We start from the raw sequence: 144,179 nt of genomic DNA on the forward strand, positions 1-144,179 counted from the left end.
GGCTCTCCCTGACGTAGTGCTGAAGCCAGCCGACAAGGGTGGAAATATCGTAATATGGCCCAAGCCCCTTTATGAGAAGGAGGCTTTCAAACAACTTGGCATCAAAACCTGCTACAAACGCCTTACGTATAATCCCTTGCTGTCATTTATGGAACAGCTACTCAAAATTTTGAATAGATCTGTACAAACTGGTATTATTACAAAAGAACTGGCTTCAGCACTAGTGGTACATGAACCAACCATTTCAATGTTGTACCTTCTACCAAAGGTACACAAAAATGTGGAGTCTCCCCCAGGGCGCCCTATCATCTCGGGTTCTGGCAATTACCTAGAGAAGGTGGGTTGAGGGTCCCCATATTGGCACAGATACCATACTTGTAATGGGTGATGTTGAATCCCTTTATACAAACATCAGGCATGCGGACGGTTTGGCAGCTACCAAATATTTTTTGAGCATGTCCAATTTGCCGATGGGGATATCAACCTGATTTTGGGTGCGGTACATCGACGACATTTTCCTAATCTGGCAGGGATGCTCGTCTCATCTGAGTGAATTCATGGATGGCATCAATTCTAATGATTGTAACATTCATATTACTTACCAAGCGCATACCAGTAGAATTGATTTTTTGGATGTTACAGTATGGCGTAATTCTGATGATATCCTTCAGACCACCATTTTCAGGAAGGAAACATCAACTAACATGTTACTTCATGCGTCCTCTGCGCATCCAAAGTCACTCATTAATTCCATTCCCATCGGACAGTTTCTGCGTTTACGCAGAATCTGTTCCGATGATTGTGATTTTGAAAGACAGGCATTGGATCTTTCTATAAATTATATTTTGTACTTTCCACACGTTTTGTGAGATTTTTTGGTCATTTGTTTTTTCCTCCATATATTCAGTTCTAAGTGCGACTATCTCATTAGTGTCCAAATTTTATCTCTTTTTGCCCAGTATTATAATGACAATTGGTGGTCTTGATTGAATTCAATTTTGTATATCTGAGCAAGAGATTCTTTTCAATGAAGTGCATATGGTATTCTTTCTGGATTTCCGGTTAGGCCTAATTCCGGGATTCCGGTTGACCTGCACTTACTAGGAAATCCTCGTTCGCGGGGAAGAATTGGAATCCCAGATAACCAACACTAACGGGGTTCAGCGGGTTATCCGTACCTGTAAGCGACACACGCTGGTCCTTTCAGTGTAGCGCGCATGCAGCCCCAGACATGTAAGGGTATGACAAACCTGTTATTGCTCGATATCGCGTGCCAGAGCCTCGCGTGTCCCTCTAGTAAGCTGTACGCGGACCGCGGGGTCATGCCGGAGTCTCGTTTGTTAACGGAATTAAGCTGACAAATCGCTAGCAATACTAAAAACGGCCATGCACCACCACCCACAGAATCGACAAAGCTTGCAATCTGTCCATCTTTTCCGTAGCTGGCATGGTCGAGGTTGCCCGTATGGAGTCCAATTGAGCCTCAGGCTCCACTCCTGGTGGTGCCCTTCTAGACATTCCTTTAAGGTTCAGATTTGCAACCATACAGCCCCCGGAAACCAAACACTTTGCCTTCATGGACGCTGTTCGGAAGGTCATGGGAATAACGCCGCCCGATCGGCAGTTGGCATAATTTATGGTGGGAAGTCCAACGGTATATGATCATCTTCGATTTTAGAATTTTAGATTTTTTTTTCATTTTAGATTTTTAGTCCAGCCTTTCTTGACTTTATAAGGGCATGACATGCCTATATCTGTGTCTCTTCCTCCTCCTTTTACTCCTCCACCTCTTTTCTATATGTAGTTGCACCTTTTCCATATGTTATTTTTGTCTTCTGAGCACTGTGTCTGCTTTGGGACACCTTTTAAGGTGTTTTGTAATTGTTTTCTATGTGTTTGTATGTGTTTGTGTTTGCCTGCCATTGTTTTCAATGGGGCTCGACGGTGTTCGTCGAACGTTCGACAAACATTCGACGAACTTGCCTCCTGTTCGAACACTAGCGGGGTGGCTCAACACTACTCTTGATTAGAGTTGAGCGAAACAGGTCGAAAAAATTCAAAAGTCGCCGACTTTCGCCAAAGTTGGGTTTCATGAAACGAAACCCGACCTTAGCGTGAGGTCGGCCACAAGGTTGGCGACTTTAGCGCCAAAGTCACGTTTCAAAAGATGCTTTAGCGCCCTTTTTCAGCCAATCAGGAAGAACGGACACTGTGGGCAACGTGATGACATAGGCAGCGGTCACCACCATCTTGGAGAAGGGCATGCAAGTGATTGACTTGCTTTGTGTGGTGTCACAGGGGGTATAAAAGGGCAGGGACGCCGACCGCCATGTTACTCATGCTGATCTCAGAATAGGGAGAGCTGCTGCAGCTGCTGATTCTGTAGGGAGAGCGTTAGGAAGGCAAAAAGAAAAAAAAAAACTGCTTCTGCTGATAGCGCTTTTCACTGTAGTTAGATTTCTGCTTTTGTGCAGCAGCGCTGGTGGTGATTAGCCTGCCTTTTAAGGCTAGCTGCATTGCTGTGTGCACACTGGTGTTCAAACTGCTTTTTTAAAAGCAATCCAAATTGTATTGTTTCGTCCTGGTGAGGTAGTGAGCGTTCATTTTTTCACACACCGTACAGCGGTGTACGCTCCTCACACAATACCGTGTAATGGCTGTTATCACGGACAAATTGAAGCTATCTAAGTGTGTGACTCTGTAAGGAAAAGCCGAGGAGTTTGTCCATTCTTACAGACCTACACCTTATAGTTTTGTCCGTTTTTCAAACAGTTTAGTATATTTGCTGTTTGATTACATTTAAAACTAGACAGAGACAGCGTGTGTCAGTCCGTATGCAAAAACACGGAGCTTGGCAATTTTACATACACCGTTCAGCGGTGTACGTGCACGCTCCTCTCTCAGTACCGTGTAACGGCTGTTATCACGGCCAAATTGAAGCTATCTAAGTGTGTGACTCTGTAAGGAAAAGCCGAGGAGTTTGTCCGTTCTTACAGACCTTCACTCTAGGGAGATTCCAATTCTGCCCAATTCTATATACACTTTGTAGTTATACACTAGGCAATTTCTGCCGGTCACATTGCTGTGTTATAGACACAGGGCCTGACAGAATCCAACTGTGTCCTGAAGTGTAAAGAGATTCTAATTCTCCACAGTCCTCTATCCACCTTTCTTACAACATCCAGAATCTGCCTGTCACATTGTGGTGTAAAATAAACAGGGCCTGACAGACTCCAAAAGTGTCCTGAAGTCTACAGAGATTCCAATTCTCCACAGTCCTCTATCCACCTTTATTACACCATCCAGAATCTGCCTGTCACATTGCGGTTTAAAATAAACAGGGCCTGACAGAATCCAACTGTGTCCTGAAGTCTACAGAGATTTCAATTCTCCCCACTACTATATACACCTTGTACCTTGTTTTACAGTACCATATAATTGGTGGATTTTTGGGTACATTTTCCCCAAAAATGAGGAAGTGTGGTGGAAGAGTCCGTGGAAGTGGGCGGGGGTTGGCAGCTGGTAATGATGGTGTTGGTGGTGGATCTGCTGGTAGTGGCAAAAGCAAAATAGCACCTAATGCAGGAGGTGTTGAGCCTGTGTCATCGTCTGGCTCCACAAGGCCTCGAAGGCTCCCTTTTCTGGGAGTAGGTAAACCGCTTTTAAAGCCGGAGCTTCAAGAACAAGTTTGGGCTTACATTGCTGACTCCAGCTCTATCGCCTTCTCTTCTGAAGTTTTAAAAAATAAAAGCACTGAGTCATCATTGGAGGCTCATGTTCATGAACCACACGTTTCCTTGTGTCCTTCACCCCACCCAAAATTGAAGGATGCGGCAGGCCACAGTACAGATTACTCCATGGAGCTGTTTTCACATACCATGCCTGGGTTATCAAGTCAAATGGTGAATTACCCAGGCAAAGATGAATCTGACATGGAGTGTACTGATGCACAGCCACTGATAGATGATTCTGCTTGTACATTCACTCAGAGCACTACATTGTCCTCGCAGTGTACTGAGCCAGAATCTGACCCAGATGAAACTCAGGTGCCCCTTCCCGCATACTATACCACCATACACGGTGACACAGAGGAAGGTGCACATGACATTGAAGAGGAGGTGATGGATGACCCAGTTGTTGACCCAGATTGGCATCCATTGGGGTAGAGGGTGCCGCTGCCAATAGCTCAGAAGAGGAGGAGGAGCATCCGCAGTGGGCATCGACATCGCAACAGCTGTTATCTGGCAGGCCCGGAGCACTCCAAAAACGGGTTGCAAAAACCAAAAGAGTTGCAGGACAGCTTGGCCAGACGGTCAAAATAGAACAGCGTGCAAGTCCTCAAAATGTCTTCCATAGTAGGAAGAGTGCAGTGTGGCACTTTTTTGAACAAAATCCTATTGATCAGGCAAAGGTTATCTGTAAGAAGTGCGCAAAGACCTTTAGCCGAGGGAAAAATCTGAGAAATTTGAATACCAGTTGCATGCTAAGACATTTAACCACCATGCACTTGCAAGCGTGGACGGACTACCAAAACTCACGTACCACATGTGCTACGGCTCCCAAAGAAGGTAGTCAGCAACGCTACATTGTTTCCCTCACTGTAAGTCCACCGGTTAGCACACCACCAGCAGCAAATGTTGAGTTGTCGTCGCAAGGGCAAATCAGTCAGGGAATCACACTGTTATTGCAATGAAAGACTGAATCTAGGCCATCAGAAAGAACACCAACTCCATCACCATCATCAACCCTCTCTCAGTCCGCCATGTCCACCGCTAGTTCCACCATATGCAGCTCTCAAGTCCAGCTCACCCTACCAGAGACTATGAGTAGGACAAGAAAGTACTCATCCTCTCATCCGCGTACACTGGGTTTGAACGCCCACATTGCCAAACTAATCTCGTTAGAGATGATGCCCTATCAGTTGGTTGAAAGCGCAGCTTTCCGCGAACTCTTGGCCTATGCAGTACCACGCTATGACCTACCCAGTCGCCACTTCTTTTCTCGCAAAGCCATCCCAGCCCTCCACCTTCATGTGACAGACCGTATTTTCCATGCACTCAAGCAATCAGTGAGTGGAAAGGTGCACCTCACAACTGATGCATGGTCCAGTAGGCATGGCCAGGGCCGTTACGTGTCCATCATTGCGCACTGGGTTAATGTGGTGGATGCAGGGTCCACAGGGGACAGCTGTGTTGGCACAGTGCTGCGTATCACACGGTATAGGAAACAGTTGGCTGTAGGCGTTCGACCCTCCTCCTCCAGAAGCGAAAGCTCGTCCACAGAGCGCAGTCACACGAGCACTGCATCCGCAGCTGACAGTGGTGCACACGATGTGTCCCACTATTGATCAGCTAGTGGAAAGCGTCAGCAGGCTGTGTTGCAGATGATGTGTTTGGGCGACAGACACATGCGGAGGTACTGGCCGACTACTTTCAGCGACAAACTGAGTCATGTCTGGGCAGTCTACATCTTGAGGCAGGCAAGATAGTTAGTGATAACGGCCCGAATTTTGTGGCAGCCATAGCCCTTTCAAAACTCAGACACATACCTTGCTTGGCTCACACCTTGAACCTGGCGGTGCAGTGCTTCCTCACTAATTATCTGGAGTTAACAGGCCTGCTCCATAAGGTTCGAAGACTGCGCTCACACATCCGCCAGTCGCCGATACACTCCAGTCGTATGCAGAAGCTGCAGCGATTGCTCCACCTTCCCAAGCACCGCCTAATTATCGACGTTGCAACAAGGTGGAACTCCACCCTGCACATGGTTGAGCGGCTGTGCGAACAGAGGCAGGCCGTAATGCATTTGTGGGAGGATACACGGGCAGGCACTTTGAGGGCAGACATGGAGTTGATAAGTGTGCAGTGGTCGAAGCTGAAAGACCTCTGTAAAGTCTTTCAATGTTTTGAGGAATGCACACGGCTGGTAAGCGCAGACGACGCCATCATAAGCATGAGCATCCCACTTATGCGTCTGCTCATGCAAGCTTTGACGCACATCAAGGAGCAGGCGTCTGCAGCCGAGGATGATGTGGAAGAGGAGGAGGGAAGCCTTGATGACAGTCAGCCATTGTCTGTTCAGGAAACTGTCGTGGACGAGGTGGAGGAAGAAGAGGAGGAGGAGGATGATGATGGGGATGATTATTTAGGGGAGGAGGTTGCTTCTCGTGGGGCAAGAGAAAATGTTGGCGTGGCAAGGTCTGGTACTGGGTTTGTGCATGACTGGAGGGATGTGGATTTGCCTGAAAGTGCTCCTCCACCCAGCACTCGCAGTGCATCATTGACACCGGGAACATTGGCCCACATGTCAGATTATGCCTTGCAGATCCTAAAAAGGGACCCCCGCATTGCCAAAATGATGAATGATGATGACTACTGGTTGGCCAGCATCCTGGATCTACGCTATAAAGGCAAATTCCAAAACATCATGCCACAGGAGAACCTTGACCTAATATTGGCTAGCAAACAAGTAACTCTGGTAAACCAGTTGGTTGAGGCATTCCCAGCACACAGCAGCGGTGAAGGTTGTCACATGAGCCGTAGGGGCCAGGGGCAACTTGGAAGAGGTGTTGGTGGTGTACACATCAGAAGTGACGTTGGAGACAGGGGTTTCATGACCATTTTGTGGACTGATTTTTCAAGTTCCGCTCACACGACTGGTAATACTGCATCAATTGAAAGTGACAGGAGACAGCACTTGTCAACTATGGTTACAAACTACTTTTCCTCCCATATCGATGTTCTCCCTCACAGGTCATTTCCATTTGACTATTGGGCAGCTAAACTGGACACCTGGCCTGAATTGGCACAATATGCCTTACAGGAGCTCGCTTGCCCAGCTGCAAGTGTGCTATCGGAAAGAGTCTTCAGTGCTGCTGGATCAATCCTGACAGAAAAAAGGACCCGTCTGTCGACCCAATATGTGGATGATCTAACCTTCATTAAAATGAACCATGCATGGGTTTCCAAGGATTTTGTCACACTTTACCCTGATGACACATAGGTTGACAGAAAAAGGGCTTTCTTTGGTCCGCCTTTTCCTGGGACTTGACCAATTTCGCCTTTAGCAGCAGGTGAATGTCCCACATCAACATATGCCATTTTGTAAACCTCCCTAACTGGGATGCCTCCTCCCCCCATGGCCGGGGTCACCACCTAGCACACACAACCGTGCGAGTGCCATTGCCCTGGACAGGTGGGTGGGCAGACTCTTGGGCGCGGGCACTGGCACAGGGTCCCTCACAGTGCAATCAAGTGTCTCTGATGGTGGGGGTGCACACCCATCGTCAGACACACCGCCGTACTATGAGGGGCCCAGTGCCAGTACCGATGCCCACGAGTGGGCCCCCCTTGCTTGGGCAGGGCCCCAGCATTTGCAATATTTACCTCTCACTGCTCCTCCGCTGTGTAGTCTGGGCTGTCAAATCCTTCACTGGGACTGCCACTACAAATTTGGTAAACTGATAGAAGATGATGGTTAAGACATAGCTTTGCCCTGTCCCGCTGGCCGGGATCTAGCTTCAGATGATCAATGGCTTCCATTTCTTATGGACGTCGACTCACAATGACATGCAGTGGTGGTTTATCTTCAGCATTCACAGTTTTCCTACTCACAGACGTGTGACATTCCGGCACACATTTTTAAATGTGCCCTCTCATGCCAATCCCATAGAATCGCCTACGGCCTGTGGCTTCTGTCTTTTGCACTCCAAAGTTACGTGACAGAGTATGATAGGCAGTGAGCACCATGTTTACATCTCTCCCTGTGATCAAAATTATATGGATATGAGTAATGGTGATGGGATCAACAGTACTGCGATACAGCAACACTTTCTTCACAAAGAAAGGTTTTCGCTGTCTCCACACACTAATTAATTGAGGGTCTGCATCGCCTCTGAGAATTATGACGGAAGTTCATCCCGTGAATAGGAATTCCTAGATTTCTGCAATCACTAGAATTTATCTCAGTAATTGTATGCATCTCATTTCCTATTGCGGAGAGTCTGGACTGTCTTACTGAGACAGAAATATATATGAAGATTTAAAAATACCACCAAAAAACCATGGAGACCAGGCTCCAGATCATGCGCTATCACTGGGAGGGAGCTCTCTATCCTCAGCTCAACCTCCAGCTTCTCTCCACATGTCTACATTCGTTACCCTCCTCACACTCACTCCTCATTTCCCCTCCTGGCCCTCAGAGAGCACTCCTCCCCCAATTCTGGTTGAGAGCTCCCTCTGCTGGCCTGGAGTGGGAACTGTGTTGCATGACATGGTTAACTGTTAGAGAGACCCTTCATTGCCTCCAAGCCTGACATCACCCTCCCTGAAGGAAGGCAATGCCACTGTGGCGACCATACTCCTGGGGGCACCACATTCCCCCCTAGTGCAAGTCAGTACTCTTGGACTGATAAAAGAAAAACATGAAAAACATATAAACATGTAAACAATATGAAGGTTACAAGATTTAAGAAAAATGAAAAATTTGCAAAAACCAAAGGCTCCAAAAATAGTCCTATGATGATAAGTCCAAGCATCAATTTCCATGGTCCATTCCTGGGCAAATGGTGAACTATGTACAAGTTGGTTTTGACCACACAAGTCCTGTGGTCCAATGTCCATCAAAACATGAAACAAGAACTTCAAAAAGGCTTCTTACAGATTATCTGTAGGCAAAAAACTTGAGAATAGTTACATATATACGCAATTTCAACATTCACATAAACTTAACTATACACGATATCTGATGGGCGGTATACCTTGTGTAGTACGGGTAGACCTACGTAACTCTGGTGTGGGTAAACTGGGTAGTATTCTCCTACTGACTCTTAGTCTCACCATGGGTATGACAGATTCACCATTGGCAGGGCGAGGGTTTTCTGGCTCCACTGCTGATATGGCATGTGCTACCTGAAGTTCTTGAAGTTCTCATGAGTCACTTCTTCTTGTACTACCAGTTGGGGAAATGTCAACACTGGCACCACTATGGCATCATTTGCTTTAGTCCAATTGGCAGGGAATTTTCCAAGTACAGTGCTGACCTATTCTTCTTCTATGGGTTGGATGTTATTCTGTTCTTCCGTTCTTTCCTTTAGCTGGTAAGGGCATAATTTCAAATGATCCCTTGATACTGCTGCTGAGGTTTCCATCCTCCATTTTTACTAATAAGGCACACCTTGGTATTGTCAAAATTTGAGGGTAGAATGGTGTAGGGTTCAGCTTCCCATTGGTCATCCAATTTATGCAGTCTTCTTTTCCTCTTGAGGACTTGTTCTCCTGGTGACAAGGGGACTGCAGGTGCATGCTGATTGTAGTTCCTCTCTTGTTTTTGTCTTGCCTGAGCTAGACTCTTTTCCACACACTCTTGAACTCTTCTGTACTGTTGCTGCCTCTCTGTATCCCAGTCAGCATCTGGTGATGTCACTTCAGAGGTAAGGACTTCCATATCCAAATCAACAGGCAGTTTATCGGGCCTCGCTCTCATTAGGTAGGCTGGAGTGCAGTTGGTGGAATTCACAGGAATGTGGTTGTAGAGGTCTACCAGATTTGGCAACTTTTCTGGCCACAGATTCCTCTCCTCCAAAGGCAAGGTCTTCAGTAGGTCAATCACTACCTGGTTCATCTTTTCACACATGCCATTGGTCTGTGGATGGTACAGTGTTGTTCTGATCTTCTTGCAACCGCACAAGTTACAGAATTCCTGGAACACTTCTGCCTCCAAAGCTGGACCTTGATCTGTAAGCACTCGCTCTGGGTATCCATGTGGTCTACAGAAGTGCTGTTGGAAGGCTCTGGCTGCTGTCCTGGCTGTTTGATCTTTGACAGGCACAACTACCAGGAATCTTGAGTAGTGGTCCACGATGGTAAGAGCATAGATGTAGCCTGAGCGGCTTGGGACCAGCTTTACATGGTCTAGGGCGACCAACTCAAGTGACTGTTTGGTTATTATTGGCTGTAGAGGAGCTCTCTGGCTGTTTCGATCCTTTCTGCGCAGGTTACATTGTCCACACTCTCGGCACCACCTTTCAATGGCTTTCCTCATACCAGCCAAGTAGAACCTCTCCCGGAGCAATTCTTCCAACTTCTTCCATTCGAAGTGGCCAGCTCCATTGTGGCATGCTTTCAGGACCATTGATGCCTCTCTCTTTGGGACTACCACCTGCCAGACCAACTCATGAGTATGGGCATTGATACTCTTCCGACACAGCTTTCCTTCATAGATGAACAGCCGGCCTCTTTCCTTCCACAACTGCTGGGTTTCTTCAGGAGCATCCGAATCTGGGCGTTAGTCAGCTCGTGACAGTAGCTCCTGCACCATGCGGATTGCGGAGTCACTATCCTGTGTTTCTGCCCAGTCATGATGGGGCAATGGATTTAGGGTGACCTCTTCAAGCCGGACTGCCTTTTTCTCACTCCTTGAGCACGTTGGGCCGCAATTGGCCGGTGGAAGGGAGGTAACTCTATTTCTTCAAGAGCCTCAGGGTCTTCTCCTGCATCTGGCAGATTAGGCATTCTGGACAGCGCATCAGCATTGGCATTGTTATGCCCTGCCCGGTACTTGATGGTAAACTCATAGTTAGACAGCCGAGCCATCCATCGCTGCTCCAGTGCACCTAGTTTTGCAGTTTCCAAGTGAGTCAACGGGTTTTTTGTCCGTGAAGATGGTAAAGTTGGCTGAAGCTAGGTAATGCTTGAATCTTTCAGTCACTGCCCAGACTATGGCCAGGAACTCCAGCTTGAAGGAACTGTAGTTGTCAGGGTTCCTTTCATTGGGACGAAGCTTCCTGCTGGCGTAGGAGATCACACTTTTTTTGCCATTCTGTACCTGTGACAGTACTGCTCCAAGTCCCACGTTGCTGGCATCAGTATACAACACAAAGGGTTGGTCATAATCTGGGTAGGCCAGAACTTCATCTCCTGTGAGAGCCATTTTCAGTCGGGTGAAGGATCTCTCCAACTTCTCAGTCCATTCAAAGGTGGAACTTTTCTGTTTGGCCTTCTTGGCCTGCCCCACCAGAAGATTTTGCATAGGAGTGGCTATTTCAGTGAAGTCCTTGATGAACCTTCGGTAGTAGCCTACCAACCCAAGAAATTGGCGCACCTCATGGAGGTTGCTGGGCTTCGGCCAATCCCGGATGACTGTGACTTTGTCAGGATCTGCTGCCACACCTTCTGCACTCACTACATGACCGAGGTACTGTACCTTGGGCTTCCAGAATCTGCCTGTCACATTGCGGTGTAAAATAAACAGGGGCTGACAGACTCCAACTGTGTCCTGAAGTTTACAGAGATTCCAATTCTCCACAGTCCTCTATCCACCTTTATTACACCATCCAGAATCTGCCTGTCACATTGCGGTGTAAAATAAACAGGGCCTGACAGAATCCAACTGTGTTCTGAAGTCTACAGAGATTCCAATTCTCCCCACTGCTATATACACCTTGTACCTTGTTTTACAGTACCATATAATTGGTGGTTTTTTGGGTACATTTTCCCCAAAAGTGAGGAAGTGTGGTGGAAGAGTCCGTGGAAGTGGGCGGGGGTTGGCAGCTGGTAATGATGGTGTTGGTGGTGGATCTGCTGGTAGTGGCAAAAGCAAAATAGCACCTAATGCAGGAGGTGTTGAGCCTGCGTAATTGTCTCGCTCCACAAGGCCTCGAAGGCTCCCTTTTCTGGGAGTAGGTAAACCGCTTTTAAAGCCGGAGCTTCAAGAACAAGTTTTGGCTTACATTGCTGACTCAGCCTCCAGCTCTATCGCCTTCTCTTCTGAAGTTTTAAAAAATAAAAGCACTGAGTCATCATTGGAGGCTCATGTTCATGAACCACACATTTCCTTGTGTCCTTCACCCCACTCAAAATTGAAGGATGCGGCAGGCCACAGAACAGATTACACCATGGAGCTGTTTTCACATACCATGCCTGGGTTATCAAGTCAAATGGTGAATTACCCAGGCAAAGATGAATCTGACGTGGAGTGTACTGATGCACAGCCACTGATAGATGATTCTGCTGGTACATTCACTCAGAGCACTACATTGTCGTCGCAGTGTACTGAGCCAGAATCTGACCCAGATGAAACTCAGGTGCCCCTTCCCGCATACTAAACCACCATACACGGTGACACAGAGGAAGGTGCACATGACATTGAAGAGGAGGTGATGGATGACCCAGTTGTTGACCCAGATTGGCATTCATTGGGGGTAGAGGCTGCCGCTGCCAATAGCTCAGAAGAGGAGGAGGAGCATCCGCAGCGGGCATCGACATCGCAACAGCTGTTATCTGGCAGGCCCGGAGCAGTCCAAAAACGGGTTGCAAAAACCAAAAGAGTTGCAGGACAGCTTGGCCAGACGGTCAAAATAGCACAGCGTGCAAGTCCTCAAAATATTTTCCCTAGTAGGAAGAGTGCAGTGTGGCACTTTTTTGAACAAAATCCTAATGATCAGGCAAAGGTTATCTGTAAGAAGTGCGCAAAGACCTTTAGCCGAGGGAAAAATCTGAGAAATTTGAATTCCAGTTGCATGCTAAGACATTTAACCACCATGCACTTGCAAGCGTGAACAGACTACCAAAACTCACATACCACATGTGCTACAGCTCCCAAAGAAGGTAGTCAGCAACGCTACATTGTTTCCCTCACTGTAAGTCCACCGGTTAGCACACCACCAGCAGCAAATGTTGAGTTGTCGTCGCAAGGGCAAATCAGTCAGGGAATCACACTGTTATTGCAATGAAAGACTGATTCTAGGCCATCAGAAAGAACACCAACTCCATCACCATCATCAACCCCCTCTCAGTCTGCCATGTCCACCGCTACTTCCACCATATGCAGCTCTCAAGTCCAGCTCACCCTACCAGAGACTATGAGTAGGACAAGAAAGTACTCATCCTCTCATCCACGTACACTGGGTTTGAACGCCCACATTGCCAAACTAATCTCGTTAGAGATGATGCCCTATCCGTTGGTTGAAAGCGCAGCTTTCCGCGAACTCATGGGCTACGCAGTACCACGCTATGACCTACCCAGTCGCCACTTCTTTTCTCACAAAGCCATCCCAGCCCTCCACCTTCATGTGAAAGACCGTATTTTCCATGCACTCAAGCAATCAGTGAATGGAAAGGTGCACCTCACAACTGATGCTTGGTTCAGTAGGCATGGCCAGGGCCATAACGTGTCCATCACTGCGCACTGGGTTAATGTGGTGGATGCAGGGTCCACAGGGGACAGCTGTGTTGGCACAGTGCTGCGTATCACACGGTATACGAAACAGTTGGCTGTAGGCGTTCGACCCTCCTCCTCCAGAAGCGAAAGCTCGTCCACAGAGCGCAGTCACACGAGCACTGCATCCGCAGCTGACAGTGGTGCACACGATGTGTCCCACTATTGATCAGCTAGTGAAAAGCGTCAGCAGGCTGTGTTGCAGATGATGTTCTTGGGCGACAGACACATGCGGAGGTACTGGCCGACTACTTTCAGTGACAAACTGAGTCATGTCTGGGCAGTCTACATCTTGAGGCAGGCAAGGTAGTTAGTGATAACGGCCGGAATTTTGTGGCAGCCATAGCCCTTTCAAAACTCAGACACATACCTTGCTTGGCTCACATCTTGAACCTGGTGGTGCAGTGCTTCCTCACTAATTATCCGGAGTTAACAGGCCTGCTCCATAAGGTTCGAAGACTGCGCTCACACATCCGCCGGTCGCCGGTACACTCCAGTCGTATGCAGAAGCTGCAGCGATTGCTCCACCTTCCCAAGCACCACCTAATTATCGACGTTGCAACAAGGTGGAACTCCACCCTGCACATGGTTGAGCGGCTGTGGGAACAGAGGCAGGCCGTAATGCATTTGTGGGAGGATACACGGGCAGGCACTTTGAGGGCAGACATGGAGTTGACAAGTGTGCAGTGGTCGAAGCTTAAAGACCTCTGTAAAGTCTTTCAATGTTTTGAGGAATGCACACGGCTGGTAAACGCAGACGACGCCATCATAAGCATGAGCATCCCACTTATGCGTCTGCTCATGCAAACGTTGACGCACATCAAGGAGCAGGCGTCTGCAGCCGAGGATGATGAGGAAGAGGAGGAGGGAAGCCTTGATGACAGTCAACCATTGTCTGTTCAGGAAACTGCCGTGGACGAGGTGGAGGAAGAAGAGGAGGAGGAGGATGATGATGGGGATGATTATTTAGGGGAGGAGGTTGCTTCTCGTGGGGCAAGAGAAAATATTGGCGTGACAAGGTCTGGTACTGGGTTTGTGCATGACTGGAGGGATGTGGATATAAATCACAATGTCCCACTGAAAAATTGAATCAGAATGAAGGACCAATTGGTATAAAAAGCTATATTTTTATTCACAAAGAATTAGAAAACGTACAAATAGAGAGATGCACATATCAATAAAGGGACATAGTAAGCCCATTTTTTTCATATATCAAACACCAAATAAATACACCATTATCAAAATTAGTAATAGGTGATAAATAAACAATAGCTGCAAAATCCCTTATTCTATAAAAACATCCACAAAAAATGTGAAAACTGTGCAATTTGTTATAATAAATATCTATAAATAAATACAATAAGGATTCTCATCAGTGTGGGGGCTCTCAGGTCTATATTACCCCTATAAATTGCCAAAAACCGCAAGGAATCTGAACTGTGGCGATGCCCATGGATGAATATGAAACTGGGCCACCGTACTAAACATCCCTATGGCAATATCAATCTTTGTTAGCGGCATTCAAGTCCGCTCTCACAATGTGAATCCATGCAACTGCATAACTGCATTAATCATATAACAATGAAACAAATAATATCATAGAGCAAAGCAGCTATTACCGATGGTTGATAAGGAGTCTCCTCGGGCGTCCCTCTGCCCCGACGCGCGTTTCGCTTTTGCTTCAACGGGAGGCATGACTTAGGAGGGGAAATCCCCGTTTATATAATCCTCTACCCAGCTGCAATCAATTACCTTACTAGAATGACCAAGGCGCATGCCCATTACAAGAATGTCAATAGCGCATGCCCAGAAATAAGTGCTCCAAACCATAAATGGTAAATCATAATATCACTTGAGGTAGATCGCCAAATCTTAGAAAACAATATTGAATTTCCTAAAAACTAAGCGCTACAAAAATGATGTTGATACAAATAGATAATCTTAATATATAGATCACTAGTATATCAACATATTATAGCGCTATTTTAATGCAAGTATAGAGATCTGTGCTATACTATTGGAACCCTATGTCTACACATATAGGACGGAAATACAGATATAGACTATTATTTACTCAAGATTTCATGATCAAAATAATGATTGGAGCACTAACCACGGAAGCATGAAAAATAAAAAATTGAAAATACAAAAATAAATAACAGGGAAATCACCCTGAGTCCATGAAGTGAAAGGCGGCGCATGAGGGAGTTGAACTTGGTTCACTGCTATCAATAAGAGAAGTGTTTGTGTGCTCCTATGTCGTTCGCCACCAGTCATCACCAGATGACCCTGGAAAGCGAAACGTACATAATGTGAGCATCACACTCTTCTCTGGTGAATCAAGACCCACTTATGCGCACTCACAAGATGTATGTAATAAGGGGTGCTTACCAAGTTGTTGATATACTAGTGATCTATATATTAAGATTATCTATTTGTATCAACATCATTTTTGTAGCGCTTAGTTTTTAGGAAATTCAATATTGTTTTCTAAGATTTGGCGATCTACCTCAAGTGATATTATGATTTACCATTTATGGTTTGGAGCACTTATTTCTGGGCATGCGCTATTGACATTCTTGTAATGGGCATGCGCCTTGGTCATTCTAGTAAGGTAATTGATTGCAGCTGGGTAGAGGATTATATAAACGGGGATTTCCCCTCCTAAGTCATGCCTCCCGTTGAAGCAAAAGCGAAACGCGCGTCGGGGCAGAGGGACGCCCGAGGAGACTCCTTATCAACCATCGGTAATAGCTGCTTTGCTCTATGATATTATTTGTTTCATTGTTATATGATTAATGCAGTTATGCAGTTGCATGGATTCACATTGTGAGAGCGGACTTGAATGCCGCTAACAAAGATTGATATTGCCATAGGGATGTTTAGTACGGTGGCCCAGTTTCATATTCATCCATGGGCATCGCCACAGTTCAGATTCCTTGCGGTTTTTGGCAATTTATAGGGGTAATATAGACCTGAGAGCCCCCACACTGATGAGAATCCTTATTGTATTTATTTATAGATATTTATTATAACAAATTGCACAGTTTTCACATTTTTTGTGGATGTTTTTATAGAATAAGGGATTTTGCAGCTATTGTTTATTTATCACCTATTACTAATTTTGATAATGGTGTATTTATTTGGTGTTTGATATATGAAAAAAATGGGCTTACTATGTCCCTTTATTGATATGTGCATCTCTCTATTTGTACGTTTTCTAATTCTTTGTGAATAAAAATATAGCTTTTTATACCAATTGGTCCTTCATTCTGATTCAATTTTTCAGTGGGACATTGTGATTTATATCAATAGTTATGGTATTTATTTCTTGATTATGGGGGCAATTCTAGAAGTGATTTAGGGATGTGGATATGCCTGAAAGTGCTCCTCCACCCAGCTCTCGCAGTGCATCATTGACAACGGGAACTTTGGCCCACATGTCAGATTATGCCTTGCAGATCCTAAAAAGGGACCCCCGCATTGCCAAAATGATGAATGATGATGACTACTGGTTGGCCAGCATCCTGGATCTACGCTATAAAGGCAAATTCCAAAACATCATGCCACAGGAGAACCTTGACCTAATATTGGCTAACAAACAAGCAACTCTGGGAAACCAGTTGGTTGAGGCATTCCCAGCACACAGCAGCGGTGAAGGTTGTCACACGAGCCGTAGGGGCCAGGGGCAACTTGGAAGAGGTGTTGGTGGTGTACACATCAGAAGTGGCGTTGGAGACAGGGGTTTCATGACCATTTTGTGGACTGATTTTTCAAGTCCCGCTCACACGACTGGTAATACTGCATCAATTGAAAGTGACAGGAGACAGCACTTGTCAACTATGGTTACAAACTACTTTTCCTCCCATATCGATGTTCTCCCACACAGGTCATTTCCATTTGACTATTGGGCAGCTAAACTGGACACCTGGCCTGAATTGGCGCAATATGCCTTACAGGTGCTCGCTTGCCCAGCTGCAAGTGTGCTATCGGAAAGAGTCTTCAGTGCTGCTGGATCAATCCTGACAGAAAAAAGGACCCGTCTGTCAACCCAATATGTGGATGATCTAACCTTCATTAAAACGAACCATGCATGGGTTTCCAAGGATTTTGTCACACCTTACCCTGATGACACATAGGTTGACAGAAAAAGGGCTTTCTTTGGTCTGCCTTTTCCTGGGACTTGACCAATTTCGCCTTTAGCAGCAGGTGGATGTCCCACATCAACATATGCCATTTTGTAAACCTCCCTAACTGGGCTGCCTCCTCCCCCCATGGCCGGGGTCACCACCTAGCGCACGCAACTGTGCGAGTGCCGTTGCCCTGGACAGGTGGGTGGGCAGACTCTTGGGCGCGGGCACTGGCACAGGGTCCCTCACAGTGCAATCAAGTGTCTCTGACGGTGGGGGTGCACACCCGTCGTCAGACACACCGCCGTACTATGAGGGGCCAGTGCCAGTACCGACGCCCACGAGTGGGCCCCCCTTGCTTGGGCAGGGCCCCAGCATTTGCAATGTTTACCTCTCCCTGCTCCTCCGCTGTGTAGTCTGGGCTGTCAAATCCTTCACTGGGACTGCCACTACAAATTTGGTGAACTGATAGAAGATGATGGTTAAGAAGTAGCTTTGCCCAGTCCCGCTGGCTGGGATCTAGCTTCAGATGATCAATGGCTTCCATTTCTTATGCACGTCGACTCACAATGACATGCAGTGGTGGTTTATCTTCAGCATTCACAGTTTTCCTACTCACAGACGTGTGACATTCCGGCGCACATTTTTAAATGTGCCCTCTCATGCCAATCCCATAGAATCGCCTACGGCCTGTGGTTTCTGTCTTTTGCACTCCAAAGTTACGTGACAGAGTATGATAGGCAGTGAGCACCATGTTTACATCTCTCCCTGTGATCAAAATTATATGGATATGAGTAATGGCGATGGGATCAACAGTACTGCGATACAGCAACACTTTCTTCACAAAGAAAGGTTTTCGCTGTCTCCACACACTAATTAATTGAGGGTCTGCATCACCTCTGAGAATTGTGACGGAAGTTTATCCCGTGAATAGGAATTCCTAGATTTCTGCAACATTAGAATTTATGTCAGTAATTGTATGCATCTCATTTCCTATTGCGGAGAGTCTGGACTGTCTTACTGAGACAGAAATATATATGAAGATTTAAAAATACCACCAAAAGTGTATACTGGTGTACGCTTCAAATACATTTCCTTTTTTCTACTTTTTAGATTGTTGTCTAATCCATACTGAGAACAAGGAGATTTTAAATATTTAAACTATGCTATATATACCTGCTATCCAGTGATAATGTACCCTTTGTCAACTTTATACAAGCTGGTCAAATCCATACTGGACCTGAGACCGTCTGATCCTGCCTCTTGATCTATAGACATAGGTTTTTAATGTGTAAACTATGCTATACATACCTGTAGTCCGGTGATATGGTACCCTTTCTCACCTTTGTCAATCACATCTAATCCATACTGGGCCTGAGACCGTCTGAGCCTGCCTCCTGTATTATAGACCTACGTTTTTAATGTGTAAACTATGCTATACATATCTGTCATCCTGTGATACGGTACCCTTTCTCACCTTTGTTCAATCACGTCTAATCCATACTGGGCCTGACACCGTCTGAGCCTGCCTCCTGTTATATAGACATAGGTTTTTAATGTGTAAACTATGCTACATATATACGTGTTACCCGGCGAAACTGTACGCTTTATCAACTTTCTAGAACGGCTGCCGAGCTGTTAAGCAAGCTACAACATCTGTGGTTTGGACACGTAATTTTTTGCATTTTTTCAGGAATGCCGGTTAGGCCTAATTTAGGAATTGCGGTTGACCTGCACTTAGTGGGAAATCATCGTTCGCGGGGAATAATTGGAATCACAGATCCCCATCACTAACGGTGTTCTGCTGGTTATCTGCACCTGTAAGCGACAAAAGCTGGTCCTTTCAGTGTAGCGCGCATGCAGCCCCGGACATTTAACGCCATGATAAACCATGATAGTGTCAGAGCCTCGCGTATCCCTCTATTAAGCTTGACGCGTACTGCTGGGGCATGCCGGAGTCTCGTTCGTTAGCGGAATAAAGCTGAGAAATTGCTAGCACAACTACAAACGGACATACCACACCACACACACAATCGACAAAGCTTTCAATATGTGCATGTTTTCTTGAGGTGGCATGGTTGTGCTTTTCCGGGTGGAGTCCAATTAAGCAGCAGGCTCCACTCCTGGTGGTGCCCTTTTGGACATTCCTTAAAGGTTCAGCTTTGCAATCATATTTCCCCCGGTAAGCAAACACTTTGCCTTCATGGACGCTGTTTGGAGGTTCATGGGAATAACGCCGCCCGATCGCCAGTTGGCATAATTTATTGGTGGGAAGTCCGACGGTATATGATCGTGTTCGATTTCAGAATTTTTTTTTTTTTGGCTGGTATTTTACATTTTTATTCCAGCCTTTCTTGACTTCATAAGGGAATGACAAGCCTATATCTGTATCTCCTCCACCTCCTCCTTTTACTCATCCACCTCTTTTCTAAATGTAGTTGCCCTTTTCCATATGTAATTTTTGTCTTCTGAGCATTTTCTCTGCTTTGGGACACCTTTTAAGGTGTTTTGTAATTGTTTTCTATGTGTTTGTATGTGTTTGTGTCTGCCTGCCATTGTTTTCAATGGGGCTCGACGAACATTCGACGAACTTGCCTCCTGTATGACGAACCAAAACACTAGCGTGGTGTCTCAACACTACTCATGATATATAGACATACATTGTTAATGTTTAAACTATGCTATATATACCTGCTATCTGATGATACTGTACACTTTGTCTACTTTTTATATTCTTGTCTAATCCATACTGAGCCTGTGAGCGTCTCTGTGTGACTGATGGAATATATATGGAGATTGACAATTATCCTTTGACGGAATAGAGCTGTATATTTCTGATACAGTGCCACATATCTGATGTTGTTTTGCATCTATTTTGTGCAAAATTTTGAAGTTTGGAGGAAGAGGCTGCGGACGTGGGCGCGGTGGGGCCAGCTGGTGATGATGGTGGTGGTGCATCTGCTGGTAGTGGCAAAAGCACAAAACAGCTAAGGCAGGAGGTGTTGAGCCTGCGTCATGGTCTAGCTCCGGAACGCCTGGAATGATACCTTTTCTGGGAGTAGGTTAACCGCTTTTAAAGGTGGAGCATGAGGAACTGGTTTTGGCTTACATTGCCGAAACAGACTCCATCAAATATGCCCGCCTGTTCTGAAGCTTCAAAAAATGCAAGCACTGAGTGGTCAAGTGCTGGCTCCTGGTCAGGAAGAACCCCTTTCCTTGTGTCCTGCACCCCCACCCAAACTGAATGAGGCAGCAGGCCACACTTCACATTAGTCCATGTAGCTCTTTCTATCATACCATGCCTGGGTTATCAAGTCAAATCGTGAATTCCCCTGTCCAAGACGAATCTGACATGGAGTGTGGGTGGCCAGCCAGGGTAGTGGGGTTAATCGTTACCGGGCCGGTGTCTCAGAGGGATGTGTCACGGTGGTGATGACCCGTTCCGTGACCCTGGGCATCCATGCAAAGGGGTGAATACCATTTATAGGTGAATGATACGTGACGCCACCTGTGGCTTCTGATCAGATTGACCAGCGCTGCAGTGTCGCTTCTCTGGGACAGATGTTGTGGTGCAGCTAAGATGTAGAAGCCCTGCACAGGTAGGGCCGTAGTCGCAAGGCAGATGAAATAGTTGGTAGATGGTGTGCAGTGCAGGATGTAGCAGAGCTGTGCGCCAAGTGCAGGAGAAAGATGACAGACACAGTCGTACAGTTCCTTTACCTGTACTTGGTAAGTGCCGTCCAGGACCCAGAGTACAGATGGAGAAGGAGTTGGTCAGCCTGGAAGCAAAATAGGAATTCTCTCTCTGCAGATAGGTAGTGTGGCCTCCGTTCTAGCGCTTATCTGAGGTACTTGCAGTACTGAGTTCACTGACGTTCCCCCTGTTGACTCTCTTTAGAAACTTTCTCGTATGGCAGGCAGCCGTAGCCTTTTCCTTCTGGCTCACACACGTCGATGCTGGGGCCTGCGAGCCTTAGTTGGGAACAGAGCATTTACAGCTGCTACTTCCTCCGGTTTCTGCTGCAGGACAGTCAGTGTCCCTTCAAACTCAGAGACCGGAATCCGGATCATGCGCTCCAGCTAGGAGTGAGCCTTAACTCTGCTCATTCTCCAGCTCCCCTTCTCACATCCACACACTTCCCCTTCCCTTCACAGACTGCCCTAACTTCCATCCTCCCAACCACAGAGAGCATCTCCTCAGCAGTCAGGTTCAGAGCTCACCCTGCTGGTTTGGAGTGGGAACTGTGTTGTGTGCTGGATTAACTGCTAGAGAGATCCTTTGTTGCCCCCAAGCATGTTCATCACACTCCCTAGGAGGAAGGTAATGCCACTGTGACGACCGTACTCCTGAGGGCGCCACAAGTGCACTGATGCCTAGCCACTGCTAGATGATTCTGCTGGTACATTGACCCAGACCACTACATTCCCCTCGCACTCTACACAGCCAGAATCTGACCCTGATCAAACTCAGGTTCCCCTTCCCGCATACTATACCACCTTACACGGTGACAAAGAGGAAGATGCAGATGAAAGTGCAGATTCCTTGAGCAGGTAGGGGGGAATACTCATGGGCGACGGCACTGGCACAGGGCCTCTCATACAGTCATGGCCAAAAGTTTTGAGAATGACACAAATATTATATTTTCACATGATCTTCTGGCCTCTGGTTTTTATGTGTGTTTGTCAGATGTTTTTATCACATACAGAAATATAATTGCAATCGTATTATGAGTAGCAAAAGGTTATATTGACAGTTAGAATGAGTTAATGCAGCAAGTCAATATTTGCAGTGTTGACCCTTCTTCTTCAGGACCTCAGCAATTCTCCCTGGCATGCTCTCAATCAACTTCTGGATCAAATCCTGACTGATAGCAGTCCATTCTTGCAAAATCAATGCTTTTATTTTGTCTGAATTTGAAGGTTTTTGTTTGTCCACCCGTCTCTTGATGATTGACCACAAGTTCTCAATGGGATTAAGATCTGGGGAGTTTCCAGGCCATGGTCCCAAAATCTCTATGTTTTGTTCCCTGAGCCATTTAGTTATCACCTTTGCTTTATGGCAAGGTGCTCCATCATGTTGAAAAAGGCATTGTTGATCGCCAAACTGCTCTTGGACGGTTGGGAGAAGTTGCTCTTGGAGGACATTCTGGTACCATTCTTTATTCATGGCTGTGTTTTTAGGCAAGACTGAGATAGAGCCCATTCCCTTGGCTGAGAAGCAACCCCACACATGAATGGTTTCAGGATGCTTGACAGTTGGCATGAGAGAAGACTGGTGGTAGCGCTCACCTGGTCTTCTCCGAATAAGCCGTTTTCCAGATGTCCCAAACAATCGAAAAGGGGATTTATCAGAGAAAATGACTTTACCCCAGTCCTCAGCAGTCCACTCCCTGTACCTGTTGCAGAATATCAGTCTGTCCATGATGTTTTTCCTGAAGAGAAGTGGCTTCTTTGCTGCCCTCCTTGAGACCAAGCCTTGCTCCAAGAGTCTCCGCCTCACAGTGCGTGCAGATGCACTCACACCTGCCTGCTGCCATTCCTGAGCAAGCTCTGCACTGCTGGTAGCCAGATCCCGCAGCTGAAACACTTTTAAGAGACGGTCCTGGCGCTTGCTGGTCTTTCTTGGGCGCCCTGGAGCCTTTTTGGCAACAAGGGAACCTCTCTCCTTGAAGTTCTTGATGATGCGATAGATTGTTGACTGAGGTGCAATCTTTCTAGTGATACTCTTCCCTGTTAGGCCATTTTTGTGCAGTGCAATGATGACTGCACGTGTTTCTTTAGAGATAACCATGGTTAACCGAAGAGAAACAATGATGCCAAGCACCAGCCTCCTTTTAAAGTGTCCAATGGCGTCATTCTTACTTAATCATGACAGATTGATCTCCAGCCCTGTCCTCATCAACATCCACACCTGTGTTAATGGAGCAATCACTGAAACGATGTTAGCTGGTCCTTTTAAGGCAGGGCTGCAATGATGTAGAAATGTGTTTTGGGGGATAAAGTTCATTTTCTAGGCAAATATTGACTTTGCAAGTAATTGCTGTTAAGCTGATCACTCTTTATAACATTCTGGAGTATATGCAAATTGCGATTAGAAAAAATGAAGCAGTAGACTTTGTAAAAATTAATATTTGTGTCATTCTCAAAACTTTTGGCCATGACTGTAGTACGCAAAAGTGTCTCTGCCGGTGGGAGGGCCTCCCGCCGTCAGACACACCGCCGTACTATGAGGGGCCCTGTGCCAGTGCCGTCGCCAACGAGTGGGCCCCCCCTGCTTGCTCAGGACCTCAGCACTTGCAAAGTTGAAATACTTACCACTCCCTGCTCCACTGCCGAGACGTCTTCCGCGTTTCCTGACAGTGACATTCTGGTCAGAGAGCGCGGTGACATCGCGTCTGTACGCCCTCTGCCTTAACAGTCCAAGTGCAGAGAGATGGAAGATGAGGACGACGAGGAGTCCAGACTAGTACAGCGATTCCCTAGCGAGGAGACTTATTTAATTGTTTTAAAGGTTGGGAGCAATTTTTGGGGAGCACAATACTCTGGAGAATGACATATGGGGCCCACCATACACTGGAGCATTCCAAAGATGGACATCAGACACTGGAGCAGCATTTACAGGGCCCATTATACAATGGAGCATTAGAAATGGGGCCTATTATATATGGAGCATTATTTGGGCCCATAAGACAGTGGAGCTTCATCCATGGGGACCAACATATACTGTAGCATTATGTGGAGCTCATCATATACTGTATGGAACATTATATGGGACCAATGATTCTGTATGGAGAAATATATGGGCCTCATTACTCTGTATAGGGTACTATGCAGTGGCCATAATGCTGTATGGAGTAATATACTGTCCATTTTTGAAGCTATTGGAGAATTTAAAATGGGTATCAGTCATGTGATGTAAAAAGTGAAGCATTTTTCATTGTACCATACCGCTATTTATCAGAGGATCATGAATTGTGGCATGTGTTAAAGGAGCCCATTGACACTCTTTGGCCAAGGGCCCACGAAAATCTGGAGCCAGCCCTACCTCCCCACAACTTTAGCCAAATAACCCCCAGTTTTCAATGCCTAACTATTATTATAAAGTAAATTAAGGTTGACAAGCTTAAGTATTAAGAATTGATGTTTTTGGCATTAAAATGGGCACTGTAGGTGTGTTTCCTGTCCTTCACTCACTGCCGACTTTTCTTCCCCATTGACTTGCATTGGGTTTCATGTTTCAGTCGGCCTTCGACTTTTCACGATAATCAGCTGATTTCGTTCGACCCGACTTTTGCGAAAGTCGGGTTTCATGAAGCCCGACTCAACCCGAAAAAAGGCAAAGTCGCTCATCTCTATTCAGCTGCTTCTTTGGAGACACAATTTTTATAGTTTTTAGATTATTCACTTTGGATATGCACCCCCTGTCATCCTGTTGTATTACTCTTGCACATCTATTGTTTGGTTAATAAAGTTTAGATATTCAATAACACGATCTATATTTGTCCTTTACTTTGTTTTTTTTTTCTTGTAGTCTCTGCAGAATGAAAAGCACAATAAACAGACTGGTTAAAAAAAAACAAAAACATACACTTATATCGCCAATCTCCTGTCTCTGCCCGGGCCTCCACTGGCTCGCTTACTCCCTTTCTCCCACCTGAATTCCCTACTCGCAGCCTCCTTACTAACAGCCCAGCACCTTGTAATTCAAGTGGCACAAACCTGAGAACACCAGAATTGGCCGGTCCTACGTTCTCTGCACAGATGAGAGCATGTTCACACTGAGCAAGTGACAGATGTGATAGTCTGGAGACACCGTGGTGAATGTTATGCAGTCTGCCCCATCACCTGGTAGGACGGGTACTATGTGATGGCCAATGTCTCCTGACTGCTATTAGGTACCAGGATGAAATTCTCAGAGCCATTGTCAGACCTTACCACGGTGCAGTGGACCCTGGGCTCCTCCTAGTTCAGGACATTGCTCGACCTCATGTGACCAGACTGGGTACGCAGTTACTGGATGATGAAGGTATTGATGAGTCCACAGGGCCGGTTTTAGGCAAAGTGGGTCCCTAGGCAAAGTTTAAAATGGGGCCCCAAATGCTAACATATTGCACATCACAGAAGCATTTCGATTGTATTTACATACGCTGAGTTCAGGCCGGTAAATGAGATCGACAAAATTGAAGAAGTCGTTCAACACTTGTTTCCCGGCCTCTTTCCACCATCTGAGAAAGAATGATGGGGACAGATCAATCACTAATGGATCACTAAGGGTGTGTTCACAGGTTGCTGTTTTTGCTGCGGATCAGCAGCGGATTTGGTCCTGCGGATCCGCAAAAGTTTCCATGCGGTTTACAGTACCATGTAAACCTATGGAAAACCAAATCTGCCATGCACATGCTGCGGAAAATTCCGCGCAGATTTGCTGCGGTTTATTTTCCGCAGCATGTTACTTCTTTTTTGCGGAACCGCAGCTGCAGTTTACGTTCTGGGACATACAAATCAATCTCTCCCATCCGCACTGCCATACCGCACTAGAACCTGCATCAAATCCGCTGTACACATGCTAGGAATCTGCAGGAAAAATGCATGAGTTTTACCCTGCGTTTTCTGCCAAGAGATATGGATTCTCTGCAGAAAAAGCCACAGACTAATCCGAAACGTATGCACACACCCTAACAGATCACCATACAGTATCATGTTATCAGCAGCACATCTACAGTTTACACCCCATAGTCCTCCAAATAATATAATCTGCCCCATAGTCCTCCATATAGTATAATACACTCCTCAGTCCTCCATATAGTATAATGCACCACCATAGTCACCCATGTAAAACAATTCACTTCCCATAGCATAATGCACCCCATAGTTCTTCATATAATGTATTCCCCATAGTCCTCGATACAGTATAATGCAGCCCACATATAGTATAATGCAGCCACCCCACAGAGTATATTGCAGCCCCGCCATACAATATAATGTAACCCCTATAGAATATAATGCAGCCCCCCTCTTATGGTATAATGCAGCCACCCCTTAGAGAATAATGCAGCTACCCCAGAGTATAATGCAGCCACTCCACAGAATATAATGTAACCCCCTCATAGGATATAATGCAGCCCCTTATATAGAATAATGTAGCCCCTCCATAGAATACAATGTAGCCCTCCTCATACAGTATAATGCAGCCCCCATCGAATATAATAAATATAATACAGCCCCCCATAGAATATAATTTAGCCCCAAATAGCATATTATACAGCCCACCTCCCCATATTATATAGCACAGCCTCTCCCTATAGAATATAATGTAAAATGTACCCCCCAATGGTATATAACACAGCCGCATAGTATATAGCCCAGCACCACATGGAATATACCCCAGCACCACATGGTATACACCCCAGCCCACCATGATATACAGCCCAGCCCACCATGGTATACAGCACAGCAAGGTATATAGCCCACCATGGTATAATACAGCCCACCATGGTAAAATACAGCCTACCATGGTATAATACAGCCCAGCATGGTATACAGTCTGTATACCATGCTGGGCTGTATATCATGGTGGGCTCTTTAATACAGCCCAGCATGGTATAATACAGCCCACCATGGTATAACACAGCCCAGCATGGTATAATACAGCCAGCGTCGCATATAGCCCCCCCAGAATTGTATAGTACAGCCCAGCATGGTCTAATACAGCCCAGCATGGTATATAGCCCCCCAGAATGGTATAATACAGCCCAGCATGGTATAATACAGCCCAGCATGGTATATAGCCCCCAGAATGGAATAATACAGCCCAGTATGGTATAATACAGCCCAGCATGGTATACAGCCCCCCCAGCATGGTATAATACAGCCCGGCATGGTGTAATACAGCCCAGCATTGTATATAGCCCCCCCAAGAATGGTATAATACAGCCCAGGATGGTATAATGCAGCCCAGCATGGTATATAGCCCCCCCAGAATGGAATAATACAGCCCAGCATGGTATATAGCCCCCCCAGCATGGTATAATACAGCTCAGCATGGTATATAGCCCCCTAGAATGGTGTAATACAGCCCAGCATGGTATAATACAGCCCAGCATGGTATATAGCCCCCCAGAATGGTATAATACAGCCCAGCACAGTATAATAAAGCCCAGCATGGTATATAGCCCCCCCAAAATGGTAAAATACAGCCCAGCACGGTATATTACAGCCCAGCATGGTATATAGCCCCCCAGAATGGTATAATGCAGCCCAGCATGGTACAATACTGCCCATGATGGTATAATACAGCCCAGCATGGTATATAGCCCCTCCAGAATGGTATAATACAGCCCAGCACGGTATAATACAGCCCAGCAGGGTATATAGCCCCCCCAGAATGGTATAATACAGCCCAGGATGGTGTAATACAGCCGAGCATGGCATAATACAGCTCAGCATGGTATATATAGCCCCCCCAGAATGGTATAATACAGTCCAGCACAGTATAATACAGCCCAGCATGGTATGTAGCCCCTCAGAATGATATAATACAGCCTAGCATGGTATATAGCCCCCGCAGAATGGTATAATACAGCCCAGCATGGTATTATACAGCCCAGCATGGTATATAGCCCCCCAGAATGGTATAATACAGCCCAGCATGGTATAATACAGCCCAGCATGGTATATAGCCCCCCAGAATGGTATAATACAGCCCAGCATGGTTTAATACAGCCCAGCATGTTATATAGCCCCTCAAGAATGGTATAATACAGCCCAGCATGGTATAATACAGCTCAACATGGTATATAGCCCCCCCAGAATGGTATAATACAGCCCAGCACGGTATAATACAGCCCAGTATGGTATATAGCCCCCCATAATGGTATAATACAGCCCAGCATGGTTTAATACAGCCCAGCATGGTATATAGCCCCCCAGAATGGTATAATACAGCCCAGTACGGTATAATACTGCCCAGCATGGTATATAGCCCCCCCAGAAAGGTATAATACAGTCCAGCACGGTATAATTCTGCCCAGCATGGTATATGGTCCCCCCAGAATCGTGTAATACAGCCCAGCATGGTATAATACAGCCCAGCATGGTATATAGCCCCCCCGAAAATGGTATAATACAGCCCAGCACAGTATAATACAGCCCAGCATGGTATATAGCCCCCCCAGAATGGTGTAATACAGCCCAGCATGGTATATAGCCCCCAGCATGGTATAATACAACCCAGCATGGTATATAGCCCCCCAGAATGTTATAATACGGCCCAGCATGGTATATAGCCCCCCAGCATGGTATAATGCTGCACAGCATGGTATATAGTCCCCCCAGAACGGTATAATACAGCCCAGCATGGTATATAACCTCCCGGCATGGTATAATACAGCCCAGCATGGTATATAGTCCCCCCAGAGTGGCCCCACAGTCCAGTACTCACACGGATTTAAAAAAACAAAAAAACACCGCTCACCTTCTCCTCGTGCCTGCGCTGCTGGCTGCTCCTGTCTCCTCCTGCTCTGTCTGGCACACAGTGAGAGTGCGATAATTTCATCGCGCCCCCGCTGTGTCAGAGGCAGAGCAGGGAATGATGGCAGAGGGAGTGTCAGCTGACGCTCTCTCCTCCATCACTGCCTCCTTCAATGCGGAGGCTGTGGGAGTCGGCGCTGGGGGCAGGCGGGCCACCCTGGCTCACAGGAGCCCCATAGCGGCTGTGTGATGTGCCGCTGGCTGGGGGCCCCTGGAGGAGTGGGAGCCCTAGGCAGCTACCTGGTCTGCCTGCCCGTAACGCCGGCCCTGTGAATCCATGATCCCCAGACCCAGGCGCAGACCTGGTGCAACTTGTACAGCCACACAGGGGTCCAAGAGGTTAGGGGGCCACTACCACCTCCAAAGCAGGCCCAGACCTGAATCCAATTGGGAACCTCTAAAACATTATGTATCAATGCATCTAATACCGGGGTGTGGGAGGCTGTGGTTGGTGTTGCTCAAAAAGCTGATTGCAACAGACTCTATGGATGAGCGGCTTATGTCTATTAATGAACAGAAGGGCAGCTGTATTGGGCATTGATATATATTTTTTAAATGTCAGAAATGTATTTTTTAAATTTTTGAGTTCCTTGATTATTATTCTCACTTTAAGAGGAAAATAAACAAATGGGATGAGAAAATGTATGTTTTTCATTTAGTTGCATATTAATTCTGCACAATAATAGTTACTCAGTACTTCTGCGCACAGAGATATTCTCCTAAGAAAGAAAAAACTTTATTTTTAATTTCCTAAATATTCAGGTTTCAGATTTATTAACATTTTGAATCAATCAGCAGCACAGTAGTTGTTCAATAATAAAATGAATCAAAAATACAAATTGTGCACACAGGGTATATATATACATGCATACATCTGCAAAAATTTGGTTCATCATCCTTTAAATTTCATTTCTATCTATTATCTATCTAGCTATCTGTCTATCTATCTCAATCATCTCTCTTATGGTGACATCACAATAAAACCAATGTCACAAGTGATGTGATGACATCATCACATTCTATATTCCATTCTTGCGGCCTAAGGGAAATCACTGCCTTACAGACTCCCAAGGGTGAGGCAACCCCTTTTGTTTTTCGTGACGAATGAAGCAAAAATTCATTCTAAAATGGATAAAGAGAGAAGAAGAGCCCAAAGAGATTGGGTTCTGAGAGAGAAGAGAGGAATAAATGAAGAGCAGGTACCATTGTTCGCTTTAGGGTGAAAAGACTCTATATTACTGGACATGGACACTGAAGCCTCAGAAATGGACAAAATCTGGAGAAAATGAGAAAGACCAAAAGACATGACATCCTTACAGAGAAAAGGAAAATGGAGACCCTCATGGAGTCTCACTCTGCAGCCTCCGCTGAGCTTCAGAGGGCAATTCTTATCTCCTTGAAAAAAATCGGAGATCTGGTCCCTGAAATACGGAGGAGGAACAAAGATGACATTCTCAATAAGTGGAGAAACATCAGCGCAGAGTTAGAGCTGGAAGAGGTTCTCCAAGAAACACCGAGACATGTCACATTCTCCAGATCTGAAAGTCTGGAGACACCAAACCTACAAAGAGCGGCAGCCCAGAAGAGGATCAGGAACAGCAGAGACTTGGTTGTCCAATGTACAAGACGTCTCATCTATGCTAAACCCATTATAAATGGGAATGGTGCATCACAGAGGTCCAGGACATCAGCTGAAAACATCTCCATCCCAGATAACAAACAGCTGAGTGATTCTCCACCAAACACATCACTGGATAAAGAGGGACCAGGTCAGATGGACACTGCTCAATACGACTGGGGTGAGTGGGATTTTACTCCTAATATTATGTACTGGCCACAATTACCGAAAGTGCAGAAAAACTGTCCTTGTTGTCCATAGCAACCAATCACAATGCGCTTTCATTGTTCTATAGAATGTTAAGAAATAGAATCTGTGCTGTGATTCATTGCTATGGGCAACAGGAACTTTTGCTAATGGACAGTTTTGATGAATGGGAGCCCAAATATTAGACATTTCCTGCTCATTTACATAATGCTGTATAAAATTGTAATATGTCTTCTGGAGCTATATTTGTTAACCCCTTCTTGAGCTGATAACTGTCCGCTTTTTGTTCTTACTCCTTATAAAACCAATAACTATTTTTAATTTTTCTGCCAAAGTAGCCGTATGTGGACTTGTTTTTTTAGTGGACCAAGCTGTAGTTTTGAACATTATTTATTTTACCATTCAATGTTCTGGAAAGTAATGAAAAAGATTTAAAGTGTGGGTAAAAAAAAGTGGTAAAATTGACCTCACTAAATATTTCTCCACGTCAGTGACAACTATGATAATGCTGAATATACATAGGGGTTTTCATTTTACTTGATGTTGAAAGAAAATTGTGAATTTAAAAAAAATTGGTTTGTATCCCCATATTTTGAGACATTGTATCTTTTTGATTTTGATAGCTTGATGGAACTGTGTGAGGACTTGTTTTTTGCGTGTCGAGTTGTAGCTTTTATTGATACCTTTCTTGGGTAGAGCGGACATTGTGATATCTCTTCATTACAATTGTTTAGGTGGATACGGCACTCTCAAAAAATCAATTTTCCTTTTTTTCTCATTTCAGTGTTTACGGTTTGCGTTAATAATAATAAATATTGCATTTTTGTGTATCGGACCCATTTAGATGTGGTGATAATAGAGATGCAAATTATTATTATTATTGCTATTATTAATGGGAAAATTTAAGTTTTTACATTTATTTTCTGTTTTCTTCTGTAACAATTTTTTCAGTTACTTCTTTTCTTTAGTCTCCTTAGGGGACTTGAACCTGTGATTTTCTGATCGCTTGTACTATATACTGTGTTAGAACTGTATATAGCTAAATTAATGTTCTCATATGAAATTAATATTAGAAGATGACGTGGTGCTCACTGCTCCAGTCTGGTGCTCAGAAGAAAAATTAGAGCACATTATAGAAAAAACCTCGGCACAGTATTGCATGAATCCAGCATTTATTCTTCCAGAAAAACACGTATCGTTGGACCAAGATAATACAGACAAAAAAAATCGACGTTTCGGCTATTCAGCCTTTCTCAAGATTTTACCTGCATAAACAGAGGTCCACATATATCACTATTAAGAATCCCTTCACATTCAATTCATATGGATGATCAGTGAAAAAATCCTTCACCAAAGTGTCCGTCCTTGAGGCATAACGGCAGACGCCAGTGCTACTCACACTGACCTCTGAATAGCTGAAACGTCGATATTTTTTTTTCTGTATTATCTTGGTCCAACGATACGTGTTTTTCTGGAAGAATAAATATTGGACTCATATGAAATTAATTCAGGCTGGTCTTCACAGGAGAAGGAAAGTGAGAGACAGGGGCTTTCAGCAGGCCCAGGTAGTCATTTCAAACTATCAACCCCCAGCAATCATGTCCTGCAATTGCGTGGACACAAATTGGAAGTCACTTAGTTTAAATACAATTGTCAGCATTGAAATGGATAAACTACAGTAATCAGAGAACGCTCTGGTCGCTGAAGTTATTGGCAGGTGGCTGCTATGTAATACAGCAGGCATTGGTACGATGCATGCTCAGCTTCTGAGCCCACTCCATACATTTACTACATAACCTGACAAACATTTCCATCATGTGTTCGCTAAGGGGCTAATCTTATATCATCTCTGGCAGATGGAAAGGATAAGATGTCCATCGACGGAGTGGAAATGATGTCCATCGACACACCATACATGCCGGCACGACGCCTTCGTGATGCCAGTGTACAGATTTCTCCACACAGAGGACTGGTCCACACAGACCAACCTATGGACCTTTACAGTCTTGAGTTCCTGAAAGATCTTGGTAAAGGAGGCTATGGAAAAGTAAGTGTCAATTTATATTTGTCCGTGACTCTCAATGTATCCTGCACAGATACACAGGAGGGATGGACTTATTCATTACAGGATGTTCATATGTAATGATACTTGGAATAAACCAGTGACATATTACAGAGTAATATTTGGGAGTTTGGTCTGATCTGTTGTGATTTTTCTCCAGGTCAGCTTGGCATCAGATCCGGTCAGTGAAGGACTGCTGGCCATTAAGATCATAGACAAGAGATCTTGTGAGCACATAATCTCTACAGAGGTAGAAGTCCTGAGACTTGCTGCCGGGTGCCCCTACCTAATGTCTATGAGAGCGTTTATGGAGACACCTACGGAGTATGCAATAGCCATGGACTATATGGCCGGAGGAGACCTGTCTCACCACATGAAAGATTCAATGATGTTTAACACAAAGACAACAAGGTAAATGTCTTATACTGAATCTTAATAATCCGCTGCCCTCAGATTGTAGTCCTGGAGCAATGGAGAATGACAACAAGAGCAAATAATGAGGTGAAAAGGACACGTGTGTGATCTCCTCATGTTCTCCGTATGATTGTGTATGTACCACTGATCCTTCTTTTACTTTCTACTCCACAGACTCTTTGCGGCAGAGATGGTGTGCGGACTACAATTCCTGCATGAACACGGCGTCATACACAGGTAATCATTTCACCTCCATAAATCTGTCACCTGTGACTCTGTTGTCTCCTTACATATCTATTGTAGAAAGTTATTTTCATGAATAATCCTCACAATCAGTGTCTGTTCCTTCTCCCTGCAGTGACCTGAAGCCAGAGAACATCCTCCTTCAAGACACCAGACACATCAAAATCTCCGACTTTGGCTTATCAGTCATCAATGTGTCTGAGGGTGACATAGTGAGATACATTGTTGGCACTAAGGGTTACGTAGCGCCTGAGGTAAGGAACATCTCTGTGTGATTTGTGCCGATAGCAGGATTGAGGGATAATCTTATCCCAATGTATCCTGCTCACATCTAATCACCGACCGGTACTCATATTCTCTGTGTGTCATTCTTCCCGTTATATTCAGCATCTCTCCTATCTCATGTTCCCACAGATAATGAATGAGGAAAGATACAACCATCTGGCAGACTCCTTTTCCTTCGGAGTCATCCTATATATGATGAGTGTAGGCCATTTTACAGCAGAGGCTCACTGGACAAATACCACCAGTCTCTGCGTGAGCACATCCCTTATTTTCCACCAGGGATATGCACTAATACCATTGACATCATAAAAGGGGTGAGTAGTATCAGATGGATAAAGATGACTGTGGACTACAAGAATAGATAGAAGATAAGATGTGGACAGTCCATAGACATTGTGTAATAACTTATCAGTAATAATACATAATCTAATGGCTAATGGTCTCATTCATTTTCTAGCTTCTCTGCAAAACTCCATCTACCCGATTTGCCATAACAACATCCATCAGGTCCCACCCATTCTTCCACTCCATAGACTGGATCGATGTGGAGTGCGGCAGATCCAACCCATCATTCCCATATTACTATGTAAGTATAACACATACGGACATCCATAATGTTATCACTACCCAGTAACGCAATTATCCACTATACCCCTTATTGTTATATCCCCCAGTAAACTGTATATACTGAATGTGAGGAGCTCATTCTCAGACGTGTATATTTCTCTTCTTACAGCAAGACTATTAAGCTGATAACAATTAGCCCCATTCCAGTAACATCCAGGAATGAAGATTTACATTAATCGGATGAGACGACAAAACTGGACTTTCTCATTAACCGGACCGTGAAGTCTCTCGCCTGATCCTGTAGAAAGTAGATCCACTGTCTCCTGACAGAAGCGCATATCTTGGCTCTTCTAGGCGAGGTCCTACATTCCCAGAGCAACGAACGTAGTGTGACGTAGTCTGTGGCACCGCCGGAGTGTCACTCAGTTCAGTGGCGGAGACTGGGGGTGAAGCAACCCGGCTCTGTATGATTTACCTGGTCAGAATTAGGCCACATGCCCGCGGCAGTCAGCGGAGCAGAACGGGATTGATTCTCAGTCACCGGAGTCAACGGACACACACGAACAAGTTGCTCACAGTCAGTGTGTGTATGGGCTGGGGAGCTGTAGGTCGGGCCTGAATTATCGCGTAGCTCCACGAAGAGGGAATTAACCTTCTCCTTATTTCTGTCACGACCCCTACAGTCGGGTGCAAAGGTCTGTCCAGGTCAGAAAGCTTCCCACCCAGCAACAATGGTGACAGTCCCAATGATTTCATAACCGACGCAAGAGAGGTACCACTGGCCCGATCCATCTTCCTACACTCCCCCTCCTCTCCTTTTGCTCGCCATTTTACGGGCGAGTGTTCTTGTAAAACGCTATGGCAGTCTTCTTTTCCGTGGACAGTTTGCTGTCAAATAAATTGGTCCTGATTGGAAGTATTCTGGCTTTTGTTCGTTCGGAGCGCCGTAAGTCAGAAGGAGTAATAGTCTGTTGTGAATTCTCTTTCTGGGATCCCTCTGGTAGTTACTGGAGGTAGTGGAGCTGGTCAGAATGACAGAGGTGTTGCGAGTTCTCTTTCTGGGCTCCATCTGGTGGTTACTGGAGGTAGTGGAGCTGGTCAGATTGACAGAGGCTTGCCACCTGATAATGATGATGACTAAAGTTGAGCGAAACAGGTCGGTCATATTCAAAAGTCGGCGACTTTCGCTGAAGTCGGGTCTCATGAAACGAAACCCGACCATAGCGTGAGGTCGGCCATGAGGTCGGCGACCAGAGCGCCAAAGTCACATTTCAAAAGATGCTTCCAGCGCCCTTTTTCAGCCAATGATGGAGGACGCACACTGTGGGCAACGCGATGACATAGGCATCGGTCACCACCATCTTTGAGAAGGGCATGCAAGTGATTGGCTGGCTTTGTGTGGCGTCACAGGGGCTATAAAAGGGCGTGAATGCCGACCACCATCTTACTTATGCCGATCTTAGCATAGGGAGAGCTGCTGCTGCTGCTGATTCTTTAGGGAGAGTGTTAGGCAGGGAAGAAGAACAAAAAAACTGCTACTGCTGTTAGCGATTTCCACTTACAACACAACACTTTGTGTGCAGTGACAGGGGAGGCTCTATTTTTGTGCATCAGCTCTGCTGGTTATTAGGCTGCCTTATAAGGCTCCCTGATAGCTGCATTGCTGTTTGCACACTGCTGTGCAAACTGTTTTTTTAAAAGCAAAAATACTTTTCTTCCTATTTTCTGCACAGTTACCAAGCGTTCATTTTTCCACCCTTTTGTGTGTGCAGCAGTCCTGCTTATTAGGCTGCCTGCGTCCATACTCAGACTGAGAGCATCATTGTCAGCGTCCTCAAATCTCTAGTGAGATCCAAATTCTCACCAATCCTATAGACACCCTCCACCTTGTCAAGTGGGTCGCCCTCCCAAGGCTGTGGGGTACTCGGTACCGGGCCGGTCTCTCAGAGGGGATTGTCACAGCAGCGGTGACCCAGTCCGTGGCCCTGGGCGCCCATGTAAAAGAGGTTGAGTTGGGAATAAAGTTTATAAGTGATTTGTGACGCCACCTGTGGTGTTCGGCAAGGGAGGTGTTAAGCCGACGCTGCAGATAGATCCTCTGGGACAGAAGATGTAGTGCAGCAATGATGTTGTAGCCCTCCACAGGTAGGGCTGTTGGTCCCAGGGCAGTGTAGCCGAATGTTTAGGAATAGGGTGCAGTGTTTGGCACAGAGATGTAGCAGTGCTGAGGATGTTGCAGGAAGGAGGCAAGGACACAACAGGGTGCAGTTTCTTTACCTTTACTTGGCAAACGCAGTCCAGGGTCCTGATTACAGATGGCACAGGAGGAGGCTAGCCTGGAAGCAACTCAGGGATCTCTCTATCAGATGGGTTGTTTAGTCTCCTTCCTCACGCTGGCTTGAGGTACATGCAGTACTTTGTTACACTGAAGTTCCTCCTTCTTATCTTCTCTTAGAACTACCTCGTATGGCAGACAGCTGAAGCCCTCTATCTCTCTTGGCTCACACGTTGCTGTTCTGCCTCCGAGTCTTAGTTGGGAATAGAGCATTTACAGCTTCCTATTCCTCTGGTTTCTGTTGCAGAACCTTCAGTATCCATACAACCGTGGAGACCAGGCTCCAGATCATGTGCTATCACTGGGAGGGAGCTCTCTATCCTCAGCTCAACCCCCAGCTTCTCTCCACACGTCTACACTCATTACTGTTGTGAGCTCACTTTCGGGTTTGCCTCTGGCTTCTGGTGAGGGTTTATGGAGCTGGCTGTGCTGACAGAGGAGTAGTGAGTTCTCTATCTGAACTCCCTCTGTTGGTGAAGGGAGGTAATGAAGCTGATCTAAATGGCAGAGACCGGCCACCTGAGGAAGAGGACTGCGATTGGACATCAGGAGTTTCTGATTGGATTTAAGGCAGCCGACTCTGCTATTGTTCATATGAGTTTTTGTCTGGTTTACTTAGTTTTTGTGTTCAGCCAGCCCTGGCTGGGACTGGGCTGAACCTCCATTTTGTCTTTGATCAGATGATCTCTTTTGCTCTGTCTTCAGAATATACCTGAGTGCTGATATAGTGATTTGAAGTCTAGCGACTTCAGGGCCTTTTTCTATCAGACGTGGTGGACATTTTTTTTGGCAGGGTTTTTTGCGTGATTGCAGACAGCAGCTTTTCTTTCCTGTCCTTTCTAGTTAGCGAGGGCCCCATCGTTTGCTCAGCCTATCTTTCCATCTGTGTCTGTGTTTTCATCTTGTTTCACCGACAATACATGTTGGGGGCTGTCTATTGCTTTGTGGTCTGCTCTGGGGCAGTTTAGATTTTCCCTTTCTTTCTTTAGGCTTATTTAGTTCTCCGGCCGTGACGAGGCATCTAGGACCACCGTAGGCACGCTCCACGGCTACTGCTAGTTGTTGTAGATAGGATCAGGGGTCTGCAATCCGCTAGTTACCAACCTCTCCGGTTTTCTGGGCTTATCTTGATTTTTGTTTTTTCCTCCTCGGTGAATCATTCATAACACATTACCCTCCTCAAACTCACTCCTCATTTCCCCTCCTGGCCCTCAAAGAGCACTCCTCCCCCAATTCTGGTTCAGAGCTCCCTCTGCTGGCCTGGAGAGGGAACTGTGCTGCATGACATGGTTAACTGTTAGAGAGACCCTTCACTGCCTCCAAGTCTGACATCACCCTCCCTGGAGGAAGGCAATGCCACTGTGGCGACCATACTCCTGGGGGCGCCACATTCCCCCCTAGTGCAAGTCAGTACTCCTGGACTGATAAAAGAAAAACATGAAAAACATATAAACATGTAAACAATATGAAGGTTACAAGATTTAAGAAAAATGAAAAATTTACAAAAACCAAAGGCTCCAAAAATAGTCCTATGATGATAAGTCCAAGCATCAATGTCCATGGTCCATTCCTGGGCAAATGGTGAACTATGTACAAGTTGGTTTTGACCACACAAGTCCTGTGGTCCAATGTCCATCAAAACATGAAACAACAACTTCAGAAAGGCTTCTTACAGATTATCTGTAGGCACAAAACTTGAGAATAGTTACATATATACACAATTTCAACATTCACTTAAACTTATCTATACACGATATCTGATGGGCGGTATACCTTGTGTAGTATGGGTAGACCTGCGTAACTCTGGTGTGGGTAAACTGGGTAGTATTCTCCTACCGACTCTTAGTCTCACCATGGGTATGACAGATTCACCATTGGCAGGGTGAGGGTTCTCTGGCTCCACTGCTGATATGGCATCTGCTACCTGAACTTCTTGATTTTCAGAGTTCTCATGAGTCACTTCTTCTTGTACTACCAGTTGGGGAAATGTCAACACTGGCACCACTATGGCATCATTTACTTTAGTTCAATTGGCAGGGAATTCTCCAAGTATAGCGCTGACCATTTCTTCTTCTATGGGTTGGATGTTATTCTGTTCCTCCATTCTTTCCTTAAGCTGGTCAGGGCATAATTTCAAATGATCCCTTGATACTGCTGCTGAGGTTTCTCCTCCATTTTTATTAATAAGGCACACCTTGGTATTGTCAAAATTTGAGGGTAGAATGGTGTAGGGTTCAGCTTCCCATTGGTCATCCAATTTATGCAGTCTTCTTTTCCTCTTGAAGACTTGTTCTCCTGGTGACAAGGGGACTGCAGGTGCATGCTGATTGTAGTTCCTCTCTTGTTTTTGTCTTGCCTGAGCTAGACTCTTTTCCACACACTCTTGAACTCTTCTGTACTATTGCTGCCTCTCTGTATCCCAGTCAGTATCTGGTGATGTCACTTCAGGGGTAAGGACTCCCATATCCAAATCAACAGGCAGTTTACCAGGCCTCGCTCTCATTAGGTAGGCTGGAGTGCAGTTGGTGGAATTCACAGGAATGTGGTTGTAGAGGTCTACCAGATCTGACAACTTTTCTGGCCACAGATTCCTCTCCTCCAAAGGCAAGGTCTTCAGTAGGTCAATCACTACCTGGTTCATCTTTTCACACATGCCATTGGTCTGTGGATGGTACGGTGTTGTCCTGATCTTCTTGCAACCGTACAAGTTACAGAATTCCTGGAACACTTCTGCCTCAAAAGCTGGACCTTGATCTGTAAGCACTTGCTCTGGGTATCCATGTGGTCTACACAAGTGCTGTTAGAAGGCTCTGGCTGCTGTCCTGGCTGTTTGATCTTTGACAGGCACAACTAACAGGAATCTTGAGTAGTGGTCCACGATGGTAAGAGCATAGATGTAGCCTGAGCGGTTTGGGACCAGCTTTACATGGTCTAGGGCGACCAGCTCAAGTGGCTGTTTGGTTATTATTGGCTGTAGAGGAGGTCTCTGGCTGTTTTGATCCTTTCTGCGCAGGTTACATTGTCTACACTCTCGGCACCACTTTTCAATGGCTTTCCTCATACCAGCCCAGTAGATCCTCTCCCGGAGCAATGCTTCCAACTTCTTCCATCCGAAGTGGCCAGCTCCATTGTGGTATGCTTCCAGGATCATTGATGCCTCTCTCTTTGGGACTACCACCTGCCTGACCAACTCATGAGTACGGGCATTGATACTCCTCCGACACAGCTTTCCTTCATAGATGAACAGCTGGCCTCTTTCCTTCCACAACTGCTGGGTTTCTTCAGGAGCATCTGACTCTGGGCGTGAGTCATCTCGTGACAGTAGCTCCTTCACCATGCAGACTGTGGGGTCACTATCCTGCGTTTCTGCCCAGTTATGATGGGGCAATGGATTTAGGGTGACCTCTTTCAAGCCAGACTGCCTGTTTCTCACTCCTTAAGCACGTTGGGCTGCAATTGGCCAGTGGAAGGGAGGTAACTCTATTTCTTCAAGAGCCTCAGGGTCTTCTCCTGCATCTGGCAGATTAGGCATTCTGGACAGCACATCAGCATTGGCATTCTTATGCCCTGCCCGGTACTTGATGGTAAACTCATAGTTAGACAGCCGAGCCATCCATCGCTGCTCCAGTGCACCTAGTTTTGCAGTTTCCAAGTGAGTCAACGTTTTTTTTGGCCGTGAAGATGGTAAACTTGGCTGAAGCTAGGTAATACTTGAATCTTTCAGTCACAGCCCAGACTATGGCCAGGTACTCCAGGATGAAGGAACTGTAGTTGTCAGGGTTCCTTTCAGTGGGACGAAGCTTCCTGCTGGCGTAGGAGACCACCCTTTCTTTGCCATTCTGTACCTGTGACAGTACTGCTCCAAGTCCCACGTTGCTGGCATCAGTATACAACACAAAGGGTTGGTCATAATCTGGGTAGGCCAGAGCTTCATCTCCTATGAGAGCCATTTTCAGTCGGGTGAAGGATCTCTCCAACTTCTCAGTCCATTCAAAGGTGAAACTTTTCTGTTTGGCCTTCTTGGACTGCCCCACCAGAAGGTTTTGCATAGGAGTGGCTATTTTAGTGAAGCCCTTGATGAACCTTCGGTAGTAGTCTACCAACCCAAGAAATTGGTGTACCTCATGGAGGTTGCTGGGCTTCGGCCAATCCCGGATGACTGTGACTTTGTCAGGATCTGCTGCCACACCTTCTGCACTCACTACATGACCGAGGTACTGTACCCTGGGCTTCAGGAGGTGGCATTAGGAAGTCTTCACCTTCAGGCCAAACTTGGACAAGGCTTCAAACACCTCAGCCAGGTGCTTCAGATGGTCTTCATAAGTCTTGGAGAAAACAATGACATCATCAAGGTACAACAGGACCGTCTCGAAGTTCTTGTGTCCCAGGCAGCACTCCATCAGCCATTGAAATGTTCCTGGGGCGGTGCAGAGGCCGAATGGAATATAGCTGAACTCGCAGAGACCCATTGGGGTGGTAAATCCTGTTTTCTCCTTGTCTGCCTCTGCCACGGGATCCTGCCAATACCCACTAGTGAGATCTAAGGTGGAGAAATAGTTAGCAGTTTTAAGTGCAGCTAATGACTACTCGATTCTGGGTAATGGGTAGGCATCCTAATGTGTAATACTGTTAATTTTTCTGTAATCAACACACATTCTCATGGTACCATCCTTTTTCTTTACAAAAACTATTGGAGCTGCCCAGGGGCTAAAACTGTCTCTGATAACCCCTGCTTCCTTCATCTCTCTCAACATACCTTTGGCACATTGATATTGTGTTGGGGGTATAGGCCGGTACCTTTCTTTTATGGGTGGATGATCTCCAGTGGGGATATGGTGTTGAACCCCTTTTGCCTTCCCAAAATCTAGGGGGTGTTTACTGAATACCAGCTCATATTCCTGGGTCACCCTGTAGACCCCATTTTTCTGGTAAGAAGGTGTAGAGTCAGTCCCCACTTGCAGTTGCTGGCACCACTCCTCCAGCTGCTTGACAGAGCCATTGTCCTCCACCTGGTCGGATGAGACCAAGGGCTCTGCTGCCTGCATTGCATTGTTACTGACAGTGAGCAGCTTAGCAACTGTGGCATACCGAGGTATTGTGGCCTCCTCCTCCCCACAATTCAAAAGGCGTACAGGTACTCTCCCTTTACATATCTCAACTACCCCTCTGGCTGTCAGGACAGTGGGCCTGCTATCAGAGTATGGTTTTACCATTGCCTGGTAATCTTTTCCTCTGAGGCCTATGGCTGCCTGACACCAAATCAACATTTCACATCTGGGGGGTATGGCAATGGGGAAAGCATCACTCACTCTGACACCGCCAATTTCTCCGCCAGAGAGTTCTACCTGCTGTCTTTGCATCAGAGCCTTGATCTCCTTCTGCAGGACTCGTTGATCACTGGAACCAGCAGTCTCAGCCACCTGTTGCAACAAGATAATAACCTCGGAAAGACAATTTTCAATTACATTTGTACCAAGAGTCTTCATGGGATTACGTTCTCGTCGATCAATATCCACAACTATCAGACCTTGAGATTTTAACTCCACCCTCCCCATTTTAGCAGTAATTTCTTTGCATCCCACTTGTGGTAAAGACTGACCATTACTGGCAACTACTGTTAGTTCATCACTTGGGCCATGGGTGAGTTCAGAGTCAGCCCAATACCGCTTGTAGAGGATATAGGGCATAGTGGTCACCTGGGAGCCAGTGTCCAGCAAAGCGTTCATGGGGATGCTGTCAATCACCACTGGAAGGATCAGTCTCCCTCCAATATACTTGGCTCGCTAGTTCCTTGGGCCTTGTGGTCCTACTCCTGGGGGTTGGCCCTCTGCCCCAGGGGTTACTCGTTTAAAGGACAGAATCTTGCGAGGTGGCCTGCTTTGTGGCAGTGACGACAGATGGGACGTCCGTCCTGGTCATAGCGATCATTGTTCCTCCCTCGGAGTGGCGGGGTTCTCCTCCTCCGGAGCCACGGGACATCCTCTGGACTGGAAGCAAGCTGGATCTTTTCCTTGGAGGACACCTGCAGGGACTGCACGGTTTTAGTAAATGCAGCCATCCCTTTGGTCAACTCCTGGACCTGAAGATGCAGCTCTTCTGTAGGATCTTTATCCAGAGTCAGTGCATCAGCCTCCACAGGGATGGAAGGGAAAGATGGTGCTTCCTGGTGGTAGGTGATCGCTGGGCGCCTAGGGGGCGCTGGATGGCTGACAGTTGGTTCATGCAGCACCCAGATAGCCTTGTCCTTGAAGTCTGAAAAGTCCAGGTCAGGGTTCTGCAAGGCTATAATGCCCAGCTGTGCTCTGTGGGTACTGGATAGGAGTCCTTCAATAAACTGCTCCTTTAACAGTCTTGTCTCCGTTCTGCACACTGTCTGGATCCATCTGCTTTATGGCTTGCAGTGCCTCCTGCAGGTTAAGAGCATAGTCCCGTATACTGTCCTGCACTCTCTGCTTACATCCAAAGAATCTCATCTTTATTTCAGCTGCAGTGCGGGTGTCAAAGGTGCTTCGGAGCTTAGCCAGGATCTTTTTAACAGTTTCTTTGTCAGTGTCTTGCCAGGCTGTTACTTCTCTCTGTGCTGCACCTGTTAGCTGCCCAATAAGAATGTTCACTTTCTGACCTTCAGATAGAGGATACACCTCAAACAAACTGCACATTCTCTCTTTGAATTCACTCAGGGTATGTGACACACCCAAGTACTCTGGTAGCCAGGCCACTCCCGATATATAGGGCATAGACAGCGGCATTATGGGGACCGCTGCGGTGGGTGCTGATTCTTTCGGTGCCCTGGAGGCAGCGCTGGCTGCCTGATTCAGTGGTGCTGTTGGAGCCGCAGCTGCCCTTGGCCCTGCATCTGGCAGCGCTGGGAGGTTAGCGGGAGCATCCGCCGCTACATTGGCATTGTCCTCAGACATTTTCTCTCTCCCCTAGTTAACGTGGGCCAGGCCGCAGGGTTCCGCTGGCTTACCGGAAGCTGCTCCTCGGCGGGATCAGGGGACGCCGGAACTTCAGGCCTCAGCTTCTCACTTCCTGCGCGCTCTTCTCCTTTCGCGCTTCTGGACTGGCTCCGCCCAAGAAGGCCTGCCCCCTTTTCTTCCCACGCGCGCCAATCAGCGGGATAATGGCAGCAATGGCGCCAATTTCGCACACAGTCTTTAACACACAACACAGTCTCTGGCACAGAGGACCTGGGGATACCGGGCTCCGTAATCCTGTTCATGACGCCAAAATGGGTTGCCCTCCCAGGGCTGTGGGGTACTTGGTACCAGGCCAGTCTCTCAGAGGGGATTGTCATAGCAGCGGTGACCCGGTCTGTGGCCCTGGGCGCCCATGTAAAAGGGGTTGAGTTGGGAATAAAGTTTATAAGTGATTCGTGACGCCACCTGTGGTGTTCGGCAAGGGAGGTGCTAACACTAGATGTCCCAGAGAGGGGTCATTTAACATTTCTACCTTTGAAACCCAGAGATGGGTCGAATGACCTGAAGGATGTTATCTAACATCCTATAATCACCGTCTTTTGTTCTGTAATTAAGGCCACTACTGTCGCACCACAGGAGGTTGTTGTTTTCCATTGAGTTTAGCCTTTTAGTTTCTAGTTAGTTCTATTCAGTTTATTGTATTTGATAATATAAAGATTATACATATTGTATTTAGTTTAGTTTTATTTGAGCAAAAAAGCACTGAAACAATGAATCATTTTTTATATATTTTAAATAGAGAATTAGAAATTTTAGAGCAAGGTACAGCTGTGAGTAATGACCAGAAGCATTTGTATCTGAGTCAAGTAGACTGAAATGTCAGTGTGAAAAATATACAAAAGAACAACTGTTATTTGTCTCCATGCTTTTTATTTTTGATATAAAAATAATAAAAAAATAGAAGGAATAAAACAATTCCACACATATTTACAATAGGCTGCAGTGGGGGCTGCATGTGTGTGTGTGTGTGAGTCACAAGGTGAGTCTTCTCCATCTGAGTCACAAGATTTGTTGTTGCTCAGGATCAGTTCCAATGCCAGTTGAGTGGTGAGCCTTCTTGTGAACAAAATAGGTGAAGCAGTCACCTATTTATCCCCCACAGCACAAAAGGCTGCATGCAAATTTGCTAAGGTGTTAGCAACCTTATGCATATCCCCCCGCACAACAATGCAGCTGGGGGGTGGGCAGACACACTCAGGAGCAGCTTACATTCTTTTGCTCTTTTACAAGACCTTTGTTGAGGTGGATGAACACAATTAATTTGTTTTGTTTTTTGTCTGTTATTTTTAACCCACTTCTTTCACATCTTTTTTTAAAAGAAAAACATAACTAAATTCTTTTAGAAAAACTTGAAAAATTGAAACAGATTGTATGGTTTGCAAACTATATGTACATTTGGCAAAATGACCAGCACAACATCACGGATCAGCAGCAAAAGGTCACATCTCTCCCAAAACACTTCATGTGTGCTTCAAAACAAAATATGTGGTTTATACAAATTGTCAGTTCCCTCAAAATGCAAAGTCTCTTGATCTGTGTTTCACACAGTGTTTGGAGGATGAATTCAGCTCTACTCCCCCCTGCAGATTCCTCAGACAATGGCCACATTTACAAATGAAAGGATGCTAATTGAAGCCATCAGAGTCATCAGTTCTGACTTAGGGTCATTTGACCCTCTTTCCGGACTTCAGGGGGAGCTTGAAATTTCTGGGACTTCTAGTGTTAAACGTAACTGGAAGAGCCAATCGAAAAGAAACCAGGTTAAGAATCTCCAAAATCCTATAAGGTCCAATAAATCTTGGCTTGAACTTTGGAGACGCAACCTTCATAGAGATATTTTTTGACGACAACCAAACCATATCACCCACTTTAAAGCGGGGATCAATGGTCCTATGCCGGTTGGAAAACCGCTGGGCCTTTTCTTGAGAGAGGGACAACTTATCCACCACTTGGTCCAAAATCTGCTGCATTCTCTACCACAGTGTCAACACCTGGGCAGGCTGAAGATTCCACTTGCCCTGAAGAAAATCGAGGATGAAACCCAAAGTTACAGAAAAGGGCGACATCAATGTGGCAGAACTAGATCTGTTATTTAGGGCGAATTCGGCCAAGGGCAAAAATGAGACCCAGTCATCCTGATCAGCAGATATAAAACATCTCAAATAGGACTCCAAAGTCTGGTTTGTTCTCTCAGTCTGCCCATTGGTCTATGGGTGAAATGCAGAGAAGAAGGATAACTGAATTCCCAACTTGGAGCAAACAGCTCTCCAAAATCTGGAGACAAACTGGACTCCTCTGTCCGACACAATCATCACATGTTTCTCAACGCAAGCAATGACTAGCCAGGTCTTTCCCCGGGAGGGAACAACCACGGGAAGGGCAGTCTCCAATGAAGGAAACCACCTATGCCAAAACATGGTATCCATCCACAGACAGCTGTTTCGGGGTATTGCCCCTCATCAGTGTGGAGTAGGAAACTGGCCAGTAGGAGCAATGCCTAGTAGAAGACTGTGAAAAATGAGGATGAATAACTCATGGAGATCAACATCCAACACTGCGGAGACATCATCACATGTTTCTCAACGCAGTGATTCTAGGGCAATGCCCCCACCCTTATAGGAAATATGTAAATATATGCAAAACACAAGCCACGGAGACACCATCACATGTTTCTCAACACAAGCAATGACTAGCCAGGTCTTGCCCTGGGAGGGAACAACCACGGGAAGGGCAGGCTCCAATGAAGGAAACCACCTAAGCCAAAACATGGTATCCATCCACAGACAGCTGTTTCGGGGTAGTGCCCCTCATCAGTATGGAGTAGTAAACTGGCCAGTAGGAGCAATGCCTAGTAGAAGACTGTGAAAAATGAGGATGAATTAATGAGAGTTCCCCTTCCTTTCTCCCCCTGGTGGTGACAGGAGGTAGTGCGGTTGGTTTAAGTGGTATTGATCTGCCACCTGATGAGGAAGATAACGATTGGATCTCTGGAGTATCAGACTGGATATAAGACAGCCGACGCCCTATCCGGGTGCTGGTGATTCAGTCTGCTTCTCAGGTCCTGGACTTCAGCTCTCTTCCAGTCTTCTCAAGTTAAGTTTGTTTTTTTGCTAATGTTCACACTTGCGCTTGTTGGTCAATTCAGTTTGTTGTGTAATCAGCCTGCCCCTGATGGGGCTATGCTGAAATTCCACTCCTATTAATCAGTATTTGCCAATCTGCTTTTTGTCCCCTATTAGATTGGCCTCTTTTTTGCTCTGTCTCAGAATATTTCAGAGTGCTGACATAGGTTTAGAAGTCTAGTGACTTCAGGGTTAATTTTGCTATCAGAAGTGTTGGACAATATTTTTGTAGGTTGCTTTAGGCAGATTGCAGACAGTGTCTTTCCTTTTTAGTTAGCCGGGCCCCATCGTTTGCTCAGCCTATTTTCCTGCCTTTGTTTGTATTTTCTTCTTGTTTCACCTTCAATACATGTGGGGGGCTATCTTTCCTTTTGGGTCTGCTCTGGGGCAGTTAGTTTTCCTCTTTTCCTGCTTTAGGCTTATGTAGTTCTCCGGTTGAGACGAGGCGTCTAGGACCAACGTAGGAACGCTCTACGACTGCTGCTAGTTGTGCGGTTAAGATCAGGGATCTGCAATCTGCATAGTTACCAACTTCTCTGGTTTTCTGAGACTTAGCTTGTTGTCTTGTTTTTCCTCCTCGGTTCCCCATTCATAACAGGAAAGATGCTGTCTGCAATCACGCACAAAACCCTGCCAAAAAATGTCCAACACTTTCTGATAACAAAAACCCTGAAGTCGCTAGACTTCAATTCCCTATATCAGCACTCTGGTGTATTTTGAAGACAAAGCAAAAAGAGACCAATCTGATCAGGGACAAAAAGCAAACTGACATAAACAGAGACATAAGAATGGAAATTCAGCACAGCCACAGCAGGGGCTGGCTGACCACAAAAACTGAATAAACCAGACCAAATCTCATGTGAAAAAATAGCAGCACACACTTAGCTTGAGAAGGCAGGAACAGAGCTGGAAACCAGAACCTCAGGGCAGGAAAAATCACCAGCACAAAATTAGGGAGTCGGCTGTCTTAAATCCAGTCAGAGACTCCTGATGTCCACTCACAGTCCTCCTCCTCAGGTGGCAGGTCTCTGCCATTTAGATCAGCTTCATTACCTACTGTCACCACTAGAGGGAGCCCGGATGGAGAACTCACGACTCCTCTGTCAGCACAGCCAGCTCCACCACCCTCACCAGAAGCCAGAGGTAAACCAGAAAATGAGTTCACAACAAGTTGTTGACTACCAGCATCAACAAGGCAATCGATATTCAGTTCAGACTCCACACATAAGACCTCAGGAGTGGACATGGATGTCAGACATATGTACCATCCTCCAGAACTTTGAGGACTGCACCAAGATGGTGAGTGGCAATGACTCCATAATTAGCATCACCATCCCGCTTCTCAGCATTCTGAACACCTCTCTGCTCACAATTAAAGAGGATGCATTGCAGGCAGAGCACAAGGACATGTAGCAAGGAACCATACAGGGTGATTACACTCAGCCCAGCCTTCCAGCCTTATGTCGTCGCAACATGGATTGGTAGACAATGAGGAGGAAGAACAGAAGCTACTTTCATACGCTATAGATGGTACTAAAAGCACAGCTGTCATACAGTCTGTTCAGCAGAAATGGCCTGAGGACTGGGAGGAGGAGGATGAGAATAAGGTTTACAGCATAGGCAGTCATCCTGTTGGTGAGGACATAGAAGTCTTGCCTGTTCGCAGTCTGGCACACATGGCTGTGCTGGGTTTCCCGTGACCCTCGCATTATAAAAATTTTCGGCGACACTCATTACACGTCGGTGACACTTCTAGACCCACGCTACAAGGAGAACTGTTATGAATGGGTCACCGAGGACAAAAAAAGCAACATACGCTAAGTCTCAGAAAACCAGAGAGGTTGGTAACTATGCAGATTGCAGATCCCTGATCTTAACACACAACTAGCAGCAGTCGTGGAGCGTGCCTACGATGGTCCTGGACACCTCGTCACAACCGGAGAGCTAAATAAGCCTAAAGTAAGAAAAGAGGAAAACTAACTCCCCAGAGCAGACCCCAAAGGAAAGACAGCCCCCCACATGTATTGACGGTGAAGCAAGATGAAAACACAAACAAAGGCAGAAAAATAGGCTGAGCAAACGATGGGGCCAAACTAACTTGAAAGGACAGGAAAGGAAAGATACTGTCTGCAATCTGCCAAAAAACCCTACCCAAAATAATGTCCAACACTTCTGATAACAAAATTAACCCTGAAGTCACTAGACTTCTCCCACTATATCAGCACGCTGAAATATTCTGAGACAGAGCAAAAAAGAGGCCAATCTAATAAAGGACAAAAAGGCAAATTGGCAAATACAGATAAATAAGAGTGGAAGTTCAGCACAGCCCAGCCGGGCTGGCTGACCACAAAAAAAACTGAGTTGACCAACAAGAGCAAGTGTGAACATTAGCAAAAACAAACTTAACTTGAGAAGACTGGAGCAGAGCTGAAGTCCAAGACCTGAGAAGCAGACTGAATCACCAGCAACTGGATAGGGCGTCGGCTGTCTTATATCCAGTCTGATACTCCAGAGATCCAATCATTATCCTCCTCGTCAGGTGGCAGACCATTACCAATTAAACCAACCTCACTACCTCCTGTCACCACCAGAGGGAGAACGGAAGGAGAACTCCCAGCTGGTGGAGCAGAAAATGAGCTCATAACAGTACCCCCCTTGAGGAGGGGTCACCGAACCCTCATCCACGCCACCAAGCCGATCAGGATGGGCCCGGTGAAAAGCACAAACCAATTTATTGGCATGAATATCCGAGGCAGAGACCCAAGATTTATCCTCCTGGCAATAACCCTTCCATTTGACCAAATACTGGAGTCTCTGTCTGACCAAACGAGAATCCAATATTTTCTCTACCTCATATTCCACATTACCTTTAGCCAAAACAGGGTCAGGAGGTGCCGCCACAGGAACTACTGGCTCAACAAACCTCTTCAACAGTGATTTGTGAAATACGTTATGGATTTTGTGCGTAACTGGAAGAGCCAATCGAAAAGAAACAGGATTAAGAATCTCCAAAATCTTATAAGGTCCAATAAATCTTGGCTTAAATTTTGGAGATGCAATTTTCATAGGAATATTCTTAGATGACAACCAAACCAAATCACCCACTTTAAACCGGGGACCAATGGTCCTATGCCGGTTGGAAAAACGCTGGGCCTTTTCCTGAGAGAGTGACAACTTATCCACCACTTGGTCCCATATCTGCTGCATTCTCACAACCACAGTGTCCACACCTGGGCAGGACGAAGATTCCACTTGTCCTGAAGAGAATCGAGGATGAAACCCAAAATTACAGAAAAAGGGTGACATCAAAGTGGCAGAACTAGCTCTATTGTTCAGCGCAAATTTGGCCAAGGGCAAAAATGAGACCCAATCATCTTGATCAGCAGACATAAAACATCTTAAATAAGACTCCAGGGTCTGGTTTGTTCTCTCAGTCTGCCCATTGGTCTGGGGATGAAACGCGGAGGAGAAGGATAACTGAATTCCCAGATTGGAACAAAAGGCTTTCCAAAATCTGGAAACAAACTGGACCCCTCTATCGGACACAATGTTCTCAGGAATCCCGTGTAACCGAACCACCTGTTGTAAAAACAAGGGTACCAACTCAGCGGAAAATGGCAACTTTGGGAGTGGTACTAGATGGACCATCTTCGAAAATCTATCACAAATTACCCAGATGTGAAAAGAAAAGGGGGAGACAGGGCGCTTCCAATGCGTAGGTCTGTATGGAAAGTAGATGAGTGCACAGCAAGTGTTAGGCTCACCTGATAGGGTTGTGAGAGTCACAATACCTATACTCGCATAAAACAGCTGCAGCAGTCTGCACGAGGTCCAAGGACTTGGTACAAAGAGAAGGCTGGTAGTGCAATAAGAGACTGCGCTGCTGTGGTAGAATTCAAGGTATCTTTATTGCCAACGCGTTTCCTGAGCCAGTCCCAGCTCACTTCATCAGATGCCCTGATGAAGTGAGCTGGGACTGGCTCAGGAAACGCGTTGGCAATAAAGATACCTTGAATTCTACCACAGCAGCGCAGTCTCTTATTGCACTACCAGCCTTCTCTTTTTACCAAATTACCCAGATAACAGTCATTCTCTGAGAGACAGGAAGATCAGAAATAAAATCCATTGAGGTATGGGTCCATAGCCTCTTGGGCACCGGGAGGGGCATCAGCAACCCACTAGAACGAGAACAGGGTTTAGACCGAGAACATGTCCCACAGGACTGTACAAAATTCCTGACATCACGAGATAAGGCAGGCCACCAAAACGACCGACTCACCAAATCTCTAGTACCAAAAATACCTGATTGACCAGCCAATGCGGAGCAATGGACTTCAAACATCACTCTCTTTCTCCATTGGTCAGGAACATACAATCTTCCCGTAGGGCAACGCTCAGGTTTATCCTCCTGAAATTCCTCCAGGGTGCGTCTCAAATCGGGCGAAATGGCAGAAAGAACTACCCCCTCACCTAGGATAGTAGTAGGCTCAGTCACATTAAGAGAATCAGCAAAGAAACTCCTAGAAAGGGCGTCTGCCTTAACATTCTTAGTGCCCGGAAGAAAAGTGACCACAAAATTAAAACGCGTGAGAAACAAGGCCCATCTAGCCTGTCTAGGATTCAAGTGTTTAGCCGACTCCAGATAAATCAGATTCTTGTGATCGGTGAGGACCACAAATTGATGTCTAGCTCCCACCAACCAATGTCTCCACTCCTCAAATGCCCATTTCATGGCCAACAATTCCCGATTCCCCACGTCATAGTTGCATTCAGATGGGGAGAACTTTCGAGAAAAGAAGGCACAGGGATTCATCTTAGAAGTCACGGGGTCTTTTTGGGGCAAAACAGCTCCTGCACCAATCTCAGAAGCGTCTACTTCCACTTGAAATGGAAGTGAGACATCAGGTTGCCGTAGAACTGGAGCTGAAGTAAATCTCCGCTTAAGCTCCTGAAATGCTGAGACAGCCTCAGGAGACCAATTCAGCACATCAGCTCCCTTCTTGGTCAGATCAGTCAGTGGTTTGACAATACTAGAAAAATTACCTATAAATTTACAATAGAAATGAGCAAAACCCAAAAACTTCTGGAGAGCCTTCAAAGAAGTAGGCTGAACCCAATCATAAATGGCCTGTACCTTGACCGGGTCCATTTCAATAGTCAATGGAGACAAGATAAATCCCAAAAATGAAATCCTCTGTACACCAAAGAGGCATTTAGATCCCTTAACAAACAGGGAATTCTCCCTCAAAATCCAGAACACAGTCTGGACATGTTCCTCATGGGAATCCCAATCACTAGAAAAGATCAAAATATCATCCAGACAGATGATCAAAAACTTATCTACAAAGTCTCGAAAAATATCATTCATAAATGACTGGAAGACAGAAGGGGCACTAGAGAGCAAAAAGGCATCACCAGGTACTCAAAATGTCCCTCCGGAGTATTAAACGCCATCTTCCATTCATCCCCGTGCTTGATGCGAATAAGATTATACGCCCCCCTGAGGTCAAGCTTAGTAAACCAGCAGGCACTCTTAACTCTGGAGAATAAATCAGACATCAGAGGTAACGCGTACTGATATTTAACCGTCATCTTGTTAAGGGAACGATAATTAATACACGGTCTTAATGAACCATCTTTCTTGGCCACAAAAAACACCCAGCACCTAAAGGTGACTAGGATGGTCTAATATGACCCTTCTCCAATGACTCCATAACATAGGATCGCATAGCATCATGTTCGGGTACAGATAAGTTGAAAAGCCGACCCTTGGGAAATTTGCACCCAGGTATCAACTCAATTGCACAGTCATAACTCCTATGAGGAGGCAAAGATGTAGACTTACTCTCACTAAATACATCAGAGAAATCAGCCAGATAATCAGGAATATCATGAGACTGAGGAGAGGTGGAGAAAACAGGAGCGTCCCTAAGAACACACTGACAACCCCAACTCACCACAGACACAGATTTCCAATCCAAAACTGGGTTATGAGTTTGCAACCAGGGGAAACCCAGAACAATAGTATCATGCAAATTATGCAGCACCAAAAATTTACAATTTTCTTGGTGGTCTGGGGCAACTCGCATTATCACCTGGGTCCAAAACTGAGGTTTATTCTCTGCCAAAGGAGTGGCATCAATACCCTTCAAAGGAATAGGCGTCTGCAGAGGCGTCATGGACAAACCACAACGTTTGGCAAAGTCCAAATCCATCAGATTCAGAGCTGCTCCTGAATCCACAAAAGCCTTAGTGGAAAACGTGGACAAGGAGCAGATCAAAGTAATTGCCAAAAGGAACTTAGGTAGTACACTGCCCACAGCAAATGTGTGAGCAAAACATTTCTCTCGTTTAGGGCAGACAGAAATAGTATGAGAGGCGTCTCCACAGAAAAAACACAGCTTATTACGCCTTCTAAACTTCTGACGTTGCGCCCTAGACAATACCCCATCACATTGCATAGGTTCAGATATTTGTTCAGAAGGTGGCAGCGCCTCCCGAGTAGTTTTACATTCACATAAACGCCGATCAACTTGAATAGCTAATGACATAGAGCCATCCAGACCAGAGGGAACAGGAAATCCCACCACAACATCTTTTACGGTCTCTGATAAACCTTTCCGAAAGAGAGCTGCCAGTGCACTATCATTCCATGAAGTAAGGACCGCCCACTTTTGGAATTTTTGACAGTATAACTCTGCAGGATCCTGACCCTGGTTTAATGCCAATAGGGTTCTCTCAGCTTGATCAACGGCATTAGGTTCATCATACAACAACCCCAAGGCTTGAAAAAATGCATCCACATAAGTCAGAATAGGATTTTCAGGTATCAGAGAAAGAGCCCAATCCTGGGAATCGCCGCGCAGCAAGGAGATGACAATTTTAACCTGCTGCACAGAGCCCCCCGATGAGTTAGGCTTCAAGGCAAGAAATAATTTACAATTATTCTTAAAATCCAGAAATTTAGACCAATCCCCAGAAAACACATCAGGAGTAGGGATCTTGGGTTCAGCAACATGTGACTGAATGAGGTAGGTAGAAATTCCCTGCACTTCAGCAGCAAGTTGCTCCACACGATCAGACAGTTGCTTAATCTCCATTAGGAGAGAAAAAAAAATCCTCCTACGGCCCCAGAGAAAATGAGGAAAAAATATAAAAAAAAAAATTCTGACATTTTTTTTTTTTAAACAATTTTTTCCTGCTCTTGAGTACCCTAGAATCTGCGGTATGGCTGGTGATTCTGTTATGAATGGGTCACCAAGGAGAAAAAAAGCAACACACGCTAAGTCTCAGAAAACCAGAGAGGTTGGTAACTATGCAGATTGCAGATCCCTGATCTTAACACACAACTAGCAGCAGTCATGGAGCGTGCCTATGATGGTCCTGGACACCTCGTCACAACCGGAGAGCTAAATAAGCCTAAAGTAAGAAAAGGGGAAAACTAACTCCCCCAGAGCAGACCCCAAAGGAAAGACAGCCCCCAACATGTATTGACGGTGAAGCAAGATGAAAACACAAACAAAGGCAGAAAAATAGGCTGAGCAAACGATGGGGCCAAACTAACTTGAAAGGACAGGAAAGGAAAGATACTGTCTGCAATCTGCCAAAAAACCCTACCCAAAATAATGTCCAACACTTCTGATAACAAAATTAACCCTGAAGTCACTAGACTTCTCCCACTATATCAGCACGCTGAAATATTCTGAGACAGAGCAAAAAGAGGCCAATCTAATAAAGGACAAAAAGGCAAATTGGCAAATACAGATAAATAAGAGTGGAAGTTCAGCACAGCCCAGCCGGGCTGGCTGACCACAAAAAAAACTGAGTTGACCAACAAGAGCAAGTGTGAACATTAGCAAAAACAAATTTAACTTGAGAAGACTGGAGCAGAGCTGAAGTCCAAGACCTGAGAAGCAGACTGAATCACCAGCAACTGGATAGGGCGTCGGCTGTCTTATATCCAGTCTGATACTCCAGAGATCCAATCATTATCCTCCTCGTCAGGTGGCAGACCATTACCAATTAAACCAACCTCACTACCTCCAGTCACCACCAGAGGGAGAACGGAAGGAGAACTCCCAGCTGGTGGAGCAGAAAATGAGCTCATAACAGATAACTTTCAATCTCATTCTCCAGAGGCAGAGAGGTGTACAAAAATGTTGCTGTACCAGAGGGCCTTGTAGCGGAATTACTGAAAAAATTCCCATGTGAGAACGCGCAGCACATGAGGAGAAAGTGTGGTGCAGCAAGCAAAGACCCGACGTTCTTCTTATCTAGCGATCACAGAATTCAATTAACACAACATTCCTTATCTACTGTGTCACACTTACTGATGTCAGTTTTCTCATTCAGCGGGGCTTCAACCTGCGGTACAATGTAATATACCGGATGCTCATTTATTGAAGTCATAAGGCATTAAATTAATGATTTCCTAAACTATTTCCTCCTATGTGCTGAGATGGAGTCAGGTCTCTGTCCCCCATTTTTTTCTATATAATTACCCTCTCTTTTGTCTATGTATTCATTATTTACCGTATATACTCACGTATAAGCCGAGATTTTCATTTATGTCTGCAAACATATATTTCTTATTTATATATGTTAGCTTTGTTTAGCAGCATTAATTGTTTAGGTCTGACTAAGGTGGAGCTAATTAATTACCTGAAACTGGGTGTTCACTCTGCAGTCTCCTCATGTATTCATTTATTTAAGCTTCCTAGTTTTGATAAGATATACATATGACTAAGGACATGTAATATCTGTCTGAAACGCGTAAGGTAGACTTGCCTGTCATGGTGGCTTATTAATATGATTTAAAAACCTTCCTAATAAATGTGAGTTTTATCTTTTTTTACTAATTTTGATGCTGGAGACGGCCTCTTTTTTCCTTTGGATTTTGAACCTGTTAGTGTCACAGGTCTCAGGTAAATGCACACACGGTATCTGGTCACAGGAGCAGGACCCAAGACACAGGAGCTGCGGCTGTCTAGACCTACCGTGCGTGCGGCGTCGCTACTGCGGACGCCAAAGAGGGCTGCAACTGCAGCGCGGCGTAGGACACTGCCGCTGGTCGACAAAGCAAGGAAGCAGGCGCAATGTCGGATGCTAGCGCTGTGGATGATGCTGTGTAGTGGCTTGAGGCTTGGCGCTGACTCTAATCTAAGTTCCTGTACACATTCGTAATATCAGAGGGAGGGGATATTAATGAGTCATTCGCAGGTTCATACATCCATCATCATTCACACAGTAGCAACTAGAGACTATATTAGTGCATGGCCGAACGGTCATGCGCGCTTTTTATAGCCGGGACCTTCCGGAAGCTTCCAGATCTCTGAGATGGACCAATGAGATCAGGAGCAGGACCTGGGCACATGACTCCCGATCTCCAATGGGAGATCGCCTCGTGAGCATGCCCAGTAGGAGAACAGAAGGACTTAGTCTCTGGAGCGATCTGCTGCAAAGCAATCTCCTCTGCAGTAGATAGACAGCAGGAGACCGCAGAATGTGAGGCTCTGGATTCCTGCAGAGCAGATGCAGAAACCTGACGCCTAACTCAGCTAGACCTCTTTATGTTGGCTTGGTTTTTTCTGTGTGATGCATATAGTCACGTTTTAATTTTAATACTATGTATTATATTGCACTTGTATTCACGTTTTATACTTGAATGATGTTTGCCCTCAAATTTGCCCTTAGATACAATGGCCACATCAGTGCTGTGCGCATCGCCTGCCTCCGTTGTTGGCGCATGCCCAGTCGGGAGTCTCGCCTGTGCACTTACAAACACGTTTTATATTTGAATGGCGTTTGCTCTTATATTTTTTTTTTTTTTTTAATGTAATAGCCATATTGGTGTTGTGTATATCACCTATTTCTGAGGACTTACACACAGATATTTAATCCACATATAGTAGTAATATGGTTGTCTCTTATTGTTTCACGTTTTAATTTTAATACTATGTATTATATCGCACTTGTATTCACGTTTTATATTTGAATGATGTTTGCCCTGAAATTTGCCCTTAGATATAATGGCCACATCAGTGCTGTGCGCATCGCCTGCCTCCGTTGTTGGCGCATGCCCAGTCGGGAGTCTCGCTTGGGACATGACAGACGGCGCCATCGCGCTTTTTGTTGATGTTACCGCGAGATTTGCGGCGGGACCGTCATCAATATGGCAGCTGGCGATGCGCTGCAGAGCGCTCCTGATTGGTATCCTGCTAGATTATTGTGCTATAAAAACTAGCGTGTAGCCCACTCACCTTATCACTCCCTGAGGAAACCACGTGTGAAACGCGCGTTGGAGTGTGAGGCGGCGGTGGTCACATACACAGTATGAATTCAGGTGGGTAGTTATTGGTTTAACCCCACACTATCATGGCCTAACTACTTTATATTTGAAATGCACTATGCACTTTATGCTTCTTCATATTAGTGATAAATCTGGCCATATAACAAACTGTTTTTTGATAGTATAATTAAAAGTGATGGGATAAATTGACTATATGTAATATAATATTGTATGATCCCTCCTTTTTCCCTTTTGGGATTTAAAATTATATATATTGTCTAACTGTGTATGAGGACCTGCCTCCTTTGTAGGATTTTTTATATTTTTTGATTTTAATGTTGGTGTCTTTTTTGATCCAATAAAGATTATATGTTTTATAATAAAATTGTTTAAGTAGAATTTTTTTGGTTTATGTTTATGTTTATGGTATCTACTTAAAATTTATATAGAAACTTAGGGTTAAAATAATTGTTAAATCTCCTTTATTTGGAATAAATATAGTGCTGAGCAGCCTGCCTGCTAATACTATGGGCGTCATTAATAGGCTGTTATAAGTTGAGGATCCAAGAAAAGCACTTCTGAGCATCCGCGCTGCTTTAGTGATAAGAATTGTTCAGAAATCCATATAAATCTTTCAAGTTCTTTATTATATGTACTACAGAAACTACGCGTTTCGAGGTGACAAACCGCAACTCTTCTTCAGGTTGCAGTACAGAGTTGTACTTGGATCCTCAACTTATGATACCTAGTGGACGCTGTCCACCTGCGCGAGCTCTGCAGCAGCTATATGACTGCAACAAACGTTGAGCATGGTTGTGTCTGAACACAACCCATAAAGGGTGAGTACTCCAGAGTACTTTTATATTTTAATTGATTTATACCAGGTGAAGCCCTATGTCTGCGCCCCCGCCCTTGTTTTCTATTAATAGGCTGTTCAGACACTTTGCACCACACTTATCTGTGTGACTGATGTCCTATGTAAGCCCTATTTGTTTGCATTTTTTCCACTAGGCAGCCAGACCCTCATGTGTTACTGGCTGTTTTCATCAGTGGTTTGCACCTGTGCTGCCCCAGCCTTTATGAATGGAGATCTGCTGCATCCTGCTAGTGCGTTAGTCAGGGTTTGGTGAGTCAACCTTTCAAATGTGTTTTTTTTGAATTTTTGGGAATTTTTTTCCTTATGTGCGCTGTTCAGATTTAGTGTTAGGGACTCGCAAAATTTGGGGACCCTTGACATTGGATTGCGAGCTAATCTGCTTTGGCCAAAATAGTAACTAATACCCCATATCTTTTTATCTTTTTGCACTTTTTATCATTTTTGCAGGATGCAGCTAGACCTCTTTATGTTGGCTTGGTTTTTTCTGTGTGATGCATATATATATAGTGCTGAGCAGCTCGCCTGCTAATACTATGGGCGTCATTAATAGGCTGTTCAGACACTTTGCACCACACTTATCTGTGTGACTGATGTCCTATGCAAGCCTTATTTGTGTGCATTTTTTCCACTAGGCAGCCAGACCCTCTTGGGTTACTGGCTGTTTTCATCAGTGGTTTGCACCTGTGCTGCACCAGCCTTTATTAATGGAGGTCTGCTGCATCCTGCTAGTGCATTAGTCAGGGTTTGGTGAGTCAACTTTTCAAATGTGTTTTTTTGAATTTTTGGGAATTTTTTTTCCTTATGTGCGCTGTCCAAATTACCCTTAACCAGTACAGGGTCAGGGGACGCTGTCATGGGAACGACTGGCTCCACAAACCTTTTCAACAAAGATTTATGAAAGACGTTATAAATCTTAAATGTAACTGGAAGAGCCAAACGAAAAGAAACGGGGTTAAGGATTTACAAAATCTTATAAGGTCCAATAAACCTTGGCTTGAATTTTGGATAAAACCTGCAAAAGACAAAGTGAGCAAAAACCCTGCTGTAACTAAATAAGTAAAAGCAAAAGTGCATCTAAATAATACAGAGTTTTTAGTAATACTGTTTTTGATCAAAAGTAGCATGAAAGCCATCCCACCACGACAAGGTAACTCTGTTCGGGATAGTCCTACACTGTCTAATATTAAAAACCTTGCTTTGTGTCAAAGTTGACCTCAATGTGTGAACAAGGGCAGACAAAAGGACTGGGTCCCAAACAGTAGACACCAGTCTGGGGAAGCCTTATATACAATTTCCAGCTCAGGAGAGGGAGGCCACACCCCAGCTTGCACAAAATGCAAAAAATACAAAGAAAAAACACAAAAATTGAGCTTGGTTTGAGATGATACACATGCAGCGTATAAATGCATGTTGACATTGGCCATAGAACATAAAACCTGCAAAAGACAAAGTGAGCAAAAACCCTGATGTAACTAAATAAGTAAAAGCAAAAGTGCATCTAAATAATACAGAGTTTTTAGTAATACTGTTTTTGATCAAAAGTAGCATGAAAGCCATCCCACCACGACAAGGTAACTCTGTTCGGGATAGTCCTACACTGTCTAATATTAAAAACCTTGCTTTGTGTCAAAGTTGACCTCAATGTGTGAACAAGGGCAGACAAAAGGACTGGGTCCCAAACAGTAGACACCAGTCTGGGGAAGCCTTATATACAATTTCCAGCTCAGGAGAGGGAGGCCACACCCCAGCTTGCACAGAATGCAAAAAATACAAAGAAAAAACACAAAAATTGAGCTTGGTTTGAGATGATACACATGCAGCGTATAAATGCATGTTGACATTGGCCATAGAACATAAAACCTGCAAAAGACAAAGTGAGCAAAAACCCTGCTGTAGCTAAATAAGTAAAAGCAAAAGTGCATCTAAATAATGCAGAGTTTTTAGTAATACTGTTTTTGATCAAAAGTAGCATGAAAGCCATCCCACCACGACAAGGTAACTCTGTTCGGGATAGTCCTACACTGTCTAATATTAAAAACCTTGCTTTGTGTCAAAGTTGACCTCAATGTGTGAACAAGGGCAGACAAAAGGACTGGGTCCCAAACAGTACACACCAGTCTGGGGAAGCCTTATATACAATTTCCAGCTCAGGAGAGGCAATTTTGGAGATGCAACCTTCATGGGAATATTTTTGAGGACACCCAAACCATATCATCCACTTTAAACCGGGGACCAATGGTCCTATGCCGGTTGGAAAACCGTTGGGCCTTTTCCTGAGAGTGGGACAACTTATCCACTGCTTGGTCCCAAATCTGCTGCATTCTCTCTACCACAGAACCCACACCTGGGCAGGCAGAAGCTTCTACCTGCCCCGAAGATAATCGAGGATGAAACCCAAAGTTACAAAAGAAAGGAGACATCAAAGTGGCAGAGCTAACCCTATTGTTTAGCGCGAATTCGGCCAAGGGCAAAAACGAGACCCAATTATCCTGCACAGCAGATATGAAACATCTCAAATAGGACTCCAACGTTTGTTTGTTCTCTCAGTCTGCCCATTGGTCTAAGGATGAAATGCAGAAGAGAAAGACAACTGAATTCCCAGTTTGGAACAAAAAGCCCTCCAAAATCTAGAAACAAACCGGACCCCTCTGTCCGACACAATGTTCTCAGGAATCCCGTGCAAACGAACCACTTGTTGTAAAAACAAGGGCACCAACTCAGAAGAAGATGGCAACTTTTGGAGTGGTACAAGATGGACCATCTTAGAAAATCTATCACAGATCACCCAAATAACAGTCATTCTCTGAGAGACAGGGAGATCAGAGATAAAATCCATTGAAATATGGGACCATGGCCTCCTGGGCACCGATAGAGGCATCAATAACCCACTAGCATGAGAACAGGGCTTAGACAGAAAACAAGTCCCACAGGACTGCACAAAATTCCTGACATCACAAGATAAGGCAGGTCACCAAAAAGACGGACTCACCAAATCTCTGGTACCAAAGATACCTGGATGACCAGCCAACATGGAGCAATGAATTTCAGATACTACTCTTTTCCTCCACTGGTTAGGGACATACAATTTTCCCATAGGGCATCGTTCAGGTTTATCCTCCTGAACTTCCTCCATGGCACATCTCAAATCAGGAGAGATGGCGGAAAGAACTACACCCTCATTTAGAATGGTCGTAGGCTCGGTCACGTCAAGAGAATCCTCAAAGAAACTCCTAGAAAGGGCGTCCGCCTTAACATTCTTAGTGCCTGGAAGAAAGGAGACCACAAAATTAAAACGCGTGAAAAACAAGGCCCACCTAGCCTGTCTAGGATTCAAGTGCTTGGCTGATTCAAGATAAATCAAATTCTTGTGATCAGTGAGGACCACAACTTGATGTCTAGCTTCCTCCAACCAATGTCTCCACTCTTCAAATTCCCACTTCATGGCCAATAATTCCCGATTCCCCACGTCATAGTTACGTTCAGATGGAGAAAATTTTTGAGAAAAGAAGGCACAGGGATTCATCTTACCTGATCTCTTTGAGACAAAACGGCTCCTGCACCAATCTCAGAAGCATCTATATCCACCTGAAATGGGAGTGAAACATCAGGTTGCCGTAGAACCGGAGCAGAAGTGAATCTCTGCTTAAGCTCCTGAAATGCCGAGACTGCCTCTGGAGACCAATTTACCACATCAGCGCCCTTTTTGGTCAAATCCGTCAGAGGTATAACAATACCAGGAAAATTACTTATAAATTTAAGGTAGAAATTAGCAAAACCCCAAAACTTCTGAAGAGCCTTCAGAAAAGTGGGCTGAACTCAATCATAAATGGCCTGTACCTTGGCCGGGTCCATTTCAATAGCAGATGGGACAAAATGAATCCCAAAAACGAAATCCTCTGTACACCAAAAAGACATTTCGATCCCTTAACATACAGAGTAATTTCCCTCAAAATTCGTAACACAGTCCGGACATGTTCCACATGAGAATCCCAATCACTGGAAAAAATCAAAATATCATCCAGATAAATGATCAAAAACTTATCCACAAGGTCCCGGAAAATATCAATCATAAAAGATTGGAAGACGGAAGGGGCATTAGTGAGCCCAAAAGGCATCATCAGGTACTCAAAATGTCCCTCCGGAGTATTAAACTCCGTCTCCCATTCATCCTCGTGCTTGATGCGAATAAGATTATACGTCCCCTGAGGTCAAGTTTGGTAAACCAACAAGCACTTTTAACTCTGGAAAATAAATCGGGGTAATGGGTACTGATATTTAACAGTAATTTTGTTAATGGAACGATAGTCAATACATGGCCTTAATGAGCCATCTTTTTTGGCCACAAAGAAAAAACCAACACCCAAAGGCGAAGAGGATCATCTGATATAACCCTTCTCCAATGATTCCTTGATATAAGATCGCATAGCATCATGTTCAGGTACAGATAAGTTGAAAAACCGACCCTTGGGAAATTTACAACCGGGCATTAACTCAATGGCGCAGTCATAACTCCTATGATGAGGCAAATAACGGACTTACTCTCACTAAATACATCAGAAAAATTAGCCAAATAGTCAGGAATGTCTTGAGACTGGGGAGAGGTGGGGAAAACAGGAGTGTCACTAAGAACACAATGACAACCCCAACTCGCCACAGACAGAGGTTTCCAATCTAAAACAGGATTATGGGTTTGCAACCAAGGAAAACCCAGTACAATAGTATCATGTAAATTGTGCAACACCAAAAATTTACAAATCTCTTGATGGTCTGGGGTGACCCGCATTACCACCTGGGTCCAAAACTGGGGTTTATTCTCCGCCAAAGGGGTAGCATCAATCCTCCTCAAGGGAATAAGGGGTCTCAAGGGCACCATGGGGAATCCACAACGCTTCACATTCAAAGATGCTCCTGAATCAACAAAGGCCTTAGCAGAAAAAGTAGACAAGGAGCAGATCAAGGTAACTGCCAACAGGAACTTAGGCTGTACACTGCCCACCGCAAATGCGTGAGCAAAACGCTTTTCTCGTTTAGGGCAGACAGAAATAACATGAGAGGCGTCCCCACAAAAGAAGCATAACTTATTATGCCTTCAAAACTCTTGACGTTGCGTCCTTATCAAAACCCTGAGAATAATATCAAAAAACCTCGGCACTCACACTTCAAGAAAGTCAAATAAGTATGAATAAAGAGTTTATTATTATTGTTTCCAAAGTATCATCAAAATCAATATCAATATTCCACAGAAAAAAATTCGACGTCAAAACCCTATCACATTGCATGGGTTCAGAAGTTTGTTCAAAAGGCAGCACCGCCTCTCGCGTACTTTTACGTTCACGTAAACGTTGATCAATTTGAATGGCTAATGACATGGAGTCGTTAAGACCAGAGGGGACAGGAAATCCCACCATAACATCTTTTATGGTTTCTGCTAGACCTTTCCGAAAGAGAGCTAGGGCATCATCATTCCATTTAGTAAGGACCGCCCACTTTCGGAACTTCTGGCAGTATAACTCTGCAGCATCCTGACCCTGGTTCAATGCCAATAAGGTCTTCTCAGCTTGATCAATAGCATTAGGTTCATCATACAACAATCCCAGGGCCTGAAAAAATGCATCCACATTAGCCAGAATAGGATCTCCAGGTGTCATACAAAAAGCCCAATCCTGGGGATCGCCGCGCAGCAGGGAGATGACAATTTTAACCTGCTGCACCGAGCTCCCCAATGAATTAGGCTTCAAGGCAAGAAACAGTTTACAGCTATTCTCAAAATTCAAAAATTTAGACCGATCCTCAGAAAACACATCAGGAGTTGGGATCTTTGGTTCTACAGCAGATGATTGATCGAGATAGGCAGAAATTCCCCGCACTTCAGCAGCAAGCTGCTCAGCATGATCGGATAATTGCTTAGTCTCCATTAAAGAAAAAATCCTCCTTCAGTCCCAGAGAAAAAGAGGAAAAAATATATAAAAAAAATTCTGACACTTTTTTTTTTTTTTTTTTACAATTCTTTCCTACTTTTGAGTACCCTATAGTCTACGGTTAGGCTGGTGATTCTGTTATGAATGGGTCACCGATGAGGATGGCAGGAACAGGCTAAGCCACCAGAAGACTAGAGAGGTTGGTAACTAAGCGAATTGCAGACCCCTTATCCTATCCACACAACTAGCAGTAGTAGTAGTGATGAGCAAACCCCCCGATGATCGGGATCGGCGGGTTCACCCTAGTTTTTTGTAAAGTTCGAGCTCCGGGCCGGAGATGATGCGAACTTGCGTCCGAACCCCGAGCTTGGACTTTACAGATATGGGATGGGGTGGGGGGGCTGTAAAACAAAGCATAACATTAATAATAAACATTCTAGTTATACTTACTGGTCCAGTGACGCATCCTCCCGTCTTGCTGTCTCCCGGTTACATCTACTTCCGCGGCCGCTCATTAACTTCCGACGGTATTCACTGCACTGCTTGGCACTCGGCAATTTTCACCCGGCATCGGCAGTGTTTGTGTGGTGACGTCAGGGGAGAGGGTTTGCAGAGCTCAGAGGTGCGGCGTGCTTGTAAAGAGTAATTTTTAACAATCCTTTATCCCCTTTCTGACATCTGACGTGATAATCTGTCTATGTGCCCTGGGTCAATTTGACCAGTGATGGATTATTACGTCATTTCAATCTCCCGTGCACACAGGGTGGTGCACGGGCAATCACCAATGGGTATCGGTTGATTTTGACAGCTGACACCCAGCACTAAGTGGCAAGTGTTACGATTCTGCAGCAAAGGACTAGGGTAAGAGGGGAAAAACTGACCCTTCACTACGACTAGGCTGATACCCTATGATGGAGTGGGCGACCAATTCCTTGTGAATAGACCCACCGACGATCCTAGGATAATCTCCAGCGAAGACCTATAGATAGGGGGAAGGAGGACCCTGAGAGATCTAAGGACTGGGTACAAAAACGGGTCACCTCCTAATAGAAAACAAAGAGAAGGCTGCAGAAACAAACTGAAAACAGAAACTAAGACTAGCAGAACCAGAGATCCTGGCACTGCACTAATTAAACACACAGAAGGCAAAGCAAAGCTCCAAGCCAGGATACAAGCAGATTAACACTGTGGTCCAGCAAAGGAATGGGAGACAGGTGCAGGTTAATAAAGGGTGATACAATCACCTGACCCAAGACAAACCCAGCACCAGGGGAAAAAGACCAGCAGCCCGAACACTACAAGAAAATGGCTGATAGTCACAAACTGAACAGATTCCAACAGTACCTCCCCTTTAACGAGGATCCCCCGGATCCTCTATGCCGAGCCTTATTCGGAAATCTCCTGTGAAAAGCCTTAATTAATCTTGAGGCAAAGACGTCCACAACTTTCACCCAGGAATTGTCCTCGGGACCGAAACCCTTCCAGGATACGTGATACTGTAAGCCTCCTCTGTGCCACCTGGAATCAAGAATGCGTGAAATCTCAAACTCACAGTCCTCATCAATTGGAGGAACAGATGGCATAGCCACCTTATCAGGCGTGTCAATTTTCTTCAGCAAAGATACATGAAAAACTGAATTAATTTTCCTGGACGAAGGAATGTCCAATCTGACCACTGCCGAGTTGACAATCTGAACCACTTTGAAGGGTCCTACAGACTTAGGCCCCAACTTTTTAGAAGGGATCTTTAAACACAGATTCAAAGAGGACAACCAAACCATGTCCCCAACAACCAACCTCGCCTCCCTTCTTTTCTTGTCAAAATATTTCTTAGACCTCCTATTAGCCTGATTCAGATTATGGCTCACACTGGTCCAAACTCTTTCCAAATTTCCAGAAAAACTCTCCTCAGGCACCTCTGCCCCAATCCTAGAAAAAGGACCAAAAGATGGATGCTTCCCAGTACATCAAAAAAAGGAGAACACCCAGCCAAAGAATACGTATGTTTATTGCAAGCAAACTCAGCTAATGGTAGATATTCCGACCACATCTCCTAATTGTCTGCTACAAAACATCTTAAAAACTGCTCAACGTCCTAGTTCTTCCTCTCGGTCTGTCCATTGGACTCCGAATGATAACCCGACGAAAATGACAAATGAATCTTAAGTCTGTCAAAAAAGGCATGTCAAAATAGAGCCACAAACTGTGGTCCCCTATCGGAGACAATTTCCGTGGGGACACCATGGAGTCTGACAATCTCTTTCACAAATGCCCTGGCAAGTGTCTTAGCGCAGAGTAATTTATTGAACGGGACCAGATGACACATCTTACTATACCCGTCTACCACAACCCAGATGACAGAAAAACCCTCAGAGACCGGCAGATCGATGATAAAATCCATTGCAAGATGCGTCCATGGGGAACTAGGAACCTCTAATGGGCACAGCAACCCTGCTGTTGGAGCATGAGAAGCATTAGACCTAGCGCACATGGTACACTGATGCACCCACTTGATGATTTCTAACACCCTCCAAAAAATGTTGCCAATGCTCAAATGCAAGCTTAATAGCCAGCAATTCTCGGTTCCCAACATCTTACTTGAGCTCCGCCACAGAAAATTTCTTAGAAAAGAAAGCACAGGGATGTACCCCATCCTCTCCCTCCTGAGAAAGAACAGCCCCCACTCCTACTGATGAGGCATCCACCTCTACCAGAAAGGGCTTAGTCTCGTCTGTCTGGATCAAAACAGGAGCAGAGATAAACTTCTCCCTGAGATGCTCAAAGGCCTTCACAGCCTCAGGGGACCACTGGACAGTATTGGCACCCTTCTTAGTCAGATCAGTAATGGGTTTGGCAATAAGAGAAAATTTTTTTATGAATTTTCTGTAATAATTAGCAAACCCCAAGAATCTCTGAATTGACTTCAAGCATTCAGGTCTTGCCAACTCCAAAACCGTCTGAACCTTCACCGGGTCCATCTCAAACCCATGACTGGAAACAATGTTCCCCAAAAAGCTAATTTTCTGTACCGCAAACTCGCATTTCTCCAGTTTAGCAAAGAGTGTGTTTTCTCTCAGAATCTGCAGAACCTCATGGACTCTCTGCCAATGCGATTCCAGATCGGGCGAGTAGATCAAAATATCATCCAAATAAACGATAACACTCCTACCAATCAATGGCCTCAGAATGTCGTTGATGAAATTTTGAAAGAACGCCGGAGCATTTGTAAGGCCAAAAGGCATTACTAGACACTCAAAATGACCTTCTGGGGTATTAAAGGCTGCCTTCCATTTATCGCCTTCTTGTATCCGCAGCAAATTATATGCCCCACGGAAATCAATCATAGAATCATAGAATCATAGAATCGTAGAGTTGGAAGGGACCTCCTGGGCCATCTGGTCCAACCCCCTGCTCAAAGCAGGATTTGCTAAATCATCCCAGTCAGATGTCTGTCCAGCCTCTGTTTGAAGACATCCATTGAAGGAGAACTCACCACTTCTCGTGGCAGCTTGTTCCACTCATTGATCACTCTAACTGTCAAAAAGTTTTTTCTAATACCTAATCTGTGTCTCCTCCCATTCAGTTTCATCCCATTGCTTCTAGTCTTTCCTTGTGCAAATGAGAATAAAGTTGATCCTTCTACAATGTGACAGCCCTTTAGATATTTGTAGACAGCTATTAAGTCTCCTCTCAGTCTTCTCTTTTGCAAACTAAACAATCCCAAATCCTGCAACCTTTCCTCATAAGACAGGGTTTGCAGATCGGTCACCATTCTGGTTGCTCTTTTCTGAACTTGCTCCAGTTTGTTGATGTCTTTTTTAAAATGTGGTGCCCAAAACTGGACACAATATTCCAGATGAGGTCTGACCAAAGAGGAGTAGAGGGAAATAATGACTTCACGTGATCTAGACTGTATGCTTCTGTTAATACATCCTAGAATTGCATTTGCTTTTTTTGCTGCTGCATCACGCTGTTGACTCATATTCAGTCTGTGATCTATTAGTATACCCAAGTCTTTTTCACATGTGCTGTTGCTTAGGCCTATTCCTCCCATTCTGTATATGCTTTTTTCATTTTTATTGCCCAGATGTAGTACTTTGCATTTTTCCCTGTTAAAAACCATTCTGTTAGTTGCTGTCCACTTCTCCAGTTTATTTATACCTTTTTGAATCCTCTCTCTCTCTTCTCTAGTATTAGCTATCCCTCCTAGCTTTGTGTCATCAGCAAATTTAATCAGCTTACCCTCAATTCCTTCATCTAAATCGTTGATAAAGATGTTGAACAATACAGGGCCCAGGACAGAGCCCTGTGGTACCCCACTTGAGACATTCTTCCAACTGGATGTACAGCCATTTACGACCACTCTTTGGGTCCGATCACTAAGCCAGTTATGAATCCACCTAACAGTTGCCATGTCCATTCCATACTTAGTCATTTTTTCAATAAGGATTGTATGAGATACTTTGTCAAATGCTTTGCTGAAGTCAAGATATACTATATCTACAGCATTTCCTTGATCCACCCAATCAGTGATTCCGTCATAGAAGGAAATTAAGTTAGTCTGACATGACTTACTAGTTACAAACCCAATCTTAGAGAACCACTTGGCTCCAACTAATTGGTTAAACAAATCCGGAATTAGCGGCAAGGGGTAAGGATTGCGCACAGTGACCTTATTAATCTCCCTGAAATCCAGACACGGCCTAAGACTCCATTTTTCTTTTTGACAAAAAAGAATCCCACAGCCACAGGGGACTTGAAGGGTCTTATATGACATGCAGCAAGACTAATCTGCAGGTATTCCTTTAAGGCCTCTCTCTTGGGGATCGTCAGATTAAATAAACGACTCTTAGGGAGAGTAGCACCTGGGACAAACTAAATAGCACAATCGTAATCTCTATGCGGTGGTAGAGCTTGTGACTCAACTTCAGAAAATACTTTCCAGAACCCCTGAATGGCTTCAGGTAGCTCATTTTTCACCACAGCAGCAATGTCTACATCACAACATTTCCCATAACACCCCTGACCCCAGGATCTTATAATATTTGACGACCATTCCAGTACAAGATTGTGCACTCTTAACAAAGGTAACCCCAGAATGACTGGAAAAGGCAATTTATCCAGTACAAACAAATCTAAAGATTCCTGGTGCTCCATATTCACAGTGAGTAGAAACCCGGTGACCTTTCGAGAAACGCACCCATGCTCTAGCAGAGTGTTACCAATCGCCACTACTGGAAAAGGGGATGACAAAGGTACAGACTCAATCTTATACTTGTCTAGAAATTCTTCATCCATCAAATTCAGTGCAGACCCACAGTCTACCATCACTTGAAAATCCATATTATGAATATGACAGATAGAACTACCAGAAAAAGAAACTCCTGCGGACCGTAAAAATGCAATTCGAACGGGAGGGTTACTCTGACCCTATTTTTTTTTCTTTTCTTGATTTATGCGACCTTCACATTGTTTGATAAAATGACCAGTCTTACCACAATAAAGGCAAAGCCCCTCAGAGAACCTTCTCTCCCTTTCCTGGGAACGAGAGGACATTTGTTATGATTGAGTCACCGAGGAGGAAAACAAGACCAAGCTAAGCCACTGAAAACCAGAGAGGTTGGTAACTAAGCGGATTGCACACCCCTGATCCTAACCACACAACTAGCAGTAGCCGTGGAGCGTACCTACGATGATTCTAGACGCCTCGACACAGCCGGAGGACTAAATAAGCCTAAAGCAAGAAAAGGGGAAAACTAAACTGCCCCAGAGCAGACCCCAAAGGAATAGATAGCCCCCAAACATATATTGTCGGTGAGACAAGATGAAAACACAAACACAAGTAGGAAAATAGGTTGAGTAAATGATGAGCCCCACACTAACTAGAAAGGACAGGAAAGGAAAGATACTGTCTGCAATCATGCCAAAAAACCCTGCAAACATGTCCAACACTTCTGATAGCAAAAAAACCCCTGAAGTCACTAGACTTCACCCACTATATCAGCACTCTGGCATATTCTGAAAACAGAGCAAAAAGAGGCCAATCTAATAAGGGACAAAAAGCAAACTGGCACAAACAGTAAAATAAGGATGGAAATTCAGCACAGCCCCAGCCGGGGCTGGCTGACCACACAAAACTGAATAGACAAAACCAAATCAAATGTGAATAGCAAAGAACACTTAGCTTGAGAATGCAGGGACTGAACTGGAAACTAAGACCTCAGGAGGCAGGAAAAATCACCAGCAGGGATAGAGGGAGTCGGCTGTCTTAAATCCAGTCAGAGACTCCAGATGTCAATCGTAGTCCTTATTATGAGGTGGCAGGTCTCTGTCAATTAGATCAGCTCCACTACCTCTTGCAACCACCAGAGGGATCCCAGAAAGAGAACTCACGACTCCTCTGTCAATACAACCAGCTCCACCACCCTCACCAGCAACCAGAGGTAGAACAGTAATTGCTCCAAGTTGCATCAGTTCCATAGTCCATGGGGGTCTTTTGAGAGACAGGAGCCAGCAGAATTGAAGCCTTCTTCTCATTCTGCCTGTCTCTCAATCTTCTATCCACCCTGATGGCTAACTGCATTGCAGCCTCAAGTGTAGTAGGTGCAGGGTATGAGTAAGTTTTTAACCCTGTAATTCAGACCTGCTAAAAACTGACTTTTGAGTGCTGGATCATTCCAGCTGACTTCTACAGACCATCCTATGGACTTTGTACCTTATCCCTCAGCATCACCAGAACCCTTTATCAGCCGTCAGAGTTTTGCCTCGGCTGTAGTGGCCCGATATATATCATCATATATTAACCCCATAGCAGAAAAAAACGCTTCTACTGACATCAAACAAGGGTCATCTGGACGCAATGATAATGCCCAAACTTGCGGCTCCCCTTGCAATAAGGACATAATAATCCCCACATGCCGTAATTCAGCTCCTGAAGACTTGGGCCTCAGCCGAAAATAAAGTAAACAGCATTTTTGAATTAAAAAAATTCCTGCGGTTTACCAGAAAAGCATTCAGGCAAACTCACCTTAGGCTCAACGGGGCGGACCCCTGGGCAATTACTCACGTGCTGTTCGAAGCTGGCTACTTCCAACATTAACCGTTGCAGGCGTTGACCAAGATCCTGAACACTGTTCATATTGCAGAAATCCGGGAGGGTTTTTTTTTTCTTTTTTCAGGCTGGACAAACAGTTACGATTCTGCAGCACAGGACTAGGCTAAGAGGGGGAAAACTGACCCTGCACTACGACTAGGCTGATACCCTACGATGGAGTGGGCGACCCCTTCCTTGTGAATAGACCCACCGACGATCCTAGGATAATCTCCAGCGAAGACCTATAGATAGGAGGAAGGAGGTCTCTGAGAGATCTAAGGACTGGGTACAAAAACGGGTCACCTCCTATTAGAAAACAAAGAGAAGGCTGCAGAAACAAACTGAAAACAGAAACTAAGACTAGCAGAACCAGAGATCCCGCCACTGCACTAATTAAACACACAGAAGGCAAAGCAGAGCTCCAAGCCAGGATACAAGCAGATTTACACTGTTGTCCAGCAAGGAAAGGGAGACAGATGCAGGTTAATAAAGGGTGATACATATCACCTGACCTAAGACAAGCCCAGCACCAGGGGAAACAGACCAGCAGCCCATACACTACAAGAAAATGGCTGATAGTCACAAACTGAACAGATTCTAACACCGCAAATCGCAGTATTCCGGGAGCTGGCGGAGGGCCGAAAGCCCCTCTGTCTTTATACCGGATACCCCGCGGTGAGACACTGAGTCCCATTCATTGCCATGGTGACCTGATGTCATCATGGCGACATCCAGGTCACCAGAGATAGGAAATTTGCTGATCATGCAAAGTGCATGATCAGCAACCTTCCCTGTCAGTGCAGAGCTGACATTTTGTACAGCATGGGGATGCTGCTGCATCCCCATGCTGTACAAGCAGTCAACCTGCAAAAAATGATAGTCCCATAGTGGGACAAAAAAAAGTTTTAAAAAAAGTAAGAAAAAATTAAAAAAAAATAATTGTAAAAATATTTTTTTAAAAAAATCAAAAATAATTTAAAAATATATTATAGATATATAGATATTGCATCTATAAATAAATATTTGTGTTAAAAAAATAAACAATAAACGTGCACATATTTGATATTGCTGTGTCCGCAATGACCTGTCCTATAAAACTGTCTATAAAATGTCAACTCGTCCGGCTAAAAACAAGCCTTCACATGACTCTGTGAACCAAAATATGGTGACTCAAAAACTATATTTTGCAATAAAAAGTGTCTTTTAGTGTGTGACAGCAGCCAAACATAAAAACCCAATATAAATTTGTTATCGCTGTAATCGCATCAACCCGAATAATTAAGTCGCCTATTCACTTATACCGCACAAGGAACGGCGTAAAAAATAAATAAAACCAATTCTTCACCTGCTGTTGATTTTTTCATTCTGCCTCCCAAAGATCGCAGTAAGGCTTGGCACTAGTGATGAGTGAGCATACTCGGTGATGCTCGGTACTCGCCCGAGCATCGCTGTACTGCTGAACATTTTCGGGTTAGCTCGGCAGGAGTTCGTGTCCCTGCCCTGCATGCTTGGTGCTCTTTAGAGTCTTTTGCTGTCTTGACCCTTGTTATAAACACTATTTTGCGGTAAAAGCAAAAAATGCAGGCCACATATTGAACAGTGTGGTATCTCCATAAAACTCCTCATCTACCTATGGGCTACAAATTGTGGCATTTGAGACCTCAATTCAACTGTTTTGGCTGTCTGGTACCCTAGTTCTATACACTATTTTGCGGTAATAAAACCCCCAAAAAATACAGGACACATACTGAACAATGTGGTATCTCCGTCAGACGTCTCATCTATCTGTGGGCTACAAATTGTGGCATCTGAGACCTCCATTCAACTGTTTTGGCTGTCTGTTACCCTATTTCTATACACTATTTTGCGTTACAAAGCAAAAAATACAGGCCACATATTGAACAGTGTGGTATCTCCATAAGACCATAAGACGCCTCATCTACAGTATCTGTGGGCTACCAATTGAGGCCTCCATTCAACTGTTTTTGCTGTCTGTGACCCTAGTTCTATACACTATTTTGCGGTAGAACCAAAAAATACAGGCTACATATTGAACAGTGGTATCTCTGTCAGACTCCTCATCTATCTGTGGGCTACAAATTGTGGCATCTGAGGGCTCCATTCAACTGTTTTGGCTTTCTGTGACCCTAGTTCTATACACTATTTTTGGGTAAAAAACAAAAAATACAGGCCACATATTGAAGAGTGTGGTATCTCCGTCAGATGCCTCATCCATCTGTGGGCCACAAAATGTGGCATTTCAGGCTTCCATTCAACTGTTTTGGCTGTGTCTTACCCTAGTTTTTGGCCAAATTTTGTGCTAAGCATCTCATATGTTTTTTCTAAATTTCAATAGCCATTATGCTATTCACATTTCATATATTTCATATTGACATGTCTTAATGCAATTGAGTGCCATCATTTTTCTCATTTTGATATGTAAGCTGTTTTTTGGCATGCACCTATTCAGACTAGTTCTTGATGTGCCATCAGTTTTTCTGTTATTTTTTACCCTAGTTATTAACACCAGTTGCTAATTTTTTTTTTATCTACAGTCCTTGTGTGTGCTATTTATGGCCCCTCTGCCATAGAGAGGGTGCCGGAGCAGCAAGTGTTTCCTGTTGCAAGTTTCCGGTTTTGGTGTTCTGACATGCCTGTGATCTGTCGTTCTTTTCCAGTGTCCTGCCAGTGCCCAGCTAATACTGTTTGTCTTCTCAGACTATCTGCGGCTTGCTACTCCATCCCCAGGACGTTACCAGTGCTGCCTGCACAAGTTCCATTCTGCTTAGCCATCTGTCACTCCGTTACCCACGATGACGACAGTACTGCCAGAGCCAGCTCCATCTCCATCCAGCTACTTCCTGCCTGTCAAGTTCTACACTACCTGTTATCCCTGTCTGTGCACCTGCTCTGCTGGGCCAGCTTCCACATGTTCAGGGCCTAACTGGAGGTAGCACCTGTGCCCTTCGGACATTCCACTCTGATCCTGTTTGAGGGGTCTTACTACTGGGGTCTGGGGTTCGCATAGTCACGCCCCCTTCAGAGCCCCCCAGACCGTGGTCCCGTGGTTCCACAAAAATAGCAATAAACGAATGTGCCCTTCAGCATCTGTGACTCCGCTTCCATTCGTTACAACAGTGTATGGATGAATCATTGAATTCAAAAACAGATATTGAAGGGTTTTTTTTTAGATTAATATGCCTCTGAAATGTAACAGAAAGCATGTAATACTCTATAGATTACTAATTAAATCCATAAAAGTTTTTGAAGGTTTTTTTACAGTTTAAAATACTAGAGAAATGTGTAACATGAATTGCATTGGAGTGTATGGATGAATCATTAAATCCATATACAATTTTTCCATGTTTTTTGTGAATTTTTTTATTACACCAAAATGGTAATTGAATACATAAAATGTTATCACTGTTTTTTGTAGTGTTATATACCACCGAAATGTACCACAGAACAGGTGCTTCTCACAAAATTAGAATATAATAAAAAAGTTAATTTATTTCCGCTCTTTAATACAAAAGTGAAACTCATATTATGTAGAGTCATCATTTCAAGTGTTTATTTCTGTTAATGTTGATGATTATGATTTACAGCCAATGAAAACCCAAAAGTCATTATCTCAGTAAATTAGAATACTTGATAAGACACCAGCTTGAAAAGCAATTTTAAAATCTGAAATGTTGCTTACTGAAATGTATTTTCAGTAAATGCACTCAATGCTTGGTCGGGGCTCCTTTTGTATCATTTACTGCATCAATGTGGCTTGGAATGGAGGCGATCAGCCTGTGGCACTGCTGAGGTGTTATGGAAGCCTAGGCTGCTTTGATAGTAGCCTTCAAGCTCATCTGCATTGCTAGGTATGATGTCGCTCATCTCCCTCTTGACAATACCCATAGATTCTATCTAATTTTGTGAGAAGCACTTGTAATACCTATATGGGTCGCCCTCGCACACCCAGGGCAGTGGGGTACTTGGTACCAGGCCGGTGTCGAGGCGGGAAAGTGTCACAGCAGCGGTGACCCGGTCCGTGGCCCTGGGTGCCCAATATCAATGGCGGTGATGTTAATGGTGTTAAAGTTTATTAGATAGTTCGTGACACCAGCCGTGGTGTTTGGCAAGTAAGATGTTGAGCCAACGCTGCATGCAGCTCTGCTGGGACTGATGGTGTGGTGCAGCAGAGATGGTATAGCTCCCCACAGGTGGAGCTGTAGTCCCAGGGCAGTGTAGGTGCAATGGATGAGGAGAGGTGCAGAATGGTATGGATGCTGGTACCCAGGTGTAGTGGTGCGGGAATAACTGGAGGACACCAGAGTATGCGGTTCCAAAGCTTTACTCACTGTTGCAGTTCACACAACTGCCTGCTCCCGTACCGTGTTCTCCAGGTCAGGGCTCCAGCCAACCTCCAGGCAGGATAGGATTCTCCCTTCCACACTCCGCCAACATGTACCTTACTGAATGACTCCTCCAATGCGCCTTTAGGTGTGAACCACTCCAGTACTTAGCTACCCTGGAATGCCTCTCTCTAGGTGTTCCTAGTCTTTACTTGTATGACAGACAGCTGTAGCCTGCTTCGGGGACTCCTCACTGTGTCCCGGCTCTCTATTCAGTTGCTGTTGTGTCCCAAGTCTATGATGGGAGCAAGGCGTTAGCGGCTCACTACTCATCCGGTGTCTATTGCCGGACCTAAAGATCCAATCAACCTCAGGGACCGGGCCCCGGCCTTTGCGCTCTCTGGACAGGAAGGGTTATCTCTCTTTCTCAACCTGCTTCCCACCGTCCTTCTATTCTCCTTCGTTCCGATCTGTTCTATCTCTCTTATGGAAGGTTAGGTTATCAATCTTATCAGTCTCTTTCTCTGGTCTTTCTCATGCCAGCAGCCCAGATCACTGGGACCTGCTGCAGCACGTCCTTCATACACCCATCTTCTCTCTTCTCTCTCCTCTATCCAACTAACCCCGATATCCTACACCTTCCCTCTCTTTTATATCTAACTCCACCCGCCTCCCCAGCACCTCTCGTGTTACGAAGCCAGGGACCACAAAAGGCACACTATGACCTTTCCAGCATAAAGCATGGATGGGTCCCTGCTGAACTATCCTGTGTGTGGGGTGCAGGTGTTGGAATGCGGAAAGGAGTTCCCAGCCTACCTGGATGGTGGGGCACTACACCTTAGGAGAAGGTGCAGTACCTCTGTGGCGACTGAAGCCTCAGGGGCGCCACATATACATTTTTGACAACTTGGTTTCTGGGTTATATACCACCGAAATGTATCTAAGAAGACATAATACTCTATGGATAAGCAATATAATACGGATACATTTTTTAACAATTCTTTGGAGGGCTATATACCTTTGAAATGTACCCAAGAAGATGTAATACTGTATGGATGAGCAATATAACACGGAAAAAAATGAGACAACATGTTTTGAGGATTAGATACCACCGAAATGTACCCAGGAACATGTAATACTCAATGGAAGAGCAGTATAGTATTGAAAAAAACAAGACAACTTGCACCCAATTAGACGTAATACTATATGGATGAGAAATACAATACCGATAAATTTTGGAACAATTTTTGGGAGGGTTAGATACCACCAAAATGTACCCAAAAAGAAGTAATACTGTGTTAGCAATATAAAACCAATAAATGTTTGATCATTTTATAAAGGGCTGTAAACCAACAAAATGTAAACAAGAACATGTAATAGTCTCTGGATGACTACCATAGTTTTTGGATTATAAGACGCACTTTTTTCCCAAAATTTGAGGGAAAATGGTTGTGTGTCTTATAATCTGAATTGTAGCTTCAGAGGAGTTTTCCGGCTTCGGTGGAGCAGAATGCCAGGGTCGCTGCTGCTGGAATCATCTGGCGGAGGCAGCAGCCGGGTGATGGCTTCAGGTCTCAAGCTGATACGATGAGGTGTTTGGTGGTGCAGGAGCTCCACTTACATTTCATGAAAGCCCAAAGCACCGCACATTCCTTACTTTTCTAGGCGGAGGACTCCAGGAAAATGACCTCCGGTAGCACCGAGAACTCATCTCCCTAGATATCACCTTCCGAGATCTCAATTGCACATGCGCAGCCACCAGCGGCCATTTACCTGGAGTCCACCACATTAGAAAGTATGGAAGGTGCGGGGCTCCAGACTTTCTCAAACTGTCAGCGGAGACACGTGCAACACTCCTCGTTGTACCAGCCTGGGGCCCGCAGCTATGGCCCAACTCCTGCCGCAGCCCATACTACCAGCCTGGAGCTGGAGCCCGCAGCATCTCCAGCCTCCACCAGCAGCGACCCTACCACATGGGACCCCACTCCACCACCGCTGCCCCCAGGTAAGCAACCGCAAAAGCGGATTATAACACACACCAGTTTTTTTAAAAAAACAAACATTTTTTTCCTATTTTTCTATCCAAAATTTGCGGTGTGTCTTATAAAGTGACTAGAGGGAGGCCCAATGCCCTCGCATCGGGAGGGTGGTAATGTCACGATGGTTTTGTCCCAGCGATTCTGATGCTCTTCAAGAATCTCATTTGCCTGTTGTTGTCTTCGACGTTGTGCCTTTGCTGCTTTCCTGTCATTGTCATTGGAGTACTTTTTAAGAGGAGCCATGTTGGCGTTGATATTTGCTTTTTAAAGGGGTTTTTCCACGTACGAAAGTTAATTTTAAAAATCGTCTGTGTCTGACCATTTACAGAACATACCACAGCTCCTGGGCAGGGGAGGATGCAAAGGACAATGCTGACATTACAGCAGGAGATCACAGAGGATACATTTTGAGAGGTAAAATATTGTTTAAAAACAGTCAGTGAAATATTTTACCTCACAAAATGAATCCTCTGTGACCCCCTGCTGTAATGTCAGTATTGTCTTTTGCTTCCTCCCCTGCCCAGGAGATGTGGCATGCTCTGTACACGGTCAGACACAATTTTTAAATTTAACTTTCGTTCATGGGAAAACCCCTTTAATGTGACCGGGTCCTCTGCCTGTAGACATGTCGCGCATCTGCCGCCGGGATCAGCCGAATGATTCACTGCTCCGAATTCACGCAGGCGCAGTAAATCAGACCGCTGCCATCTTTGTGCAGACAGATAGCGGCGGTCACATTAAAACTGTGCATGCGCTCCTCTTGTACAAAGATGGTGGCGGTCAGTGAATCATTTGGCTGATCCCAGCGGTGGCGTGTTTGCGACGGTGTTCCTCTGGTGGTACCGCGCAATAGGCTGCGTATGGCGTATACAGTGTGTGTGTGGTGTGTATGGCGTATACAGTGTGTGTGTGCGGCGCGTACAGCATATACAGTGTGTGGGGCGTACGGAGTATACAGTGTGTATGTGTGTGTTGTGTGACGGTGTTCCGCTGGTGGTACCGTGCAAGAGGCTGGTACCACCATCAGTTTCCATATTGAGACACCCATCACTTTGGTGTCCTAATATTGTGGTCAGTGAACTTCCGCCGCTTGGAATTCTGGGATCTGGAGACATCTGGACGGAACAGGATGTGAAGACATTGCAAGGTTATATTAGATGCGTTTTAAAAAATGTGGTAATTGAATCCAGATTTTTTAATGCTTTTTTAGAGTGTTTTATACCACCGAAATGTACCCCAGAACACGTAATACTCTATTGATGAGTAATCGAATCCAGATACATTTTTGAACTTTTTTTGGAGGGTTAGATATCATAGAAATGTACCCCAGATGAACTGCATGGCTAAGAAATTCAACCCAGCAAAATTTTTTAAAGCTTTTTTTGAGTGTTATCATAGAAATGTACCCCAGACCATGGAATAGTGTATGGGTGAGAAACGTAGCCAAGCCAAATTTTTTTATGCTTTGTTTTGAGTTTTGCATACAACTTTAAGGTACCAATAACCATGTTAAACTGTATTTATGACTAATTGAATGCAGAAATAAATTTGGAACGTCAATATTTTGAAATTGTAACTTATGTACTTCTACACTCAAAGGCTTTGCAAAAAGTGCAAAGCCAGGAAAAAATTATAAGGAGGGTTATACATAGACCCCTGAAAGGCAACAACTTGAGGGCCTCATTCAAATATTTCTAAAGTGTAGTTGCTGTACTCCTATGCTCATAAAGACTTTGCACAAAGTGCAAAGCCAGTAAAAAATATTATAACACCATAATCCTCTTCAGGTGTCCTCTTCTTCTTCCTTGGGAGGCTGGGGGAACTGCTTCCACCTGCTTCCTAGAGCCCGATTCCCAGGGGTTGGGCTGGAAGTGACTCAGCTTTTGGTAGTGTCCGAGGCCCTGACATAGAAATGTGTCACCTGCTCCATTGGCTGCTCCCTGGGGAACCTCAAAGTCAGTACACTCTCTCGAGGGTGATAATAGGCCTGTCTCAAGCCTTCTCAAAGAGCCTCTCCCATCTCCATTCAGTCTTAAAGAAGGGTATAACCTGCTCCCTTTCTTCTGGGATCACATCCAAGGCATTCTAATGATGTTGCCCCTTCATTTTGAGGAAAGTGACCATGGTTCCAGCCATCAGCTCTTGCAGCCTTCAAGGAAAGTGTTAAGTCTCTACTACCCAGTGGTTGAATGAGATGTGATGATGGGTCCCAAACTCTTCAATTGACCTCTTCTCTGCTAGTGGTCATAAGTAAAGAGCACTCCCCAGGATGCCAACTCTTGGTATCTTGCAGCTAGCGGGCCCAATAACATTTATCCAGATATGATCCTCCTTGTCTCTTCCAACCAGACTAGGCCCCACAGTCCACTCACCAGTTTCTGGATCCTGGCTCACAGTCATTCACAGACTGCAAAAACACCAGCGGTAAAGGATGTGGCCAAGGTTTGGGTCTTGGAGGTTTAGGTAAATTGGCCAGATCTGGACCATAGGCTCCTGCCACCTCTGCTGTTGTGTCAGCTACCTCTGACTCCTTCAGGAGTCTTGTGTGGTTCTGCCATCTTTGTCTCTCACTAAGCACAATACACTTTATGGATAACTAATTGAATACAGCAAAAAATTTGAGTGTTTTATACCACAGAACTGTACCCCAGACAGCTGAATAGTGAATGGGCGAAAAATTAATCCAGCAAAAAATTTGTATTTTTTGAGTGTTACTATCACAGAAATGTACCCCACACCCCAGAATACTGCATGGATGAGTAATTGAACCCAGAATAATTTTTAGACTGTTAGATATCACAGTAATGTACCCCACACCACTGAATACTGTATGGCTGAAAAATTTAACCCAGCAAAAAAAATTTATACTTTTTTTGAGTGTTATATACCACAAAATTGTACCCCAGACCAAAGAATACTGTATGGGTGAGAAATTGAACTGAAAAAAAAATCAAAACACATTTGTGGAGTATTATAGATCACATAAATATACCCCGATCATGGAATACTGTATAGCTGAGAAATTTAACACCGCAATATTTTTTCACGCTTTTTTCACACAATATACGGTATTCATTTTTTTTGCACACAAAAAAATGCTGCAACTGTATATTTTGCAAGAGACTGCACAGCAATAATCCCTGTCTACAGACTGTATTCTGCCACTGTCCCTGCTCATTCATCTCTATCTCCCTCCCTAAACTAAATGCAGAATATATGTGATACAAACAGCAAATCAAATTATTAGCCCTTAGAATGGCTATTAGCATGATGATTCAGCTTCAGCACCAGTATCAACACTACAAGACTCTGACTTGTTATACTGTGCACATAAATGCCTGGACAAGTACACTCTTCCTCCAAAACAACCTGTCACAGAGCTGTGCAGTAGTGTCAGTGTGCCAAATTAGGTGGCACCTGTTCTTTTATAACCCCTGAAGATGTCACTTGGCCAGCCAATCACAGTAATCACTACCAAGATGGCTATGGCACTACAGTGACACACAGGCAATCTCCGCATGCTTCTTGACTGTGTATCTGGTGCCAAACATGGGGGGTATGGATTCAAATTTGAAATCGAGCACCATCCAATGCTCGCCAAGTAACGAGCACCCAGATACTCGAGTGATACCCAAGTATCACCAAGCACGTTTGCTCATCCCTATTATTTTGAATGGCAGAGGAATTTGAGCACAACTGCTATGGCTCCTTAACCCCTTAAGCCCCAAGGGTGGTTTGCACGTTAATGACCAGGCCAATTTTTACAATTCTGACCACTGTCCCTTTATGAGGTAATAACTCTGAAACACTTCCATGGATCCCGGTGATTCTGACATTGTTTTCTCGGGACATTTTGTACTTCATGTTAGTGGTAAAATTTCATTCAAATAACTTGCGTTTATTTGTGAAAAAAACAGAAATTTGGCGAAAATTTTGAAAATTTAGCAATTTTCCAACTTTGAATTTTTATGCCCTTAAATCACAGAGATACGGCACACAAAAAACTTGATAAGTAACATTTCCCACATGTTTACTTTACATCAGCACAATTTTGAAACCAAAATTTTTTTTGTTAGGAAGTTATAAGGGTTAAAAATTGACCAGCGATATCTCATTTTTGCAACACCATTTTATTTTTACGGACCACATCACATTTGAAGCCACTTTGAGGGGTCTATATGATAGAAAATACCCAAAAGTGACACAATTCTAAAAACTGCACCCCTTAAGGTGCTCAAAACCACATTCAAGAACCCTTTAGGTGCGTCACAGGAATTTTTTGAATATTTAAAAAAAAATGAATATTTAACTTTTTTTCACTAAAAAATACTTCAGGTTCAATTTTTTTTACTTTACCAAGAGTAACAGGAGAAATTGGACTGCAAAAGTTATTGTGCAATTTGTCCTGAGTAAGCTGATACCTGATATGTGGGGGGGAACCACTGTTTCGGCGCCTGGCAGACCTCAGCAGGGAAGGAGCGCCGTTTGACTTTTTCAATGCAAAATTGGCTGGAATTCAGATCAGACGCCATGTCGCGTTTGGAGAGCCGCTGATGTACCTAAACAGTGGAAACCCCCCAAGTGACCCCATTTTGGAAACTAGACCCCCCAAGGAACTTATCTAGATATGTGGTGAGAACTTTGAACCCACAAGGGCTTCACAGAAGTTTATAACGTACAGCGGTACAATTAAAAAGTCATATTTTTTCCACAAAAATGATCTTTTCACCCACAATTTTTATTTTTCCAAGGGTAACAGGTCCCTAAAAGTTATTGTGCAATTTGTCCTGAGTACGCTGATACCCCATATGTGGGTGTAAATGACTATTTGGGCGCATGGCAGAGCTCGGAAGGGAAGCAGCGCCATTTGACGTTTTTGGCTGGAACTGAGATCGGACACCATGTTGCGATTGGAAAACCCCTGATGTACCAAAACAGTGGAAACCCCCCACAATTGACACCATTTTGGAAACTAGACCCCCCAAGGAACTTATCTAGATGTGTGGTGAGAACTTTGAACCCCCAAGGGCTTCAAAGAAGTTTATAACATACAGCCATACAATTAAAAAATCATATTTTTTCCACAAAAATGATCTTTTCACCCTCAATTCTTATTTTTCCAAAGGTAACAGGACCCAAAAAGATATTGTGCAATTTGTCCTGAGAGCGCTGATACCCCACATGTGGGGGTAAACCACAATTTGGGCGCATGGCAGAGCTCGGAAGGGAAGCAGCGCCATTTGACGTTTTTGGCTGGAATTGAGATCGGACACCATGTCGCGTTTGGAAAGCCCCTGATGTGCCAAAACAGTGGAAACCCCCAACAAATGACCCCATTTTGGAAACTAGACCCCCTAAGGAACTTATCTAGATGTGTGGTGAGCACTTTGAACCCCCAAGGGCTTCACAGAAGTTTATAATGCCCAGGCATGAAAATAAAAAAATCGTATTTTTCCACAAACATGATCAAATAGTCTCCAATTTTTTTATTTTTCCAAGGGTAACAGGAGAAATTGGACCCCAAAAGTTGTTGTCCAATTTGTCCTAAGTACGCTGATACCTCATATGTGGGAGAAAACTACTGTTTGGGCACACGTCGGGGCTCGGAAGGGAAGTAGTGACGTTTTGGAATGCAGACTTTGATGGATTGGTCTGCGGGTGTCATGTGCGTTTGGAGAGCTCCTGATGTACCTAAACTATTGAAACTCCCCACAAGTGACCCCATTTTGGAAACTAGACCCCACACGGAACTTATCTAGATGTGTGCTGAGCACTTTGAACCCCCAAATGCTTCACAGAAGTTTATAACGCCTGGGCGTGAAAATAAAAAAATCATTTTTTTCCACAAAAATGATATTTTTGCCCCCAATTTTTTATTTTCCTAAGGGTAACAGGAGAAATTGGACCCCAAAAGTTGTCCAATTTGTCCTGAGTACGCTAATACCTCATATGTGGGAGAAAACTACTGTTTGGGCACACGTTGGGGCTCGGAAGGGAAGTAGTGACGTTTTGGAATGCAGACTTTGATGGATTGGTCTGCGGGTGTCATGTGCGTTTGGAGAGCCCCTGATGTACCTAAACTATTGAAACTCCCCACAAGTGACCCCATTTTGGAAACTAGACCCCACACGGAACTTATCTAGATGTGTGCTGAGCACTTTGAACCCCCAAATGCTTCACAGAAGTTTATAACGCCTGGGCGTGAAAATAAAAAAATATTTTTTTTCCACAAAAATGATATTTTTGCCCCCAATTTTTTATTTTCCTAAGGTTAACAGGAGAAATTGGACCCCAAAAGTTGTTTTGCAATTTGTCCTGAGTATGCTGATACCCTATATGTGGGGGTAAAACACTGTTTGGGCGCTTGGAAGGGAAGGAGCACTATTTGACTTTTTCAACACAGAATTGGCTGGAATTGAGATCAGACGCCATGTTGCATTTGGAGAGCACCTGATGTGTCCAAACAGTGGAAACCCCCCAATTATAACTCCAACCCTAACCCCAACACACCCCTAACCCTAATCTGAGCCCAACCCTAACCCTAACCCTAGCCCTTACCCTAGCCCTAACCCTAACCCTAGCCCTAGCCCTAACCCTAGCCCTAACCCTAACCCTAATGGGAAAATGGAAATAAATGCATTTTCTTTTAGTTTTAGTTTTTTTCCCTAACTAAGGGGGTGATAACGGGGGGTTTGATTTACTATTTATGGCGGTTTTTATGTTTGGCGGCTGTCGCACGCTAGAAGACGCTTTTTATTGTAAAAATAGTTTTTGCATCACCACATATTAAGAGCTATAATTTTTCCGTATTTTGACCCACCGAGTCATGTGAGGTCTTATTCTTTGCGGGATGAGTTGACGTTTTTATTGATACCATTTTCGGGCACGTGACATTTTTTGATCGCTTTTTATTCTGATTTTTGGGACGTAGAATGAACAAAAGCCAGCGTTTCATGAATTTCTTTTGGGGGGTTGCGTTTATACCGTTCAGCGTGCGGTAAAATTGATAAAGCGGTTGTATATAAAAAATAATTATTTTTGCATCGCTTTATTCTGCGAGCTATAACTTTTTTAATTTTTTGCGGATGATGCTGTTTGGTGGCTCATTTTTTGTGGGACAAGATGATGTATTCAGCGGTACCATGGATATTTATATGTGTCTTTTTGATCGCGCGTTATTGCACTTTTTGTTCGGTGGTATGATAATAAATCATTATTTTTTGCTTCGTTTTTTATTTTTATTTTTTAAGGGGTTCGCTAAAGGGGTTAACTAATGGGACAGTTTTATAGGGCGGGTCGCTACGGATGCGGCGATACCAAATATGTGTACTTTTATTGTTTTTTTTTATTATTTTCAAAAAATGAATTTATTGGGGAATATTTTTTTTTTTTTACTAATTTATTTAGCGATTTTTTTAAAATTATTTTTACACTTTTTTTTTAACTTTATTACATAGTCCCAGGTGGGACATCACTGTCCTGTGACAGATCGCTGATCTGTCACATCTCAGATCACTGTGACAGATCAGCAATCTGTCACAGGCAGTTCTGACTTCCTCATGCCTACGCTTTGCATGCTGTGAGGAAGTCAGCTCCCTACAGGCCCCCGAAGGCCCCTGTCGCCATCTTGGATCCGGGGGCCTGTAGGGAAGGAGTCCCCCGCAGCAGCGCTGCACATTGCGCTGCCGTGGGGGGCTCAGGGAAGCACGGAGGGAGCCCCCTCCCTGCCGATGCTTCCCTTTAACCCCCGGTACACCGCAATCGTGTTTGATCGCAGTGTACAAGGGGTTAACGTGTCGGGGGCGGTCCGTGACTGCCTCTGACACATTGTGCCGTGTCAGCTGTGATAATCAGCTGACATCCGGCCGCGATCAGCGGCGCTCACCACGTGGGCGCCGCTGATCGCATTAGACGTACTATCCCGTCCTTGGGAATTAAGTCCAAGGGCACATGGACGGGATAGAACATCTAATGGCAGAAAGGGGTTAATACAGAGGTGCACTGTCTCCGTACACAGGAATACAGTCTCTGACCAACTCCAACTAATACTCCAACTTTGGAATATATCACGTTTTATTTGTCGGACTCAGATAAAATTAAGTCTAGATGCCTTTGTGTAAAATTGGAACATAGGTTCTATAAAGTTTTATGCATATATAAATTATAGTAGACTTAGTATATCTAAAAACTATACACTATTAAGTATTAAAACTAGCATTATTAGTTTCTACAATAGAGTAGATTTGAATCAACATCATACAACTTTTACTAATTATAATTAGCTTCCTGGGCTTTAATATACAAAGGGATAAAAGTGCTGCCTGTTTTTTTTCCATAGAATTACTAAATGCCGTTTAGGAATACAAAAATAAAATCACAATAGAAAGCCTCACGTCTACTATTAACTCATATTTAATTTTGGCTGCCTGTCAAGAATAATGAAATTTTCCCACATCGCCTTTTTCATTATGACTCACCTTCTTTTAAATAAAGTGTGTAAATGCCTTTAATAAGCTGCTCTTGCATGACCAAGTATACTTATTTTGAGCAGTAAATGATAATGAACTCAAAGTGGAAAAAACGTGTTAGACTGTTACCATTATATGAATGGAGTTACAGGGTTGTTTATTACAAATATGGCCCACTGCTTTCTTTTGTGTGTGTCAAATGTCCATCACAATGATAGCTCTAAACATTATAATTATTGTATTACAATTTTGGTCCTAACCTATTGTGAATCTTCATTGCTGAGCCATTTCATCCTATTACAATACTCCAAGTGCATTTTTTTCTTCTTGCATACAGCTGTATAAAAGCTTATTTTATCTGGGAAGATTGGTAGTTCTTGTTGCCAAACAGCACTCCCACAGGCGGTGCAGTGCAGAGTACACTCAGCGGTTTAAAGGACAGTACTCCCACAGGCAGAGGGTGCAGAGTACACACAGTGGCTTAGGGGTACTTCACACATAGCGAGATCGCTGAAGCGTCACAGGTTTTATGACGCAACAGTGACCGCGCCAGCGATCTCGCTACGTGTGACACAGCGGTGACCACCCCCCGCTGCGATATCGCTGATCGTACTCTAGTGTCCTAGGCCATTTTTTGATCGTTGGTGTCCCGCTGGCTAGCATGCATCACTGTGTTTGACGCCAATGAGCGACCTCTTTGGCGACTCAGAATTCAGGGATGCAGACGTGGGTCGTCAAAATAGCTGCTGTGTGACAAAGTTCCAACAGCCACCGAGGTCGTTATACGGATCGGCGTATCGTTGCTGCATCGTTGAGTAGATCTGCCTGTTTGACAGCTTACTAGCGACTATGTAGCGACGTACCAGTGATCCTTACCAGGTCGTATCGTTGTCGGGATTGCTGGGGCGTCGCTATGTGTAACGGGACCCTTAAACATCAGTACTCCCACAGATATGGGTTGCAGAGCACACACAGCGGCTTAAAGGACAGTACTCTCACAGATATGGGTGCAGAGTACACAGAGCAGCTTTTAACACAGCAGTAGCACAGTACTACAACAGATAGGGGTTGCAGAGTACACACAGCAGCTTAACGGATAGTACTTAAAGAGGCGCTGCATGTACTCAATAACCCATAGAGTATGCGTTACAGAGTGCACACAGCGTTTTTTTCAGAATGCGCAGTCACAAGCTGTCATTCACTCCATCTGCATCCTAACCCTACACTAATGAGAGCACAATGGTGGCGGCACTCATGATGGGGCCTTTTAACAGGCCAGGTGACATGCTGCATTGGTCAATCATAGCCATGCCAATTCTTGTCATCGCTGTGATGGCTCTGGAAGTGCCCCAGTCTAAAAAGCATGTTGATAGGATGCACTGCAGCCATTCAACAAGCATTATTAAACTGACGAACCAGATCAGGAAACCGGACATATAGTAATAAAATCTGTTTTCGCGATTCGATAAAGGACAGTAGGGGTTTAGTACGGACACCAAACTTTCCCATTCAGGTTAACTAATCCCTGTAGAAGACATGATTAGAGATGAGGGAACCTTTCAAGGTTTGGTTTGATTAACTGAATGTTTAGACATTTGCCGAATGTTCCCAAACCTCATTAGATTCAATGGGAGGCCAAACCAAATGTATACACAACATCTTAAAGGATAACAAAAAGCTTCCCATATAGCTAAAGTTAGGGGTAGACATGACTCTGGAAAGGTCGATTTTTCGTGACCAAACCACTAACCCAATCCTCCTTCTCCCCGGAGGTTCCTCCCAAAACCCCCTCCCATAAATAAAAGGACACACAGCAACCATTTCTTTGGATAACAATGGCCACAGCAGTCAATTTATTGATAATTAAAACACTTGGTGAGGTCCTCGAAGCTACAAAAATCTGGTGATTTTTCCATGACTTTGCCCCTTCCCTCCCAGATTTACTCTTAGCCGTGTATTCCTGCTCAAGAGCACCGTGAAACCAAGGGAAGTGGTTGCCCTCCAATACCATTAATGAGAACCCGAAGTTCTATCTCCGGGTATCACCCAAATCTCACCAGACCACCATCAAATAACCATCCAAAAAAGGGGATCCACGTATTTAATGAATTCCCAAACCTGAATTTTTAACAAACTTTGAAAACCCACCAACGCCTCTAAGATGTTAAGGTAGCTCAATGTAGCAAAACCTTCGGCTCACAAAGAGTCATCCCACAGCGCTCAGGAGAGGAAAACCCCCCTGTGGATTAAACCTCTAGGGAACCATTTGCTGTCCAGTGGTCTGCGGTCAGAGAGAGCCCCTCATCCTCTGTCAGTCCTATTTATGTACTTTCACATTGAGACCCCACCTCTAACCTATGTCATTTCCTCCCTACCTTCAGATCACTACCCCCTGGATCACCTTTCATCCCGCTCGTTACTCTCCCCCCTTTCCCCATCTTCTCTCATATTGTTACGCCTCCCTTCCAGCGTCATGTCAGCCTACCCCTACCGTGCGTGGTGTGTCCGGCTGATTCTTGACTCTGGAAAGGTCGATTTTTTGTGACCAAACCACTTACTCAATCCTCCCTCTCCCCAGAGGTTCCTCACAAAACCCCCTCCATAAATAAAAGGACACGCAACATCCATTTCTTTGGATAACAATGGCCACAGCAGCCAATTTATTGATAATTAAAACACTTTGTGAGGTCCTCAAATTTACAAAAATCTGGTGATTTTACCATGACATTGCCCCTTCCCTCCCATACTTACTTCCAGCCGTGTATTCCTGCTCAAGAGCACCGTGAAACCGAGGGAAGAGGTTGCCCTCCAATACCGCTAATGTGAACATGACTTTCCATTGCCAGGTATCATCCAAATCTCACCAGACCACCATCAAATAGCCATTCAATAAAGGGGATCCACGTATTTAATGAAACCCCAAACCCAAATTTGTAACCAGCTTCGAAGACCCACCAACGTCACACCAAGAGCACCTTGACCACCTCAAGTACTCGAGACCTCACCATCATCCAGCAATGCTGTGGCCCTTTCTATTCCCTCTTGTAACACTAAAGTCCACAAATCTGTGCCCACCGCGTTCAAGTGCACTCCATCCGCTAACCAAAAATCCTCTTCCATTCCATAAGACCTAGATCTGCATGGCACACCACCACTCCCCGATTCTGTTCTATGAATTTGGATACCACCTTGTTGACACTAATGTGTGCCTTGTTAATCTTCGGAACCAACCGTGCCCCCCACCAAAATTTCCTGAGTGCCATGTCAGACCACACTATTTTCAAACCCCGGAATGCCAACTATAGCCACATCAGAAAAAATACAGGGAAAACGGAATGCCTCACCGTGTCAATGTGCCTGGTAGCCTTGAATTTGGCAGCAGCGATCCAAAAAAATTCCGTCTGATCGTTGGATCACAATGAGAGGAAGAAAAAAGTCAGATCACACAGCTGAATAATCAAAAACAATTCTTTATTTCACACCATCATAAAAACGTGTAGATATATCCACAAGTGGATAAAAACAGTCACATTCTTATGCGTTTCTGGCTATCAGCCCTTAGTCATAGAATGTATCAAAACAACAACTAGAGAAGTAATTTATACAGGTGTGAGTTTCTATGACATCACAGTTAATTAGCAGCTACACCTAACAGAATACACGCAACAGAGCTCACATTGCAGAAACTAATTCAACATGAATAAATTTCACATCAAAAAGCAAACATATAGTTTAGATATTCATGCAACATCATATACCATAGCACATATTCTTTTAATGACAGACAGTATATTTATTATTATCCTTCATATATATATATATATACAGTATATATATATGAAGTGAACCACTACTAAAATTATTGCATTCATATAATGAAGTACCGTATTTTCCGCTTTGTAAGACGCACTTTTTTTCCCCCAAAATTTGGGGGGAAAACAGGGGTGCGTCTTACAAAGTGGACATGCCTTACCTAGGCTGTGATCGGGGGCGTCCGGCGGTTGCTGGCCGCTGCTGCGGATGTGTCCGGTGCCGCGTTGTGTGCCCGTCGATGCCCGGGGCTCTGCCAACATTGAGCGACAGGCCAGAGCCCCGGCATTTCCTCAGTTCCCTGTGTGCCGGTAAAAAGATGGCCGCCGGCGCGTGCGCAGATGGGATCTCGGGACCCAGTTCTCGAGAGATGAGATTTGAAATCTCATCTCTCGAGAGGTGGGTCCCGAGATCCCATCTGCGCACGCGCCGGCGGCCATTTTCCCTGGGTTCCCTGTGTGCGCGCGGTGGTGCCTGCAAAAAAATGGCCGCCGCACGTGCGCAGATGGGATCTCGGGATCCAGCTCTCGAGAGATGAGATTTCAGATCTCATCTCTCGAGAACTGGTCCCGAGATCCCATCTGCGCACGCGCCGGCGGCCATTTTTTTTTTACCGGCACTTCAGCGCACATATACAGAAAACCGAGGAAATGCTGGGGCTCTGGTCTGTCGAACAATGTCGGCAGAGCCCCGGGCATCGATGGGCACACAACGCCGCACCGGAGCACCCGCAGCACCGGCTTCCAACCGCCGGACAAGTGGAGAAACCTGACACCAGCACAAGACTCTGCAGCAGCAACAGCACACATCGGAGCCCCCCCTTTACCTGAATGCGGCCTGCAGCATCACTCCACGCCTGCCTCCTCCAGCAGCGAGCCTGGGACCCCTCTACACCGCAGCCACCAACCCCGGTAAGCAATAAGATGCAAGGATTATAAGAGGCACCACCATTTTATTAAAAAATATTTTTTTCTTATTTTTCTCCTCAAAAATTGTGGTGCGTCTTATAATCCGGAGCGTCTTATAAAGCGAAAAATACGGTATATGCTGTTTGAAAAAAAAAAAATTAAAAAAAAAAAAAAATTTTCCTACACATTTTATGATTAATAAATATACATGGTGTCTCTGCAATAATTTAATCCCTTTGGTTGCTTTGTATCTAATTGAATAATCCAAAAAGCTTCCCGAAGGAGCAATTTTTTTTGTATAGTTCCTCCTCTTTTTTAGGATGAAAATCTTTTTCAATGCCAAAAAAACGAAAACTTTCAAGATTTCCATCATGCATTTCAACAAAATGTTTGGTAGCTCCTGAATAGGATGCATTTTTGTTATTAATATTCTGAATATGTTCTGATATTCTCTTTTTTAGTTTTCTTTTTGTACAACCAATGTAATTCAGATCACAAAATTCACAATGAATGCAATAAATAACTTGTTGCCTCTTGCAATTAATGAAAGACTGAATGGAAAACCTTTCATTAATCATATGCGTTTTGAATGCATATTTACACGTTACATTTAGTGTTTGCGCATTTGGAAAAACCCTTAGTAGATGACCATGTTGTATTACTGCAATGAGTCTTGTTGGAAGTCACTTTGTGTCAGAACATCTCCCAAGGATTTTCCTCTTTTAGAAACACACCTGAAACCCCCTGCAAGAATCTGATTTATGCCGGGGTCAAACTAGAGAGGAATACGGACGAGTGTGAGGCGTTAAAAGCACACATTACACACGGACAAATGGGGCAGCTCCCAACAGCCGTATAATTCTCGCCCGTATTCTACGGTCCGTGCCAATCGCAGCATGCTGCGATTGTCAGCATACTACGCCCGTATTACCCCAATGCAAGTCTATGGGTGCTCAAAAAATACGGATTACACACGGACCACACGTGTGACTTGCGAGAAATACGCAGGTCTTTTGGCAGGTGACAGGAAATGGGCCAATCCATCATCAGGAAGCTTAGACATGCAAATGAGCTCAAAAAGCACTCCAGACATCCAGGAAGTACGCCTCCACGGAGTACATCAGCGTCATGGCGCCATATTTTCTCAATATGGAGATGCTTATTGTGTTAGTGCAGGAGCGGCCAGAAATCTGGGACCAACATGGTGCCCATTATGCCAACCGGGCAAGAAAGGAGGCGTCATGGAGGCGCATATGTCGCCAGATGTTCCACGATTTTGGTGATCGGCCATGTGAGGAGCAGCAGCAACTGAGTAAGTACAACCCAAAAACTGTTTAAAATTACCTCACATCAAAAAATGCATATAGAATCAGCCCCCCCCTTCCTGTGCTTGTACTTTTTTCCTCATGAGGCGGGTAGATTTTGATGTGACCCATGGTTTTACACTGCCATAGTTTGTCCCAGGCCACAAGCTCCTCATCCTCCTAGCCAACCAAGTTAGTAAGTGTAGTTACTTGATACATGAACTACTGTGACCCTGTGTATCTAGCCTGGATGCCCCAATTATATATGTCACCCTGGGTAGAAAGCACACCCCAGAAGGCCACATGCCTAGGCTACTGGTAGCAAATTTGACCTATCAAATATGTGAAATTGAGAATATTTCCTGTCACATTGCAGTGGAAGATGTGATGAGACGCTGGCGCAGCATCCGCGACCAATACAGGCGGGAACGTCAGCAGCGGTCCAGGAGTGGTGATGCGGGCCACATAAAGAGGAAAAACGGGATTACTTACCGGTAATACTCTTTTGTAGAGTCCACGACAGCACCCACTGAGAGAGGGGATCCACCTCAGGAACAGGAAACCTACAGAGAGATAAATGGGGCGGTCCCCCTCACTCCCTCAGTTTGGGTTACAGAGAACCAAGAGGAACCGCCATACATGTTTTAGTCAATTTGATAGTTAACCAGTTGACACTTATCTATTACTTGCTATACACACTAAAAGATCCCTTATCCTGTTTTTTTTTTTTCCCACCACCAAGGAGAGCCACGTGTGAGTTTCTAAATTAAGGGAGGGAAGTGAACGGGTGCTGTCGTGGACTCTACAAAATTGTATTACCAGTAAGTAATCCATTTTTTTTCTCTTCGCCACGACAGCACCCACTGAGAGACTTTCAGAGATAGTCACTTGGGAGGGTACACCGTGCTAAGGACCGCTCTACCGAAGGCTAAGTCGTCCGAGGAGGATACATCTAGTCTATAGTGGTTATAAAACGTAGATGGAGAAGACCAAGTTGCAGCCTTACATATTAGCTCTATTGGAACGCCTGCTTTCTCTGCCCAGGAGGATGATATGGCTCGAGTAGAATGCGCTTTTACTCCCTGTGGAAGGTCTTCTCCCTTTGACAAATATGCCATCGTGATTGCATCTCTGATCCACCTGGACAGTGTGCTTCTCGTAACTCTGGACCCCTTCTTGTTACCCTGGAAGGAAATAAAGAGAGACCTACTCTGCCTCCAGGGACTGGTTCTATCTATGTAGGTCAGGACTGCTCTTCTGACATCTAGTGTGTGAAATTTAACTTCCTGTGGTGTCACTGGGTTCACATAGAAGGAGGGAAGGCAGACTTCTTGGGCTCTATGAAATCTAGTAGCACGCTTGGGAAGATATGACGGGTCTGTTTTTAATACCAGTTTGTCATGACTTACTGACAGGAATGGGGGATCTACTGATAGTGCCTGGAGATCACCTACCCTTCTCGCCGAGACTAGAGCTACCAATAGAGCAGTTTTAAATGAAAGGTGTTTTAATGATGCTAGGTGCATAGGTTCAAATGGGGCCTGAGTTAAGGCATCTAAGACCAATTTGAGGTCCCACGCAGACACCTGGGGGATGTGGACTGGAGTCGCCCTCTGACAAGCTGAAATAAATTGAGTTACCCATCTATTGCCTGCCACATTATGGTTATATAAGGCTCCTAGAGCCGATACATGAACTTTTAGGGTATTAACCGAGAGTTTTAACTCACGGTCCCTCTGCAGGAATTCTAGAATGGCTCTAATGGGTACCTCACTAGAAAGATTTGCGGTGTGAAAGGTTAAAAATTTCTTCCAGATTTTTACATAAATTTTTGTTTTGACTCCTTTCTACTCTCTAGTAGCGTGTTAATAAGATTATTTGAGAACCCTCTTAATCTTAATAGCCTCCTTTCAAATTCCATGCCGCTAGGTGCAAGGATTTGACTCGGGGATGGTGGCAGGGTCCCAGTAATGTTCAGGTACAGATTGCACTTGATGTGGTCATGCTCTAAATGTATTTAGGAGGCCGTAATGGCACAGCATTTATTAAAAATATATAGAGTAGGACCCCCCATATGAGATTGCCTTGGCGCGGCGGGGTGGCTCAATTGAATTGATCAATTTTTTTGCTAAATATCTCATTTTTGAATACAGCTAGACATTATGTGCATATGCACTCCAATTTATGCGTCCTAACCTTAAGCAGTGCTGGCTTCCCCCCCTATTTTCTTGTTGTTGGTTTGTGGCTCACCACCACTGTTGCCGTGCACGCTTGGTTATGTCCGCCATAATTTTTCTGTGTTCATTGTGATGGATTAGGCTGCTGTGCACACACACGGCAGCCCCACCCTGCCCCAAGCTTTATTTAATTGTTCACCTGTGTCTGGACCAACATCGCCCTTCATCTATGTTTGCTGGTCAGGCAATGTGTGGAGGCCATTCCTGATATGTCTGTGTTCAGACCTGGTTGGCCTTCATCTGCACTTGCTCCATCTGGCTTCATGGGAGCGATCCAGTAATGTTCAGGTACAGATTGCACTTGATGTGGTCATGCTCTAAATGTATTTAGGAGGCCGTAATGGCACAGCATTTATTAAAAATATATAGAGTAGGACCCCCCATATGAGATTGCCTTGGCGCGGCGGGGTGGCTCAATTGAATTGATCAATTTTTTTGCTAAATATCTCATTTTTGAATACAGCTAGACATTATGTGCATATGCACTCCAATTTATGCGTCCTAACCTTAAGCAGTGCTGGCTTCCCCCCCTATTTTTTTGTTACCCATCTATTGCCTGCCACATTATGGTTATATAAGGCTCCTAGAGCCGATACATGAACTTTTAGGGTATTAACCGAGAGTTTTAACTCACGGTCCCTCTGCAGGAATTCTAGAATGGCTCTAATGGGTACCTCACTAGAAAGATTTGCGGTGTGAAAGGTTAAAAATTTCTTCCAGATTTTTACATAAATTTTTGTTTTGACTCCTTTCTACTCTCTAGTAGCGTGTTAATAAGATTATTTGAGAACCCTCTTAATCTTAATAGCCTCCTTTCAAATTCCATGCCGCTAGGTGCAAGGATTTGACTCGGGGATGGTGGCAGGGTCCCTGGGAAAGAAGGTCCCGATGTAGCGGGAGAATCCATGGGTCGGTTATCGACATCACTCTAAACCATGAAAACCATGGCCTCTTGGGCCAAAAAGGGGCTATCAGGATTACTCTCGCCCCTTCTTCCCTTATCTTCCTGACTACTGTCGGTAGCAATATCATTGGAGGGAAGGCGTAGGCCTGTCGAAATGTCCAGGGTATCTGCAGGGCATTGAAGACGTCTGGACTGTCCTCCCTGTACAGTGAAGCGAACTTTTCTATGCGTCTGTTGGCTCTTGTTGCGAACAGATCTATATCTGGTTTGCCCCATTTGGCAGTTATCATTCTGAAGATGTGTCGGCTGAGAACCCACTCTCCCTGGTGTAAAGTTTGGCGACTGAGATAGTCCGCTCTGGAATTGTCTGTTCCTCTGATGTGGGTGGCGGATAAGGAGTAGAGATGTATTTCGGCCATCTCTAGAATATCTTCCGCTATAGACATGAGTGGTTCTGATCACGTAACTCCTTGCCGATTTATGTATGCCACTGAGGTGATGTTGTCTGTTTGGATTCTCGTGTGTGTACCTTTTAGCTGCGGAAGAAATTTAGATATAGCAAAATATATATCTTTTAGCTCCTTCACGTTAGATGAGCTTCTTGTTTCGAGTTCGGACCACCAACCCTGCACCATGTTTTTTCCTAAATGGGCTGCCCATCCCGAGGGGCTAGCGTCCGCGGTAACCACTCTAGAGGGGATAATCCACCATGGAACGCCTCCTGTTAGATTATTAGGGTTTAACCACCACCTTAAACAGCTAATTACCTCTGGTGACAGGGATATTCTCCCATTCAACCGCCCCTGTAGCCTCTCTGTCTCACGTAAAATGGCCAACTGCTATTTTCTGGAACGGAATTGGGTCCATTGTACCGCTGGAATGCATGATATTAGGAACCCTAATAAGGACATGCCTTCTCGCAAGGTTATCGAGTTCTTATCACATGCCATCCGTACTTTGCTAATTAAGGTTCGTGTTTTGCTTCTGGTAAAAAACATTTCTCACTTACAGAGTCTACTTGAAGGCCCAGGAACGTCTGACAGGTTACCGGTTGCAGTCTGGACTTTTCCCAGTTGACCAGCCAGCCTAGTGTCTGCAGGGATGAGATTATATTAGCTACTCTTCCTTCGCATTGGGACACCGAATTTCCCACTATAAGCAGGTCGTCCAGGTACGGGACTATTAAAGTGTCCTCTAGCCTTAAGTACGACATCACCTCTAGCGTCAGCTTGGTAAAAACGCGGGGTGCCATGGATAAAGCGAACGGCATCGCAGTGAACTGGAAGTGTCGTATCTGGCCCTTTATCAAGGCTGCCACACTAAGGAACTTTTGGTGCTCTCTGTATATGTGGAGGTGATAATAGGCATCCTTTAGGTCCAATACTGCCATATAGCACCTAGGAAACAAGAGTTTTATCGCTGAACGAATTGATTCCATCTTAAAGGACCGCAGCCTTAGAAACAAATTAGGCTTCTTTAAATTAATTATCGTTCTAAAGGAACCATCCTTCTTATGTACTAAAAATAGGGGAGAATAGAATCCTGTTCCCCACTCTTCTCTTGGCACTTCTATCAGAACATGCTTAGCCAAGAGGCCCGTTATCTCTATCTTCAAGGCTTGTTGTTGCGTTGGGAACTTCAGGGAAGTCAATAAGAAGGAGTTCGGTGGGCACCGAACAAATTCTAGCCTTAGGCCTGATGACACGATATTAATTGCCCAAGGATTCAAAGTTATTTTTTGCCACTGATGACTGTATTTTAGTAGTCTACCACCTACCGGTGTTTTATCGCTACCGGAACCTGTCCCCTGACCTAAAGGGACGCTTTCCAAACAAATTGCCTCTCTGCTTGGCATCTTTATTACCCCAACGTTCCTGGGGTCTGAAATCTTTCTTTTTCCCAAATGGAGGCTTCCTGAAGGCTTTCCTGTTAAAGGGAATGTATGGATTAGGGAATCCTTTCTTCCTCTCCCCGCTTTTGTCAGGATGTCATCCAACTGTGTGCCAAACAGGTACTTACCCTGACACGGCATAGTACAGAGTTTGGTTTTAGTTTGTACGTCACCTCTCCACCTCTTCAACCATAGGGCCCGTCGGGTCGTGTTGGTTAAACCCGCCGTTCTGGCAGATAGATGGAGGGAATCAGCTGAGGCGTCAGATAGGAAGGCGGCCGCTCCCTTAATCAGGGGAATGGAGGAAAGGAGCTTATCGCTAGATGCTCCACTCTTTATTCTATCCTCTAATTCATCCAACCATACGATCATGGATCTTGCCGTGCAAGTGGCTGCTATAGCCGGCTTAAAGGCTCCTATGCATGCTTCCCAAGACCATTTGAGAAAAGTGTCTGCTCTGCGGTCTAGTGGATTGGACAAAGTTCCGGCGTTCTCTACTGGTAGGGAAGACCGGCGGGAGGTGGAGGCTACTGCCGCATCCTCTTTGGGAGGTTTAGACCAAGACACCAGCTCGTCATCAAGAAAGGGGTATTTTCGTTTGGAAGCTAAGGGAATAAATGCTCTTTGCCCCTGTCTCTCCCACTCCTTTTTAACCAGTTCCTTAATAGCTGGTACCACGGGGAAGGCTTTGATTTTCTTTTGGGCGATGCCCGCGAACATAATTTCCTGCGGGGTTTTGGGTTCTTTAACGTCACATAACCCCATGGTATTCCGCACGGATTTGACCAAATTGATCACGCTGTCTGTGGGGAAGCAAGCCTGCTCTTCCTCTTCCGAGGTTAGGCATTCCTGAGACCTGTCTGAATCCAATTCCCCAGTCTCCGAAGGCGACCCCAATGTCGGTGACCTTACTCCTCCAATGGAGGTCTGTCCACCATGACTACTAGCACCGCCTAAAGCCTGTAGCTCTTCCCTCATAATCATACGAATATCCTCCTTTCTACCGGAGGACTCCTCCCGCAGGGTTTGATCAATAAATAACTGACATAACCGTTTAGGGTGACCATCTGGGAGGGGCTGGGAGCATAATGCACATACCCTGTGTTTATTTTTCTCCGTTCTCTTGACCTGAGGGTATATAAACAGAAAAAAGAACAGAACGCCATCAGCTAAGAGCTTGACCCAAAACACTCACCCGTGAATTTCGTCAGCTCAATACCGGATGTGGGGCTCGAGGCTCAGGCTGAGGTGAGGAACGAGGTGCCTTCTTCCTCTTCTTCTCTGAAGCTTCGCTCTGTCTAGAGCGTCCGCTGGTTTCTCTTCTGGAGCTGCTGCTCCTTCTGGTGTTGCTATTTCTTCGGGTACCGCTTTGAGAGGATTCTCCTAGCTGCCCCTCGAGGAGCGAAACCGGGTCATTTACAGACGACATGGCTACGCACCGGTGTGCCTCTGGCCGGTGCCTTTATGCAGCCTCCCGGTTTCACTTCCTTTCCTCGTCTCCTCTTTTTTTTTTCCCTTGTTGCGCTACTGCGCATGCGCGGTCACCCCACGATCTTGCGCTACCTCTTCCTACCCCGGAAGTGCCCCTACCACTTCCGGGTCCCCTGGCCTCCCTGCAATGGCGCTGGCCATTCACTCTCCTGGCCGCGCTTTCACCCGCGGTCCTTTCCTGACCACTGCCCCTGCACTGCTGGATCGTCATACCGCTACATAGCAAGGTATTTGCATATTCCATCATAGTGCCTGTGGCACACCCTGCATCCTGCTCAAGCTCAGGGCATCAATCATTCTCCACCCTGGCCTTGCCATCCCCGGTTTTCCTTGGGGCGGGGGGAGGGAGGGGGGATCTTCTCCAGGTTCCCCGGACCCCCGACGCTGTGCCGCGCTTTGTAATGCGTAATCCCCTCCTAGGGATTTCCCAGGTGCTCCTCCAATGCACCTCCTGGTGAGCCAGGCACTCCTCGCCATGGCCTCACCCGCATTACCAGCAGAAGGGGGATTCCTAATCTGGATCCACCCGTGCTGCTTCCAGCTCTGGGGCCCCAGTTGCTCATAAATGCCGCGGGCGGCTACCAGGCCAGGAATCCTCTTCTCTGTGGGTTCCTTCCAAGGAGCAGGAAACCAAACTGAGGGAGCGAGGGGGACCGCCCCATTTATCTCTCTGTAGGTTTCCTGTTCCTGGGGCGGATCCCCTCTCTCAGTGGGTGCTGTCGTGTCGAAGAGAAAATACATATATTATGACCGCCTCTCCTTCCTCGCCCCTATTCTGGATCTGAGATCGTAAGTAGATACCTCACACCACATTACACAGATACTTTACAGGGCCAAAAATATTGATTTATTTTTGTCTCTGTTCTATTTCATAACAGAACTGAGTCCAACCTTACGGAGAGAGGAACTGGCTCAGATACAGAGCTCATCATTGACCCTGTAGGGGATGAGGTGGCTGGCCCATCTTCTCCCTCTACAAGAAGCATGGGTGAAGAATCCTCTCAGGAAAACCCAGTGCCTGCGCCACAAACCCCACCACCAGGACCACATCCACAACCAGGAACATCTGCTGCTGCACCATCAGCCATACAGGAGGAGCAGGGAAACATGAGCAGCAGCCCAACTGCCTGCTGGACCATCCCGGCGAGGAAGAAGAAGGCGCCATGTCCCTGCCCAAGATACCTGTACCAATGTGGACACAGGGGTCCTCAACTATCTGTCTAGAGTCAATAATGATGATGGCGAGGAGGCATACTCACGCAGCCTGGCCCTTTATCTTCGTGCCCTTTCCCGTGAGATGAGGCTCCGTATTCAAGGATGTTTTCAGATCCTGCTTGATGCAAGCACACATCCCAATACCCCATATGAGTTATTTGAATATCTGGAGAGGTGGCAGCTTTCACCCAGAAATCTAATGCGCCTTAGACCACCCACACACATGCTTGCTCAAGCAGGCTCTGAGGATCCTCAAATATGTGTGCCTACACCTCACCCCCTTCCTCCCCCTACCCAACCGTTACAACAGCAGCCACATATGTCTGGCTCTAGCCAACCTCACCAATATGGCCACTTTTTCCCACCCAGTGTTGGAGGCTGGTCCCAAACTGGTTGGGGGCGACATGACTATATTGGTGGGTATGAGACACGGGCCTACCCGACCCAACAAGATGCCCCTGTTCATTATCACTCTGGCCAGTACCAAGCCCAATCCCAGGAGGCAGTACACTACCCACATCTTGGGCAACAGTGTGCCCACACACAGGGCGATGGGCAAGTTGGGCAAAGTAGCCAGCAGCAAACACAGGCTGGTCTTCCCCCTTCTCCTCCCCCAACATACCAAAATTTATAATATTTCCATTTTGTTATTGGCTAATGTTATTTTTGTTGTTTTCTATGTGTGAAAATTTTATTGTCACACAATGTTCACATCTGCAGAAAGGTCAATTTGGCCCATTGCCACATTTCTGATATGGCGAGAATATGTTTTGCTTTAAAAAAAACAAAAAAAAGACAAAAGTAAACATTTGTCTACTACATTTTACGTCTCTGTCTCAATTCTAAAAAACCGTGTCAGCATACTAACATACGCTTACCAATGCAATTCAACAGTCATAGAATCAAAAGGGGAAGAAATATATATATTTAGACACACAGAAACCAAAATATTATAACATAGACACAGCATGCTCTTGCCAAGAAGTTTCCCCCTCAGGTGACATAAAGTAATTTGTGAAAATATCACGCACTTTGAGGCCAGAGAGCGGTCTATGTTGAGGGTTGATAGGTGGTCTCGCCCTACGCACATTGTCCAACCCAAGCACAACACCAGCAGAGGAGGAACAATCATGTATCCTGGTGAAGTTATGAAGAACCACACAGACTTTAACTACTTCATTAACATTTTGATCACTCAGCTGAATAGCAGACTGGAGTACCCGCCATTTTGCACAAAGAATGCCAAAGGAACACTCCACCCGTCGCCGAGCATGTGATAGGCGCAAGCTAAAAATTCTGCGCCGGTGGTCAAGGTTGCGCCTGGGATATGGCCTCATGACATTGCGCGTTAACTGAAACGCCTCATCTGCCACAAGGACATAAGGGACAGATTCTTGAGTGGAGCCTGGTAGCTGGCGTGGTGGTGGTAGATCCAACTGGTTGGTGCGTAGCCGCCGAGCCATAATGGAAGTAATGAAGACTCGAGAGTCTCCCGTCCTTCCATAGGCCCCAATGTCAACAATTATAAACTTGTATTGAGGGTCGACCAGAACCAACAATACAACAGAAAAGTATTGTTTATAATTGAAGAATTGGGAGCCAGAGTTCGGCGGCTTACGCACCCAGATATGTTTGCCATCAAGGGCCCCAATACAATTAGGAAACTGGCATTCCTCCTCAAAGTCCCTTGATATCCTCAACCAGTCTTCCATCCTGGGATCGGGCATGACGAGTTGATGTAGTCTTGACCATATTTCACTACATGTCGACCTGACTATGCCAGAAATGGTAGATCTTCCAATCAGAAACTCATGGTGGAGGGCGGCATAAGACAGGCCAGTGGACAGGAAGCTGAAGAACAACAGAAAAGGAACATTTTAGAATGCACAAATTAACCAAAAAACAGGTACATACATAACAAACTTGTTAGGATTTCAGATCTACTAACACACACATATTTGGTCGCACAATGACTAAGTGATATTCAGTACATATTACACATAACATTCTGGTCTGTAAGTTTCAACATATCTGGAATAAGATGAGGTCATTAAAATTAGTCCATGAAGCAATAAATACATACTTTGGGCAACACATCATGAACATAGAGAATGTGGTTGTGTATTACATACCGTAATGTGAGTAGAAGTCGCTCCTCTGCAGATATAGCTTTGCGCATCCTTGTGTCCTGAAAGGTTATCCCAGGGCGCACTCTCTCCAAGAGTCGATCAAATGTTGCAAGGCTCATGCGACAGTATTGGTAGAATTTTGCAGGATGCTCCCGCAGAGAAGAATAGAGGAGGTGAAAATGACTTCTTGTGAGTCGTTGCCTCAATGCGTCTCCTCCTCCGCTGATCCACTATCACTGGGTATGGTTGTCCAAAGCGACGTGACAAAAGCCAGTTGAAGAGAACCTGCTCAGTTGTGTTGAAACTCAGACTGTCTGCCATGTTGCACATACAACACCAACACACCTAGTGAAGGCAAGGTCACAAATGGACAGAATGGAGGCTGCCACCTGTTCCTGAGGCAATAAATAGGGTGCAGGCTAATGATTTAAATAGATTAAAAACATATGTGACATGCACAATATGATTTAAATAGTTAGCAGGCCTCAAAACCGTTAAATGTCCATTTTGCAAGCCTGCGAGAAAATCTCGCAATACGGATTATATACGGATTACATACGGATGCTGACATGCGCAAAATACGCGACCACACCTTGCTTACGGATGACATACGGAGCACTATTTAGGGGTCATTCATCCGTATTGCGCATGTAAACTGCGGACCGTATTTTGCGTCGGTTAGTGTGACCCCGGCCTAAGTATGTTATCCTGATATAAAATAAGAATACGATTTTTGATAATGTTTTTTTATCTTGTTAAACTGGAGGCTAAAGAAAGTACTAAATGTTACTGTGTTATTTGTAGATTTAGCATGCGGCTTTTTTTGTCTCAAAGTTTTTTCTCTTGTGACACTCATAGCTTTTTCAAGCGAACTGTTGATGTTATTTTTCCTATAACCCCTAACATCAGATCTTTTCGGATATCCCTAGCCAATATTCTTCCCAAGCGGACCCCCAGGTCGTTACCCCCTACATGCAAAACTAAAATATCTGGGGCCTTATCGAGGTGAACCGCTTGTTGAAACTCATGTAATACCCGATTCCAGGCCATACCCCTAAAACTAAGCCACCTGATTAACCCCTTTCTGCCATAAGACGTACTATCCCGTCCATGTGCCCTGGGACTTGATTCCCAGGGACGGGCTAGTACGTCATAGAGATCAGCGGCGCCCACGTGGTGAGCGCCACTGATCGCGAACGGGTGTCAGCTGATTATCACAGCTGACACCCGGCACTATGTGTCGGGGCGGTCACGGACCGCCCCAACACGTTAACCCCTGGCACACTGCGATCAACCACGAGGAGGTTTAGGGAGGCATCGGGAGGGAGGGGGCTCCCTCCGTGCTTCCATGAGACCCCCACAGCAGCGCAATGTGCAGCGCTGCTGCGGGGGTCTCCTTCCCTGCAGGTCCCTTAATCCAAAATGGCAGTGGGGACCTTCGGGGGCCTGCAGGGAGCCGACTTCCTCAGTGCCTGCAAATCGCAGGCACGAGGAAGCCTTCTGCACTGCCTGTGACAGATCGCTGATCTGTCACAGCGATCTGTGATGTGACAGATCAGCGACCTGTCACATGACAGTTATGTCCCCCCTGGGACATTGTAATAAAGTTAAAAAAAAAGAAAGTGTAAAAATAATTTATAAAAAATCGCTAAATAAATTGAAAAAAAAATATTCCCTAATAAATTCATTTTTTTGGAAATAAAAAAAACAAACAGTAAAACTACACATATTTGGTATCGCCGCGTCCGTAACGACCCACCCTATAAAACTGTCCCATTAGTTAACCCCTTTAGAGAACCACTTAAAAAATAAAAATAAAACCAAAAAATAAAGCTTTATCATCATACCACCGAACAAAAAGTGGAATAACGCGTGATGAAAAAGACAGATATAAATAACCATGGTACTCCTGAAAACTTCATCTTGTCCCGCAAAAAACGAGCTGCCATACAGCATTATCAGTGAAAAAATAAAAAAGTTATAGCTTGCAGAATAAAGTGATGCAAAAATAATTTTTTCATATAAAATTGTTTTCATTGCATAAAAGCTCCAAAACATAAAAAAACGACATAAATGAGGTATCGCTGTAACCGTACTGACCCGAAGAATAAAACTGCCTTATCAATTTTACCACACGTGGAACAGTGTAAACGCACCCCCCAAAAGAAATTCATGAATTGCTGGTTTTTGTTCATTCTGCGTCCCAAAAATTGGAATAAAAAGCGATCAAAAAAAGTCACGTGCCCGAAAATGGTACCAATAAGAATCCAAAATGAAGGAGATAGCTATCCGGCACTGTTATGTCACAAAATTACCCAAATTGCTTGCACATATATTCCTTAGTCCACAAATGCATGAAACTCCTTAAACCCACTTAGAACGGGTGCTCTATCCCAATTGAAAAAACAGCAAACTTCATGTAGAAAGAGAAAAAAGAAGTAGGATGGCACTCACCGTTCATATGAATCAAATCACTTTATTTCATGTGTACATGGGCATAGGCATTGGCACGAGAACAATGTGCTGAGAGACGGCAGAGCTTGGAAGGGAAGGAGACATGTGCTCAAACAGTGTTTTACCCACACATATGGGGTATCAGCCTACTCAGGACAAATTGCAAAACAACTTTTGGGGCCAAATTTCTCCTGTTACCCTTAGGAAAACAAAAAATTGGGGGCAAAAATATCATTTTTGTGGAAAAAAATATGATTTTTTTTATTTTCATGCCCGGGCGTTATAAACTTCTGTGAAGCACTTGGGGGTTCAAAGTGCTCACCACACACATCTAGATAAGTTCCGTGGGGGGTCTAGTTTCCAAAATGGGGTCACTTGTGGGGGGTTTCTACAGTTTATGTACATCAGGGACTCTCCAAAGGCAACATGACACCCGCAGACCATTCCATCAAAGTCTGCATTCCAAAACGTCACTACTTCCTTTCCGTGCCCTGACGTGTGCCCATACAGTTTTCTCCCACATATGGGGTATCAGCGTACTCAGGACAAATTGGACAACAACTTTTGGAGTCCAATTTCTCCTGTTACCATTGGGAAAATAAAAAAATTGGGTACTAAAATATCATGTTTGTGGAAAAAATATGATTTTTTTATTTTCACGCCCGGGTGTTATAAACTTCTGTGAAGCCCTTGGGGGTTCAAAGTTCTCACCACACATCTAGATAAGTTCCTTGGGGGGGTCTAGTTTCCAAAATGGTGTCATTTGTGGGGGGGTTTCCACTGTTTTGGTACATCAGGGGTTTTCCAAATGCGACATGGTGTCCGATCTCAATTCCAGCCAAAAATGTCAAATGGCGCTGCTTCCCTTCCGAGCTCTGCCATGCGCCCAAATAGTCATTTACACCCACATATGGGGTATCAGTGTACTCAGGACAAATTGCACAATAACTTTTAGGGTCCTGTTACCCTTGGAAAAACAAAAAATTGGGGGTGAAAAGATCGTTTTTTGTGGAAAAAATATGATTTTTTAATTGTACGGCTGTACGTTATAAACTTCTGTGAAGCCCTTGTGGGTTCAAAGTTCTCACCACATATCTAGATAAGTTCCTTGGGGGGGTCTAGTTTCCAAAATGGGTTACTTTTGGGGGGTTTCCACTGTTTAGGTGACATGGCGTCCGATCTAAATTCCAGCCAATTTTGCATTGAAAAAGACAAACGGCGCTCCTTCCCTTCTGAGCTCTGCCTTGTGCCGAAACAGTGGTTCTCCCCCACATATCAGGTATCAGCGTACTCAGGATAAATTGCACAATAACTTTTGCAGTCCAATTTCTCCTGTTACCCTTGGTAAAAAAAAAAAAAATTGGACCTGAAGTAATTTTTTTGTGAAAAAAAGTTAAATGTTCATTTTTTTTAAACATTCAAAAAATTCCTGTGAAGCACCTGAAGGGTTAATAAACTTCTTGAATGTGGTTTTGAGCACCTTGAGGGATGCAGTTTTTAGAATGGTGTCACTTTTGGGTATTTTCTATTATATAGACTCCTCAAAGTGACTTCAAATGTGATGTGGTCCGTAAAAATAAAATGGTGTTGCAAAAATGAGAAATCACTGGTCAACTTTTAACCCTTCTAACTTCCTAACAAAAAAAAATGTTGGTTCCAAGATTGTGCTGATGTAAAGTAAACATATGTGAAATGTTATTTATTAAGTTTTTTGTGTGCCATATCTCTGTGATTTAAGGGCATCAAAATTCAAATTTGGAAAATTGCAAAATTTTCAAAATTTTTGCCAAATTTCCATTTTTTTCACAAATAAACGCAAGCTACTTGAATGAAATTTTACCACTATCATGAAGTACAATATGTCACAAGAAAACGATGTCAGAATCAGTGGGATCCATTCTAGCATTTCAGAGTTATTACCTCATAAAGGGACAGTGGTCAGAATTGTAAAAATTGGCCTGGTCATGAACGTGCAAACCACCCTTGGGGGTTAAGGGGTTAAAGCTACGTTCCTTGTGAAACCCATCTGTCTCCCGTCAGTCCGTCTGGCTGCTCGCAGCACTCCCCAGTGAATGTAAGAATGGCCTAGTATCCAGACTAGAAGTGGAACCTGTCCTGTAATAAAACAAACATAAAATTAGTGAATTTTAATAACCAGAATGATTAGCTTCACCGCAACTGGTACCACTTGAGACTTCCACCAGCCAATCCTCCTTACAATCTCTGAGCTCAATCCTCCCTTAGCTGCCTCTGTTGCAGCCTCAATACGAAATGAATGGCTTGCATAACTGTGCAGATCCACGCCAGCCCCCCTCCAGGCACTTACGAAACACCATATTTCGATAAGAACGACCCGTCCTCGTGACATAATAACAGTCCCTGCTGATGGGGCCTAGAAGTCAAAAATATCTCAAAACATCGCAAAGGGCACATAATGGAATCCTTCACCCTTCCCAACCGTACCCTCTCTCCGTTTCCCCTTTGATCTGTCATCAGTAACATCCTGCGATAAGGATCCCATAATGGGGAATGTGAAAGTAAACTATAATAAAAAAGGGGAGTAACCACAGAATGAATACCTGTATAATGACATGTGTCATGCCTCCAAAACTATTATGCTGCATGTATTGTAGCCAGCTCTATTCGTTCACTAATTTCCAGGTTTTGGTTCTAGAAAAACCCCAATATGCACAGTAGCAGTGCCCTCAGTAATGGCCGACAATGTTGTGTTTATGGCTGTTCCCACCCCCAGTAATGGCCAGCACTTGTGATTATGGCTCTGCCTCTTGGCTGCAGCACCGACTATACCCATTAAACACCGAGTCTTTTGCTGACCAATTACATACTCATCTTATTATTTATATTCTGGGATTACATATAGGATAAGGCTCCAGGTAAACTCTTCCCCACAGCACTATCCACCATTATAGGCAATGTAGATAAGCAAATGATGGGTATATAGCATGACTGTAAACCTACTGTAACGACAATGTAGCACCATCGGGGGAGACATCAAGCAGGGCAGAATATAAAAAAAACTACAGAGGACAGCCCTATACCGGCATATAGTGATCCAAACAGGTATACAGTCCTATATACTGGGATTCCGGAGTAAAGATATAACATGTATATACCAGGGTAGCACTATAATTCTGGGATACAACTGTGGCACCCCTGGAGTCTGGTTGCCACAGTGACATTGCCTCCCTGATGGGGATGATGACACGCCTGGAAGCAAGAAGGGGTCCCCTTACCAGGTAACAACAGCATCCAACACTTTTTTTGACTCCAGACCAGAAGGGGGAGCTCTATCACCTGGTTTCGGGGGAGTTCCTTATAAGTTCTAGCATGAAAGCGGGGTTAGGAGTCTGGGAGACAGAGCAGTGAGGGAGGAAGAGGGAAATCAAGGAGAACCTAGTTTGTTATGAATGAGTCACCGAGGAGGAAAAAACAAAAAGCAAGCTAAGTCCAGAAAACCGGAGAGGTTGGTAACTAGCGGACTGCAGACCCCTGATCCTACACACACAACTAGCAGTAGCCGTGGAGCGTGCCTATGGTGGTCCTAGACGCCTCGTCATGGCCGGAGAACTAAATAAGCCTAAAGAAAGAAAGGGAAAATCTAAACTGCCCCAGAGCAGACCCTAAAGCAATAGACAGCCCCCAACATGTATTGTCTGTGAAACAAGATGAAAACACAAGCACAGATAGAAAGATAGGCTGAGCAAACGATGGGGTCCTCACTAACTAGAAAGGACAGGAAAGAAAAGCTACTGTCTGCAATCACGCAAAAACCCTGCCAAAAAATGTCCAACACGTCTGATAGAAAAAGGCCCTGAAGTCGCTAGACTTCAAATTCCTATATCAGCACTCAGGTATATTCTGAAGACAGAGCAAAAGAGATCAACTGATCAGAGGCAAAATGGGGATTCAGCCCAGTCCCAGCCAGGGCTGGCTGAACACAAAAACTAAGTAAACCAGACAAAAACTCATATGAACAATAGCAGAGAAAACTTAGCTTTAAGGAGGCAGGAACCAAACTGGAAACCAGAAGCCACAGTCAGGAGAAATCACCAGCAGGAAACTAGGGAGTCGGCTGCCTTAAATCCAATCAGAAATTCCTGATGTCCAATCACAGTCCTCTTCCTCAGGTGGCCGGTCTCTGCCATTTAGATCAGCTTCATTACCTCCCTTCACCAACAGAGGGAGTCCAGATAGAGAACTCACTACTCCTCTGTCAGCACAGCCAGCTCCATAACCCTCACCAGAAGCCAGAGGCAAACCCGAAAATGAGCTCACAACACTAGTTCACCCCCAAGCTAAGCGCTAGAAACTGGACGGCGAAGTCCGTGGCTGCTCGGATACAGAAGTCCCAGCAGCTAAATCTGGAGGGCAGGGGACTGCAGATCTCCTGGCCCCATCAAACACCCGTTGGCACAGCAGCACACCAGAGCCCGGTGCCGCCACAAAGGAGCGACACCTGTATTAGGCTCAAGCTGCTTGCCATACGGGCAAGGACTTAAGGACAGGAAGGAGCAGAAGCCAGAGCATAGCTTTAGGCAGCAAGGACCTCAGAGGACGCGCAATAGGAAGGCCTCCAAACCCGTCTGGCTTAGTGGAACCTAAATTGCTTCCAGGCTGCCCAGATCTCCATTACCATCAGTTATCAGTGCTCCAGTCTGCACCTAAAACCATCAAGTAAAGGTAAAGGAAACCCTAACCCCGGAGTCTTGAGTCATTCCTCACTTCCTCAGTCCTGCAATCCAACTTCCATGATCCCTTATAAGAACAATATTGGTAGCCCTGGAGCCCCGCTGCACCTGTGGGGAGCAGAACCATCCCAGCTGCATTACCATTGGCCCCAGTGGACTCCTTAAGCAGCGTCGGCCATCCATTGCCAAACACCACAGGTGTCGTCAAGTTAAATTACCTATAAACTTTCCCCCTCAGCATTTTATTGCATGCCCAGGGCCATGGACAGGGTCCTTGCTGCTGTGACAATCCCCTGGAGAACTGTCCGACCCAGACCGAGTACCCCATGGCCCTGGTGGGTGTTGCAATCTTGGCGTCACGAAAAGGATTTTGCAGCCTGGCGTTACCGGGTACTGTGTGCCATAGAATTTAATGAACTATAGAATCGCTGCCATTACTGTGTCATGCGGCGTGTGGGAAGAGAGGGGCGTGTTGTCGAGGGTGGAACCCAAAAAAAGGGCACGACGCATCTTGTTTCATTTCTGAAAGAGGGACTCTTATAATCACAAAGCCTATTTATAGAGGGGCATCAGGCACCATTAATATTCTTAAAGGGCCATTATTAAGCAGTTTGTCTCCTATGCTGTTATCGCCTATGCAGAGAGTGGCTGGGCTGCTAACAATTACAACGCACCCCAATACCCATTTCATGAGAGGTACAGGAGAGCCTCCTGAAAAAATATTGCATTGAATGCAAGGCCTGCCCTGCTATCAAGTCATATGCACCCCAATATACCTTTGAAACCAGATACTGGAAGGCCACATGAAAACCCACTTCACAGTCTTCAGTTGTTCCTGCCATACAGTTTCCTTATGCATTGAATGCAAGGCCGCCTTGACCCAAATTTGCACGCACCCCAATCCCCCCTTGGAAGAAACATGGAGTAGGGCCTCCTAAAAAAAAGTCCCATTACAAAGGAGCAGGTCTCCTACACTTGTAATGCCCATACACTAAGTATATGGGCTGACAAACATTTCTCCATGGGGGGTACATTTTAAAAAAATGTTTTATGGGGATCATAGACACCCTTTCCAAAAATTGGACTGGCCGTAGCAGCACGGAACATGTTAACCCAGGTGATCTAATGGCGGTGGATGATGAGATGTTCAGGAAGGCCTCATTAAAAACTAGGCCCAATTTAAAGAAGCGGGTTGCCTAGACTCGTAATGCCCATACACGCAGTGCATGGGCTGACAAACATTTCCCCATGGGGGGTACATTTTTTATAAAAATAAAGATTATTATAATTATAAAAAAAATATACTATGGGCATCATAGACACCCTTGCCAAAATTGGACTGCCTGTAGCAGCACAGAACATGTTAACCCTGGTCATCTAGTGGTGGAGAATGAGGAGACATTGATGAAGGCCTCATTAAAAACTAGGCCCAATGTTTAGGAGAGGGTCTCCTAGACTTGTAATGCCCATACATGCAGTTCATGGGCTGACAAATATTTCCCCATGGGGGGTATATTTTTTAAAAATATATTATGGGCATCATAGACACCCTTGCCAAAAATTGGACTGCCTGTAGCAGCACAGAACATGTTAACTGTTATGATTAGGTAACCGAGGAGGATAGCAGGGGAATAGGCTAGGCAACCAGAAACCAGAGAGGTTGGTAACTTAGCGGATTGCAGACCCCAAAACTGACAACACAACTAGAATTAACCGTGGGATGTACCTACGATGCCCTAGACGTCTCGGCACAGCCAAAGAATTAACTAAGCCTAAAGAGAGAAAGGGGAAAGCTAAACTGCCCTGGAGTAGAACCATGAAGGAATAGATAGCCACCTAACATATATTGCTGGGGAGACAAGATGAGGCACAATACACAGATAGAAAATAGAGTAAGCAAATGATGGGGCCCAATCTGTCTAGATAGAACAGGACAGGAAAGGATACTGTCTGCAATCACGCAAAAAACCCTAAGAAAAAATCCAACATGTCTGATATGCAAAAATACTGAGGCCACACGACCTCTCCCCCACTAAATCAGAACTCTGGTGTGAACTGAACACAAAACAAAAGATACTGATTTAACAGGGGATTAGAAATACTGAAAAGACTGATATAAGCTGTGGCATATGGAACAGAGTCCAGCACAGGTCCCAGCAGGGAACAAGTCTGAACTCAAACCAGCAAAGCAGAAATCAGAGAAAAGCAAAAAATGGATCAAATGCAAAAAGATTAAAGCAGAAAAATAACTTATCTGAAAGATGCAGGACAAAGCAGGAAGCAAGCAGACTTCCAAAATGTGCAGGAAGAAAACCAAATCACTGGCAACAACTGAGGAAAGGTTGCTCACTTAAATCTCTCCAGTATGTAACACCTGACCTCCAATTATCCTCAGGTGATTGACTTCTGTCAGCCAGACCAGCTCCATTACCAGCAGTAACTACCAGAGGGAGCCTAAACTCAGAAGCCAGGTCAAAAGTGTTCACAACAGTACCCCCCCTTGAGGAGGGGTCACCGAACCCTCACCCAAGCCACCAGGCCGATCAGGATGGGCCTGGTGAAAGGCGCGAACCAATCTCTTGGCATGAATGTCAGAAGCAAACACCCAAGAATATCCTCCTGACCATAACCTGTCCACTTGACCAAGTACTGGAGTCCCTGTCTAGCCAGATGAGAATCCAATACCTTCTCTACTTCATACTCCAAATTACCCTTATCCAATACAGGATCAGGGGGTGCAGCCATGGGAACTACTGGCTCCACAAACCTTTTCAACAAAGATTTATGAAAGACGTTGTGAATCTTAAGGCTATGTGCACACGTAGCAGAAAATTTCTGCTTAAAAACCGGACTCCCTTCCCAGAAACCACGCGTTTTTTTCAGCGCGTTTTCAGCGTGTTTTTTGCGCAAAAAACACGCGGTTTTTATGTGTTTTTTTCCACGCGGTTCCTGACACAAATAGCCAGAAATGCAGAAAAATCTGCGAAATTAATGAGCATGCTGGGTTTTTTTTATCGCAAAGCGTTTTTTTCGCGGTAAAAAATGCATCAAAAAGTGAAAAATGCACAGAAATGAATGGGAAGCTTATTTTTAGCATTTTTTTAGCAGATTTTTTGGCAAATCCACTAAAAAACGCTAAAAAAACGCTGTGTGTGCACACAGCCTAAACGTTCCTGGAAGAGCCAAACGGAAAGAAACGGGATTAAGGATTTCCAAAATCTTATAAGGTCCAATGAACCTTGTTTTAAATTTTGGAGACACAACTTTCATAGGAATATTTTTGAGGACAACCAAACCATGTCACCCACTTTAAACCGGGGACTAATAGTCCTATGCCGGTTGGCAAACCGTTGGGCCTTCTCCTCAGAGTGAGACAACTTATCCACTACTTGATCCCAAAACTGCTGCATTCTCTCTACCACAGAATCAACACCTGGACAGGCCGCAGCCTCCACCTGCCCTGAAGAAAGCCGAGGATGAAACCCGAAGTTGGAGAAAAAAGGAGACATCAAAGTGGCAGAACTAGCCTTATTATTTAGAGCACAATCAGCCAAGGGCAAAAAAGAGACCCAGTCATCTTGATCAGCAGACACAAAACATCTCAAATAGGTTTCCAAAGTCTGGTTTGCTCTCTCAGTCTTCCCATTGGTCTGAGGGTGAAACGCAGAGGAGAAGGACAACTGAATTTCCAGTTTAGAACAAAAAACTCTCCAAAATCTGGAGACAAACTGGACTCCTCTGTCAGACACAATGTTCTCCAGAATACTGTGCTGTAAAAACAAGGGCACCAACTCAGAAGAGGATGGCAACTTCGGCAGTGGTACAAGATGGATCATCTTGGAAAATCTATCACAGATCACCCAATTAACAGTCATTCTTTGAGAGACAGGGAGGTCGGAAATAAAATCCATTGAGATATGGGTCCATGGCCTTCTGGGCACCGGCAGTGGCACTAACAATCCACTAGAACGAGAACAGGGTTTGGACCGAGAACAAGTCCCACAGGACTGCATAAAATTCCTGACATCACGAGATAAAGCAGGCCACCAAAAAGACAGACTCACCAAATCACTGGTACCAGAAATACCAGAATGACCAGCTAAAGTGGAGCAATGAATTTCAGACATTACTCTTCTCCTCCACTAGTCGGGGACATACAATTTTCCCATTGGGCATCCTTCCGGTTTTTCCTCCTTAAATTCCTCCTGGGCAAGTCTCAAATTGGTTGAAATAGCGGATAGAACCACATCCTCATTTAGAATGGTAGTTGGCTCAGTCACATCAAGAGAATCCACAAAGAAACTCCTAGAGAGGGCATCCGCCTTAATATTCTTAGTGCCGGGAAGAAAGGAAACCACAAAATTAAAAAGCGTGAAAAACAAGGCCCAGCACTGATATTACCACCTTATGGTGACATATAGTGGAAGATACCAGTCCTGCAGGACATGTAAAGATTACTGCACAAATATAGATGGTGACTTACAGATGACCTTCTTTCTGGTGGAGTCATTCACTTTTCCCTCTTTTCCATCTGGCCCAAACCGACATGTCAACTTCTCCAGCCAGGACTCATCTGCAGAGATTCCAACAAAGGCACATCTGTCTTCTCACATTTCCAGCACCATTCACATGAAGAATCATGAAATCCTAGAATGTTCAAATTGGATGGGACCTTCGAGGTCAGCGTGTAGTAGGTGTGCCGATTGGGGGGTGGTCCCTTTCAGCTGCGGAACAGACAAGAGACAGATGCAGAAATCCATTCAATCAGGTCCAAACTTTATTAGGTGTCCTCTTGACATCCACAGCAGACACAACAGCTTCTGCTCCCTGGCATGGGTACCTGTCACTTTCCTTCTGCCTCCGTTCGATAAGACCCCTGGGTAGCTTCACTGTGGCTGCCATTAGGCTCATGGCCACAGCGCTTCCCCCGTCCAAGTCTCCCTGCTGCAACACCTACTCACTCTTTGGTGTCCAGCCGTTCTGTACCCCAGACGTCCGTTAGACACTGCCGTCCCGTCCTGCAGCTGTCCTCTCAGGGCCACCCCCGTCTCCAAGTCACCGACTCTCTCTCTTCTGTCCTTTCTGAGCTTCTCCCTCCTCTGTACTCTGCTGAGCTCTTCCCACTTCTCTCTTTCTCCATGGTGTCTGCCCTTTCCCTGGGACTCTCCTTCCTTATATCCTCTTTCTGGAAATCCCCTTCTCAGTCCCATAACTCCACCCATATATATTTGGACAGAGACAAAATTTTTCTAATTTTGGTTCTAGACATTACCACAATGAATTTTAAACAAAACATTTCAGATGCAGTTGAAGTTCAGACTTTCAGCTTTCATTTGAGGGTATCCACATTAAAATTGGATGAGGGGTTTAGGAGTTTCAGTTCCTTAACATGGCCACCCTGTTTTTAAAGGGACCAAAAGTAACTGGACAGATTAAATAATTGTAAATAAAAAGTTCATTTCTAGTACTTGGTTGAAAACCCTTTGTTGGCAATGACTGTCTGAAGTCTTGAACTCAAGGACATCACCAGACGCTGTGTTTCCTCCTTTTTGATGCTCTGGCAGGCCTTCACTGCGGTGGTTTTCAGTTGCTGTTTGTTTGTGGGCCTTTCTGTCTGAAGTTTAGTCTTTAACAAGTGAAATGCATGCTCAATTGGGTTGAGATCAGGTGACTGGCCATTTAAGAATATTCCACTTCTTTGCTTTAATAAACTCCTGGGTTGCTTTGGCTTTATGTTTTGGGTCATTGTGCATTTGTAGTATGAAACGACGACCAATCAGTTTGGCTGCATTTGGCTGGATCTGAGCACCCAATATGGCTCTGAATACCTCAGAATTCATTTGGCTGCTTCTGTCCTGTGTCACATCATCAATAAACACTAGTGACCCAGTGCCACTGGCCGCCATGAATGCCCAAGCCATCACACTGCCTCCGCCGTGCTTTACAGATGATGTGGTATGCTTTGGATCATGAGCTGTACCATGCCTTCGCCATACTTTTCTTTTTCCATCATTCTGGTAGAGGTTGATGTTGGTTTAATCTGTCCAAAGAATGTTCTTCCAGAACTGTGCTGGCTTTTTTAGATTTTTTTTTAGCAAAGTCCAGTCTAGCCTTTTTATTCTTGATGCTTATTAGTGGCTTGCACTGTGCAGTGAACCCTCTGTATTTACTTTCATGCAGTCTTCTCTTTATGGTAGATTTGGATATTGATACGCCTACCTCCTGGAGAGTGTTGTTCACTTGGTTGGCTGTTGTGAAGGGGTTTCTCTTCACCATGGAGATTATTCTGTGATCATCCACCACTGTTGTCTTCCGTGGGCGCCCAGGTCTTTTTGCATTGATGAGTTCACCAGTGCTTTTTTTCTTTCTCAGGATGTACCAAACTGTGTTACGCTGTGGACGCAGGTGACGAAAGTGGACCCACTGGGCCGTGGCGCCGAGCCCTCCCCGAGCGAGCGCACCAAGTGGACCGACCCCTATACAGGGACCGTTAGGGAACAGACTCGGGAAGTTCTAGCGCCACGGCAGCCTGGACCAGGGGTCGGCTCAGGAGGGTGAACAGATGATGAGGAACGGAGGAAGGTCCGGAGAGAAACCAGGATGACCAGGGTCCAGAGGCTGAGGAAGAAGGAGAAGGACGGAGGATGGCGGGGGTCCAGGAAGAGGCGAACTGAAAAGGGAAGGAGACACAGGGGTTAGCAGGAGGCACGGACCGGAGAGTCAGAGGAACACTGGGGACACAGGAGGAAGACACAGGGACTAGCAGGAGGCACAAGACACAAGGAGTAAACTAGAGCGCAGCTTGCAAGGGACTAGCAGCAGGGAGCGCGGCCTAGACCACTGAGAGGCAACTCAATAGTCAGGCGCCTCCACTAAGGGAGGGCGGCCTGAAATACCTGGTGGTGGCCTCTGATAGGTCGGGAGGCCGGTCCGGGTCAGGTCATGTCAGACAGGTGGCTGCCGGCAGAGGCGTGCGGCTTATCCCTCCGGCACGTGCGCAGAGGCACAGTGCGCGCGGCCGAGGGAAGTGGAGGAGAGCGTCGGGACGCCGGCCGCCGGAAAGCGAGGGGAGCGGAGGCGCGCGTGCAGGACGCGTCAGAGGAGAGAGTCGGGGCAGAAGCAGGAGCGGTGAGTATGGCAGCGGGGGCAGCGAAACGGGGAGCGGTGCTAACAGTACCCCCTCTCTTACACTCCCCTCCACTGCGTCTGGCTAAAAACCTCTTAAGAATGCGTGGGGCATTGATATTCTCCTGCGGCTCCCAAGATCTCTCCTCGGGACCAAAACCTTTCCAGTTGACCAAAAAAAAGGTTTTACCTCTAACTTTTCTCGAGGCCAGAATGTCTTTTACCTCGAAGACGTCATCAGACGTGACAGGAAGAGGAGAAAGGTTCGGGGCCGGGTGAAACCGATTCAGGACAACCGGTTTAAGGAGAGAGACGTGGAAGGAATTGGGAACCCGAAGCGACGCAGGCAACTCCAGTTTGTAAGATACGTTGTTAAGACGTTTGAGAATCTTGAAAGGCCCAATGTAGCGCGGTCCCAGCTTGTAGGAAGGGAGCTTTAGCCTAATGTACTTGGCCGACAACCAAACTTGTTGACCTGGGAGGTAGGTTGGAGCATCCAAGCATCTTTTGTCAGCGTGCCTCTTCATGCGCTCCCCAGACCTCCGGAGGGCCTCCTTAGTTTCGGACCAGATCCTAGAGAACTCTTTGGTCAGGGAATCGGCTGCAGGCACACCGGAGGAACCGGACAAAGGTAGCGGGACACCAGGGTGCATGCCAAAGACCACGAAAAATGGAGACTTGGCTGATGACTCGCTGGGATGGTTATTGTAGGAGAATTCTGCTCAGGGAAGTAGATGGACCCAGTTATCCTGATGAGCGTTAGAGAACTGCCGTAAGTAGGACGCTAGTACCTGATTAACTCATTCAACCTGACCATTGGACTGGGGATGGTACGCGGATGAAAAGTCCAGTCTTATCTCTAGAAGTTTACACAAGGCCCTCCAAAACCGAGAGGTGAACTGTACACCTCGATCGGAAACAATATGCTGTGGAAAGCCGTGGAGGCGGAAGATGTGCTGGATAAAAATCTTCGCCAACTCTGGAGCGGAGGGCAGCACAGGTAGAGGAACAAAATGGGCCATCTTGGAGAAGCGGTCGACCGCTACCAGGATAGTCGTAGATCCGGAAGATTTAGGCAGATCCGTGATGAAATCCAAACCTATATGTTGCCATGGAACCGAAGGAATCGGGAGAGGAAGCAGAAGGCCGGCGGGTGGTCGCCTAGGAATCTTGACCTTGGCGCAAGAGGGACAGGAGGCCGTGAAGTCTGTCACATCCTGGCGGAGTGAGGGCCACCAGTAAAAACGAGCGATGAGCTCAAATGTCTTCTTGACTCCGACATGTCCGGAAATTTTAGAGGAATGTCCCCAACGCAGTACCTTTTTTCTTTCAGAGTCAGGGACGTAGGTCTTGCCGGGGGGAGGAGCAATCAGTCCCACCGGGGCCACAGTGATGATCTTAGCGGGATCGATAATGTGAGTTGGTTCCTCCATCAGATCAGGGGACTGCAGAGACCGGGACAATGCGTCCGCCTTGATGTTCTTTGGCCCGGGACGGAAACGCAATTCAAAATCGAACCGACCAAAGAAGAGGGACCATCTGGCCTGCCGAGGGTTAAGTCTCTGGGCTGACTGGAGATATGCAAGGTTCTTGTGGTCGGTAAAGATGGTAAACGGATGGACCGACCCTTCAAGAAGGTAGCGCCACTCCTCCAGCGCCAACTTTATGGCCAACAGCTCGCGATCCCCGATGGCGTAGTTACACTCAGCCGGCGAGAAGGCCTTTGAAAAGAACCCGCAGGTAATCAGTCGGCCGGACGGGGACCTCTGTGAGAGCACTGCACCTGCTCCGGTGGAAGAGGCGTCTACCTCCAGGATGAATGGCTTATTAGCCTCGGGTCGGTGTAGAACAGGTGCAGTCGCGAAGGCTTGCTTCAGGCAGGAAAAGGCCTCTTCAGCCTCCGGAGGCCAGGACGAGGAGTTGACGCTCTTGCGAGTGAGACTGGAGATGGGTTTGATGATGGACGAAAAATGTGGCACAAATTGACGGTAATAGTTGGCGAAGCCGAGGAACCTTTGAATCGCCTTGACCCCCACAGGGCGAGGCCATCGAAGAATAGCCGACAGTTTCTCAGGATCCATCTCCAGCCCAGAATCTGAAACGATGTAGCCCAATAAAGGCAAGGAAGACTGCTCAAAGAGACACTTCTCAAGCTTCGCGTAGAGGCGATTCTCCCATAGACGTTGTAAGACCAGACGAACACTCCTCCTATGGGACGCCAGATCCGGGGAAAAAATAAGGATGTCGTCCAGATACACCACCACGCAGGAGTATAACAAGTCTCGGAAGATATCATTGATGAACTCCTGAAAGACCGCGGGAGCGTTGCAGAGACCGAAGGGCATAACCAGGTATTCATAATGCCCGTCCCAGGTGTTAAAGGCGGTCTTCCATTCGTCACCAGGGCGAATGCGGATGAGGTTGTAAGCCCCGCGTAGATCCAACTTCGAGAAGATGCGGGCTCCCCACAACCGGTCAAAGAGTTCAGGAATGAGAGGCAACGGATACTTGTTCTTCACAGTAATGTCGTTCAGGCCCCGGAAATCAATACAAGGACGGAGAGAACCGTCTTTCTTCTTTACAAAGAAAAACCCGGCTCCGGCCGGGGAGGAAGATTTCCGTATGAACCCTCGAGCTAAATTCTCACGAATATACTCGGACATGGCCGTAGTCTCTGCAGGGGACAAGGGATAAATTCGCCCTCGGGGCGGAGTGGTCCCGGGTCGCAGATCAATAGGGCAGTCATACGGGCGATGCGGGGGAAGAACCTCTGCCTCCTTCTTATCAAATACGTCAGAGAATGCCCAGTATGCGGTTGGTAGGGCCTCGGGACCCGAGGAGGCTGGTGGGGGATTGGCCGGGCGGACAGACCCCAGACACTTCTCTTGGCAGGGATGCCCCCAGCGGAGGACCTCACCGGAACGCCAATCCAAGACAGGTTCATGTGTCCTAAGCCACGGAAGACCTAGCAGCACAGCATGGGAAAGGTTGGGAAGGACGTAGAAAGCGATCCGCTCCTGGTGCAAGGCCCCAATTTGCAGACACACCTCCTCAGTTACCTGGAACACAGATTCTCGTAGGGGTCTACCATCTACTGAGGCGATGACACGTGGAGTCTTCAGGGAGATCACGGGAATCTGATACTTCTTCACCTCCTTCAACCTAATGAAGTTCCCTGCCGCGCCCGAGTCCACATAGGCCAGCTCCGAACCACGTCTCTGACCCAAAACCAACTGAACCGAAAGGGTAAGGGGGTGAGAGGAGTGAGACACACCTAGATCGGCCTCTCTTACCTGCCCTAGGTGGAGGAGTTTCCCGGTCTCTTAGGACAGGAGCGTAGGAAGTGAGACGCGCTGCCGCAATACAGGCACAGGCCCTCCATCAGTCTCTCCTTACGGCGCTGTTCTGCCAACTTGACCCGATCCACCTGCATTGGCTCAGGCGCCGGACTGGAGGATGCCCCAGGCGGATGTGGGCTGGACGGCCTGTGAAAAGAAACAGATGGTCTAAGCGGTCTCCTATCCCTAGCAGTCTCCCTAGCGCGTTCCTGGAACCGAAGGTCGATGCGTGTGGCCAACGAAATTAAATCCTCCAAGGAGGTTGGTGTGTCTCGCCCTGCCAGCTCATCTTTAATTTTGCCAGAGAGACCACGCCAGAAGGCCCCAACCAAAGCCTCGTTATTCCACCCCACCTCAGAGGCCAAGGTACCGAACCGGATGGCGTATTGTCCGACCGTAAGAGTGCCCTGGGTGAGGCAAAAAAGAGACTCCGTGGCGGAAGCCAACCGTCCGGGCTCGTCAAAGACCCTACGGAAAGTGTCAGTGAAGGTCTGGAGACTGGAGACCACGGGATCGTCCCGCTCCCACAGGGGATTTACCCAGGAGAGTGCCTCTCCCTCCAAATGGGAGACAATGAAGGCAACCTTGGCCCGATCGGTGGGGTACTGTTGGGGCAGGAGTTCGAAGTGCAACCTGCACTGATTCAAGAAGCCTCTGCACAACTTGGGGTCGCCGCCATACCGAGGCGGTCTGCCAAGCCTGGGAGGCGGAGAGGGTCCGGGATCAGAACTGCGGGACGAATCGCGTCCGGCGGCCGATTGAAGGGAAAGCAGCCGATCGTCGACCGAAGCCGTGCATGAAAGAATATGGGATTGGGTGTCCCGTTGTTGAACCAGCTCCTGCTGGAGGCTGGCCAGTTGGGAGGCGTTACCAGGGTCAGCGGCCTGCAAGGCCGACAAGCGGGAATCCATGGTCTTCATAAAAGACATAATACGGGTCTGGTTCTCCCTAAGGAAAACCAACTCCTTTTGGGTAGCGGCCCCGGCGGGGTCCATGGCCTGACTATACTGTTACGCTGTGGACGCAGGTGACGAGAGTGGACCCACTGGGCCGTGGCACCGAGCCCTCCCCGAGCGAGCGCAACAAGTGGACGACCCCTATACAGGGACCGTTAGGGAACAGACTCGGGAAGTTCTAGCGCCACGGCAGCCAGGACCAGGGGTCGGCTCAGGAGGGTGAACAGATGATGAGGAACGGAGGAAGGTCCGGAGAGGAACCAGGATGACCAGGGTCCAGAGGCTGAGGAAGAAGGAGAAGGACGGAGGATGGCGGGGGTCCAGGAAGAGGCGAACTGAAAAGGGAAGGAGACACAGGGGTTAGCAGGAGGCATGGACCGGAGAGTCAGAGGAACACTGGGGACACAGGAGGAAGACACAGGGACTAGCAGGAGGCACAAGACACAAGGAGTAAACTAGAGCGCAGCTTGCAAGGGACTAGCAGCAGGGAGCGCGGCCTAGACAACCGAGAGGCAACTCAATAGTCAGATGCCTCCACTAAGGGAGGGCGGCCTGAAATACCTGGTGGTGGCCTCTGAGAGGTCGGGAGGCCGGTCCGGGTCAGGTCATGTCAGACAGGTGGCTGCCGGCAGAGGCGTGCGGCTTATCCCTCCGGCGCGTGCGCAGAGGCACAGTGCGCGCGGCCGAGGGAAGTGGAGGAGAGCGTCGGGACGCCGGCCGCCGGAAAGCGAGGGGAGCGGAGGCGCGCGTGCAGGACGCGTCAGAGGAGAGAGTCGGGGCAGAAGCAGGAGCGGTGAGTATGGCAGCGGGGGCAGCGAAACGGGGAGCGGTGCTAACAGTACCCCCTCTCTTACACTCCCCTCCACTGCGTCTGGCTAAAAACCTCTTAAGAATGCGTGGGGCATTGATATTCTCCTGCGGCTCCCAAGATCTCTCCTCGGGACCAAAACCTTTCCAGTTGACCAAAAAAAAGGTTTTACCTCTAACTTTTCTCGAGGCCTGAATGTCTTTTACCTCGAAGACGTCATCAGACGTGACAGGAAGAAGAGAAAGGTTCGGGGCCTGGTGAAACCGATTCAGGACAACCGGTTTAAGGAGAGAGACGTGGAAGGAATTGGGAACCCGAAGCGACGCAGGCAACTCCAGTTTGCAGAGGCGTGCGGCTTATCCCTCCGGCGCGTGCGCAGAGGCACAGTGCGCGCGGCCGAGGGAAGTGGAGGAGAGCGTCGGGACGCCGGCCGCCGGAAAGCGAGGGGAGCGGAGGCGCGCATGCAGGACGCGTCAGAGGAGAGAGTCGGGGCAGAAGCAGGAGCGGTGAGTATGGCAGCGGGGGCGGCGAAACGGGGAGCGGTGCTAACAGTCTGTAGATTTTGCCACTCCTAGTGTTGTAGCAATTCCTCGGATGGGTTTTTTCTGTTTTTGCAACTTAAGGATGGCTTGTTTCACCTGCATGGAGAGCTCCTTTGACCACATGTTTCCTTCACAGCAAAACCTTCCAAATGCAAGCACCACACCTCAAATCAACTCCAGGCCTTTTATCTGCTTAATTGAGAATGACATAACGAAGGGATTGCCCACACCTGTCCATGAAATAGCCTTGGAGTCAATTGTCCAATTACTTTTGGTCCCTTTAAAAACAGGGTGGCACATGTTAAGGAGCAGAAACTCCTAAACCCTTCATCCAATTAATGTGGATACCCTCAAATGAAAGCTGAAAGTCTGAACTTCAACTGCATCTGAACTGTTTTCTTTAAAATTCATTGTGGCAATGTCTAGAACCAAAATTAGAAAAATGTTGTCTCTGTCCAAATATATATAGACCTAACTGTATCAGCGCTATTTTGGAGGAGGACATTTTGTTTTCCCTAGCAAGATGCCGGCACCTGGGCAGTAGCAGCTATCAGATCACCGACGTGACACTGTTTATAGGTTACTGTGCACAATCCTGCTGACAAGTTCCCTTTAAATTTACCATTCTGCTTTTCTGAAATCCAGAATACTAGCTATATCTTCCGTCTTCCGTTATTTTAAATCAGCAAAAATGTTAATGATCTCAAAGCTATATCTCACCTAATCCCTCAGCGAGTTAATACACATGAAATATTCTAACTTCAGTTAAGTATTAATAGGTTAAATATTTCCTACGGGAAGTAGAGAAATATAATCTCAGAATGCTTTGGTACCGTAAGTTGTGTTATGTTTTTACACATTGGCAAATGAACATGCTCCACAAATGAAATATGCATTCTGCCTTAGGTGAAGTCTAAAAAAAGAACAATTTACTCCATTTGCAATGTAACGCACGTATGAGATCCATTCATAGAATGACACACTTGTCTTGCAGCTTGCCAGCTATTTCTGGCACATATGGTAATCAGCTACAACTCCCAACTTTCTAAAAACCCAAAACCTAAAAATATAGCTACATAAATATACTCTTGCTAAGATTTTAATACTGCCATCTGGAAATGAATAATAATTACATTTAGTTTTATTGCTACTTTTTAATAAGATTGATATCTTGGGGCGTATATAACATCATCATTTAATAAGCAAGAAAAACAGAGAAAATACAGTATATGTTGATGATGATGCTGCTAATATATCATTGCTGTCACTGTATTGATCGCAAATACTTATCACTTTCATGAAAATTTCACCCTCAAAAATAACGTTGTTTGTGAGAACAAATTTAAATGAGATTGTAAATCATATCATCAATTAAATGCTCCAGCAGAAATGCTGTTTTAAAAGAAGTAAAGGTTGCTTCAAGTTGGATTTTGTGCTAGTGTGGGAGTGCACTGGAAGCAAATGGGAAATAGTGTAATGTTTGGGTGAAGGTTCTTACTAAATTCCATCTGAATTCTATCTGACTAAATATTGGATATCACTCTGATCAATGTTATTCATTTGGGCAGCGCACATTTCCAATTTTTTCCTCAGACTGGATTTGCAGCATGTACTAATTTGATCCAATATTTGGATCACACCCAGTTATGCTAGTCAAAGAATGTGTGGAAATCATTGGAGAACAGTCGGATGACATCTTAGTGCAGTCCGATTTCCATGCCCTGACACAATGGAGAAGATTAAGAAATTTTGTTCTCCATCTTCTCCTCACAGTGTGCTCTGATTCTCTCATCTGAGAGAATCTGATCACACTAGGCTGACACTCTGATTAAACTCTGATCAGAGTTTGATCAGAGTGTCATTTGCATTATTGGATTATTGGCCTGATTATGTTGGATGAGGGAATCTATGGCTATCTAAAACCAAGCCTTACAAATGGCATGCTACTCTATTAATTCAGAATTCCAAGGCCCACTATACTATTAAAGTGCACCATTATAATAACAAGCATAGCATGCCATCTATAATGGTAATGTTTGCTAAACACAGTAGCTGTTTTAATTTCTCTCAAAGGCTATAATGGTGCAAAGCACGATGACAATGGAGGCTGTAATGGAGGTCTATCCTCTTTAGTGATGACTCTTACTTTCGTCTTGGATGATAATCTGAGAATGGTCTTGAGACCATGTAGGCAATGCCATGAAAAGACCTCTGTCCTACTGCCAAGATTAGGAGGTGGGGTAGTAAAATGTACAGTTACCGGACACCTCTAGCCTTCAGTCCAGGTACATTACATTAATTTGTCACATAACTAGTGGTATAGTCTGTTAGGTGCCAGGATATTCCAGCTGCACAGGGTGGATCCCAAGCCTTTTCTGCTTCTGCAGTCTCCCATTCTGCTTCATCTGCAGTGGGTGCTGCTGAGCAAAGACGCCAGTCCCAGCAGCTTGCTCAGGCTCGTGCTTTTCGCTTGGTTACTGCTGGCATTGCAGCATGCTCGTAAAGTGGTGACATCTCATTGGTGGTCGGTTGTCCGCTGCTCTGGTGATGTGGCAGCTCTGGATTGGTCCACAAGCAAAGTCCTGTCTGACTGTGTCATTTGTGTTTTGTGTGTGAGTGGATACACTACCACTCTGTGTGCAGGTGTGCCGCTCCTAGCACGGCGATTGTATGCCTAAGCAGGCAGTGTAGGGTGGGAACTCCAACTTGGCGTAGCATTTGACTCCCATTGTATATGCGGTTAGCACAGCTGAGTGTCAGAGTAAGCGCAGCCACCAGCTTAGAAATCCCTGGGTGAAACGACAGGGACTCCAACTAGCTTCATTGCTGCTCTACTCCTGTGATGGATAACAGGGTATAGCTCTAAGAGCTTTTCTGTATAGTGCCGCTCTGTGGAGTAACAGAGCTAGGTATTTTGCACTCTGTTCACATTGAGTGACTCAGTGTTTTTTCAAAGTGCTTGCTCGCAGCCTCGATCCGCCATTGCTAACTATCTGAGGTGTACCATCTCTGCATGGTGGAACCTGGGTTGCGATCGCACTTAATCATAATTTATATTTAGTGCGATCTGCCAACCTTAATAGTACACTAGCACCAGGGTCTGGCTAGTAATGGCGGATGAGCAGCAGCTCCCACAGAATATCCAACAGCTAGAGGGCAGGTTGTCTGCGTTAGAGCGGGCAACTTCAGCTGTGGATCTATCCGCAGTAGCTGCACACGCAGCCAGTGTAGCCGCTACTAGGGTTTCAGCTGCGACTCCTGTTCCATTTTTTCCACACTTCCCGCTCCCCAATACGTTTTTTGGGGATAGCAAGGCTTGCAGGGTATTCGTGAACCAGTGCTCAATCCAGCTGCAGCTACTGGGTTCACATTTCTCGTCTGAACGGGTCAAAGTGGGATTTGCGGTGTCTCTTTTGACGGACAGAGATTGGAGTAGGCTATGCCGTTATGGAAACGTAAAGACCTGGTGGTCTGGAGCACTTCATGTTTTTAGGCGCTCTAAAACAGGTCTTTCTTAGACCCCAGGTTACCCATGATGCTGCACTCAAACTCCTGGCGTTGACTCAGGGCTCTTTCCCGACCAGTCAGTTCGCTATCCGGTTCTGGACGGTGTTCTGGAGGGGCCTTGCAGACCACGTTAAGGATGCCTTGGCCACTAGGGAGATCCCAACTAAACTGGAGAATTTAATATCCTTATGCACTCTTATCAATCTTCGGTATGCTGAACGAAGATTGGAGTGAGCCCAGTGTAGACAAAGGATTCTGTTAGCACCAAATTTTACCAATCCTTTGGGGTCTTCGACTCAGATGAACAAACTGGTGGAGCCCATGGCGGTTTCTCGGGCGGAGGCTTAATCCCGTCCCATTCCCATACATTCTCCACCAACTTGTTTTGTCTGTAGGCAGGCTGGCCATTAGACCAATAGGTGTCCCAGGCAACAGGGAGAGCTACCGCCTTTAGTGGCTATTGGAGGACGCTCTCTAGATTCGTCGGATGTGTTCTCCAAATTAACCTTCAAGGTGACACTGTTGTTCTATGGGTCGACCACTCACACTACAGAGGCTTGCATGGATTACGGGGCTGAGGGTAATTTTATGTCTTCCTCCTTTGCTAAACGGCACGCAATACCCCTAATGATGCTCGCTAAGCCCGTTACCATCGGGGTGGTTAATGTAACAGCGTTATCCTCTCAAATCACTCAACAGACCATTCCGCTTACCCTCATGTTCTTTCCAAAACATCAGGAGTTAATCTTTGTTGGTCATCCCTGATGGTATTGATGAAGTATTGTTAGGTATACCTTGGTTGCGTCGCCATTAATCGCATATTGATTGGGCTACTGGGAGTAGACGGGGATGGAGAAGGTCATGTGAGGGACACTGTCTCAGGGCCCAAGTTCGGGTTGGGTCATCCAAGGTCATTACAGATCTAGCCTTGCTTCCTAAGCACTACTGGCAATATAAACATACAAGGATGTTGATACCAAATAAATACAATGTATAATAAAAATAGTGTAAACTAAAATATTGAAGTAAACAGACGTCTTAAAATTGATCGGCAGACCATTCGGAACTAAACATGAAAAAAAAAAAATAAAAAAAAAATATATATAAAAAAATAAATAAATGAATAAAACCACCCAGTATGGAAAGGAGGTCAATGGAGGGATCAAGTAAAATAGTAGGAATAAAACAGAATAAAAAGAAGGATAATATTAAAAATGCCTTTATTGAAAAGTGTGGCACATAGAAGTAAAACACAAAAAATGTCTATAAATAAAATTAATAACAATAATATATATAAAAAATGGAACAACAAGAGGTCACCAGCACCAAATAAATACAAATACTGCAAATGAATATATAATAAATTAATAAGATGTAATATAGCACCACCTAGTGGATAAAACCATGCGGTGGTATAAATGAATAAAAGTAAATACATCCAAGGGTAGCTAAATAAAAACTAATAAATACACCAGGTAATAAAAATGGATACAGCCATAATAGTAGTGAAATATAATAGAAATAAGTTTAAATAAATGACTAATCAAAGGGCAAATATATGAGTTCAGCTGTGCAAATGTTTGAGGCCCAAAAGGGAAGAAACCTAATCAAACACAATTACCTGGAGTGATAGTGACGGTCAGTTGTGGAACAGAACGCGCCCAGACGCACGTTTCAGATTGATATCCTTCATCACATGGTAAGGTTTTAATATTAGACAGTGTAGGACTGTCTTGATCAGGGTCACCTTGACGACGATGAGATGGCTTTCATACTATTTTTGATCAAAAACAGTATTACTAAGAACCCTGTGTTATATAAATGCACGTTTGCTTTTTATTTATTTAGTTATAGCAAAGTTTTTGTTTATTTGGCTTCTTGTGGGTTTTTTCATCCAGAAAAAGAACGGGGAACTCCATCATTGCATTGATTATAGGTGTCTGAATGCCATCACCATTAAAATAAATATCCTTAGCCACTTATCTCTGAGCTCTTTGACAGACTGCAGGGTGCTAAGATATTTACCAAATTAGATCTGCATGGTGCTTATAATCTAATACATATTCGAGAAGGTGATGAATGAAAGACTGTGTTTAATACTCGGGACAGTCATTATGAGTACTTGATAATGCCATTTGGTCTCTGTAATTCCCCCACCGTCTTCCAGGATTTTGTCAATGACATTTTTTGGAAGATGTTATCCACTTCTGTAGTCATCTACTTGGATGACATTCTTATTTTTTCTCTCGATCTGAATACTCATTGTAGAGATGTTGCCAGAGTCTTCAAACTCTTGCACGCCAACTCCCTCTACGCCAAACTAGAGAAGCGTGTCTTTGAGCAGCAGTCCCTACCATTCCTTGGGTATATCATCTCAGCCAAGGGTTTGGCTATGGATCCTGTCAAGGTGGAATCGGTGTTGAACTGGCAGGAGCCACATTCCCTTAAAGCAGTGCAGCGCTTTATGGGATTTATTAACTACTGCCGTCAGTTCATTCCCCACGTCTCTACTCTAGCGGATCCCTTCATAGCCCTCACCAAGAAGGGAGCTAATCCTAAGCTATGGACTGAGGAGGTTCATAAGGCCTTTGTTTCCTTAGAGTTCCACTTCGCTATTGCTCCTGTGCTACATTGGCTAGATGTGGATAAGACCTGCATCCTGGAGGTGGATGACTCTTCCTTCGGTGCGGGAGCTGTCTTATATCAGAAGGATGCTCATGGTCAGAAACAGCCCTGCTTCTTTTTCTCTAAGACCTTCTCACCGGCTATCAGGGACAGGGAGTTACTGGCCACGAAGTTGGCATTCTCAGAGTGGAGATATCTCCTGGAAGGAGCTCGGCATCCCTTCCAAGTGTTCATGGACCATACAAATCTGCTCTGTTTGTAGACAGCCCAAAGGCTAAATTTTCGCCAGGCCAGGTGGTCCCTATTCTTCTTCCGATTTAATTTTACTATATATTTCCTCTCTGGGGAGAAGAATTTACGGGCCAACGCCCTATCCTTTTCCGTAGATACTATACTGGAGTATCTGGAGAAGAATAACCTTATGACCCAATATCAACATGGGTTTACAAGAGACCGTTCCTGTCAGACTAATCTGATAAGCTTTTATGAAGAGGTAAGTTCCGGACTGGACCAAGGGAATGCAGTGGACGTGGTATACATGGACTTTTCAAAAGCTTTTGATACGGTGCCACACAAAAGGTTGATACATAAAATGAGAACAATGGGGATAGGGGAAAATATGTGTAGGTGGGTTAAGAGCTGGCTCAGGGACAAAGGGTGGTTATTAATGGAGCACACTCGGACTGGGTCACGGTTAGCAGTGGGGTACCACAGGGGTCAGTTTTGGGCCCGCTTGCTTCTTTTTAACATATTTATTAATGACCTTGTAGGGGGCATAGAGAGTAGAATTTCAATATTTGCAGATGACACTAAACTCTGCAGGGTAATTAATACAGAGGAGGACAATTTTATATTACAGGAGGATTTATGTAAACTAGAAGCTTGGGCTGATAAATGGCAAATGAGCTTTAATGGGGATAAATGTAAGGTCATGCACTTGGGTAGAACGAACAAGTTGTATAATTATGTGCTTAATTGTAAAACACTGGGCAAAACAGTCACTGAAAAAGACCTGGGTGTATGGGTGGACGACAAACTCACATTTAGTGGCCAGAGTCAAGCAGCTGCTGCAAAGGCAAATAAAATAATGGGATGCATTAAAAGAGGCATAGATGCTCATGAGGAGAACATAATTTTACCTCTATATAAGTCACTAGTGCGACCACACTTAGAATACTGTGTACAGTTCTGGTCTCCGGTGTATAAGAAAGACATAGCTGAACTGGAGCGGGTGCAGAGAAGAGCGACCAAGGTTATTAGGGAACTAGGGGGTCTGCAATACCAAGACAGGTTATTACACTTGGGGTTATTTAGTTTGGAGAATCGAAGGCTTAGGGGTGATCTTATTACAATGTATAAATATATGTGGGGACAATACAAAGACCTTTCTAATGATCTTTTTACTCTTAGACCTGTGACGGGGACAAGGGGGCATCCTCTACGTCTGGAGGAAAGAAGGTTTAAGCATACTCACAGACATGGATTCTTTACTGTAAGAGCAGTGAGACTATGGAACTCTCTGCCATATGATGTTGTAATGAGTGATTCACTACTAAAATTTAAGAAGGGACTGGATGCCTTTCTTGAAAAGTATAATATTACAGGGTATATACACTAGTCTCCTTAATATTGCGTTGATCCAGGGAGCTAGTCTGATTGCCGTATGTGGAGTCGGGAAGGAATTTTTTCCCCCAATGTGAAGCTTACTGTTGCCACATGGGTTTTTTTTGCCTTCCTCTGGATCAACATGTTAGGGCAAGTTAGGATAGGATATGGGTTGAACTAGATGGACTTAAAGTCTCCCTTCAACCTTAATAACTATGTTACTATGTTACTATGTTACTATGTAGTCTCTTCCGTGGAGGGGGATGTGCCATGACTAACTGTCCCTTCAGAGAGTCTGTGAACAGTGGCTCCGGTTTCGCTCGAGCAGGTGCTTCCAGGCAAATCTCATGTACCACCTAACCTGCGCCCGGAGGTCCTCTCTTGGGCTCACACTTCCAAGTTGGGTGGGCATTTCGGCACCAAAAGGACTACTGAGCTTTTGGCAACATCTTTTTGGTGGCCGCAGATGGCACGTGACGGTAGGGACTACGTTCAGGCATGTGTTTCCTGTGCCAGGAATCGGCCTTCCCGGCTGAGCCCTGCAGGCTTGCTTCATCCCTTGCCGGTGGCAGATAGAGCCTTGAATGGTTGGAATGGACTTTATTGTGGGCTTGCCCAAGTCCTGTAACAATACTGTCATTTGGGTAGTCACCAACCATTTCTTCAAGATGGTACATATCGTCCCCCTTCTGCGCATACCATCGGCATTGGCCTTGTCAGTGGTTTTTGGGGAGCATATCTTTCGTCTTCATGGGATGCCTGACAAAATAGTGACTGGGGTCCCCAGTTCGTCTCTTGGTTCTGGAGAGAGCTTTCTCGGCTAGTCAGCTTTGAGCTCAATCACTATGTGGCATATCATCCCGAGACAAACAGGTTGGTGGAGAGGGTCAATCACACTCTCGTCACATACTTATGACATTTTGTCTCTGCCAGGCATGACGACTGGGCATCCTTACTGCCATGGGCGGAGTGTGCTCTTAATAACGCCGTCTCCGATTCTACAGGGCAGACGCGGTTTCTCCTTAACTATGGTCAGCATCCGTGTGTTTCCGTGCCAATGCCCGTCTCGTCTTCCAACCCTAGGGTGTTGAACTGGGCTGTGGATGCTCATGACATCTGGGATCGCACACAGGAAGCCATTAAGGCTTCTAAGGAGAGAATGAGGGTCTCTGCTGACGCACATTGTCGTCCGGGCTTCACGCCTGGTGATTTAGTGTGGCTCTTGGCTCGTAATATCAGGCTGCGTGCAGAGTCCGCTAAATTTGCTCCCCGCTATTTAGGCCCTTTCAAGGTTCTGGAACAGGTAAATCCTGTAGTCTATCGCCTCAGCCTTCCGCCACATCTAAACATCACCGACACCTTCCATGTGTTTTTGTTGAAGCCCGTATATATGACACGATCTTCTAGGACTCCTGTCGGGAGCTCATATACGTCCTCGGACAATTTTGAGGTCAATGGCACTGTCGGGTCCAAGCTGAACTGGAAAGGTCATGGGCCTGAGGATAGGACCTGGAAGCCTATTGAGTACATCCATGCCCCCCAGCTTACTGCGGCTTTTATGCATGGCTAACGTGGCCTTGGTTGATGTTAGCAGCATTATATAATATTAGGAGTCGGGATTCTCCAACTGCATGAGGTAGATCTCAAGCCTTGTCTGCTTCTGCGGTCTCCCATTCTGCTTCAGCCGCAGTGGGTGCTGCTGAGCAAAAACGTTGGTCCCAGCATCTTGCTCAGGCTCGTTCTGTTCGCTTGGTTACTGCTGGCATTCCAGTCAAGTCTAAGGTAACCAGCAATAGGCAGCATCGAACAGACACTCTGGAGGCTAAGTCCAGAAATCACCCTACTGAGCATGCTCGTTATGTGGCAATGTTTCATTGGTGGTCAGTTGTCAGCTGCTCTGGTGATGTGGCAGCTCTGGATTGGTCCACAAGCAAGGTCCTGTCTGACTAGACATGACCTGGACATATCAAAGGTCTTCCGAGGCACACGCCGGCTCGTTAGTGTCATTTGTGTTTTGTGTGTTAGTGGATATGCTACCACTCTGTGTGCACATGTGCAGCTCCTAGCATGGTGATTATATGCCTAGGCAGGCAGTGTAGGGTGGAAACTCCCACTTGGCTTAGTGTCTGACTCTGGTCGTGTGTGCGGTTAGCACAGCTGAGTGTCAGAGCAAGCGCAACCACCAGCTTAGATATCCCTGGGGAGTAGCGCTTGGGACCCCAACTAGTGTCATTGTTGCTCCACTCCTGTGACAGATAACAGGGTATAGCTCTAAGAGCCTTTCTGTATAATGCCTCTCTGAGAAGTAACAGAGCTAGGTATTTTGCGCTCTGTTCACATTGAGTGACCTTTTGTCATGATCTCAGTGCAGGTTTTGACCTGCACGTCAGGGTTTAATGTCTTGAGCCCAGTGCAGGCTTTGACCTGCACGCCTGGGGTTAATTATTGTGGCCTCTTATTGGTTCAGGGAGAGCTTCTTATAGCCCTGGGAAACTCCAATCCCTGTCAGTTATACTTTTGCCTTTGGCCGAGTGTGTTGCCTGTTGATTGTCTCCTAGCTTGCTTATATGGTTCTGACACGGTTCGGTCCCCCATTATGAGTTTGCCTGTTGATTCTGTACTGTATATCTGTTTCTCTGGTTTCTGACTCCTTGGCTACGTCCTGACTATCCGTTCTAACTAATCCTTTGGTACTGTCGTGCTATCTCATGCTTTGACCCCGGCCTGATCTGGTTTACGTCCCTGTCTATGCCCCTTGATAACTTCCTCCTGTAGTTAACCTTCTAGGAGTTCTCCTGCAGCTCCTAGCTCTCTGGAGTTTAGGCCACGCCCCTCGCAGTCACGTGCTTCAGGTCCTGCTGTTCTGAAGCACGCATCTTCACCGCTGCTGCCCGCTCCAAAGGTATCTTGGAGCACACTTTCTCTTACTCAGGACACATGCACTGGCTCAGTGAGCAAGTGCAGTGCGGTATTCCTGACATTATAACTGACCTTGAACTTTTTTTTTTCTTCTCAACTTCTGCAGCATGGACCCAATGCATGCTTTATCTGAGCAGGTGAAATGCTTGACTCAGTCACTGCAGAAGCTAAGTCTGGAACACCAAACTCTGGCCCAGTCCCAACGGCAGGTTGCGGACTTGGTTCAGGGGGCGCTTTCCACAGGGTTTCAGCAGGTGGGGACTAGAGATGTCATTTTAGTCCCACCCGAATCCCTGGTTAAATTACTGGATACGTTTGCTGGTAACAAAAATGAATTTAGAGCTTTTAAGGAGGGCTGTAAGCTCTTTTCCTCCTTGAGACCCCGTACCTCTGGGGATGAGAAACAGAGGGTGGGGGTAGTTATGTCCCTGCTTAGGGGGTCCCAACAAGCCTGGGCATTTTCTCTTTCCTCTTCTGCCCCAGAGAGAATGACTATGGATGCGTTTTTTGAGGCCTTAGGGTATATTTACGATGAGCTGGATAGAGTGCGTTTGGCTGAGGACAAGGTGATGAGTGTCTGTCAGGGGAAGCACTCAGCCGAGTGGTTCTGCTCTGAATTTTTGACGTTAGGCAGCTGAGATTTCTTGGAGTGATGCCACCCTTTGAGGGTTGTTCCGTAGAGGCCTGTGTGAACGTCTGAAGGATGCCCTGGCACTTCATCCTCCACCTGACTCCCTGGAGGATGCCATGACCCAAGCGGTTTGCATGGATCGCAGACTTCGTGCAAGAGGTGTTATGCAACTCGAAACATCATTATTCTCCAGTGGAGGTGAGTCCCAAACTCCTGTGGCTAGGGAGGTGAGCGCTGTCACCTGTGAGGAGAAGGAAAGAAGACGCCTTCGGGAGAAACAGTTGTGCTTCTATTGTGGGGAATCTGGACATTGGAAGAAGGACTGCCCCACTTGTCCGTCATCCTCCAAGGTTCCAGGAAACGACTAGGTCTGGGTTGTAGTCGAGGAGGCTACCCAGACCTTCAGGTACCTTTTTCCTCACTTGCAAAAGTTGTGCTTCAGATGGAACTGAAACTTGGTAATGGTCCTGTTTAGACTATCGCCTTTTGACTGTGGCTCTGCTGTTAACCTGATTGATGCCTGGATTATGACTCTTAATAAGATAGGGACAGTTAGGCTTCAGGATCCTGTTACACTTGTGGCAATTGACTCATCCCCTCTTACCCAGGAAGGTATCTGTTTCAGGTCTGAACTTTTTTCTCTGAAAGTGGGTCCCACTCATGTGGAAAAATTAACTTGTATTGTGTAAGATAACTTGCCTGCAGGACTGGTACTGGGGATGCATTGGCTTCAACGCCATAATCCTACCATTGATTGGGTAATGGGGGAGATCACTCAATGGGAATGCAAAGATAAATGTTGTAACCTAGGACCTCTTGTTTACTCTGTTAAAGCCGTATCTGTGTCGTCTGTCGGTCTGGAAGGTATTCCAGAGTACCTGAAGGATTTCGAAGACCTATTTTCCGAAAGTGAGGCTGAGGCGCTGCCACCACATAGACCCTACGATTGTGCCATTGATTTAGTACCCGGAGCCAAGTTACCTAAGGCTCGGTTGTTCAATTTGTCCGGGCCTGAGCGCCAAGCCAGAAAGGAGTACATAGCTGAGAGTCTCCGCAAAGGGCACACCAGGCCTTCTGTGTCACCCGTGGCAGAAGGATTCTTCTTTGTGAAGCAGAAAGATGTGGTTTGTGGCCGTGCTTCGACTTTCGGGAACTGAACAAGATAACGGTTAGGAACACTTACCCGCTTCCCCTCATCCCAGACTTATGTAACCAGTTATCTGGGGCCCAATGGCTCTCCAAATTAGATCTCTGGGGGCCTACAAAATGATAAGGGTTTGGGAAGTGGACGAGTGGAAAACGGCTTTCCTCACATCAGAGGGACTCTTTGAAAACCTGGTTATGCCGTTTGTGTTGACTAATGCCCCTGCTATTTTCTAGAACGTTATCAATGTTGTGTTTTCTGACCTGATAGGCCATTTTGTTGTTATTTTTTTGGATGACATTTTGGTATATTCCCCGGACAGTCAGTCTCACTTGCAACATCTACAGACAGTTCTCCAGAGACTCAGGGAGAACCACTTGTTTGCTAAATTGGAAAAATGTTCATTTTTCGTACAGGAACTGTCTTGTTGGGGCTGATTGTGTCTTGTGAGGGGTTTTGTATGGATCCTAAGAAGGTGCTGGCGATCGCAGACAGGGTTCAGCCTCGTGCTCTCAAGGGGCTACAGCGCATCTTAGGATTTGCGAACTATTACCGGAGATTCATTAAAGGTTTCTCACAAGTGATTAAACCACTCATGGATCTTACCTAGAAGGGGGCTGATGTAAAAAATTGGTCGGAACTCGCTAAGGAGTCCTTCTCAGCTCTTAAGAAAGAGCCGCTACAGTGTTGATTCAGCCAGACCCGTCCAAACCATTTATTGTGGAGGTGGATGCTTCTGAAGTGGGGGTGGGGGCAGTGTTGTCCCAGGGTCTGGCCACCCTTACTAATCTCAAACCCTGTGCCTTCTTCTCCAAGAAGTTCTCATCCGCCGAGAGAAAGTATGATGTAGGAAATAGAGAACTTCTTGCGGTCAAGCTGGCATTCGAAGAATGGAGGCACTTTTTGGAAAGGGCGACTCTCTCTATCACTGTTATTACTGATCACAAAAATTTGGCATACCTTGAATCTGCTAAGAGGCTTACTCCTAGACAAGCCCATTGGTCACTTTTTTTCACGATTTCAATTCTCCCATACTTTTCAACCGGGGTCCAAAAATGTTAAAGCGGATGCCCAGTCCAGAAGTTTTGACCTGGTGTCTCCCCCCGAGCCGCCATCCTCCATTCTTCACCCGGGGGGTGGTAGTGGCGGGGGTCTCGTCAGAGTTGGAACAGGAAATTTTGAGGGCCCAGTTCCTAGCTCCGGTGGCCAGGCCAGTGGATAAATTGTTTGTTCCAGATTTATGGCTGCCTAGACTTCTGCAGGAGTTTCATGAGTCTAGGCTGAGTACTCATCCCAGTATCACGGCCACTAGAGAGGCAGTAGCCAGGATTTTTTGGTGGCCTTCACTTGGGTATTATGTCAAGAAATTCATTTCTGCTTGTGGAGTTTGTGCCCGTTCCAAAAGCTCGCATAACCGGCTGGCTGGGGAACTCATACCTTTACCGGTTCCTGATAGGCCATGGACTCATCTCTCCATGGACTTTATTACCGGTCTTCAACCTTCCAGGGGCAATGCCGTGATCTGGGTGGTTTTCGAAACAGGCCCATTTCATTCCCTTGGCAGCTTTACCCTCAGCAGAAACATTGTCAAGGTTGATTGTGCTGCATGTGGTCCGATTGTATGGGGTACCCCTGAATGTTGTGTCTGACAGAGGTGTGCAGTTTGTGGCCAAATTTTTTGAGGGCATTCTGTAAGAAATTGGGCATCTCACTCTCCTTCTAATCAGCATATTACCAGGAGAGTAATGGTCAGACAGAACGCACCAATCAATCCCTGGAACAGATTCTCAGGTGTCTGACCTCCACCAGACAGGAGGATGGGTGTGATGCGTTACCGTTGGCGGAATTTGCTTTTAACAACTGGGTGAGTCAAACCACCAACATGTCCCCATTCCTGATCAATTATGGGTTTAATCCTCATTTTGGGAAGTTTTCTCAATTGGACTCCGGTTGTCCAGGAGCGGAGGGGTCTGTTCAACGATTAAAAATCCTCTGGGCTGAAGTTTGGTGTAATATCTCTCGGGCCCAGGGGAGGTATAAATATTTTGCTGACAAAAAGAGAGCACCGGGACACATTTTTCAGGTGGGAGAGTTGGCTTTCCACACGTAACATCAACTTGAAGGTACCATCAGCTAAATTGAGACCAAAGTTCATTGGTCCGTATAAGATTGTGGAGATAGTCAACCCAGTGGCATATAGGCTGTGTCTCCCCGCCTCCTTAAAAATAGCCAATGTGTTCTTTAAATCGCTGTTGAAACCCATGGGGTCTGTCAAGGAGGACTCTGAGCCTGTTGTTCCTCCAGTGTTGGTGGAGGGTCACTTGGAGTATGAGGTTGGACATATCGTGGACTCTTGGCGGGTGTGCCGCTCCTTGCAGTACCTGGTCCACTGGAAGGGATATGTACCAGAGGATCGCTCATGGGTCCCTGCTTACTCTGTACATGCAGATTGCCTGGTTCGGGCTTTCCATGCCAAATACCCGGGGTAGCCTGGGGGTCCAGAGGCCCCCCGTTGAGAGGGGGGTACTGTCATGATCCCAGTGCAGGTTTTGGCCTGCACATCAGGGGTTAGTGTCTTGAGCCCAGTGCAAGCTTTGACCTGCAGGCCTGGGGTTAATTATTGTGGCCTCTCTTTGGTTCAGGGAGAGCTTCTTAAAGCCCTGGGAAACTCCAATCCCCGTCAGTTATACTTTTGCCTTTGACCGCGTGTGTTGACCCCTGTGTGCCTGTGCCTGTTGATTGTCTTCTAGTTTGCTTATATGGTTCTGTCCCCTGTTGTGAGTTTGCCTGTTGATTCTGTACTGTATATCTGTTTCTCTGGTTTCTGATTCCTTGGCTACATCCTGACTATCCGTTCTGTCTAATCCTTTGGTTCTGTCATGTGTTGTGAGTTCATTTTCCCCTTCGTCACTGAGGTCTTGTGAACTCCCTATTCTGGTAAAGGAAGGTAATGAGCCTGATTATCAGGCACCTGAGTCTAATGAGGATGACTGGCTGAGTGGAGTCACGGACTGGATATAAGGCTGCCGACGCCCTTCTGCCCTGCGGGTGATTTCTCTGTGGACTTCTAGGACACCAGTCTGATTCCTGCTCCCCTAAAGCTAAGTTTTTTGCTTTGCCTGTTGCATTTGTATTTTGTTTTTGTTTTCCTTGCTTTTCTGGATTCTGCCATTCCCTGCTGGGGTGAGCTGAATCTCCTTTTGCCTGTTGCTCTGTCTTCAGAATATTCCTGAGTACTGACATAGCTTTTTGAAGCCTAGCGTCTTCAGGGCCTTTTTCACTGTCAGTCTGTTGGCTCTTATTTTCATAGGGTTTTTCACGGATTGCAGACAACAGCCTTCCTGTCCTTTCCTATGTAGTTAGCTTGGGCCCCGTCTTTGCTCAGTCTATCTTTCTGTCTGTGTTAGTGTTTTCATCTTGCTTCACCGTCATTATATGTTGGGGGCTGCCTATTGCTTTGGGGTCTGCTCTGGGGCAGTTTAGATTTCCCCTTTTCTTTCTTTAGGCCTATTTAATTCTCCGGCTGTGATCGAGGGGTCTAGGGCATCGTAGGAACCCCCCACGGCTACTGCTAGTTGTGTTGATAAGTTCAGGGGTCTACAATCCGATAGCTGCCAACTTCTCTGGTTTTCTGGACTTAGCTAGCATTTCTGTTTTTGCCTCCTACGGTGACTCAATCATAACAGAATCACCCGCCATACCGCAGATCCTAGGGTACTCAATAGCAGGAAAGAATTGTGCTTTAAAAAAAAAAAAAGGTGTGTGTATATTCTTTCCTCTATATCTCTGAGGCCGTAGGGGGAATTTCTTTTTTCTCTCAATGGAGATAAAGCAATTGTCTGATCGTGTGGAGCAGCTTGCTGCGGAAGTGCGGGGAATTTCCGCCTACCTTGCTCATTCGCATGCTGTTGAACCAAAGATCCCTACACCTGATGTATTTTTTGGGATCGATCTAAATTTTTGAGTTTCAAAAATAATTGTAAATTATTTTTTGCCTTGAAGCCTAACTCGTCAGGGAGCTCCGCGCAGCAGGTTAAAATCGTCATCTCTTTGCTGTGTGGCGATCCCCAGGATTGGGCGTTTTCTTTGAAACCAGATGATCCTATTCTGACTAATGTGAACGCATTCTTTCAAGCTTTGGGGTTGTTGTATGACGAACCTAATGCTATTGATCAGGCTGAAAAGACCCTGTTGGCATTGCACCAGGGTCGAGATTCTGCAGAGTTGTACTGTCAAAAGTTCCGAAAGTGGGCGGTCCTTACTACCTGGAATGATAATGCCTTGGCTTCTCTCTTTCGGAAGGGTTTGTCAGAAGCCGTAAAAGATACTATGGTGGGATTTCCTGTTCCCTCTGGTCTGGACGATTCTATGTCATTAGCCATTCAGGTTGGTCGGCGTTTGCGTGAACGCAGGATTGCACGAGAGGTGTTGCCACCGGTTGAACAGACGTCTGAACCTATGCAATGTGATAGAGTTTTGTCTAAGGCGCAACGTCAGGAGTTCAGAAGGCGTAATAAGCTGTGTTTTTTTTGTGGAGATGCCTCACATATTATTTCTGTTTGTCCTAAAAGAGAGAAACGTTTTGCACACACGTTTTCTGTTGGTGGTGTTCAACCTAAGTTTCTTCTGGCAATTACTCTGATCTGCTCCCTGTCCACATTTTCCGCCAAGGCTTTTGTGGATTTGGGAGCAGCGCTAAACCTAATGGACTTGGATTTTGCTAAACGTTGTGGATTTCCGATGACACCTCTGCAGACGCCTATCCCTTTGAGGGGGATTGATGCTACTCCTTTGGCTAAAAATAAACCTCAGTTTTGGACCCAGGTGGTCATGCGGGTCGCCCCAGACCATCAAGAAAATTGCAGATTTTTGGTGTTGCATGGTCTGCATGATGCCGTTGTTCTGGGGTTTCCCTGGTTGCAAATTCATAATCCAGTTTTGGATTGGAAATCTGTGTCTGTGGTGAGTTGGGGTTGTCGGTGTGCCTTTAGTGAGGCTCCGGTTTTTTCCACCTCTCCTCAGTCGCATGATGTTCCTGACTATTTGGCGGACTTTTATGATGTATTTAGTGAGAATGAGTCTGCGTCCTTGCCTCCTCATAGGAGTTATGACTGTGCAATTGAACTAAGCCCGGGGTGTAAACTTCCCAAGGGTCGGCTCTTCAATTTATCTATACCCGAGCACGAGGCTATGCGGTCCTATATTAAGGAGGCGTTGGAGAAGGGTCATATTAGACCATCCTCTTCACCCTTAGGTGCCGGTTTTTTTTTTGTGGCCAAAAAGGATGGTTCCTTAAGGCCTTGTATTGATTATCGTGCCCTCAATAAAATTACTATTAAATATCAGTATCCGTTACCCCTGATTTCGGATCAATTCTCTAGAGTTAGAGGTGCTTGCTGGTTCCCAAGCTTGACCTCAGGGGGGCGTATAATCTTATCCGCATTAAGCAGGGGGATGAATGGAAGATGGCGTTTAATACTCCGGAGGGACATTTTGAGTACCTGGTGATGCCTTTTGGGCTCACTAATGCCCCTTCTGTCTTCCAGTGCTTCATGAACGATATTTTCCGAGACTTTGTCGATAAATTTTTGATTATCTATCTGGATGATATTTTGATCTTCTCCAAGGATTGGGATTCTCATGTGGAACATATTCGGACTGTGTTCCGGATCTTGAGGGAGAATTCCCTGTATGTCAAAGGATCGAAATGCCTTTTTGGAGTACAGAGGATTTCATTTTTGGGATTTATTTTGTCTCCGTCAACTATTGAAATGGACCCGGCCAAGGTACAGGCCATTTATGATTGGGTTCAGCCCACTTCTTTGAAGGCCCTCCAGAAGTTTTTGGGTTTTGCTAATTTTTATCGGAAATTTATAGCAAAATTTTCTAGTATTGCCAAGCCATTGACTGATCTGACTAAGAAGGGTGCTGATGTGTTGAATTGGTCTCTGGAGGCTGTTGCTTCCTTTCAGGAGCTGAAGTGAAGATTTACCTCCGCCCTGGTTTTGCGGCAACCTGATGTCTCACTCCCATTCCAGGTAGAGGTGGATGCTTCTGAGATTGGTGCAGGAGCTGTTTTGTCCCAAAAGGATCTTGTAACATCTAAAATGAATCCCTGTTCTTTCTTTTCCCGAAAGTTCTCTCCATCTGAACGTAACTATGATGTGGGGAATCGGGAACTGTTGGCCATGAAATGGGCATTTGAGGAGTGGAGACATTGGTTGGAGGAGCTAAACATCAAGTTGTGGTCCTCACTGACCACAAGAATTTGATTTACCTAGAGTCGGCTAAACGCTTGAACCCTAGACAGGCTAGGTGGGCCTTGTTTTTTACACGTTTTGATTTTGTGGTCTCTTTTCTTCCTGGAACTAAGAATGTCAAGGCAGACGTCCTCTCTAGGAGTTTCTTTGCTGATTCTCCTGTGGTGACCAAGCCTGCTACCATCTTAGGCGAAGGGGTAGTTCTTTCCTGCCATCTCGCCCAATTTGAGACTTGCGCTGCAAGAGTTCCAGGAGGACAAACCTGAGCGTTGTCCCAGTGGAAAGTTGTATGTTCCTGACCAGTGGAAGAAGAGAGTGATGTCTGAAGTTCATTGCTCTGCATTGGCTGGTCACCCAGGTATTTTTGGTACTAGAGATCTGGTGAGTCGCTCTTTTTGGTGGCCCACCTTGTCTCATGATGTCAGGAATTTTGTGCAGTCCTGTGGGACTTGCTCCCGGTCTAAATCTTGTTCTTGCTCTAGTGGGTTGTTGATGCCTTTGCCGGTCCCCAGGAGGCCATGGACCCATATTTCAATGGATTTCATCTCTGATATGCCGGTCTCTCAAAGAATGACTGTTATTTGGGTGATTTGTGATAGGTTCTCTAAGATGGTTCATCTTGTACCACTCCCTAAGTTGCCATCTTCCTCTGAGTTGGTGCCCCTGTTTTTGCAACAGGTGGTTCGCTTACACGGGATTCCTGAGAACATTGTATCTGACAGAGGTGTTCAGTTTGTCTCTAGATTTTGGAGGACTTTCTGTTCTAAGCTGGGAATTCAGTTGTCCTTCTCCTCTGCTTTTCACCCCCAGACCAATGGGCAGACAGAGAGAACAAACCAGACCTTGGAATCGTATTTGAGATGTTTTATTTCCGCTGATCAGGATGATTGGGTTTCATTTTTGCCCTTGGCCGAATTTACTTTAAATAATAGAGCTAGTTCTGCCACTTTGATGTCACCTTTTTTTTGTAACTTTGGGTTTCATCCTCGATTTTCTTCAGGGCAGGTGGAGCCTTCTGCCTGCCCAGGTGTTGACACTGTGGTGGAGAGAATGCACCAGATCTGGGACCAAGTGGTGGATAAGTTATCTCTCTCCCAGGAAAAGGCCCAGCGGTTTTCCAATCGACATAGGACCATTGGTCCCCAGTTTAAGATTGGTGATATGGTGTGGTTATCATCAAAAAATATTGCTATGAAGGTGGCTTCTCCTAAGTTTAAGCCTAGATTTATTGGACCTTACAAGATTTTGGAGATTATTAATCCGGTCTCTTTTCGTTTGGCTCTTCCTGTCACATTTAAAATCCATAATGTGTTCCATAAGTCTTTGTTGAAGAGGTTTGTTGAACCAATTGTTCCTGGGGTGGCACCTCCAGACCCTGTATTGGTTGAAGGTAACATGGAATATGAGGTAGAGAAAATACTGGATTCCCGTTTGGCTAGACGGAGACTCCAGTATTTGGTTAAGTGGAAGGGTTATGGTCAGGAGGATAATTCCTGGGTCTCTGCCTCTGATATTCATGCCAAAAGATTGGTGCGTGCCTTTCATCGGGCTCACCCTGATCGCCCTGGTGGCGTGGTTGAGGGTTCGGTGACCCCTCCTCAAGGGGGAGGTACTGTTGTGAGTTCATTTTCCCCTTCGTCACTGAGGTCTTGTGAACTCCCTATTCTGGTAAAGGAAGGTAATGAGCCTGATTATCAGGCACCTGAGTCTAATGAGGATGACTGGTTGAGTGGAGTCACGGACTGGATATAAGGCTGCCGACGCCCTTCTGCCCTGCGGGTGATTTCTCTGTGGACTTCTAGGACACCAGTCTGATTCCTGCTCCCCTAAAGCTAAGTTTTTTGCTTTGCCTGTTGCATTTGTATTTTGTTTTTGTTTACCTTGCTTTTCTGGATTCTGCCATTCCCTGCTGGGGTGAGCTGAATCTCCTTTTGCCTGTTGCTCTGTCTTCAGAATATTCCTGAGTACTGACATAGCTTTTTGAAGCCTAGCGTCTTCAGGGCCTTTTTCACTGTCAGTCTGTTGGCTCTTATTTTCATAGGGTTTTTCACGGATTGCAAACAGCAGCCTTCCTGTCCTTTCCTATGTAGTTAGCTTGGGCCCCGTCTTTGCTCAGTCTATCTTTCTGTCTGTGTTAGTGTTTTCATCTTGCTTCACCATCATTATATGTTGGGGGCTGCCTATTGCTTTGGGGTCTGCTCTGGGACAGTTTAGATTTCCCCTTTTCTTTCTTTAGGCCTATTTAATTCTCCGGCTGTGATCGAGGGGTCTAGGGCATCGTAGGAACCCCCCACGGCTACTGCTAGTTGTGTTGATAAGTTCAGGGGTCTGCAATCTGATAGCTGCCAACTTCTCTGGTTTTCTGGACTTAGCTAGCATTTCTGTTTTTGCCTCCTACGGTGACTCAATCATAACAGTCATGCTATCTCGTGCTTTGACCCAGCCTGATCTGGTTTACGTCCCTGTCTATGCCCCTTCACTCTGTAGTTACCCTTCTAGGAGTTCTCCTGCAGCTCTTAGCTCTCTGGAGTTTAGGCCACACCCCTAGCAGTCACGTGCTTCAGGTCCTGCTTTTCTGAAGCACGCATCTTCACCGCTGCTGCCCGCTCCACAGGTATCTAAGAGTACAGTTTCTCTTACTTAGGACACACGAACTGGCTCAGTGAGCAAGGGCAGTGCGGTGTTCCTGACACCTTTAACTCAAAGTGTTTACAGTGCTTGCTCGCAGCCTCGCTCAGCCATTGCTCACTAGCTGTGGTTTACCATCTCTGCACGGTGGGCCCCAGGTTGCGATGGCACTTAATCATAATTTATATTCAGTATGATCTGCCAACCCTAACATAGTCATTGCTTTAAAGTTTCCCAGGAGATAGTTTTCAATGTAACAATGCCAGGTTGGATATTGCACATACTACTCTAGGAAGCCTACATGGCTTAAATATACTACCATGGCTTACAGTGTCTTTGGATTCGTCTCACATTGTATATATCTGGGACATAATTAGTCAGCAATTGCAGAGGGAGCTGCCAGCAGTGGATTTTGATGATTTAAATGCCCAAATGCTTTAAGCTTGGCAGAACATTTCTCAGACAACCATTATTAACCTCATTCATAGCATGCCAGCATCTAACTGCTTGTATTAATGTGGCACTAGTATTAGATACTGAATTAATCAAAATATCTTGAAAATTTAGCTTTCATTTGTTCATAATTTGTAAATCATTCACATATCATTTGATTTTCCCAACTGATAGACAAAGACACTTAGGTGGCCAACATAAAATACAACGCATATAGAAGAAGAAAAAGACAAAAAAGATATAGCCACAAAAAATCCTGGGCAATCCAAAAATTAAATTTGATTATAAAATCAACAAAATTTAGCAGGAAGGAAAAGTTTGTCAAAAACAATTCAAATAGCAAAGAGTATAGAAAAAGATAGATGTAATATGTTGCCAACTTGTTCATTCCATGACTAGAAAATTTGTTGCTGTCTTTAAAAATTATGTAGGTCATATAAAATACTAAATTCATAAGTTTTTTATGTGAGGTATATTCATTTTTGCCTCAGCTGATTTGATTAAAAGTAAAGATTTTGTAATAAAAGTAATATTATTAAGCTTGCTTTCATGTTATGGATTAAAACATTTTCTATGAAACTCAATCTTGTCAAAAAATTGGAACTTGTTTTTGTGTTCAGTGAGATATTGATTAAAATTTTACTTTTCAAAGGGGTGTGTGGAGCCTACTCCACATGTGGTTGATGCTGGCTATGTCACATATTAAGTACTTTATGTTGGTATATGCAACAGTTTTGGACTTCTTTGTGTGAAGGAAGACTTTATGCTGATCTGACAATAGATATAGTAACATAGTAACATAGTTATTAAGGTTGAAGGGAGACTTTAAGTCCTTCTAGTTCACACCATATCC

Source organism: Dendrobates tinctorius, unplaced genomic scaffold, assembly GCF_039654945.1.
Source record: "Dendrobates tinctorius isolate UK_male_01 unplaced genomic scaffold, ASM3965494v1 ptg000162l, whole genome shotgun sequence".
NCBI lineage: Eukaryota > Metazoa > Chordata > Amphibia > Anura > Dendrobatidae > Dendrobates > Dendrobates tinctorius.